The sequence below is a fragment of the Clytia hemisphaerica genome, unplaced genomic scaffold (assembly GCF_902728285.1).
Source record: "Clytia hemisphaerica strain Z4C2 unplaced genomic scaffold, Clytia hemisphaerica genome assembly, whole genome shotgun sequence".
Taxonomy (NCBI): Eukaryota; Metazoa; Cnidaria; class Hydrozoa; order Leptothecata; family Clytiidae; genus Clytia; species Clytia hemisphaerica.
In genome coordinates, this window is record NW_027103595.1 from 230,195 (window position 1) to 374,373 (window position 144,179).

Sequence of the window (144,179 nt, forward strand, 5' to 3'; positions counted from 1 at the left end):
GACAGAAAGGATCTTCATCGTCCCTTGACTTTTAACAGCAAGTATCAAATAAGGTCAATCAATGAGAGGTTTTTGCAAGTCGCGTGGGCGGGAGGAAGTGCTCTTTTAGTGAACGAAACTTACCTTGCAAAACCAAGTGGATATTCTATGATAAAGAAGTACGGAGGTAATCAAATTTTTGTCGAATTTGTCAAGAAATAAATCAAAACTGCCGAAGAACCAACAAGCCATCTTTGTACATTTTTGTTTTTGTTTTATTTTTATCGAATAAAAATATTCGATTGTTCGACGAATATCATTCGATTTTATTAAGGCACCAATTACACTAGAATAACTAGAAGGAAAACAAAAGAGCGATGCGCGGGGCAGCGGCGGGTGTTGTGCCGCCGTGGATTATGTAATGTGTTTGGGTCATTAAGGCTCTTACGACCCTGTCTCTATAGCGGCTTTATTAGAAGAGGGATTTTTAGTGAGTCCCTTATTTTGCTAGCAACTTGCGAATTGAGGTGGAGTCTGGATCGCTTCGCAACCCTTATACAATACGGCTAGTTGAGTTTTTCCACCATATACCGCCATACGTATACACCCAAAAATTTGGTCAATTAAGTTTCAAAATTCAAGGGGATTTGTGACGAGTCAGATTGATTTTAATGTTGATTAAACTTTTAGAAGTATTTTGGTCAACATTCAAATCATCATCCTCCGCCTGCCTCCGCCCGTGTTTCCAGCGCAGTTGAACAGGAGAGAAACTTAATGTCAGTAGAAAAATATAAATGCGCATGCTCCAGAAAGAAATCCAAAATGGTACCCGAGATAGGAAGGCCAGTGAAGAGGCGTTTGTGTTGGTTTTGCTAGTGTTGATGTGTGTTGGATGTATGGTATTATTTATTTGTTTATGCTTGTTTTTCCATTTTGACGCTTAAGATGAAATTAAAGTCATTGTATACATTTATGAAGCCATTTGTTAATATTGGTGTAAATTGTTAGTTTGAACAATCAAAAATGAAGACCATCATAAATTTCATTACATATATATATTTGTTTGATTTTTTTTCAGTCCGGCTCTGGGCAATCCTCTTTAATAAACCTTTCCCATAATTCAAACTTCTCAGAAATTGCCCAGGAAAATGTGCGCTCCACAGTTGTGTATTAGATAGACCTTTTCGCCTTTCCATCCGCCATATTGAATTGTATGCAAAAATTATGGTGGCCGAATTGCCGTGGTGAAATTCCCTTAGAAAGTATGCAAAACATATGCAAAAAGAAAGTATTAATTAAAAACTTACATGTATAATTGGCATTATATTTAAGTGTAATCTTGTAGAAGAAAGATTAAATTTGCTTCTCTTTTGAAAACTAAAAATAATTATATTCGCTCCTCATCTCTTAGAACCAGACGATCTCAATCGAACGGAATCAACGATCGAACCAATCAAACCAAATCGAACGCAATCGACCGATTGAAATTCGATTGTCGAACGCAATCGAATCTCAATCGAACGTCAAAATTCTGGGTAATATTCGATTGGTTCGATTGTTGTTCGACTGGTTCGATCGTCGATTCCGTTCAATTGAGATCGTCTGGCTTTATTCTTGCAGCTTCCCTACATCCAAGCTCTCAAACATCGCACAAGCCGAATGGAATACTTTTGATTTTCTGTAGAAATTATGCGATGAACAATCCGGGGTTCAATGAATCGACGATCGAACGCAATCGAACGCAATCGAACATCAATCGAACGCAATCGAATATCAATCGAATCTGAAAATCGCGGTAATATTCGATTGAGATTCGATTGCGTTCGACAATCGAATTTCAATCGGTCGATTGCGTTCGATTTGGTTCGACTGGTTCGATCGTCGATTCCGTTCGATTGAGATCGTCTGGTTAGAACAAGCACTTCAAAAATCAATAACATTAGACATAAACTCAAACTGAAAAATCACCTGCGAAGGTAAAAAACAATCTTTATTCGGCTTACGGCAAATTATTCTCCTGGGAATAGAGCCGCCAAATGATCAAATCAAAACATTGATAAAGTGTGACGTCATAATTACTGCTTTCAGTTTGCGTGTTTTGAAAGTTTGATGTTTGTACTCCGTCTTCGTGGAATTTTTTAATGACATGAAAACAGAATATGCAATGTCTTTAAGAACAAATTTCTAAAAGGCTTTTGTTGTTCTGTAAATATTTCCTTTTGGATTAAGAAATTCCATCTTATATTGTTCTAATGATCATAATATTTATTTATAAGATACTTTGTTGTCTTTTTAATCTTTGTGTAAACTTGCATATGTTTTGCATACATTCCAACTAAATCCAACCACTGCATTTTCGTTCCTGTATTTTTGCATACAATTCAAGATGGCGGACGGAAAGGCGAAAAGGTCTATTGTTTGAGAGGTAAACAAACACGTTATTGCCTGCGCAAGCCCAACGCCAAGAGGGCGGGCGACTATCTAAAATATATGTTCTGTTCGCGTCTCATAAAACATCTTCAAATCCAGTCGGTCGGTAGTAAATTTTGTCGGGTTTTTAAAATCTAATAAATCCCGAAGAATCAAGTCGGCAATCAACAAAATCTCTTGCCGCCATCTTTGATTTGCCAAATTAAATGTGCGCGCACATGTGTGAACCTTAAAAGCGGACCTTATTTTCGGCTCTCGGGGGTATTGGCCCTACCGCATTGCTGAATTTCGACTTGAAAGGTGAGTCGGTCGGGCGACGCAAATGGAACATCTTTTAGATTGCCGCTAAGGGGTTAGGAAAAGTGGGTTTTTTCAGCTTTCTACCAGACGGTGTCAATCGAACGAATCGAACGCTGAATCAATTGAACGCTGAATCAATTGAACGCAATTGACAAAAATAAGTCGAACGCAATCAAATCGCAATCAAATATTACCCAGGATTTGCCTGATTTGAATCTTACATAATATGGTCTTCTTTTTATTCTTTATCCCGTTCCCTTTTCTCCACAAGTGTTTCAACCGGTATTCCAACGAAGCCATATTTTGGTTTGTACAGAAATTTCGCCCGCTCAAATCTAAACAACAAAATGGTCAATCTCACTAAAGCAAAACATTGCGGCCACGGCATTTCCCTGGATAAAAATTCTGGTCACGTGACCATCCGTGATTTTAGACCAATGAAAACGCTTCATTTCCCCGGATTAAAGTTGTGTCTACACTAACACGCGGGAAATGGCTAGAAAACGAGAGAAAAAACTGGGGGTCAAATCAAATTTTTCTTCCTTCTTGCAGCAAACATAAAAGACTTTAAGAGGCCATTTATTTAAGAAAGGGGTGTTATATCGTAAATGAATTATGTAAGTAAGTGATATGTTAAGTAACAAGCTCATTAACAATTTTATTTTGAAGTTTGTTTTTAAAAACAGAACCCCCGTGCTATAAGATAATCTCATTTTCTTAACTTATGGACCCAATTGGAAGTCTTTGTAATACATATCATTTGGCAGTGTAGTTGCAGCCTATACAAGAATTGGAATCTAAAGTCTGAAGTCGTAACTCCTTGTCAGTGACCCCGCAGAGAAGTTTTTAGTTGGCAGAGACTGACTTTAGGTTGGTTTGGAAATCGTTTTATTTTGAAATGTAATCTTCACTTTAGATGAATACTTTTATTTATTTGGATTCATGAAAGGTTCAAGGTTTGTTTACTTTTTATTTCAAATTATTTCATTGATTTATTGAGCTGCAATAGCTGAATGAAAAACAAAGATTTTTGATAGTTATCATCTTGGGCTTGGCCGCCATTTTGAATTTCGATTTTTTTTCTCCTGTACTCGGCAATTTAGAGGTTGTTTGTAATACGCAATTTGGCTTACGCGTAACACTTGTGTTTCTCGTGGTCTTCTCCTATTCGAAGCAGAATTTTTCTGGATCGTTTTTTGTACTGTTATACAACTTTGTGAATCAAACTGGTATTTGGAACTTTGAATTTGTCTAATGAAAATATTTAACAATGGATGATGATAAACCAGGAAAGGTAAATAAAATTAACATGGCCCGAGCAAATCCGTATCAATTGTAAATACATGGCCCGAACATGGTCCGAACAAAATGTTCGGGCCGATTCAATAATACTTTTTTGTGGCCCGAGCATGGTCCGAACAGGCCCGAACATGTTCGGGCCATGCCGTGGGTCATGGTTAAAAGCAGTCAAAACGCAATTTACCTTACCTCCTGAGTTTGTCTTTGTTATGCTAAAATATAACAAACCTTTGTCATGCTGTCTAAATTACAAAAACCTCCAATCACTACTTCTCCGCCATCTTGTTTCACTTTAAATGCCGTGTTTTAAAATTCTTTATCTACATTATATGTACGGAAAAGGTTCCTCCAGGTTTTTTTAATCCCGGGATTAAACTACGAGGGCGGTTCCGCACGCTTATTTTCCTTTCGGCGTTGAGCCCCATGAATACTTAACAATAAAAGAGATTTTAGGATTAATGTTGAAATGTGTATTTTTGCGATAAATTTAGGCAATACTCAACAAAAAATAAGGTGGTTTTAAACAAATCTTTGACAAATTGGCGTTTCTTTCTGTTCTAATATATGCAAATCACGTCGAAAAATTAATATATTTCTGCCTTTACTTTCACTTTCGCTTTTGTGTTACGCAAATCTGATTGGATGAATACCGCTCGCTAACAAATTCTGATTGGCCGTAAGTCTTTAGCTTCGGGATTCTGATTGGATCATTTCCCGCGTCACGGTTAAATTTTGATTGGTTGAAAGCTTCTGAGCGTGAATTCTGATTGGATGAATACCTGAAAAGTAAACAATTTTAGTATGTAAGTATTTTGCTTATCAAAACCTAAAGATTTCCAGGGGGTTTTATTTACTTTGTATGACGATAATTAAACCTACTACAAAACACTGAGAAAAAAACCCAACATAGAACAGGTGTATTTTCTAATGCAGAATATGATAGTGTGAATCTTTTTGAAATTTTATGTTAGGATTTTTTCTCAATAATGCCCCGTAACTATGCCAGGGGTACCCGTTGCTAAGACCTTATGTTAAAAACGAAAGCAATTACGGCAAAAATTCATCAAAAATAGCAATTTTCGTAATACCTCGGCTGCCCACGTTAAAAAGCTCTAACGGAGTAATCCAACTTAATTTAATCGCAATCAAACTCATCGAACATAATCGTAATCGAAGATTAATCAAATGAAATTTACAATCAATCGAACCAATTGAACATAGTCAACTATCAATCGAATATTACCCAGGAATCGGCTGTTCGATTAAGATTCGATTACTTTCAACAATCGAATCGCAATTATTTGATCACGTCCCACGTGCGTTTGCGTAGGGTAAAATGACGAAATGCAAAAATCGATTTTGGCAAAATTTTTTTGAAAAATGACCAGCCTTAATCCCTGCTTCAGTAAAGCTTCCTATAAAGCGTCTTTAAAAAATTCTACAATTTTGATAGCCATGTAATTGCACGTTTAAATCTCGGAAGTTAAGTGCACAATTAAGAGGATTTCCCAGACTGTCTAAGGCAGGACAAGGCTGATGGAATTGGATTTCAAGTTTACCGTAAGATCAATTTTCCGAATTCAATGCGGGCAAATTTTCATTATTCAGTGCTGCAAATAGGGAAATTTCAGTTGGCCGGTAATTTTTCAAGTGTAACGAGCTGGGGGTCTGGTGGAACCATCTAAGAAAATTTTGTAGTATGTGATGACCTAGATTGGCTAAAGACCTATTTTAATTTAAAAAACTGTTCCTCTTTTAATTAGAAGCGCTATTAAGTATTTATCTAAGCCTCTAATCTTCAAATTTTAACTGGACAAAATGAAAAACTGAGCCTCAGAATGACCTGTAATTACCGGTCACCGGCCGTTGTTTGCAGCACTGTTATTCATTCATTCTAGAACATAAACCAAATTTTATGGAGATCAGGCCTTTAAATGAATCCTAGACTCCAGGCAGAAAGCTATCGTCTTATTTTATTTTGATTTCATATATATACCGCAAAGTCGGGTAACATGCATCAGTGGAGGGAAACTTACATAGCCATCAAATGCCCAACCAACCAAAGCAGAAAAATTTCAAAACAAATGTAACAGTGCAAGAATTGCACAGCTCTGCTCATAGCTCCATTCTACCATTTTAGGATCTCACATTTACAGTGCAAGTACTTTGGTGAGTTACTCCCCAACAGAATTGCGGGTAAATAAAACAGTGTGGTTGGATTAAAAAAATCATGCGAGATCATAAGTTTCAAGATGGCAGGAATTCAGATTCAGAGTTTCTTGATGAGAGCTGGACAGGTAATCTCATGTAATGTAATAATCATGTAATGATAAGGAGATATACATTTTACAATCCCTAAATCTTGTAAATCAGGTTTGTTTTGATTTAACTTTGTATTTTAATGACCAGCCAGGTCATTCATTTGAGGGCTATGCAAGTTTCCCTCCACTGATGCAAGTTACCCAAATTCAAGGTATCTTTAACACTAAAACAAAAATAGCAAGACAAATATCAATATTGTGAAAAAGATGAAAGAAAATAAAGCATGTTATATATACGCAGCCATTTCATGAGCATGACCTCTCATCTTTTTAATCCATTCTTCAGATTCCCGTTTTTATTATGTTAAAAGAGATAAAGCTTTTTCTTCCTGCCTTTAACAATACAATCTTAATCTCCTTATTATAAAATTGATTGCTCAAGGTATGGCCAGGCCCAATTAATTGTTTGGTTGGCGTCCTAGAAGCTTTAAAAAATGGGTCAGCCGTACAATGGGTTACTAAAATTGGAACCTTTTTTTATTTTTCTCACCAAAAACCTCAATTTTTGAAATCCTTTATTCTTAGAGCAATCGTTTAATCCTGGAATCCAACCGCGAATGTAAAGAAAAAGCCTGAAGCCTGGATCCACAAAGAAACGCGCCACAATCACAAAATCACTTCTACATTTGTAGATTAAGGTGTTCGCCGTGTATTATTACAAGGAATACAGCCCGACGTTCTACTTTTAGATGCTTAATATTTGTTTTTAAGTTTGGCTACACCTGAATTTTTTTGCCACTTGCTCACAATGGAGTAAGCTGTGCCTTATTCTTGATTTCGTTTCTGTGTGCAAAGTGGATGTTTGTTTATAACACAAACCAAACTATCAATTGGGCCTGGCCTATTAGCAAATAAATACTAGAGGGTGGTTTGCCCCATCCAGTTTAAAAGGCCTCAGGCCGTTTGTTTTAATTTGAACAGTCAAAAGCTCAAAATTTTTATCTTACAAACAAAATTTTCTCTCTCATGCGGGATGAAGGGAAAATAATGACAACTTTTCAAAAAAATCACAAATAATGACAACTTTGATTGTGGTAGGTTTCTGAACATGCGGCCTGGCATACACCAAACAAAACATCAAATTACATTGGCCTAACTTTTGATAATGATTTCTTTTTGGCAAAGAAAATTCAGGGTGATATAACATCATGAATAGAAAGAACATACTAAAATTTGAGATGATTTTGTTTAACTGAACTTAAGAAAAGCTCAAAAAACCAACTTTCTCTAAAGGAAACACACAGGCAAAAACGGGTTTGTTTACCTATAGTGACCAAACAGTGAAGAGCAACAAAATAATGCGCGTGCATCTGCAGTTGCCGCATTCTCCCCAACGACTTGCATGCTTAACTTGTTATATAATCATTTAAAAAAACTTTATTGCTTTTGATGGCTTTGTTGAAATCTTACTCAAAATTTACTGTAGAATCCAAATGGCTTTAAAAACTTTAGCCCATTTGACCATGTATTTGCCCAGTTTTGCTCAAGCAATCTCAACCAGGGCAAGATTTGTAAGTGTGTAATTGCACCCAGACGTAAATTTTAACTGAACAATTGCATGTCGTAAGCACAAGTTAAGCATGTAATTTAGAGGATTTTCCAGACTGTTTTTACTGATTTTTAATCAACGTTTTTAGTATCAAGCTAGTTCTTAGCTATTCTAGCTTTAAACTGATGTTTTGCATTAAGTAACATGCATTACAAAGAAGAGATTCAGACATTTTGTCAAATGAAACAATCAACTGCTATGTCAGCCCTGTTTTTCAATGATTTATTTTAACAGTCTGCAATGTTTTGCAAAGCAGGGTGGCGCTCCTTGTCAGCGTAGCCAGCAGCTTTTTTTAAATATACCAGACTCTCCCACTAAATACACCTATCAACACTTAGTCAAACTTTTAGGGGACTGGTAAAGAATTTGCAAGGAACATTTTCTTGAGTCTCTGCAGTGGATGAGTTCAAACTATTTTTAGCATTAAAAAAGTTTAACTTGTATTTTTGTTACCAGTCTGCTTTAAAGCGCTAAGGGTTCATAGATGTATACAATCAGTTTAGACTAAGAATCCTTTTTCAAGATTACAGGATTTGAGTGCTGGCCGATTTTACTTTCGTTTTCAGTGGTTTCATTTTCGATTTCAAGCATCAATTTTAAGCCCACATTTCGCCAGATCTTGATGTCCTAGGAAAAAGCAGTTTTTTGGGATTTTCTCAAGATTTCCTCATAGTTTTTACTGATTTTTTGTACATAGATGCCTATTAATACTGCCATCAATGTGTCAAAACAGTTTCCTGAAAATCAATTTTTGACTGGTCTGTAGAACTGGAAATATGCCATAAATTGCCATTTTTTCATTTGACTTGGTTATTTCTTTACAGAAAAAGGTATTTCATGTAAAATTGGTTACTCACCATTTATCATAGTTGGACATCAACCAACAGGATCACTTCTTTATTTAGTTATTCGACTAGAAGAACAATGTTAACAGATTCCGGCCGGACGAATCTTGTATTGATCGACATATTTGTGATCCAGTGTTGTACGTAGTGTTGTAACATAACGTAACGAAACATAAGTGTGTGTATCTTGAATCTGAGACCAAATCAATCTCAAAAGTGTTTCTGCAGCAATAACATAATGTCAACAGAAGTTTAATGTTCAATACCAACAATATTTACACTATATACATTTGGCGGGTCTTCTTATTGACTTGGAAGGCCAGCTTCACCAGCCAACACCTTCATCAATAAGGCAGCAGATGCTGTAGATTTTGTTAAGCAATCTGCCAGTTGTTTTGAGGCAGGAACCCATTCAATCGTAATGAGTTTGCCTTGAATCATTTCTCGTAAACAGCAAAGGTCAATCATAAGACCTTTATCTTCAACAACTGTAGATGTGTGAACAGTGTCTCTCAGTGATTTACTGTCTGTTATACAAACAGTCGGAAATGTTGATTGTTCTGAATCATAAATCTCACAGAGTAGTGCTTTAATTAATGCTGCATGTTCCACTGCTTCCTGTAGTGCAAGAGTCTCAGCAGCAAGTGGACTTTTCACAACACGTTTTACTTTCTTTGAAGTCCAGACGATTGGCGCAGAGTGTCCATTTTCACCTTTAATCAGGATAATGAAACCTCCTTGAGACTTAAATCCCGGAAGATTTAGCGTGTGATGCGTCACTATAAGCATACAACGTTGACTTTGTAACATCACCAATATTAGGTAAGTGGATCTGAGCAGTTGAATTTTGAAGCTTTCGAAGATACTTGTTCGCTAATCGTATGTCATCTGTTGTACCATCTTTAACACGATTACTTAAATCACACGACGCAAAAGCTAAATCAGGGCGTGTTTGTTTTGACACCCATTGTATCTGACCAATTAAAGCTTTCAGTTGTAACTTTTCCTCTTGAGTAAGATTACGTTTTGATGTATCTTTCAATTCAATAGGTTGAAGTGTCTTAATGTAGTCATTCTGATGCATTGCTACGAACTCTCCTGTCTGGTTGATGTCCAATCCTAAGTACTGGAAAGTTTGAAAACGACTCTTTGCTTAAATCAAATGATTTCTGAACATGTGATACAATTTTCTCATGGAACAGGCGTGTTCCAGCGTAGAAGAAATCGTCAACATGACAACATAAAACACCTTGAAGCTTTCCTTTGTTTCTCCAAAAAGAATAACGCTTGGTCATATTTGCTTCTTGTGGCACCAGCTTTAACTAGTTCCTCAGCAGCTTTAAGATACCACGAGCGAGGGGCATCATTTAAACCGTAAACAGTACGTTTTAATTTCCAAAGTTTTGAGGTATTCGCCTCTCTTGGCGGTTGAATGAAAACTTCGCGATTAATTGGACACCCTTGCAGAAAAGCAGCTTTAATGTCCATAGAGTGTATTTTCCACGAATTGCTCACGGCAATTGTTGATACGAGACGAAGGTTTTCCTTACAGATAGTTGGGGAGTCGGTACGAATTTCAGTAGTGATTTCCTCAAAACCACGAGCGACTAACCTTGCTTTTACGGTGTTGGTGTCCTTGTCAGATTTCTCGGTAATAACCCATCTGGTCGATACTGTCTCTTGACCTTCATTGTCAACCTCCTCATAGACATTGTACTCGATCCATTTCTCTAGTTCCTTTTGTTTAGCTGCTAATACTTGAGGGTTGTTACTGGAACTGTAAAGGACTTCTCCTTCAACTGGCTGCCATTCAATATTTTCAAAATCAACGCACTTAATAACACCCGACACTAAATTTTTAACATTAAACCAATGTTTATTCTTGCCATTAGCTTTTCCAGCTCGATTAACAGCGATAAACTTTTTTCTTCCTTATTGGTATCTGGGTCAATGAACAAAATCTGCTGTCCAATACGAGGAAGCCGAATTTGTTGAGATTTACTTTTATTTCTACGATCAGTCTTTTTCTTATCTCCCACCGGTTGTGTTGTTTCAACTGTTTGGATCTCTGATATCTTTTTGTCAGGTTTAGGAAGCTTAGGCTCTGCGATCGGGTTTTCAACTGGAATCATAACTGTTTCATTACTAACAATATCGATGTCGAATAGCTCAGGAATGGGTACATGTGGTTGTTCATCTTCATCTGGTACGATAAGTATTTCCTTTGGTGATGATCCCGACTTTTCCTTATTTGCTTTGGTCAAATGGCATGGACTTACTCGTAAAACATTTCCTCCGTGACGCACAACAACAACTTTTCCGTCAATTCCGATAATGGTACCTGGACCATGCCAATCCTTGTCTGAATTTCGTTTGTAATAGACTGTATCTCCATTATTAAACTCCTTGCTCGTTGTTGTTCGTGTTTGACGTGATAACGCTGTTTTGATTCTTTTACTGGATTCAGCTTGGATAAATGCCCTTCTAGCAGAGTGAAGAGCATTCAAATGTTCAGCAACAAGTTCACTTGACGTTTTCGTTCGAAGGGCTGGTAACTGAGATGTTAACGTGGACGGAAGATTTGGGTTACGGCCGAAGACTAACTGATTAGGACTGTATCCCAAGTTGTTGGACAAAGCATTTTTCGCACTTACAGCCCAAACAAGTGCATTCTGTATGGAGCACTGAGTGTCAGCAACAATTTTGTGGATCATGTTTCCTAGAGTGGCATTATGTCTCTCGACTACCCCATTTGACCATGGTGATTCAGCAGCTGTAGAAGCTAGCTATCGATACATCTAAAAGTTCTGCTACATCACGAAGCAGTTCATTGTTAAACTCTCCTCCATTGTCAGCAAAGATTGATTGTGGTGAACCGAAAATAGCAACCCAGTGTTTCAAGATTTCGTCAACTATCACCTCCTTGTGTTTGGATTTGATGACGGACGCCGCAGAGTAGCGAGTAAATAAATCGATCATATGAAAAACAATGTACTTTTTATCGTTAATGGTGATGAACTTTAAATCCATTGCAAGGCAACCATTAAATTCTTTGGAAAGCGATAACGATACGACAGGTCTGGCTCTGGCTTTTCGGTAACGGGTACAAATGTCACATTCCTCTGTAACTTGATCGATAAGTCTCAATAACTCGTCATCTTTGATTTCTGCATCTTTTACGATAGTTTTCAGTTTTGTGGAATCAACAGGATGTCCAAACTGTTTATGTAGCTTAACAGCAATAGACTTTTCTCCTCTTTCGACTTTGTGTTTAAATCATTTATTGTAAGATATAACTCGATTGGTGCTTCAGGTGCGATATTACGATTGACAAGAATCTGCTTTGGCGAAATAGGAATACAATAATGTCCGCTTGAAGTGTGTTGAAGTTTTATCTCTGTACCGAAAAGAGTTATCGTGTCTTTAACAAAATCAAGTTGTCCACCGGCTTCCTTTATACTATGCTTGGAAAGTAAGAGAGGTACTTCACAGTCGACTACATCTGTAAGGATATGTCCTGGTTTTCCACCGATGTTAATGGGAATGTTTACTTTCTTCAATGATTGATAAACTTGACTAGGACCGAATTGATACGACTTCTTACTTTTTGTTTCTGTTACATCTTCGCGATTTGGTAACGAATCGAGATAGCAATTTAACCAATTCTTTCCGCATACATTCGAAGGGCACCCTGGATCAATAACTGCACAACTTAATGTTTCTGATACCATCTGCTCAAGAAAACATAACTCGACTCCACTTTCTTGCGTAAATAATTGAATTTTCAAATGTTGTAATGATAAGTCCTTTTTATCCGCATCCGGACAGTCACGATAGTAATGATAAATTGAACCACAAATTTTACAACGAGTAGGGTTTCCATTTTCATCTGGACAGTTTCGATAACGAGTTGATGGCTGTGCTTGAGGAGCGCGACTGTCCTCTTGACGGGATCCTCGATAATTAGCTCCTCCACGTCCACGATATCGACTACCTCGGAAATTTCGTCCTCGATTAGCATAATAATTGTTACGAGAATAATATGCTTGTTCATTTTCAACTAAAATATCTGACGTATCTTCAGTTGTTTTATCATCGGTCGTACACGAATCGTAAATAGCTTTAATCTGCCCGTTTCATGTCATCATACTTCAGTTCTGCAATAGTGGCTCTGGCTAAATCACGTTTACTTTTTGGTAAATTAGCGTTTTTCAACAATTGATAAGCTAGTACTGGAGATGGTAACTCAATTTTATAAGTTTTCAGTTTATGATTGAGTTGTTCAAACTGATTGATATATTCTGCGATATTCATACTCTTATCTCTTTGAAACGTTTCGAATTGTTCGTATGCAGTAAACATTGCCTGATCTTTTGACACTGCATAGAGTTCTCTCAATTTGGTTATAAGCACATCTAAACCCTCTTCGACATTTAGCTGTTCTTTCGTTAATGTTGCACATGCTTGGCGAACCTTTGGGGATAAACTGAGATACAACACAGGTCCCTGTTTTGTTTTAGCTAAATCAGTTACTAACTGCCACATTTCAATTTCATGTAACCAATGTTCAAAGTCTCCATCTTCGGAGAACGGGGGCAATCCATACTTTTGCCCTATCGAAACAACACCTGCCATTTTCAACAATTAACCACTTTAGTTTATACTTTTATAACAACCAAAGTTCATAAACTTTATCACACTTTAGTAACCAACCAATAATATCTTTACTGCAAACCACCGAATGCTGCTACCATGTAAAATTGGTTACTCACCATTTATCATAGTTGGACATCAACCAACAGGATCACTTCTTTATTTAGTTATTCGACTAGAAGAACAATGTTAACATTTCATGGTGACGCCTTTGCTTCGTTTGATTGCCAACAAAATCATTTTATCAACCCCTAACTCCTTAAATATCGCCATAAACAGCCAAAGACCGTGAAACAGGTTTCTTTCATTTTTTGGAGTTGCGGGTAAAGTAGTTTTTTTGGGAATTCTTCAAGATTATCTCATTAGTTTTTTCTGACGTTTTGTTTGTTTTGAATTTAATGTTTTCTGTTGATCAGGCAAGTAGGTCCATAAAAGTATCACTTGTTTACATCTGGACTGATCCTAGTTGATCTTGAATCAGTTCCAATTTACTTTCATGGAAACAAGATATCCCAACTTACACTAATATCATACCAAATTATTTCCTTAAATTATTATTTCCTCTTATTAATATGATCCAGATTACACCATTCAATTGATGAGGAATTTTGAGAAAAATCCTTTCCATTACCTTTCCTGAATTTACTTGGACAAACCACTTAGTCTATGTATTTTCATTCTTGGATGAATCTTGACTGTTTGTTATTAGTATTGACCAGTGAACCATACAAACAAATTCGTTTATAGTCCAGCTTTTTACAGATCAGATTTTGTTATCTTATAAATAGTTCTTAAAGCAATACAACAAGTTTTCGTAGGTAGTATGTGCAGATAGACAATTTAGTTAGACAATTTATATTTTGTACCCTATTTTCTAAACATTCTAATAAAAAGTTTTAGTGGGATAAGACATCAGCTGCTCAAAAAAGTGGAAATTTGTTCTTCATTGAATTTTATGAAACGAGATAAAATGGGAGTACCTACGTTCAGACCAAATATTTCGTATCATGCATAAGATTTGTCCAAATATGGTAATATACCCATCGAAGGCTTTGGCCACATTTTGTCCTGTTTTTGTGTGCAAAACTGTGCAAAAAAGTATTGGTTAGTAAAAAGTTCTGAAAATTTATTATTGCTTTGTTGGTATGATTGTTTTCCTTTCCTGTTTCTCAACTTTTTTCTATTGTTTTATTATAACAGGTAGATCCAATCAGTTTTCAATATATATTTGCATTTGTTGTATCTGACTGAATTAGTCCTTCTCATTTCAAAGAGGAAGATGCGGATTTAGACCGAGGAGTAAAATCACAAACCACCTTTTGGATTCTAACAAATTTTTGTTTGGAATACTTTTTTTTCAGGGAAGATTGAAATAAATTGTCCTCGCTGGTAGTGTAATCATGTGTTTATGATCGGTGACTAAAATGGTAACAACCTAAAATGGCAGATGAGAAAAGTTCCAGTTTGGTATGATTAAATTCTTTTGTTAGCTTTCGTTATACATTTATTAGTAATTTTGCAACTGACAAAAAGATTTGGATTTATTCTATATAATGATAAGGGGTCACATAAACTAATTAATTCACTTATTTCTTTTATTAGCTGAAGCGTTTTCACACAAAGAAAACAAGCAGTAAGCCTCCAAAGCCCAATAAAAATAAACCTGGAAATGGACCCTCGCCAAAGCCGTTACCAGAGGCCGAAGGTCCTGAAAATGAAGCCTTGGAGGCTGAAATTCGTGGGCTGAGCTCACTTTCCCCAGAAGATTTCAATAAAAAGTTTGAAAAAATGCTGGTAAGTTTCAATAAGTATGTTTGCTTTTATTAATGTGATATCAAAGGAAGTGTAATTACATGCTAATTGTGGGGAGTGTTAATAAGATCTTCCTGTTCGTGAAAAATGTAGTGGTTTAGATTTCCTTTTTGTGTAGAGTTAGTTCATGTAATGTTTCCAGATCACCCAAATAGAGACTGATACGCATGCGTAATTTGCCGTTCTTTTCAACCATATGCAGTTAATTCCCGTGACAATCAAAGTCTGGAAACGTTAGATGAACAGTCTCTGTAAGAGCTATATAGATTATGTCAAACAAAATTCACAACTTTTAAAATGACATAATCTGACATTTAGCGTATTTCTCAAATCAAAGTCTTATCCGATGTTGTGGAAGATAAGAAACATGTACAAACAATACATTTCCTTGTTTTTTTTTATTCGAGAAACGCTCCGTAAAGCTCAATGAAAATATTTTACTTATTCCCAGTTTTATGATTACATCATCACTTGTTTTGATAACCTACCAACTGCCGAATTTCTTTCCTTCAAAATTCCAGTTCATTCTTGTCATGATCTATTTTTTGATACAAACAAAATATTTTCTTTCTATTTCCTCCAAAAAAACGTTTTATCTAACGATGTTCATACGATAGCAACCATATTTTGCTACCCATTTACCTCTTAACAAAGCAAGCCCTCTCTGTTATAAAATTCTGTCTTGACTATATTTTTAAAGGCTAAGAAAATCTAAATCACTTTTCATTCTCTTACTTTTGACGAGGAAAACATTTTCTTCAGATTTAAAGTTATGAGAGTAACCAAAAAACTTCACGTTAAACATTCAACAAAATTTAAATTAATAAATAAACATAAAAATTGACAACATAAATTTGTAACTTCTTCCTGAGTTTTTGACTCATCCCAATATATCTTAAAATAGTAAGGGGGTGAACCCTTAGGAACCGTAACATCTTTAATGCGACGCAACCAAACCTGGTCCATTTCAAAGAATGAAGTATTTAAAGAGTTTTTCGCGATGGGGGGGGGGGTGCTAAGGCCTAGGAAAAATTATTAGGACTAAAAAACTGACGTCACAGGCAAAACCCCTTGACCCTTAAAATTTGACGAAATTTCAAAGTCAATAAAACTCGAAACCACCTTCACCGATGAAAAGCTCTCAAAAAAGATATAGAGGACTTTTTAAGTGGACATAGCTGATTTCCCAACGTAACTCGAGTAAATCGACCGGAAATGACGTTAAAACGTAATTTTAGCATTCATTTTCTCGAGATTGATTCTATTCTAGGTTTGCCCACGTACTAAAAGTCCTAATACTACTAAACTAAAAGGGATAAAAGATGAATTTTTTGGCTCTTTAATTTTCATCTTCCTTTCAAATATCTTTGAATTTATTTTTCTCAAAAATTGTACGTTGTTACTAAAAGAGGTAACGAGTGTTAACGAGTGTTAACGAGTGGAAACGAGTGGTAACGAGGTGGTTCATATACAAGCCTTGTCCGCGGTAATGACAATATTGTTCACCCTCCTTCCACCATTAAATGATTTTTCGTAGCATTTTAATTGCATTTCTCATCAAAATACACTTTATCCAATTCCCAAATGAGACTTTAAGTACTCCTCCGAGATTCAAACTCATCTTGGTGGGATGGAGCATGTTGCATTGCACTAACGCGAAAAAAACTTCTCGCGTCCCCTTGCCTTAAGCGTTATACTCATAAAAAACATGTAAGAAACGTTTACTCTTCAAAATCTTTTTAGTTCTGAATATTATTATTATTGCATCATTAGGACGAAATGAACTTGGCCGAGCACTTGAAGAAGCCAATCAGACAAAGAGATCAGCAAACGAAAATAGGGATGTTACAACAATTCATGAGGCGTGAACATAGTAACAAGGTATTTGCAAAGTTCTTAAACTAGCTCTTAAACCTTGTACCAGAATCTCGAAAACCTAAATTTTTAAGTACTTTTAGATTTATGACGATGATACAAAAAAGTTTTCGAACATTCCTAACCTCTTTTTCAAACTATGAAAATCTTAATATATGCTTCTTCTATAACAATTTATAATTTTGAAACTTTATTTTATTTAAGGTTGCATCAGGCCCAGAATCCCCAAATGACTTTTTAAGAAAGCTTGGTAGAAATGAGTTCGAACCTGGAGAACTAATACAGATATTGCAAGCTTTAAGAGTGAATTTGACAGGGAAACCCTTAAGGTAAGGACTTTCGTAACATCACAAGTCTGAATTTCTAGATGCCAAATCCTATTGATGTCTGGGTAGAGATTTATTTGTACTATGCCTATTATCTCACGGAAACTTTATTTCCATAGAGGGTGTGTTTGTCATTTGTGTAGGAGAACACGCAGTGCAGGAGCAGTGTTTTCAAACAAAATAAATGAACTCCCCTAGCGCACGCACTACAAAGGCTTTTCTCTATAGATGCTTTTTACAGGGGAATACCAGCAAAACAGACCATGCGTATATAGTGGACTACGCCACGATAACATCAGATATGTGCACTTACAGAGTTGGGAGAAATCTATGCAAATCTTCACCTTTTGTACCAGCTCCATACATATTATTATCTTCTTTTTTTTCTTTCAATTTTTAGTTGGATCAAAGACTTTGGTTCTGAAGGGCTTGAAAGTATTCTGAATCATCTGCGATTCTTCATTTGCAGGTAAGTCCTAGCTTTTCAAATACTTTTAAACTACTTCATCTAGCAGCATTCGCTAATTGATCTTGATCGAGGCGAGACCAATTTAATTTGTTGTTCTACGGGCCTGAACGACCCTATTTTTGCTAAAATCAAAAAAATAATATCGAATTTCCACTACAATATATTTTACACACTAGTTATTTGTAAGAACTAAACTTGAATAAAGCTGTAAAATTAATTCAAGAAATTGAAAAATCATAAAAAGCATTCCATACACTAAAATTTTATTATGATCTTAATCGAAGATAAAAAACAAAGTGAATTTTTGATCCAGATACCTTTTGGAAAATTTTCTCGGTACCTTACCAACCCTGATAAATGAAAAATTTATTCTTATTTTGCCGACCGACCGACCCATATTTTTCTAACGATCTGTCCGTAGAACAAAAAATTAAATTGGTCTCGCCTTAGTTAAAATGATTATTAGAATTATCGTGAAATTGGGAATTTCTCTTCATTGTAGTTCATCGCATCACGATCAACGAGTTCACCACGAATGCGTTAAATGTCTCAAAGCTTTCATGAACAATAAAGTAAGTTCTAATTCTTCTTTTCGTTTTCACTTGACATATTGTCATAAATATCAACGAAACTCATAAAGATAAAGCTTTCAAATCTTTAGAAGTCACTTATTTAAAGTAGATTATGGTAGAAGTCTGGGTCTAAAATTGCGTTGCAGAAAAATTTTTGACATCTTCGGAAATCTTGACTTTTTAAAACAATAAAACTTTTTTTCATTGAAAGTACCGTTTAACAAAAGTCCAATAGTTTCAACGAAACCGATTTCGATATCTCAAATAAAGGTCTTCAAATTTCTCCTCCTCTTTTAGTTTGGATTAAGTTTAATGTTGAAGAATATTCAAGGTTTAACGTTACTTGCACAAAGTATTCGTGCTGACAACCCTGGTATGATGCAGGATGTTGTCAAGATCATGGCTGCCGTTTCTCTTGTCAGGTACGTTTAATGATCTGCCTTACCTCGCAATGTAGGGGAATATGATGGAAAAGAACTAAATAAGCTAGTACGTGGATGTACTAGGGACTGACTTCAAGATTTACCGGGAAGAGAGTGCGCTGGTCTTTTTCCCTAGTGGCTCATAGTAGATTATCACTCAAGTCAAGTATTATTTTCAAGTTGAAAGGCAGTACGAACAAACACATTTACTCGTTTCTAGATAATTGACTCCTTGACTGTTCAATACGGACCATGCATCCTATAGTAAAAGAGTAACCTGTCATCATTTTACACTTCATACGGTATTTATTACGATGGCAATAGATATATTCTTCTACTTATTTTTCCACCATCTTTAGTCACGAGAAAGCATTGGAAGCAATGACGATGAAAGGAGAAGCAGAGAACAAAGCACGCTTCAGTGCTGTTATCACCGCTTTGAAAGGCGACAACTATCCTGCTACTTTAAAGGTAATAACACCTCTGCGTGTTCTTGTGTTTTTTACTTGTTCCTTGTTTCAAATATACCAGGATTTGATCTTCCAAAAATGGGTTCTCATTCCATTCGCAAGTCCTGAGGCACTCTAGAAAGTCTTTGAGTTTGGATTTAATTTACATCTTACACACTCCGATATGAATCTTGAAATGAAAAGTTTAATCCTTTTTTTGTCAAAGGTGGCTTGCTTGCAAATGATAAATGCTTTGGTTGCCACACCGGACGATTTAGATTTCCGCTTACATTTACGGAATGAGATAATACGGGAAGGCTTTTCGGACGCATTACCGGGTCTACGCGAGATGGACCAAGACGATTTGAACGTTCAGTTAGATATTTTTGATGAACACAAAGATGACGATGCTGTTGAATTTCAACATCGATATAATGATATTCAATTACATATGGACGACATGCAAGAGTTATTTTCTGTATTGAACACTGTGGTTGAAGACACGCCCTCTCATGGATATTTCCTATCCATCTTACAACATTTGTTATTAATACGAGACGATGTGTTTGCAAGGCCACAATATTTTCGTTTGATTGAAGAATGCGTTTCGCAGATAGTTTTACAAAAACAAGGAGTTGATCCGGACTTTGCTGCACAGAAACTTTCTATTGATGTCGACACTTTAGTTGGTAAGTTAAGATGTTCAATAATCATATCCGAAGTAAAACCTTAAAAACTGAAGACCTGCCGTTAACATTTGAACTTTCAAGGCTCGGAAACTCCAAACACGGGAGGAGGCGCATGGAAAGCCATGACTTTTTCACCGACTTATATTTTCTTTCATTGCTCCATAATTGAATCTTATTTTACAGAGGGTCAAATAGACAATGCAAAAGTGGAAGAATTTGAAAAGAAAGTCAAAATTCTCGAAGAAAAGGTTTGTATATCCTTTCGTGCATTTTTTAGTATGATGAGAGTTTCTAATACGTCAATTTGGGCAATAGAAAATTCAAAGCTGCTTTCAATAGGAGTGTGAGACTTAATGAGCGTTGTTGTTTTTGTATTGTTTTACAGTGAAAATATCACCAGTAACATCATTCGTGAGTGCTTAAATTCCACCCTTCGTTACTCTTACTCTTTTCATTCTTTCTCAGCTTAAAGAAGAAACAACGAAACGGTCAGAAATCGAGACTAAACTGTCGATGGCAGAAGCAAATCATGCTAAAGAAATCAAAGACATCGAAGAACGCCTTAGCAAAGCAGGTAAAAGTGACATATTGATTAGCGCGATCAAAAAAAAATACTAAAACAACTTTCTCCTGCTCTTCAGGCTCCCATTTTCTTTTTACTTTTTTAAAATTAAACTTGAAAAACTTTGTTAATTTTTATTTTTCAGGACCACCGGTTGGTTCAGCACCTCCACCTCCGCCTCCGCCACCACCTCCTGGCGGTGGGCCACCTCCACCGCCACCCCCACCTGGACCAGGTGGGGGTCCCCCGCCACCACCGCCACCTCCTCCACCAGGGACCGGTGGAGCACCACCACCTCCTCCACCTCCACCAGGTTTTGGCCCACCTCCACCGCCCCCACCTCCAGGACCACCAGGTATGGGAGGACCTCCCCCACCACCTCCTCCTCCTGGAGGTGGTCCACCAGGACCGCCACCCCCACCAGGGGCTCCCCCACCACCAGGAGGATTTAGAGCTGGTCCTCAACTTCCTGCTGGATTAACACAAAAGAAGAAATTCAACCCTAAGAAACAACCGAAAAGAATTAATTGGGATCCCATTCACGTCACCAAAATTAAAGGTGGATCATTCTGGACCAAAGTCAAAGAAGAAAAACTGGAGAAGGAGGATTTCTTAGATCTTTTGTCTGAAACTTTCGCATCCAAACCTGGGAAAAAAATTGGTGACGCTGGACCAGGAGGGGGTAGCGCTGCAACCGAAGAAAAACAAAAGAAGGGACACGAGCTTAAAGTATTGGATGGAAAAACTGCTCAAAATCTTTGTAAGTGATAACTTAACTGAAGTAATCAACATCCTTGAATTATTTTAAAGAATGTCGACAAAATGCTTACGATTTTCCACTACTTCATTTTTCACTCAAGTTTGGCTCAAATCAGTCACGTTTTGACAAGTTTATCATTTACAATTTTTAGCCATTTTCGTTGGATCATTTGGTTCCAAAATGTCGTATGAGGATATCAAGAAGAGAATTCTGGAGTTTGATGAAGAAATTATCGACAGCAGCGCTCTTGAGAACATGCAAAAATTACTGCCAACTAAAGAACAGGTAGGCTGCTGGCATCCACTAACGGATTCGTGCTCCTTATAGAGGATGCTTAATAAGCTATATTTCCTTTGTCCAGAGATTTGCCGCCTTTAGCCGATATACGGCTAAAGACATTTTTAGCTGGCGAGTGTCTACAAATATAACATTACGTAATGTTTAAATTTTATGTGAGGTACCAAATCATAGATTGGAAAATATAGTTGGATTTTGAAAAAAAAGTAGGCGGAAGGAAGTTTGCTTGTTTTTCTTCCTCCTTTCTTGTTTAATGTGGAGATTTTGTAAAATATGAGAAATTAGATTTATTGAATTTAAGTGCCCTGATGTATCTTCTGTGTGCACCAACAAAATTTTGCTTCATAAAACTACATTTTGATGCTTTAATTTGGACTTGCATGAGTGTATAATTTTTTACCACACTGGATTCGTTGATCACTTTGGCTCCAGATAATTGTTTTGTCAGTTCTACAGATATGTTGCAGATTATTTCAAGGTATTCTAGTTATGTATATACAGTACATTTTGGGGGTCATATTGAATATTTCTGACATTACTTCTTTATGATTCTACAAAAGGGAGTGTTGTTGTTCCTTCAACAAGGGCCATTAAATGTTAAAACAAACAAAGAACTTTTCTTCAGCTTTGGCATTTCTCTTTTTAATACTGTGCGGCCTTTGTATCTTTTCAGGTACTTAGCTTCAATTCTTTGAAGAGATTGGAGTGTTTCTGGTTATTTTCTTTCACTTTTGTGTTCATATTTGTATTTTTTGAGCTTCGACCGAAGAGCTGATGGAAAAGTTTTGATAAATTTACAGACCAGATATCTTATAAAAGCAAAAGTCAAAAATAAATCTGCAGACTGTACATAATGCGCGCATCAGATGGTTTTTTTATCTTTTTTCTGTTTTGTTTTTCTGGTCTGGGATTCGAATTTCAAATGTAAACATTCCATTGAAAACGTTCGAAACGATCGTTTTTGCGCGCACATCAATGTCAATCAAATTACTCGCCAAGATTTTCTTTGCGAACCGGAAAGCGGTTGGTAGATCATTAAGCAGACCTATACTAGCTGTGGTTTTGTAGAGGTCTGCGATTCAGACTAAAGAACAGGTGACTCTATCAAATATGAACAAATGAATTTTTTCAAGCAGAAACTAGTAGAAAGTCATCATTTTCAAAATGTTTAATTTTCAGGAAATAAACTCTTGAGGCTAATTCTCTTCAAATTCATCGTCACAACAATGAACTTTTTTTCTCTAGATGGACCAACTGAAAGCATTCCAAAGTGAATATGACCATCTCAATAAATCAGAACAGTTTGCCTTGGTTGTAAGTCTAATCTTTGTTTGTTCATCAGTATCGTAATCGTAATATTGTTTTCGAAAATCCGCAAAGCTTTTGATTGGTCAAGCGCTGAAATTCTGTTGTAATGTCCGTGACCTCGTTAGGATTTCCTACCGAAATACGGCACGACATCTAGCCCTTACGGCTCTATAAATCTGTGCATGCAGTGCTGATGAGTCCCAATAAGGATAAAATGCATATGCTGCTCTGCTACTCAATCTCCTAAAAGAAGATAGTTGGACAGAAAGTCTTTGAATTTCTCTAAATATGCATTTTGGTGGTTATCGTATTTTCTAGATCTCATCGATTCCTCGGTTAGAACAACGTATCAATTGCATGAAAGCCAAACTTGACTTCCTCGAACAAATGGTTGACGTTAAACCGGTGAGTCTGACGCATTTAATAAAAACAATTTGGAAATTTTTGACATTGTTTCGTAAATACGAAAGCAAATTATCTTGACTTTTATTGCATTTGATCTTTTTTTAGGATCTTGCGAATGCCATCGAATCATGCAAAGAAGTTAAAAACAGCCCAAGGTGGTCCAGATTCTTAGAGGTGGGTGTTATCTGTTCCCTGACGATAATGTCAAAATAAAATCCTATGTAATTCAGGCAGCATATTCCCACTTAATTAACAAGTTAAGCCCAGTGCAAGCCTGAATAACTGAAATTGAGTTTCTAATATTTACTCTTGTTTCGAAAACTCTTCATGTTATTCTGTGCTTTTTTTATATTTTTAGCTCTTGTTACTGGTGGGAAACTACATGAACTCTGGAACCAAGAAATCACAAGCTTTTGGTTTTGATTTGAACGTGTTGACCAAGGTTTGATTTCAGTATCATAAACCGTCATTTATCTAATCAAAAAGTCTACGATTGAGGTGCTAAAACCTTTTCTTGTGACTTTAATCTCAAAATGTTTTTATACTATTTTCAACAGATTGGCAACACAAAATCAGCAGACGGTAAATTGACGTTAACACATTTCTTAGCTGAGATGATCCAAGAAAAATATCCTGAAGTCGATGGATGGGAAAACGATCTGTCTCATCTTAAAGAAGGCCATCGAGGTAATATCTCACTTTCAAATCCCATGACAACTGCAACTTTCTGATCGTGAAATTTTGGGATTCGCTCTTTGTTTTGAGCTTTTCGACTTTCAGCTATTAAGTGTCCACATTTCGAAATGTTTAAGTGACTTTAGGACTAACAATCCTGCTTTTGCATAAGTTCAAATATTGGGCTTTGCAAATTGAAAGGTTTGCTTAAACTGGTTGCCTAGGGGTTCTAGTTTAGCCAGAGATGACGGATATGTAGCGGAATTTCAAATATCAACCCTTGGAAAAGAAAGAACTGCCATTTTTTAGTCAATTTATAATGTTCGATATTTTCCGTACTCTTGACCTTTGGGAAGTAAAATTTCCCCTTTAGAACTGATGCCACTCTTCTTTTTTACATTACAGTATCAGACGAGCAAACGACGAAAACAGTGAACGGTTTGAATGCCATGTTGACGAGGATTCGAAACGAGTTGAAACATCATGATACGCCTTTCTCTGCTGATGATAAATTTGGAAACAAAATGACCGTATCTTTTCACGCCTGAAATCGTTTTACTGCTTTCCAAATTTTACTTTTATATCATTTTTAGCGGTGTCCACCACTAAAGCTTCTTTGTTTCGGATTTCAATTTTGCGATATCAGGAGTGGCACAGGTAACGTTAGTCAGCTCCAAACCATCGCGCGGTGTTTTCATTGCCACTCTAGGGTATCATAAAAAACCTAGAATAAAAGACTCAAGAATTAGCTTTAAAATGAAGGAATATAATAAATCAATAAATTAATTCATAATGAATAAGGCATGTTTCTAGTTCACTTTGGGAGAAAGAGGATTTTCTTTGTTTATAGTATGCGCTAGACTGTTATCCTTAACTCCTGTATAGGATTTTGTTGCAGCATATGGCCAAGATTTGGTGGTCGTCCAAGAAATGTTGAAAAACATGAAATCGATGTTCCAAGAATTAGTTGAATATTATTGTCTAGATCCAAAGAAGACAAATATGGATGAATTCTTTGCTATTGTTTACAAGTTCTGTCTGGAATATGCTGTAAGTCGAAAAATGACCACATTATTCTCTGAATCAGTTTCAAGATGGTACCGTCACTCCTTTTCACCCAACTTCTTCTTCATTTATTCTAGAAAGCACAAGAAGACAATATGAAGCGGAAAGAGAAGGAAGAAAAAGAGAAGAAAGCAAGAGAAAAGGCTGTAAGTTCAACACATGTCATTCACCAAACCCTCATTATTGGAGAAGTCAGATATCGGAACTTTGTCTTGTCTTTGTATAGGGTTACTGGGATAGTGAGCATTGTGAGGGAGGGAGTAGACACCTAAAATGATTAGATTGGTCTTTTTAACCAAACTTTATTTGTGTAGGAGAACGATCGACGTAAGAAAGAGGAAGCGAAGAACAAAACGAATCGCAAACCCAATCTTTTGGATGCTGCTGGTGACGATGAAGGTGTCTTGGATGGCCTCATGCAAGCTCTGGAAACTGGCTCTGCTTTCAGAGATCCTTCACGACCTGCTCGAAGAAGACAACCCAGAAAAGGTTTGAGTACATTTCATTGACCTGCACAAGTATGGTTACTGGTTAGCTTTCTCTCTTGTCACGCTGCTCTCAATACTTTTAAAAATTGTCGTTAAATCGATTTATGGGTAAAATCTTTCAGTCATTTCCCTCGTACCCTAACACTAGTAGGGGGAATTTTGTTCGATTTTTTGAAATCGCTCGATTGTTTTGTTAGAAGCACTTGTTATACATTTTTGGAAAGCTAAGGGGTAGGAGAATCGAAATTACGATGTTTCCAATTTTTTGAGATATTGAGCTTCAAAAAGCGCAAAAACTGGACAAAACAGCTGTTTTGGCTGAAAAACACGGTTTTCAAGGGTTAATATCTCGAGTTAGGTACAGAAATCACCTATACTTACAATATATCTCTAATCCTAATTTTTTGAGAGCTTTCCGAAAATATACAACAGGTCTCCGTTTTCTCAAGCTAAAATTTTCATTAATTTTTAACCCTATGATTTTTGCCTGAGACCGTAATATTTGTCCGAAAATCACACCAAAGTGTCCGAAAAAAAATTGGAAACATCGTAATTTCGATTCCCCTACCCCTTAGCTTTCCAAAAATGTAATAACAAGTGCTTCTAACAACAAGCGATTTTACAAAATGCCCTCTACTACACCTCATATAGTGTTTTTTTCAGTTATTTGTAAGTTGATTTAAAAATCTTCATTTTTCCCCATCTTCGTTTATCTCATGTTTTGTATACTATGTTTTTTAGCACGAACGAACAAAGCTGATTTGGAGCGTAAGAGCACACGTGTAAACATCGTACCTATTCAATTGTTAAACCCCGGTGATAAATTGTCTGATAAATTGAAAGCTACTAAAGAAGGAGAATCCGAAATGCTATAAACGGATTAAACGGAATCGTTTATCGGTGTGTTGTAGGGTAATATTTTCAGTCCCCGAGAGTTTAAATATGATATCATGAATTAATCTGAAAATATATGATTCTCAAAATATATGATTCTGCTATGGAGCACGATCTTGGTTAGAGTGTCAATCCAATTTTTATTCCTATCAGCAGGCGGAAAAGATTTTCGTGTACGTGTAAGTCTGGTGACTTATATGTGTAAATCATAATGAAAACGAACAATTTTTTTATTGCAAGAGAAATGATTTAAAAATAGATTTTGCAGTTTTTTGGAACTGTGAAACTTTATAGACATTGTTGTAAAACTAAGAGCGGAATTCCTTTTTTATTGATTCTATCTATACTTTAATTAATTTATGAATATTAATAGGGTGTCTTTCTAGGACCCATATCCTTTTTTCTTCACACTGCAAAGATATAGAAATACGCTTTTCGCACCTTATATTACTTTTACAGCCGATAGAGAAATCTTAAAACTTTTGTGGTCGTTCTTAGGCTTTATCACAATATAAGATTTCATCTGAAAATATTCGAATTATGTGGTTAAGGATATTCTGATCCTTAGCTATCCGATATCTCAAAGTAAAGATGATGCCTTAAATCGTTTTTTCTCGAACACTTTTTCGTTAGGAAAATTTAACACAAAATTTTTTGTTTGTTTTTATGTTTAAAGAAAATTCATGCGATAATTATTGCGCTAGGCACAACGAGCCTGATCCGACATTTTAAATAGCAAAACATGTATCTATTTTTTATGCATATCATTTTCATTAACAAAACAATCGCTATTGTTTATCTTTATAACAAGTTTCTCCCGATTTTCTCCCGCATCCAGGGTCGTTCCCCTGAAAACAAGAAATCATCCCCATTTTATTGGTGACTCAGATTTGATTTTTATCGAATTTGCTACAGTCCTCTTTTATTCACATTTTCACAATCGAGAAAACGTGTTTTCTAATCAGCTCATTGCAACACAGTCAATGCTCTCTTATTGGACAACCTGTTATTCGATAGGCTCACAAACGACGCTAGAAATAGAAATTCGACATTCGATCATTCGACAAGCTCCCCTTGGAATTTAAATCAGAGAACATCCATTGTAAAACAAAATTTGCTTTGAGTATTTTTCACTATCATCCTTTTGTGTTTTTTTTAGAAAAACAAAAACAAAAAATGCTGGCAGATAATACACAACTAATACAAAGTGGCTTACACAAAAGAAATCACGAACTTCAATCACGTGACTTTGCTATCCAATCAGATGACGAGAAATTAAGAACAGAATTTCATGCTCAAAAGTTCAAGAATCGTATAGTGATTAACATCACGCAATGTCAGAGTTTTGGATCAGTAATAAACATCACGAAAGATGAAAATGGACCAATGACGACTCCAAACAGTGAGATTTCAGTCAATGTTCAGTTCTTATTAGGTGAACAACATCAAATGTATAAAATTATCTCCAAAAAGATCGGACAAATCGTCTTTCAAGAAACGGAACTACCTGTTTTATTAACGCTGGCTTTGAAATCGAAGACACCAGAAATATTTAAGTTAGTGACTGAGAATATTGCAAAAGTTGACGTATGGGAAATGTTTTGATGTTGGGACACTTGTCAAAATTCATTATCAGACACATCAAATAACTTTAGTGTGTTACATACATTTGAGTAAACGCGTGGGATCGTCTTGATAGAGCACTAGGATACTACGAGCTAAAAAGAGGAAAATCGACATGCACGACTTTGGGTCGTAGTTTTTATCTAAATTTCCTCAAAACGGACGAAATTATCTATTTCTTATTTTGACCATCTTCAATGTACTCAGTAGGGGTGCATAGTTGTATTTTGCTATAAAACAACTTAGAATTTTACTACGTTGATGATAAGTAAAGAGTTTCTGTCTTTCTACATTACATTTTCGATCTGTATCCATCTTTCTTTCTTGTTCAACGCGTCATCGTTTTTCGATGTTTAGTTTTTTTCACATAAGATGAAGTTTCAATTGTTTTTAAAACCTATTCTTTTACAGATTTATGTGGAATTCTAAAAGAGTTTCGATGTTCCAAAACAACTTCTTTGTCACTTTCAAAATTGACGTCAAATAACTTTTTTTTAACGTTAGTTATTTTTTCTAGCGTTATTTCACTCTATCAAACGAAGACAAACACAAAGATGGATATTTGGTAAAGAAAAGAACAAGACAACAGAAATGGTTAATAGGAAGACCTCTTTAACGCAAGCCAAACGTATTTACGAATGCCCGTTAGTTTTTGTTGCACCGGAAGAAGCTAACATTCGTTGGAAGAAACTCTACAAACCAACCGGGAAGCTGCGAAAACCTGATGCACGACCGAAGCGACAAAATGAACTCTCGTTGAAACAACATGAGAGTTTGCAAAAATTACTAAATATTTACGCTGAACAATCGAGCAAAAATTATCGTGTTAGTGCTACGCATGTAGGCTCATTACCTAAACTAGTTACCTCCGCTAATAATCGCAAGAAGACCGTGATCGAAATTGGACGGACCAGTCAAATGCTACCAAAAATAGTGGCGGAAGCGACCGCCCGTAATAAACGCCAATCTTCTAAAACTAATGATATTCACTTTCCTAGTATCTTAGAATAAACCTTAATAATGCCATACTATAATTTGACGCTGTTTTTTTTTATTTCTGTAACATCACGTAAACTACACGTTTTTTTATAAGAACATCCAAAATTTTGAAGCCTTAGGATGTTCTTAACTTTTTGACCTATAAGCCTTAAAATGTTCTTAACTTGTTCTTAACATTTTGTCCATTGAAGCCTTATGTTCTTATAGTTTGGTTTTATTAAAAAAAACGTGTAGTAGTATCCACGGTTATCTTGCATCACTAAATTTAAACATATTTATATGCGTGATGACGGACAGAGTTGTTTGTCCCTTGTCTATATCCCTTGTTTGGAATTTGTTGATGTAAAACTTCAAATGAGTGCGGTTAACTCGGATCTTTTAACAATGACTTGATGTAAATTTATATGTATAAAGAAACCAAAATGGAAATATGAAATGTGGTCTTTCATTTGTACTTTACTGTGAAGGTCATTCGTATTTTGATGTCAGTTTGTTTTCAAGAAAATCTTAAGAGGTCCTTTGCCATGCAGAAATTGACTTTGTTTTTAGTTTTGGTCTTTGCTGCTACCAGATTTGGTCGCATTGACGCTTGTTCTTGTTTTCCGTCGCACCCTCAAGAATTATTTTGTAACTCTGAATTCGGTAATTATTTTTGCAAATTTATCTTTTTACGAGTCATTTAAATTAATTGTATATACACTCTTAGATACCTTATGAACGGTGCGGGGAGGGTTCGATTTTTTTTTGATAACTGATTATATTTTCAAAAACTACTAAATATGGCTATGGGATCTGATGCCCTATGAAGTAGTGGATTTAATTAGTCTGAAATCTCAGAATTGCATTAATTTTTCTGCCTCAGTTCCAGTCCCTAAACCATAACAAACTATATATTTTTGGAAGCATATTTGGATGTAGAATACTGTATTCGGTGTAACTTAATTTTTTTCTCAGCAGAATTTGAGTTTTTTTTAATAAAACGTGATTATGACGTCATTATTTATGACGTCATAACTTTAAAGAGTTGAATATCTCTAGAACTAATACTCGAAACTTTATGAAATTTCGACCAATGATAGAACTCATCAAGAGGAGGAGAATTGTTTTCAAAATATTTGAAAATTTGCTGATGTCATTATTTTATCGCAAAAATTCGAATTCTTGCAATTTCTGCTGACGTCATTAAAATTGGGAAATACTTTTAAAATTGTACTTTATCACTGGGTCCAAATTTCAAAAAGTTTGGATTTATATTTCTCGATATATTCAACTTTTTATATTTATGACGTCATCAATAATGACGTCATAAACAGGTTTTCTTAAGATATCTCTAATTATACTGAGAAAAAATTTAAGTTACACCGAATACGGTATTCTACATCCAAATACGCTCCCAAAAATATATAGTTTGTTATGGTTTAGGGACTGGAAATGGGGCGGAAAGATTAATGCAATTCTGGGACATACATTAAGTTACACGAGATAACGAAAGTGACTAGTTAAATTAGAGAAATTACGTTATTTATCATTTTGATTTTTTCAATATAAATCCCTGATCTTAAAAATGATTTAATGTTTTGTTTACAGTAATCAAAGCTCTGATAACGTCATCTGGTCGAAATGTAACGAAAGATATTTTCTCATATCGTTCTTACTCCCTAACAATCTTGGAAGTGTTCGGCGGTCACCAAGCACTACGTCATCTTTTCATCAGTAAACAAGACGCGCAAAATGTTGAGAGCAATGACATTGACACTTTTGACGATTTGGAGTTTGTTGAAGCGAACATCACCACACCGTTGTCCGAAAATTTGTGTGGTGTTCATTTGAATGTGTCCGAATCGTATCTCATATTCGGACAAATCCGTAATAATGAACTACAAGTGAATCTGTGTAATTACATTTCGTATTGGGAAGCAGTCAGCAGCCAAGTGAAGTCTGGAATTTTTGGTGATTATGATTGTCGCTGTAAAATCCGGACCCGAATGAGCCCGGAACAACCCGTTGAAAGTAACGAAATCCCCAACGAAGGAACATTGAGGTCGAGTTCCACATGTTTTTGGGAGATGTATCCGGATGAGCCTGTGGATGAATGTGCGTTGAATTTCTTATCATGTCGTAAATTGGTTCACCCAATGGAAATCAATGATGAAGAAGAACAGTGTGTTTGGGTGGAAGGGCGTGATTATGAATTGTGCCAAATTGCTGCAGAATCTAAACGAAGTGAAATAAGGGCGGCGTTGAAGGCTGAAGATTTAATGGAAAATGAAGGGAGTGCAGATAACGCCAAACAGGGTGTGGAAATGATGAAAAAGGAAGAAAAATCAATGAAAGCCTCTTCAAGTCAGGAAAATCCTGAAAAATCAACGCTATCGAACGCGAAGAAATCGGCTTGATAAATCGCTGGTCAATTATCTAAAAAGATGTCACCAAACAAACAGCGTAATAAATGAATATAATAATTGAAATCTTCATGGTATACTTTGTAATTTGAAGATGTTATTTTAAATGATTTGGCTTTATGGTGAGATTTTTACCTGGAAATTATTGTAGAATAATGATCAAATTTGTGGAACTTCACGCTTTTTTATAAGAACGATGAACGTTCTTAATAAGGGTTTTAAATCTATTAAAATCCAGTACTTTCTTAGTAATTCTTGAAATCTGAGGCTCAGATTGTTCTTAATTTGTTTTTAGGTTTCAGGTTTTAGGCAAATTTTCGGCCTCGTGTTCTTTTAAAATTGTTCTTATAAAACACGTATATATTTAGATATTTTTATTGTTAAGCAAGAAATATTCCAGACAGTAGAAAACCAAAACCAATTTAATAATTTTTATACTCGTTGAAAAGATAATCCAGGGCACCATAATTTTTAAAAATTAAAATGGTGTGATCCTGCTATACACCAAGGCTACGGCGTATCTTCCTTCGTTATGAGCGTAAGACTCCAGAGTACTCCAGAGTAAGGCTTTAAGACTGGAGCTGTCTATTGTGTAGATTAGACTTTAGCTATATATAATCATTTCTATATTTATAAGAATTAACTATATAAAACTATTTAGAAACATCAGTCAGCAAAAACTAGGATTTTTCATTTTATTTTTGCTTATTGAATTGGATGGGCCATTCTTGAGGAATTCAATTTTTACGTTTTTCATGGTTTTTTATGACGTTATCAATTATGACGACATAATAAGTTCTTGTGGTTTTTCGCAAAAATGAGCAAAAAAAAACAACAAACAATTAGGTTGCACCCATTGACTTCCAAGCTTGAAGGACTAGACTCGAGACTCCTGGATGGGAAACGAAGCCACTTATTTCCCATCCAAAATACCCGCGCGTGGTTTTTACGCAAACGCCGGATTGAAACTTCATTAGATTTCAAATAATGTCTCGAAAACAAAGGAGCCGCTAGATACTATCCGTCGCCATGATTGCGGCGCAGTATTGGTTGGGAAATAAGTGGATTCACTTTTTCTTGCCTGGTAAAGGTTAGAGATTCTACTCTAGCTCTTCGGACTTTAAACTCAATGGTTAGTATTTACATCATCATAGTGCGCTCATCTTCAGTCATTTGTTTCGTCATTTTCTGTCGACCAATAATACGATCTAAAAATTATGCTAATTGACATGCCTTGACAAGTCTTTTCATGATTTTCATAATAGCTCGAGTATCAAAGAAGAGTGAAAAGTGTCAAGAAATTAATTTTAAAATCGAAGAATTTTTATTTTTTGTTAATAATGTTGTTACTCTAACTAAGGGTCACCTTTTTAGCAATATTTTTAGCAAGGGTTCACCTTACTAAAAGGAGAAAACAAAAGAAAATTTTGTGAATTTTACCATCCTTATTTTGAGGTCCCCCAGTACCGTGAAAGCACAGCTCAAAATCAAATATTTACGCTGTGCCGACGAATCGAGATTCTATTCATCGCGCAATCAGCGAAGACAAAAGTCACCATGACGACCATCCAAGATCTTGGATGAGCGTCATAGTCGATATTTTTATTCCCGTCGTTGAAAACACAACTTACAAAAAGTCATCAATGCTTTGTAAAAAGAGTCAGTGATAGAGAATCATAACATAAAGTCTGTCTGTCTGTCTATTATTTCGATTCAATTAAAGTGACATTTCCATAATTAAAAGTTTAGTAATTACTGTTATACATTTTGTTATACATTTGGGGATCATGTAAAAGATTTCTTTCGAAATAAACTCATTTCAACTACACTTGGAGGTTTCTGGGGAATTCGTAAATAGTAAACTGCATACTGATACAGTCTGCTAGACATTTATATGGTAATATTTGCTCTTCATCTTTGATTTTTTCTACAGTGATTAGATTGACACATGCGCGATAAAATTTCTATTATTTGTCTTCAGAGGTTACTACTTTCTTTGAATACTTAACCTCTGATACTCAGGGTAGCCCCCCAGCGGCACCCCTAATCACGCCATCACGCAAAAAACTTTCTCCATCACGCATCACGAAAATAGCGAAAAATAGCCCAAATCACGCATCACGCCTCAAATTTTTGCCCTATCACGCATCACGCCAAATTTTTGATCACGCCATCACGCCAAAAAAATCTCTGATCACGCCATCACGGAAGAAAAAAGTCCCAATCACACCATCACGCAAACCGCTGGGGGGGGGGGCTCTTATTTTGGGGTAAATTATGGCATGTCAATTAGCATAGCATAATTTTTAGATCGTTTTATTGGTCGACAGAAAATGACCAAGCAAATGACTGAACATGAGGATACTGATGATGTAAATACTAACCATTGAGTTTAAAGTTCACAAAGTTCGAAGGGCTAGAGTAGAAATCTCTTACCTTTAGGCATGAATGTGAATCCACTTATTTCCCATCCAATGCTGCGCCGCAATCATGACGACGACCAATTTTGACCAAATTTTGATCTTTCCGGGGGTAAAAAGTTGATTTTTTCGACCCAAAAAATGTACCCTTAAGGGAAGCACATATACCGCACACCCTCCATTTGCCTAAGTACCCCCCCCCCGGGTAATCAGCCAACGTCCGTAGTTTCTCCGTATTTCTGTATTACACCTTTATTATTACGGACCTTGAGAAATATCGTAGTATACTTCAGTTAGAGCCAACACGTGGATGGTGAATTCAAAATGGCGTCCTTTGCTGTGACCAATTTTAAAATAGCACCATTATTTATTCCACCTTCATCATTTTTCATTTGATTTTAAAGTACTATCATGACCATCAAGGTAAGTATGTTAAGTATTTTCTCTTGGGTTTTATTTATATTTCAAGATGGGTGCGGCAACATACTGCAGTACTGTAGTACTGTAACCAGACGATCGAACGAAAATTCCAATCAAATCAATCGAACGCAATCGAATGCATCGATTGCATTTCGATTGCCGAACGCAATCGAATATCAATCGAACGTAAAATTCTGGGTAAAATTCAATTGATTCGATTGATATTCGATTACGTTCGATTAATATTCGATTACGTTCGATTGATGTTCGAGAACGTTCGACTGCGTTCGACGGGTCGTCGATTAAATTAGACTCCAATTTACCTTAATTCCTTTCAATTTCGAGCGCCTCTTATTAGGGAGGTTAAGTATCGATACGATAGATAAATCAACGCAACCAACGGCTTTGACACACAACCTGCAGTAAACATGTGTGGGCCTGCATGATCTGCATTTTCTAGAATCCAGGCTAAAATCATCTCGTTTTTAACTCTTCAAATGTTGAAGGAGAATCAGCGTTAATCAGTTAGTCACACTAGTGTCCCGCCAAAATACGTATCAAAGATTAATGATGCGAAAGCGCTATATCGTTTACTTGACTCTCAAGCAAAGAAATGCGCCGCCAAACTTCTAAGGGGATTCATGAAAAAATAATTTAACATTTTAAAATTTAAAATTTTAACATTTTCAAAAACTTTGAGAAATTGCCTAAAATTTGAGCCATATATAGATGAAAAAATTGGAGCCAAGCCAACCTTGAAAAGTAATTTGAAGATCAACTTCCCAAGAAAAAGATCTACGGGGGAGGCGAAACCCACCTAGATCCGCGGACCACCGGATAGGCTATCTCCCGGAAATTTCGCCGGACCTCAAACAATGACCCATTTACATGTGCGGAATTGTTTTTACTTTAGCTTATAAACAAGGCCTTAAAAATCGAAGCGCTGTCTCGGGAATTGAATGACAAATTTTGGTTGGTTGATTTTGTCTGCTGCATGTTTTATTTTGTTTCAAACTTTCAAGTTTTAATTAATATTGTCTTTCGAACTTGATTCAGGTAACTCTCATCCTTGTTGTTGAAATGTATCCTGTAGATGACTGATGTTGTTTTTTCTGAAAGCTTAATTTCCTAGTGTGACTAACTGTTAATCCAGTCGAATGCATAAGCCTACCGAACGTAGTAGTCGAATCAATCGAATCAATCGAATACATTAGTCAATCGAACGCAATCGAATCAATCAAATCAGTCGAATCCAGGCACTAATCGAACGCAATCGAATCAATCGAGAAAATCGCGGTAATATTCGATTGGCATTCGATTGCGTTCGGCAATCGAATTTCAATCATTCGATTGCGTTCAATTGATTCGGCGTTCGATTCGTTCGATTGGCATCGTCTGGCTGTAAGGTAAGGAGAATTGGACATTTCAGCATTTGTTTGGTGTAGAAATGTTGTGATCTATCTGGGCTGGATCTGCTGGGCCCCCAGCAGCGGCCCTGGAAATGGTTCACAGTACACCAAATATGTTCAGAATGAAGTACTGTGAGATCAGGTAACTTGCATCAGTGGAGGCTAACATGCATAGGCCTCAAATAACAAATAAATGACCTGGCAGTTACATCAAAATGCCAAAAACATTTTGTTCAACCACCTTCACTTCAAGATAGGCCACCATAGAATGAACTTCCTTTTATAGGATGGACCATGATTCATGTGGCTTTCTCAGCCTTGCACTCCATTGGAATACCCCCGTATTTGGACCATTCTATTGTGGGTGCATTTTTTTAAAAAAAGGCTGTCCTTATGAATAATTATGTAGTCCAGCATAAAAACAATCATACAGCTATGCATGATTATTAAAATATGTATGATACAGTAATTTATACATGGCTGTATCATTGTTTCTATGCTGGACTACTACATAATTATTTAACATGGCAGCCTCTTTAAAAAATGGTCTATAGGGCAGAAACTAATAGCACTCTCAGTACAAGATTGTCGCCTCATCTTTATTCGCCCGCGCGAGAATGCGAGCTAATCATTTTTTCTTGCGTGCTCAAGGGGAAAAGGAAAGTGATCGATATTATTTGATGCAAAAACGTCAGAAACAAACCCAAAGACCAAAATATGTATTTTGTTGTTGAGAATCGATCCTGTGTAGATGAAAAAATTTTTGCTTTGCGTTTTTTTCGGAACACTGAAAAACTCTAATTTTGATCTTCCTTTAAGGTATAGAGGTTGCGAGATTTGGGTTAGCGAGGCAAAAATTGCTAAAAGGCTGGTAAAATCGTAATCCTCAAAAATCAAAGTTCCAGCCTCACTGTTTGTTTTAAAGCCGGAACTTTCTTAAATTATTCGAGCTGTATATACTTTATATTTTTTTATGAAATTTTGCACACTGATGAATGTGACTATGAACATATAAACGACTGGACATCTATCTTTTATTGTCTCTTTGAAGCGAGCTTCGTTGCCGCCTGTATTTCAAAATTGGTATGAAAAATCCGGCAATATTCCATCATAATTTTATTTCTTTGAATTATTTAGGTAAAAAGATTGATAGAGCTTGAACATTACTCATAATGTACAAAAAAATTATTTTCGATTTTTTTAAAAGTTTTTAATCTATTCCATCAACATTTTCAACTCTGAAATGCAGAATTTCAACTGCGTGTATACTTTTGAATCCCTTTTGTTACTCCAATAATTTTTTTATGACTTGAAAAAATAGCTTGCTAGTTGAGAGCCTGTGTAATAAGAATTATCGAAGTTGGAATGTGACACCCTCTAAAATTATTAGACACTTTTAAGTCAAAATTTAGAAATATTAGTCGGAGTTTTGACAAGCTGATGATAATTTTGCTTCTGTTATCTTTGTTATGATATAGATAAAAGACTTGAGAAGAGTAGAACAACAGAGACTTTTGTCGAAGTTTTGACGTTGTTAGTAAGGTATTCCAAAGTAGTAAATCATCAAAAGCTATTGTTTCATTTTATGCTTTTAACGAGGCGGCAACAAAGCTAGCTGTGTTATCTTTAAAAAGACAAAGGAGATGGATGTCCAGTCGTTTATATGTTCATGATGTGACGAAGAAAAGTTTTTCCCGGCAAAAAATGCCGGAAATTACCATTTACGCAAAATATTGATGACAATTTGTATATAATTTTTTTCAGTCCCTTTACATTTCTTGTTTTACTTCCAGTTTGTTAGAAATGCAGGAGACAGGACACAGGAGACAGGACGCATGTCAGTGCTGACAGGTCAGCTTTAATTAATGTAAAAAACAAAAGAAAATGTTAAACAATTGTAATCGTTAGAAATATCATTCATTTGTTTAAAAGTCTTCTAAATAGCGTATTTTCTATATGTTACGTTACAAGTGTGTTTCAATTTTCCGGTCTGTAGTTTGTATGACCTGCGTTCTGTGTCCTGTGTCCTGTGTCTTGTGTCCTGCGTCTTGAACCAACCGTTATTAACTTCTGTTGCTTTTTGAAGGTCAACACTGGTAAGGAGGAATAAGATTAGATCATCTGTGTATCCATTTTGTTCTAAATCTACAGTGCATAGCAAGTGTGCAGCAACTTCAATTTTGTGGGGGCTCAACTTTTTTAAGTTGGCGCTAGTACAAAATGCACCAAATAGCAGGAATTTTACTTGAAAAATGGATTTTTTTCTGTTTCTTTGACCTTCAGCATCAACCCAGTTGTGAGTACCAGGCACAAACCAAATCAGATCCTCTCCTAAAATTTTCCTATGTAATCCTGCGGAGGTTCACTTTATGTGTGCTTGAAAAATTAAGTACAATTATTTAAAATACTGAAAGTTTTCCCCTCCCTACTTTACACTATATGAGTATGACCATATTCCAGTCAATTATTTTTACCCCCTGGCTGAAAAAGTCCTGCCAGGTCTGTGAGAAGGGGATGTTTTATTGGCTTTTTCTTCTTGATCTTCCAAATTTTCACAAAAATCTACAAGTAAAAAAAGAATTTTCAGACAAAACAGACATCACTGACTAACTTGTATACTTGCATATTTTTTTCAAAAAGGAAATATAAAGCTATTTATTATTTAAACAATACTCCACATTGTACTATGGTTTATAGAGCTAAAATAGTATTTAAATGTAAAGTAAATAACAAAATGAGCATTTAAAATATTTAGTCAAAAAACTGAAAAAGACTAAACAAGTTCTTCCTTCTGTAAAAGCAAAAGTTGAAAAGGAGCTCAAGAGAATGGTAGTATATCAAATTCAATGGCTCAATGTGAATCGAGCTACATCGGGCAAACTGTCAGGCACTTAATTACCAGGATCAAAGAGCACCGCAACCTAAACACTCCAGTGCGAAGTCACTTTCAAAACTGTAATTGCAAAATTCTGATGGAAAATGTAATGATGATAGATTGCACAATTAAGTCTGAACAATGCTTAATGTCCCTCAAGGCACTGTGGATCAATAAACTAAAACCAAGACTGAATATACAATAAAGATTTAATTTATTTTATTGCCTTATAGTAGGGGGACAAGCCTTGGGTTTCATGACATCTTTTCTACGACCTAGCCATTTTTAGTCTATTCCAAAGAACAGTATATTACAAGATATTTTTGAGAGGGAGGACGCGGATTAGGCCCTGGAAAATAAGGGGTAGAGAAATATCTGATTTTCAAAAGTCAAAATAAACGGAAATGATTGATACTCTCTGAAAGAGCATGAAATTCTGAGCAAAAAAATGTATTACAACAACTCTCTGACTAAAACACACAAAGGAATACAGCTGCTTTAAGACCAACTAACTGTCAGCTCTACTGCGATTTGACGTCAGATCTTGTCTTTTGATCATACTGACGTTGGTATGTCTTTGAACTTCAGGTGGCTGTATTTCTTTGTGTCTTTTAGTCAGAGAGTTCTTGTAATACATTTTTTTGCTCAGAAATACAATAAAAGTATCAATTCACAAATGGCGTATTTTAAATATATAACATTAATTAATTACTGCACAGTGGCAGTAACAATAACACATTGATGACATAAAGACTCTGAGTATTTGATAATTGTACTTAAAATTTCCAATGAAAGTGTAGATGGTCAAAATAAAATCCAAAAGTTTGTAAATCAAAACCATTTAGCCTATATGTAAATTTTACCAAATACTAATCATAGCCATAAAAATGATAACAATAGTAATGATGACTTTTGAAAGCCCTTGTTTGAGTAGATGATCAGTCTCATGTGTATTCCCTCCTATATCTGTTTCATTGTCTGATAAATTTCTGATATAAAGGGATAAAATAAGCTGTTCATTTTCAAAAAATTTCTACCTCCATCTCCAACAAATTCTTGCAAAAAGTGAAGTGTTATTGAAAAGAGCAACAACTCTTGCAACATCTACTTTCGTGTAAGACACAATATTCTATTAGATGTGTAACAAACAAGCCCCCAATTAAATTCCCAAAACTGTCAAAGTTGATTTTCATCTATCTTTGTGCTTCTTTTCTCACCAAAACCTTCTTCCTTTTGGTTTTTCTCACTGATTTCAAGCTAAGGAAGAAACGTTGCAATGCAATGCCTTCTAATATTTTCTGAAAATTGAACCCCCAAAAAATCAAAGTTGCTGCACGCTTGCTAGGTCTGTAGATTTACAACGCCATGATCCCTATCAATATGAGAGTAAATAGGATAAAAAATAAAAATAGCTTGCTTTTTCACAAGCATTAATTAATTCAAGGTATTAAGGCAACGTAAAAAGGGGAAGGAAAGATGCGAGAATTTTCTGAAGAAATACCGGGTGACCCACGAAAAAGTTCAGACGTTTCCCGACGTCTTGAGGCCGAACAAATGTCCCAAAGTGCTTGGAGTTTTGATATTTAGAAAGTAGATATCCTAACTTAAAATTTGAGCTATCACTTTTTAAATTTGACCGACTTGTTCTCTGCTTATGAGCTTTTAAAGTCAAAATTCACTTTACGGAAAGTGTAAAAAACACGTAAAAAAGGGGTATCAAATTTGGTATTTTTAGACGTTTTTGATATACAGTTTTTGAAAAAAATCTATGAAAGCGCCAATTTTTATAAAAACTAGTCTTGTTTTAAACAAAAACTACTTTCAAAGGTGTTTTTATTAATTATTAATGTCATAAAACTCGTTAAATAAGTCAATTTGTAAGTGATTTTCTAATTGATTGCATGAATTTAATACCTCTTTTTTACGTGTTTTTTACACTTTTCGAAAAGTGAATTTTGACTTTAAAAGCTCATAAGTAGAGAACAAGTTGGTCAAATTTAAAAAGTGATGGCTCAAATTTTAAGTTACGATATCTTCTTTCTAAATATCAAAACTCCAAGCACTTTGGGATATTTGTTCGGCCTCAAGACGTCGGAAAACGTCTGAACTTTTTCGTGGGTCACCCGGTATTATTCTATCAGATACCTACATTCTAGTGGAATTTTAAATCTCCCGCCTCCCTGTCTCACAATGAAAGAAATACCATATTACATCCCTGTCTTGTGCAAGTAGTGTTTTGCCTTCCTGTCTCCTTGTCTCACAACAAAGGAAGTACATAATTCAAATTCAAGATCAAAAACATGAACGAAAATGCAGACAAAAAGCAACAAAAACAACCATTTGAAGAAGCTAAACAAAAACAAACATGTACTCTCACCTCCTGCTCAGATGACGATGACCAAACACGTCTAAAATGCCGAAACTGCCACCACATGGTACACTACGAGTGCACACAATTACCAGCTGTAAATTTTTGCCAACACTTATAACGAACAATATCTATGTCAGAATTGCGTGCAGATAACACGATCTCTAATGAGTAAAATAAGTGAGAACTCGTATCATATGATGCAGAGGGAGATTGAGAAGAAGGATGACGTCATTAAAAAGCTCAAAAACCAGCTAGCCAAGAACTGCAGCCTTAAGAACGATATCAAAAGCATCTTATAACCAATAAAATGGCTGATTTTGAAATAAAAACCAAGCAGATTACAAAAGAAGAAATACAGCAAACAACGAAATACATAGAAAAAAATCAGAAAAAACATACGCTGAAATAACTAAGAAACACAAGGATAATTTCAAATCAGCAGTGAGAGAACACCAACAAGAAAATAAGAATGAAGAAAGGGACATCAAAACAAGAAAACGAATCATTATTATACATGGAATGGTGGAATTAGAGGTAGATACAAAAGAGGAACAACAGGAACAAGACAAAATAGATATTGAAGGTATATCAAGTACCATTGGCGTCCAAAATATTAAACCATCCCACCATCGCATTGAGCTAATAAACAGAAAAGGGCTACAATTGCGTCCCATCAAGTTGATCTTAAAAAGTACGGAGGAAAAAGAACGGATAATGCAAAATCTGCATAAGCTGAAACAGTTCAACGAAATTGGCTCCAGGATTACAGACAACTTCACCATCAACGAAAGAAAAGTTATTAAAAATATTTGTCAAAAGGCAAAGAAAATGAATTTAGAAAATGGTGACTTCGTTTGGTATGTAAGAGGAAGCTTTAGAACAAAACTTCGCCTAGTTCAAAAACCTAGGATAAAGACCAAAACAACGTCTAGTCTGTCCATATCATCTGATGACAGGACGACAGATGAAAATGAAGACAATATTTTATAAATCTACAATTATTTCGTAGAGGTCGATAGAGCTGTGAAATATAATTCTATGAATATTACACCCCTGTCTCACGCCAGTGGTATTCTAGCCCTCCTGCATACCTGTCACACAAAGAAAGAAATACCATATTACATCTGTCTCTTACGAGTGGGACTTTTTGGACCTACCTCGGAGGTGCTATAAATTAACAGATGTCCGTTCATCCGTCCATCCGTTCGTCCGTCTGTTACCAGCTTTTCTCAGGATTGGCTCGTTAGTTTTTTCTGATTTTTGGCACAATGATGCAAAATGGCAATGCCCAAAATATGACGGAGCCCGGTTTTCGAAAAAACAATTTTTCGGTCGATAATGCCCGAAATATGCCGGAAAAACTGTTTTTGGTATTTTGTCGCGATTTTATCATTAGTTTTTTCTGATTTTTTGCTCAAAGATGCGTATTAACAATGCCCAAAACATGGTCAGGTCCGATTTTTGAGAAAAAATTTTTTCCTGCCGAAAATGTCAGAAGTATGCCGGAAATCGCCGTTTTTCTTGATTTTCATTGGGCTTTTCCTTATAATTGGTTGTTTTTTCATTCAAAAACATTATTAATAGCAATGCCCACCATCAAGCATGTTCTAATTTTCAATAAAATTGATTTTTGAAGTTGGAACTATTGACTGACTGATTTTTTTTCATTTTTCTTCTCGCATTGCTATCTAACTTTCATCATCAGGTAGGTCCATTCAGCATGTTGCTTGTTTACTTTCTCTTTACTTTGTCTTTGTCTTTGCCGATGACAGGAAATAGAATTACCGGACTAAGAATCAATTTGCCACTTTTAAACAGAAAGAGATCAAAACTTCTGATAGTCGAAAAATGAAATTTGTTAGACAGTCATTCAGTAAGCGGCTCGCTTTTTTCTGTGCCATTTCTCGCAACATCTTTGGTGTATAGCGTCAAAGTTTGTTACTTATCCAACTTTGAGAAGTAATTTCCTAATAGCCTTCTACAACTCGACATATTTGGGTTTAAAGTTTTTGGCATTGCTCTGAAAACCTTAATAACTTATTAATCCTTTATATCAAACTTCATTTGACAAACAACATAATTGTTGCTTTCAATGGTTGGTTCCTGGCACTCTTTTTCCCAATAAATTCATGTGATGTTTCAAAAATTCAGTACTGGGTGTGTGACATTTTTGAAGGCTCTTACAAAACTGTCTCATAGAAACAGAGCACATTGTGCATAATGTCTATATTTTTTATATGGTTAAGCCAGATATATCCCTAAATAATGTATTATTTTTTACCTAAATTGACTTATACCCAGAAGTAAAGTGTGACAAAAAATTAGTTTTTTTACCCATAAAGTAAGTCATTTATTGGCATAATCAACACCGAAAGTTGTTCATATTTAACTACTGGATGATATAGGAGGTATGAAAACATGGATTTATTTTCAACAGTTGATTGTGACAGAGAGTGACATACTTTGAACATAACAGGGTAATTCATTTAGTAAGCCATTTATTGTCACAAAGAATGACTTCATAAATATATTTTTGAAAAGCTGATAAAATTTCCTTTTTTACTTGTCAAAATTTCAATTAATTTGAGTAGATTATATTCAACTTTAAAGATTTTTGTCCATTTTTTGTGTTCTAAAAAATGTCACACAATTTTTGAAACTGTTCTGTTTTGAAATTCTTTTCTCATCAGCTTCAAATATGTTTGTGAACAGTTTGTTAAAAATCTTATTTGGTATCACATCCACACACTTCATCAGTTTCAATCATTTTGAAATGTTTGGCAAACTGGGTTCACCCCAATGGTCGCATGAGGTTCAGCCCCTTAATGTAAATGTTTTTTAGGTTTTTTCAAAGCATTTCCATATAGAAAATGAGATGGGGCATGGTCAAATGGTCTCACTTGTTGGATTTTTTTTTCGTAAATCGCTTCCTTTCCTTCGCCTTTGGTGAAAATTTCAAGTCAAAAGCTTTCTCCTACTGGAAGTTATTCAAGTTCTTACTGTGACATCATCATAATCAGAAAAATTGACAAAAAAATAGGTTTTTAGAAATTTTTTGATTTTTCAGCAAGCAAAAATAACTAAGAAACATTTATGTTAAGGCGCAAAACCTCATGTGACCATTGGGCCATAATGGTATTGGATGCCATTGATATTGGTTTAGGATCATTTTGATAATTTGAGTAGGGTGCCTCCTTTTCTGTCATTTTATAGCTAAATAAGCTCCAGATTTCGATTCAATGGACCTGGTAACCTGAGGCTCTCAAACCTCAAACAAATTACCAGTACAAAAAGGACAGAAAGACTAGAATAAATTTTTTTTTCTATTTGCATTGTCCGTCCAGAGCCATCAAAGGTGGTTGTGATAGAAACATTAGCTGGCAATCTGTTTTAAAACAGGTTTGAAACATGTAATTTTAAAGCAACAATGCCCCTGTTGTTTTAAAATGAATTTAAATGTTGATATTTGCAAAATAACTCTAAGTATGGTTGCCATGAAACAACAGGAGATATTTTGTAAATACCTGTAAAATTTTGAGCCTTACTGCCCCTAGCCTGGGAATCCATGCTATGATTTCTTCTTTGATAAACTGATGGCGAAATGTATAGCATGGTATGGGTTGAGAGTTTGAATTTCTCAGATCCTAATAACGGTTGAAAACATAGCCAATCAAATTTTGTTATTCTTTTACTGGTCACACTTTCTTAGAGAAAGCGCAACTTTCCAAATTTGGTTTTTATTTTAGTAAGTGAGGACAGCGCTAAATTCGAATTTCCCACTGTAAAAAATGTGAGTCCAATATTGGACTCACAGCTCGAACCCGTCTTGTGTACATCAAATTATAAAAAACACACGACGGGTCTCCTGTCTATGCTGCCCCTTGTCCTATTCTCAGACAGGATTTTCGATTTCTAATATGATACATAGAACGATATTGATATTGATTGTATGATCTCTTCAGATACCAAACTAAAAAAAATTATTTAATAATGGAGACGAACCATGCAGAAAGTACAGACCAGCATAAAAGAAGTGCCAAGGTATAGACAATTACAGTACACTTATTTATTGAAATTTTACTTTTTTAAGTAAGATGCGAATATTTAAGCTTTTAATTGATTTTCCAGAACAAAAAATATGTTGTCCATCAACTTCAAAAATATTAAATCCTTCTCATTTTTGACAGCAAAATAATTCAGACTCTCATATACATTATTTTGTCAAATTTATTGTAGATCAGGAAATCAGTAGTGAAGTTGTTTGTTCAAACATCCACACCGAATTACTGCATGCCATGGCAAATGAAAAGACAGCAATCTTGTACTGGATCAGGCTTTGTTATTTCTGGAAGACGAATTCTCACCAATGCTCATGTTACTGCTTACCAAAAATCTGTATGTAGTATTTCCTGGTATTTCTTAAATTTTGAGTCTTTTTGTTGTACCTGTTAATCATGATGGGACCACAATATTCTTTGTTTTATTAATCATTGTCTTAACCCTTCATGCATCCTTCGATCCAATTGACTTGAAATTTTGAAAACTTTCAAATGAGATATATTTTTAGGGAGCATGGTAAGTTTTTGCCATCTGTTGGTATTATCTTTTACGTAGACAAACCCAAAATAGCCCATATTTTGTCTATATGAAATTGTTTTCCCGTGCAAGAAATTTTGTACACTAACTAGAAAAGCTCCAGAAGTTCTCTAGAGTTATATGACAGGTGGCTGATGTGTGTTTTACTGGCCTGCCTGTAAAGTACTATATACTCATGGAACCAATTTTTTTTCTGTTACTAAAGTCTCGTTTTTTTAAACAAACCAGCCCAGGGGGGGGGGTACGCAGTTACTACAAGACAGTATGACACTTACTACCGGGGTGGTAATGTATTCAGAAGTTATGAAAACAGTTACTACACAGTGTAGTAGGTGCTGTTTGGGGGTGGTGCCAAACACTAAAACTAGCACTTTTGGTGTAGTAAGTGCTTTATTTTAATTCCTTTTAAAGAACTTTCAAAATTTTTCACAAAAAATGAATTTTTTTGTGAAAAAATTCTTTGTTAAAAAAAATATTTTTGTTATAAATGGACGAAAAAAAATTTTTCTCAGACCCAACTTTGAAATTATGCTTTCCCTAATTATCATTAAAATGTTCTCAACAGCTGTTAACCAAATAAAATTAAAAGAAAATCTGGCACAAAAATGGCTCTAGGTTGAAAAATAATCGCAATTTAGGGTAATTTTGAGCATGTTTTTGATGATATCACTCAAAAACAGGGGTGGTACCTGGAAATATTTTCTGAAAACAGTTACTACCAAGGTGTAGTAACTGCAAAGGGTGGTGGTCCTGAAAAAAAGTGTTGAAAAAGCACTTAGTAAACATCATGTCTTGTAGTAACTGCGTGCCCCCCCTGACCAGCCTTAAGAAACTTTCAATCAAATCAAACAAGCCATATAATTCACATTGTGTTCTATGATACCAACTAGACAGGTGGCAGAACCAAATGTTTTGTAATTATCTCCAATTATTTATCTACCACTGATCAAAGCCTTAAGATCAAATATCGTTTTGTGAATCTTAAGATTTTTCTCCCTTAAGATGCTTGCCCTACCAAGAAATAAGATGCTCAACGGATTATAATATGACAATGTGCTGCCTCTGAATTAGTGTTAGTTTTTTGTCACATCACATCCAACATATTCCTAAACTGCTGCTTTGCTTGAGCTATGTTTTAATCAATTTCTGCATTTGCTTTTGAAAGTTTATTTCCCTTCTGCTATCTTATTCTTTAATGGTATTTTTTTTAGATTCGTGTGCGAAAACATGGTGATGCGAAAAAATACAATGCACATATCCTTCATGTTGCTCATGCTTGCGATATTGCCATGGTAACGAAAATCTGGCATTGAATATCATTCCCTTTATTGTCTGATACCTTTACAATGCCTATATTTGAGCAATCAAATTTATTAAGTTATTTGCAATACTTTTGACAAATATTTAGGCCTGAAAAAGACAAGGAGGCAATTTCTTATGATATTTGGCTGTAGTGTGAATCGAGAACACCCAAGTGTGAAGAATTCCTCCAAAGAGGTTTAACGTTTTCGCATGTATTTCAAAAGAATTGTTGACCTTTTCGAATTAAAAAGTACTAATTTCAAAAAATTTTATGTTATATTGATTGATTTTGCTACTGTATTCAGGTTGGAGTGAATGATGACAGTTTCTGGGAAGATTTAGAGCCATTGGAGATGGGTGGTGTTCCACAACTGGAAGAAGATGTGGTTGTCATGGGTTACCCTACCGGTGGTGATAACATCAGTGTGACCAGGGGTGTCGTTTCTAGAGTTGATATCCAACGCTATTCACATTCTGGTACCCAACTTTTAGCCATACAGGTGAGTATAAAGTCTTTTAGTGTCTTACAGATCAAATGTGATGGTCCGCACCTTTTAGATTTCCTCAGATCTGCTCTTTTCAGCCAAGATGGATGAACGCATTTAATCCTAAGAAAACTTGCAGTGGAAACATTAGATCCATGATACAGTATTTACATAAGCATTCTCTATTTGCAACCTAGTTTGACCAGGAAGCTGTTGATTTTCAAAATAAAATGTTCTTACCCAGTGATAATATCATACATACGACTCCGTTTCTCTACGATTTTTTTTATTTTAGATTGATGCAGCAATCAATTCAGGGAACAGCGGTGGTCCGGCATTGAAAGATGGGTGTGTGGTGGGCGTGGCTTTTGAAACACTGAATAAAGCTGAAAATATTGGTTACATAATACCCGTTAGTATTTATTCTAAAAGATATCTTAATTTTCTTTACTTTTAAAGCTCACAGTAGGTGACTAAAACCTTAGTATCTGTGGCATTTTTCTAGCATGCAACCACATAAATTTCTTTTGAAGGCGAACCTATTTGGGAAGTCATTTTTGCGAAGAGTGATATTCGAAAAACCTTCGAATTTTGTTTTATTGTATTGTTGGTTTATTTGCTTTTTTCGTCTATTCTCTAGATTCCAGTGATCAATCATTTTCTGGAAGACATTCAAAAACACGAGCATTTCACTGGGTTTTGCAATCTTGGTATCTCCTGGCAACCAATTGAAAGTGAACACATGAGACGTTATTTTCAAATGGAGACCAAACAAACTGGAGTTCTTGTCTCCAAGATCGTTAGGTTATCTTGTTGCTATGGACAACTGAAAAGAGGTGATGTTTTGATGGCGTTGGATGATGTGGAAATTGCAGATGATGGAACGGTATTTACCATATCTTGCTATAAGTTCTGTTAAACAAAAAAACCCGTCAATATTTTAATAGAAAACGTAAAGTAACTCAATCTTGCAATAGGCTGGCTTCCTCCGAAAACAGAGGAGGGGAGACAAGAAAAAATCTCAGGGGACAGGTATTTGTCAAGGTTGTGGGCCATGGAAGATTTAATGAGAATCCTTGACTATTTATTTGAAATATGGATTTCATCAATAAAACAGGAGGTCAACATCTTTTATCTTTTTCCTCATGAATTTCTTGAAGTTATTTAAAGTTATTTCCGCAAGGGGGTCCCGCTACAAAGACCTAGTAAAAAGTTTTTACGAGCCAAAAACTGATGCAACAGGCAAAACGGAAGGTAGGTGGAGGCAAATAGTGGGAGCAAAATTGACGATTTTAAGCAAAACGTTTAAAAATTGTCTCGAGATAATGCGCTAATGAAAGTAGATAAAATTATTTATGACTTTTTGACCAAAATTTGACGTCAATCTTTGAATGTGAATTGACAGTATACTGCAAAAGTTAGAACATAGTTACGGGGGTTGACTTTGATACACAAGTTGATACTATTTAATTAATATTTACACCATTTCAGGTGCCTTTCCGAGGAAGTGAGCGCATATTATGGCATTATCTCATCCATAAGAAATTTCCAAGTGATCGTGTGAGAGCTTTGGTATACAGAGCAGGGGAGAAGATGGAAGTTGGCATTTCAGTGGGTTTGTTGTCGCACCTTGTACCGCCCCATCTGTATGACACACGTCCAAGGTAAGGAGAACGATTTGAAGCCATTTTGTTTCCCAAATTGTGCGGCATGCATGGTTTTCACACAAATACCAGATTGAAAGTAGTATTTACCAATAGATTTTTGAAATTGTGCCACGCAAAAACAAAGAAAGCGTTTAGTTCAATTTAAAGGCATCAATTTCTCATGTCTGGATAAAGGCTAAAAATAACTCTCCTAGCCCTCGGCTATACCTCATTGGCATTGGCCACATAATTTTTTCTATTTCAATGAAAGAAGTTTATTTTTGGCAAATACATCGAAGCCGAATTTTATTTGTAAATATTAGTTTTTAGTTTTTTCTTCATTCCTTTTGTTTGTCCAATTCGTATTTTCGAAAATGAAGGAAGTATTTTCAAGCACGCTATTTAAAACCATTTAGCATAATGAGTACTTAACTTTTCTAGAATTTCAACTGGAGGTTGTGTCTTTAAAGTGATCGCCAGTTTTTAGTCCTATGCGGATATAGCAAATTCTGAAATTTGTCTCCAAAGCTATAATAGTACGAATGATTATCCGAACAATTTCACTACCAGAATCATTTTCAGAAAAATGAAAAAGTTTGATTTTAAGAATAGCTAAACGTAATAGCATAAACTAACTAAGGTTTATTCGCTTTAAATGTGTACTAATTTTTGTTTCGCTTGCCATTTTCCAACCAATGCTTCAAATTTGATTAGTTGAAAAGATAATTTAGAACACTGTAATCTCTGAAAATCTTAGAAAAAGAAGCTCCTCCAAAATAAATTTTCAACGGTTTGATATGATGATAATATGTTAGATTTGAAGCATTCTAGGGAAAATTGTACGAGCAAAATGTCCTCAGGTATTTTATTAAAAATTAGTGCGCGCTAAAGCGAATGGACTTTAGACCGTCCAACTGAGCGATCTTTTGCGATGATTTCTGATTACATCTATGTTCATCCGGAACGATCCCAACTAGATTGATCTAAGCATGTGACCCGACCTCATCAAAACTATTTCATGGTCGTTACTCGTTAATGAATGTACTCCATACTCTCAGAACACTTACTTAAGGATGTACAAATTAATAACATACCAAACGTCTGAACTCTTAATTGTTTCGTTGCCCTGGGAGATCTTTCCCATTATTTTTATTTTGATTGGTCCTTAGGTATTTCATTAATTCGGATGTATGACTCAGCAGACTTTTCAAAAGTTCCCTCTCCTATGAGAATCTTAAAATCTCATACAATATAATTAAATTTTCATATAAAAACTCTCCCTTTTTCTCTCTAGAATTTTCGTGTGTGTTTTTTTGTTAAAAACTGTAAGGACAGAGTTGATTGGCACCTCAGCTACTTCTTGATTGGCAGCATGGCTAGACAAATTAATTAAAATACCATCAACAGCTCGTCTGTCATAGTTTTTCGTTTGATTGATTGCGAAAGATTATTAATGAGAATATTGTTTGTATATTTTTCCAGTTATGTGGTGTACTGTGGTTTAGTATTTGTGGCGCTCTCACAACCCTATATGTTGCACCAATATGGTAAAGATTGGGGACACAAAGCACCTATTCGTCTATGCGATCGAATTTTGTATGGAGTTCAAGGAACAAAAGAACAGGAAGTCGTCGTTTTAAGTCAGGTATGTTCTCTCTCTCTTCCTTTATTAATGACTTTTCCTTGTATCCCCCACACAAGCTTTTTACATGATGTTGTCTCACATATAATATAACATCGGTTTTGCTTTCTCACAATTGCCACGAAATAATAATTACAGGTCATTGAAAAATCTCATTATTTCGAAATATTCTTACACTTTAGTTATGTGTATATCATCGTATAATGTAATACAATGTTTCCTCTTTTTTTCTATCCCCTTCTCTCCCCTGTTCGTCGGGTTGAGAGAAAATGCCTGAAACAAAGAAGAGATCATTAGAGTAATTAAATGTTATGGAATAATAGTACAGAACTTTAGAATGCTTTTGTTTGGTCTATCAATACACAAATTACTTTTAATGTTTGTGTAATTACACGAAGGAAATTCTTTACTGGCCTCGTCTTAGATTTGAGGCAATCTGCTTCTGCAAGAAAATTACTATCTTTTTTCTGATACACTAAGTGTTAAATGCAATAAGATTCGTCTCTGCATTCTGCTTACGCTTGTAAAGTGATGGCTAGTCGGTACCTTTTCTCAGCTCAACCATTTTAGATTCGACGTTGTATATTTTTATTGTCTCAAAAATACACGCCACGTATCCATTTAAAAAATCGCAGCAGTATTACTTATGAAAAAGTTAGAACCAAAATTGAAAATGATATTTATTAAATATCTCGCGATCTTCATTTTGTCTGTAAACAAACCCGATACATACAAAAATACTAAATTCTTTGCCGTTATACGCTACGATAAACATGAGATTTTCATCACCGTAACTTCAATCATGGTGAGCCCACCTAACTGTAATTTCCTTTGTCATTTTCAGGTACTGGCATCAGAGTTGACGGCCGGTTACGATAGCTTCTCCAACCTTCAATTATACAGAGTCAACGGCGTTCCTATTCTGAACTTAAGACATCTATGTCACCTATTAGACCGGTTTACTGCGCCATATATACCTACAAAACAGGCTAACGGGGAAATCCCCGTCGAGACGAATGGGGAAATCACCAATGGTACATTAGAATCAAAGGGTGAAATCATTACTCCAGATGACGTCACAATGGATCCTGTTACCGACCCATCACCGACGAGTGGGAACGAATATGTTAGTTTTAACGTAATTGAGACCAAAGAAGTTGAGAATGTTCCAAATAAATGCGCTGCAATGGAAAATTGTGATGACTTAGAGCTGACCGAGGAAGAACTACTCTACTCCCAATATACAAATAGCATGGACAATTTATACCATCGAGCTGGGGATGACCCTTTGCTGTTGGATTGTACAAACTTCATACATTTTGAGCTTGATAAGGACAAAATTGCTGTCTTCAATATTGCAACAGCTTATACAAAAAACAACGAAATCTTGAAACAGTATGCTATAACAACACCCAGGTCAGATAATCTGCCCGAACAAAAGTATTAGTTTATTTTTGAAGTAGATTTTGATAAAATTTTAAAAGGCTTTTTTACCTATATTCCTAAACGTAGTTTTATATTTTTCAATAATAATAGAAAATTATCGAATTAGATTAAGAATCTTTACAATCGCGTTTATTTTCGCACATTATCTCTTGTAGCCAAGTGTGTGACTTTCAACTTAGAAGCAATACCTGAAGATAGTTTCCTTTACTATTGTAGGTACAGTGGACTTTCTACGAGACTTCTAACACCCTTGTCTCTTCCTAAGAGAACTTTTTAGCAGAACGATAAATGCCTTAGTACTTTTCAGCCGTCTGATTTCATTTTAACGAACGAACAATTTTTCAGTGTTGCCCACTACTCAAGAGTGGGTGCTTACATGAGTGTTTTTTTCTGCAACCTTCCAGCCAAACTAGCAACTTGATAGGAGTTATTTTTCGGAAATATCTTTGAGAAAGTTCTCTTCTGCTAAAACATTTATGCCTCTACTTTTTAATCCCTTCTTTTTGTTGGTGCGGAAAAGAACACAGTGTTTGTATTTATTTCCAGACTTTTTTTAATGATGAAAGATAAATTGAAATAGCGCAATTTCATCTGACATTCTTTGTAATGAAATCCACTTCGAACACGCAGCATACAGTTTTTCTACAGCTCTTTGAATGCCTAACTTGAGTAGTTTTACTGCCTAACCATGAGAAAAGCCTTTACTTTTGAATCAAGACCTGCTTTTTTTAAAGGCCTACCGCTTCCGCTTTTTTCGCGCGCTTTTTTTAGCGATTTACCTTTTTTACCCGTCGTATCATATCCTAATCGGTCTCTCGCGAGAAATAGTTTTTGAGGTCTTTTACTTTTCCTATTTTGATCAAAAGTTTTGTAAAAGAAAAAGTAGAGTCCTGTTCCTTTGATTTGATACTTATAAACGTTTAGAAAGATAGTTTTCCTTTGCATAATTATTGTAAAAATCACGTCAATCAAAAAAAATATTCCACATTATTTTATTGTAAACAAGCAATAGTAGTACGAAAAACTGAAAATCTTGTTCAAAGAATTTAAATCCTCGTAAAACGTATCAAATTAATCACCTGGAATACAAATTATTGAAAAATTTTCCTGTAGTGTTTATCGTGTGGTACAATTATAGTAATTAATTTCAGCGGTTCAATTTGAAGAATTATTTTCGCGTTATTCGTAAAACAAATATCCTTTTTCTGATCATTTTAAATTCTCCCAACCTTTTTAAAACAAAGTCGACTGTTATCTGAAACTCTGCTCGACTGTCAAAAATCAAACAATCGGTCGGCGAAAGGCATGATTGAACGATTATAAAAAAAGTTCAAGATGGTGGAACTTTGTTATGTATGAACAAAATTAAATGATGCAGAAGATCTAGAATATAAACAAGAGAAGGATTTTTTCAATAGAAGCTTTAACATTTTTCTCTATGTTGCTAGATAATGGATAACAGTGATGGAAACAAGGTGATAGTCAAGCATTTAGAGCAAAGGTTTATGATGCTAAAAGAAAGGCAAGAAGATACTCACAGACGATTTTTGGAGCAAATACCTTACATGCGTGAGCGAGAGAATCAAGAATTGAACCATGCTAGCCAGTTTTTGAAGACCACACAGCCCACTGCTACAAATAAGACTTCTTCAAAAAGTAAACAATACAGTGGTGCATCAAATAAAATGAATAATACAAACACTTCAACAGCAAACGCTGATCAGCAACAGCAACAATTAACAACAAACAACAATAACAACAACAAAAGTAACAATTTCACCAATGGTCCTAATCAGTCAGACTTACTACAATCAGTGAGTATTTTGTTTTTACTATATTGTTAGGTTTGAAATTTCGCAAAAAAGTATTTCTAAAAGTTTAGTTTTGGTTTTCAGATTTGTGTTTTGGTTTTATGGGGATTTCTTTTTTTTTGTCATTAATTTACACAAGAAAATATTTGAGTTTAATAAGATTAAATGATATCAAAAGACAATGTGCCTGGTTTAACACTTTTTATTGGGCTGAAATTCAAGGAATCTTGTTTTTTTCCCATATTGTTCATTAAAAATATAGCAATATGTAATGAGAATTTTTTTGAATAATTAATTTGAACAAAGAAGTATATAATGCATTAATCATAAGCCCAAAGATGCTTGGTAACATGTATACAGTTACTTTTCCATCATCATAGAAATAGCAATATAGATTGATTGATGAAGTTTCATTGACATGATAATATAAAAGATTTGTGTCAATTTTAAGAGGGGTTTCCAAACAATCTAAAAAATTACTGCTGAATTATCTTACATGCCTTTGCTTTTTTAATCCTCTGATTTTTCAATGAGGCATTCAAGATAAAAACAACAATTCTTTCTCGTTTCTGTTTTTTTTTGTTCAGTCTGGGATACACGCTTAACTCAGAGATTTAAATGCGTAATTACACGGGTATCAAAATTGTAGGATTTTTTAAGGGTACAATTACATGCTTACCGTTAGTTAGTCTAATGTCCCTCATCCAATTCTGACATCCTTCTTTAAACCTGGGAATAATAGAAAAGTTGGAATCACTGATTTGCTATTTAGCGGCCAGAGTGGAGTAAAAGATACAAGATACAAGTAAAACCAATGGGAAATTAGATATTATCCATAAATAAGTTTTGTTCAAATTGGCACATTAGTGAAGTTAAGTAAATCGGTAAAATCACGATGACAAACGGAAATTTAACAGGCTAGTGAGTTTTAATCAATCAAATTTCGTATTTTCACCAGCCTATTACATTTTTTGTCCATTGTCGTGATTATCCTGGTATGCTTAACCTCAGTATTAACATTCTCTGAATTAGCATATGATAACGCTGTAAATCTTCCTGTGCTACGTCCTATAAATCATTAGGGTTTTATTTTTGTAATACGGAGCTGATAATTTCCGGCTTTAATAGCTAGAGTAGTTTAATATGCGGAACTGAGTCAAAAGATCATTGCACGTTCTCCCAAATGACTAGGGATGACGGATGTCAACATTAAACCAACTTACAGTATCACGTATCAAAATTGATCTGATTGGGCCGCAATCATGTAATATTGCATCCTGAACTTTTGAAAAACGCTATTTGTTTCTAATCACCTCATTAAATCCTAAAAAATCTTAAAAAACTTTAGCCTGTTTGACAACCTAGACTAAGACTCCTACATCAGGATTAAAAACTAAGCTAGTCTTAGTGCTTTTATCTTTCCCTTCATAACAATACAATGCTGACAAGATGACAACACATATTTAACAAGTAATCCATGTGAGAAATTTAATTTATATTGAAATCTGCAACAAATGCAAAAGTGGTCTCTTCTATGGATTGCTTCCCAGAGCTGCCTCTTTGCTTTGTTTATCAAATTTCCACCAATGAGATTGCTGCATTTCACATGGCCCTTCTTTTTAACAACCCACGGCATGGCCCTAACATGTTCGGGCCTCTTGATTAATACTTTTTAAAAATGGCCCGCGCATGGCCCGCGTAGTTTCGGACCATGTTCGGGCCAGATTTTCGAAAACTTGCTACGATCGCCCGTGTAATTTCAGGACCCAATATATATTTTAAATTCCTTATTTTAGCAAACAAATTTAAAAATCTTCATCTTTATTCAAATATATATTGTTCAAATATAAAAGTTAATCATCTATTTTTCAATTAAGTTAGGAAAATTATTAAAAAGAATGATTTGAATCTTACATAATATGGTCTTCTTTTTATTCTTTATCCCATTCCCTTTTCTCGTGGTCTTCTCCTATTCGAAGCAGAATTTTTCTGGATCGTTTTTTGTACTGTTATACAACTTTGTGAATCAAACTGGTATTTGGAACTTTGAATTTGTCTAATGAAAATATTTAACAATGGATGATGATAAACCAAAAAAGGTAAATTAAATTAAATTGTAAATACATGGCCCGAACATGGTCCGAACAAAATGTTCGGGCCGATTCAATAATACTTTTTTGTGGCCCGAGCATGGACCGAACAGGCCCGAACATGTTCGGGCCATGCCGTGGGGCACAATGATGCAAAATATCAATGCCCAAAACGTGACGGAGCTCGATTTTTGAGAAAAAATTTATTTGGGCAAATTTGGGCCAAAAACTACCTAAAAATAGGGTTTTTTGGACTTTTTGCAAAATCCTGTCATTACTTTTTTCTGATTTTTTGTACAAAGATGGAGGGCAAGATTCTCTAAAGAATGGCTGAAGTGGTTTTTCCCGGAAAATTCTTATTTGCCTTAAAAAACGGATTTTCGTATTTTGGGGAAATTCCCTTTAACCAAATAATATATTTCATATAGCTTTTCTCAATGTTGACTCATTATTTTTTTCTGATTTTTTGCACAATGATGCAAAATGGCAATGCCTAAAATGTGACGGAGCCCGATTTTCAAAGAAAAAAATATTTGGGCAAATTTGGGCCAAAAACTGCCTAAAAATAGGGTTTTTTGGACTGCAATATTGCTTCATTGGTTTTCTCTGATTTTTGGCAGAAAGATAGAGGGCAAGGTTCTATAAAACATGGCTAAAGTGATTTTTCCCGGAAAATGTTTGTTTGGCGTAAAATACGGATTTTTGTATTTGGGGAAATTCCCTTTTACCATTTGCACGGAAATTAAGCTTTCTCAGGATCAGCTGATTAGTTTTTTCTGATTTTTGGCACAAATATTATGCAAAATGGCAATGCCCAAAATGTGACAGAGCCAGATTTTTAAGGAAATTTTTTTAGGCAAATTTGGGCCAAAAACTGCTTAAAAATAGGGTTTTTTGGGCCTGAATGGTTTAAGTGATTTTCGTACATTCCTTTTTACCATTTTACATTATTCAGCACACAAGCTTTATTTTTCCATTCTGAATTTTTGTACAAATATTGTCACTTTTTTCTTATTTTCATCTGATGTTAATCATTAGGTAGGTCCATTCAGCATGTTGCTTGTTTGGATTAAAATAAAAGGTTTTTGAACATTTCCAATGCTCAAAAATATAAAAAAAATTATAAAAAGCTATATCTGAAAAGATATTTCATCAATGTTAAAACACAACCTGATCTAGAAAATCAAACCCCTTGTAAATTTGTTCACATGACTATAAAATTTTGTTATATTTATTTTTGCAAAAAAAGCCAAACAAAACAACATCAGGTACACTGGGCCTACTGAAATGCAGGGTGTCAAACACTCACAAACAGTCCAGGGGGGTACCAAGTTGTGGTACTGGACCAGTCCCGAAAAGTTGTACTATTTGGTTTTTTGAAATTTATCTGAGACCACCACCACTTAGTACCCTGGTACTAAGTTGAATTTACCCCTTAAAATAGGTATACCACCCCTTAGTACCCAGTACAAATCTTGATATCACCATTGAGAAATGACACACCACCGTTAAGTACCCTGTACTCAGTTGATTTTCCCCCTCAAAATAGGTACACCACCCTTTAATTCTTTAGTAAGGGTACTTTCTGGTACACCTCTTTTAAATTTTCAAAAAATTTCCTTTTTTTAAATTCATGTTTTATGGAAATTTTAAACTCATTTTAGGCCAAAACCAATTATAGAATCTGAAAGCTCTTGAAAAACTATATAGAAGACTTTGAAGCGAGTATGGCTGATTTCTGTACTGAATGGGAGTTATTTGATGTAGAAGTGTCATTTTATAAGCGATTTATGACCAAAATGAGGGAAACCACCATTTCTTCAAGAGCTTTCAGATTCTATAATTGGTTTTGGCCTAAAATGAGTTTGAAATTTCAGTAAAAAATGAGCTCTTGAGCTTTACCCTAGGTTTACAATAAATGGATCCAGAAATAAAGGCTACCCCTAAAATTTTTCTGGGCCACCCTTCTAATATCAATCCACAGGGTATTAGGCATTTCTGGTCCAAATTGGGTGCTTTGTTCCAAATTTGCACGATAATTACACCAATCAGGCCTACTTACTTACTTATGATAACACCCAGGGGAAAACAAAAAACAAAAGTTTAATAAACAATAAACTTAATAAACATCCTAATAAAAATGGTAAGAAATAAATATAGACTACCTATAATAAGAATTTTTTTGTGATTTTTCAAGATTTTGAGTACCTCTAACTTGATGCCTCATATTTGGTATTGAGAGCAGCATTTAGTCCCTTGATACAAAGTTGTGAAAATGTTTCTTTCAATTAGGACCACCACTTAGTACCATGTACTAAGTTGTTTTTTGCTTACCTTATTAGACCACCACCAAGCACTGGCCCCCACAACTTAGTGCCGACCCCCCCTGAACAGTCTCGTATACTGTAGTATATCTTGATAATTATAGTTAAACACAACATTGGTATAACATTAGATATAACATTTATGTAACATCTTTTTAACCTCCAATCCACACATTAATAAACAGAGGCTATTAACATTATTTTGATGGAGGAGAACTATCGATGAGAGATGACTCAAAATTCCAAAAATAATGGCATCGCTGAAGAAATAGTTACATTTCTAAGCATACTACAATGTCAATCACCTAATCCTGTAATGTCAACCCTGCACAGTTTTTGAACCCCTAAATTTCAACAAATTTTGAAATTCATAATCACCTTCACCACTGAAAGCTCTTTATTGAGCTCTTCGATTGAGGAACCTATTTTACCCTACTCACCAGCTTCGCCATATTTAGAATCTCAATGTCAATTTTATTGTATTTCAGTATTTTGTTTTGATATCTGTGGGTGCGTGCAGTGTTTAGCTGCAACATCTCCCATCTACAATCAGTGCCATGATATATTGGCATTTTTGGCTAATTTACCATTTTTCGAAAATTGAAGTTCGAGCGAGAATGTCAATTTTTAGGCCTTCAACTTGATTTCATCGATTATTTCGATATGGGAGGGATTTATTGGTTTCTAGGCTATATTTCAAGCCCTACTGGACCATTTTTGAACTTTTGGATCCTCAGATCCTAAGGTCGTAAGTCTTAAGTCTAGCGTTAAAACTCAGAGTTAAAACTCTACCCTTCGAACCTACTTTAGAGCACTTACAAATCGATTGTGGTTTCAAAACACCCCGGTGAATTTCCCTTTTGTGCCAAGTATTTTGTGACTGATTGTAGTTCCATCACCTTTGAAAGATAGGAATAATAGAAAGGTCCTAAGCCAATTCTTTTGTATTCATTAAATAATCCAGGGAAAAGAGGGCAAAAACAGTGTTTTTAAAAGTCAATCAAATTGGCTATTTGTAAAGGTAGTGAGTTGATACAGTGGATTTCTCAGGGAGGGTACATTTCAGGGGTACTAGACCAATGCTGAAAATCTACCGGGTGTCCCAGAAAAAAGTCCCCCTCTTTGAAGTGAATTTTCTCGAGTTCTATGAACTTGGAAAGTATCAATCCTTTTGCATTGGAAAAAGGAAGGATAAACTTAAATTTTAAGGGGTCATTTGTTAAATTTAGTCAACTAAATAAAAAGTTATGGTCTAAATGCTAAAAAATTACTTTTCAAAAAAGTCGAAAAAACGCGAAAAATGAGGGTATTAATTTGATTGTAAGACAAAGACACAAAAATGTTTTTTTATTCATCAGGAAATGTATTTCCATTTTTTGAAAAGCACGTATTTACAAGATTAACAATTCCTGCAAAAGCCACCTTAAAGGTAGGTTACTGTCTATTGTGTAGTCTACCTTAAAGGACAACATAGAAAAACTTGATCGTTAATAAATTGATAAAAGAAGTGCTTTCCTTGATGATTTGATACCCTCATTTTTCGCCTTTTTCGACTTTTTTGAAAAGTAATGTTTTAGAATTTAGACGATAACTTTTTATCTAGTTGACTAAATTTAACAAATGACCCCTCAAAATTTAAGTTTATCCTTCCTTTTTCCAATGCAAAAGAATTAATTCTTTAAAATAAAGGTTCATAGAACTCGAGAAAATTCACTTCAAAGAGAGGAACTTTTTTCTGGGACACCCGGTATATAACCTTGTTTTTTGGGAATTGAGTTTTGACCACCCTGGACCACCACCCCTTTGTACCTCGGTACAAAGTTGAAAATATACATTCAATCTAGGTAGACCACCACTCACAGGCTCAGGGCAATACTTTTTACACTGGTCAATATTTTATGGTATTGCCCTCATAAACAGTTAGTATAGGGTTACTCTTTAAATTTTAATAGAATTAAACACTTTGACCTAAAAAAAAAGAAAGTAATACCTAATTGTTGATTTCCTGTTCATTTTTGGACATCTGACACAACTGTTCAATATCACAAAAAATAATTTTTGCTAGTCTTACTTTCTCCATGGGCAGTTTTTTATTAAAAACTAGGGGGCTTTTTTCTGATTTTAGGCGCAAAGATGCAAAATGGCAATGCCCAAAATGTGACGGAGCCTGATTTTCGAAAAAAAAATTTTCCGGCCGAAAATGCCGGAAATACGCCGGAAAAACCGGTTTTTTGACATTTTCTCGAGATTTCATCATTAGTTTTTTCTGATTTTTTGCTTAAAGATGCGTATTAACAATGCCCAAAACATGGCCGAGTCCGATTTTTGAGAAAAAATTTTTTCCGGCCGAAAATGCCGGAAATATGCCGGAAATCACCGTTTTTCTGGATTTTCAGTAGAGTTTTTCCTTATAATTGGTTGTTTTTTTATTCAAAAACATTATTAATAGCAATGCCCACCATCAAGCATGTTTCAATTTTCCATGAAATTGATTTTTGAAGCCGGAACTATTAAAAAATCGCCGGAACAACCTACTTTCGCCGGAAAGACAGTATTTCTTCAATTTCTCAAGCTGTACTTTATATTTTTTTATGAAATTTTGCACACTGATGCAAAATGACAAAACCTAAAATGTGACGGAGCCCGATTTTCGAAAAACATTTTTTTCCGGCCGAAAATGCCGGAAATATGCCGGAAAAACCGGTTTTTTGACATTTTCTCGAACTTTAAGCTTTAGTTTTTTCTGATTTTTTGCAGAAAGATGCGTATTCGCAATGCTCAAAACATGACAGAGTTCGATTTTTTGAGAAAATTTTTTTTCCGGCCGAAAATGCCGGAAATCGCCGGCATCATTGGGCTTTTTCCTAACATTTCTTTGTTTTTTCTCAAAAAAAAGCATCATTGATAGCAATTCCCACCATAAATCATGATTCGATTGTCAATAAAACTGATTTTTTTATAAGAAACAAACGACTAATTTTAATAGGTCGTCACTATTTGTGTTCTGAATGATTGTTTAATGGTCACGCTCACGTAGATATTAATTATGTGTTAAATGCATAACCAGGTAGGTCCATAAAAGTATCACTTGTTTTTTCAAAAAATGATAAAGAAATTCTGAAAAAGTATGAAAAAGATTCAAAAATGATGAAAATCACTAATTTTAGTACAAAATGTACGTGAAAATTTCATAAATCGTAGTGCGGATACCACCTTTTTGGTATTTTTAGTACCTTGCGGATTTTAAAGCTTTTTGGCTACACATCACTTAACAACATGATGTCCAGAATTTTAGTACCGACCCCTCTGCAAAAACTCGTATCTAGGATTGTTTAATTATCATAACAGAAATCATCTTTATCATTCAAACAAATTATGCTGCAGAAAGAACAAATTTAGATCCAAAATTAAAGTGAATGGTGTATAGTTTCATATAGAGCAAATGAACAAAAATTTGACGAATCAAATGTAACATCTCAGAACACATTAAATCCAATGTGAACACAAAATCTTCTTACTTACTTCCAAAAAATCCAAAAATCTGCCATTTTTAACTTTGGGTGAGATTTTTCAGTCCAAATGCTGAAGTCTATTTGTCAAAATTCTTTTTTATAAATGTTTTGCAGAAAGGACAAAGTACACATTTGGGTAGAATCTGCTAGTAGAACAACAATTCTTAAAACCAATGGTTTCAGCATGGAGGTATAAAGAAACAGGAGAAGTATGCTATTGTAACCAAGCTCGCCCTACGATTAAAATAGTTACGATGCATGCATGCATCTCATATATCGTGCATTTTTAATGAGCTTTTTATCTATTGGTGAAATCTTATTGGCTCATTTAAGCTTTAGAAATTAGACGAGACGAGATTCATTGTTTCTGACATCAGTGTAAGAAAATATTTGGACTAAAAAAAGGCCTGTAAACTTCAAATAATAAGATTTTTCGATCAATGTTTTCTTTAAGGCGAACTCTATTGCTTGAAACTTTCCTCCAAAATTCTTCAGCGACTTTATTTCTACAAATTGAGTCTGAAATCGTGTGTGCTTATAAAGAACTTTTCATTTTCTGGCTTGAGAAAATATCTTTTCAAAACAAAATTGAACGGATAACGAAATGGAACAAACAAACTTGTTTCGTGGACGAAGTTTTATTTAATTTTCGTATATTAAAAGGCTAGAATCTTCAATACTGATAATTAGAATGTTCAGAGCAAACTTGAGTTCTACTAAAAAGTCTTATTTAATCGGGCGAGCTTAGAATTTCTTTTGATACATTTTAGAAATCAAAAGACTTTAACGACCAATTACCGACACATTAAACTCCTGTTTTTCTTTATACCTCCGTGGTTTCAGGGCGGTCGGTACTAAAACCTCGGATATTTATTAGTATTCAAAGGATTTTGAGATGTTTTCTTGCGTACCGCCACCCAAATTTAGAGAATCAGGGTGTGTGAGAGAACACACCCCTTGAGAGAATGGTATTTCAGTACACATTAAATACTAAATTCTTTGGGGCATTTTAACATAGAGACCACCCTAATTTGGTCTTCCAAGGAAAATTATGTCTTCGCAGGACCATTTTCAAAAATGCTGATAAAATTCATTTTTTGCACAACTTGTTGATACTTTTTTAAACAGTTCTACTTTACGAATTGAGCAATTGTTTTAGAGACATTTTTAACTGAATGGGAAAAAATTGGACTAAGGAAAAGGCAAAGGCAAAGTAAGTAGGTTCCTTTTCACTTTATTTAAGTGACCTAGGTTAAAAACTATTATTTAAAAATAAAAACAACAAACGACAACAAATAGGGTTGATAAACGGCCGGGGTGTTTATTTAAAGTACTACAATAACCTTGTTTTTGGTTAGCGTTGGGCCGCTGGACTAGAGTGAATAGTACAGAATAGTATAGTATCGTTTAAATATTATAAGTTTTGTACCTTAGCTTATCTTATTACTCTCGGGTACCTAATAGCCGGGGGGTTGGAATAAGCGGGGGGGTTGGAAAAAATCTCAAAACTTAATAAGCGGGGGGTTGGAATAAAAATGTCCTGGGTGGAAAATTTTTGAAAAGGAGGCTAATACAGCTGAATTAGGACAAAAAAAGGAACTTTCAAAAACATTTTCCAAAAAATTAATAAGCGGGGGGGTTGGAATAAGAATGTCCTGGGTGGAAAATTTTCGAAAAATTAATTAGCGGGGGGGACGGCTATTAAGTACCCGAGAGTATCTTGAAGCAAAAAAGAATTACTTTCCCCTTTGGAGGGCACTACCTTTCTCGACTTACGGGGTGTACCGTTGAGGATCGAAAAAAATGGACCCTACATGGGACTGTACTGAATATTCCTAAAAACGGATCCCTACCAGGGCCTTTTAGTCTGTGAGGAAAAGTTAAATTTTGCCACCTACTCCTTGTCTTGCGCCTATTTCACGCATAACGCCTGCCCCCTGGACCTTATTAGGACCCCCCGTTTATTAATCTTTAAGATAATTTTCAGCTGTAAAAGAGAAGGCCCCTTATTTTGCTCTAAATAGCCTGATTTTAGCCTATATTTACCTTATTTTGGGTTTTCAGAAGTACAATTTCCCCCTGGCAATTAGGTCCCCCCCCCCCGTTTATTAAAATCTCGAAAATTTTCCAACCCCCCCCTCCCCCCGTTTATTTGGCACCTAAGAGTACTCTCTTAAGGGACCCTGAATGGGACTTGAGTCTCGAATTTGACCCTGTATGGGACCATGATATCTGAAAAAGGGGGCCCTGTAAGCCTTTTTACCCAAATACCGGTTTAGACATTTACTATAGTATAATACTCTATACAACTTTTTTCTTCAGAATAATCAGAAGAGGACATACGATCAATTCAATGGCAACCAAACAAATGATGAATCAATGGCCAAAGTATCTCGTGTTGGCGATCAGAACAAGCAAGCATTTTTGAATAATCGAAGCAATAGTACCAATTCGTATGATGTTAACTCAAATCTTCAACCGAACATCAATCCTTTCCAAACGAACGTACCTAAAGAGAAACCGAAGCTTAGTCTACCTGTCTCCAGTATGAACTTAGGGTTGGCTTCCAAATCTTCGACTATCAACACACCTCAAGTTCTAAAGGACGTTGTCAAAATGATTGAAGAACAAAACGATAAAGCTCAAAACCATGTAAAAGTTGAACCGTTGCAGAACTCGAATAATTCACAAACTACGAACGGTGACTTATTTGATGGCAAAACTAAATACTTCGGAGAAATCATCACTAAGGCTGAAATTAAAACTGAAAGAGACACTACGAACAATGATTTGGTTAAACAACCGCAATTAAATACCCAACAATTGCCAAACAATGCAATGCAACAACAACAACAACAAAAAGGTCTTCCAAAACAGCTACAACAACAGACTCAACCCAATCAACCAATGCAAAATAAATTACCACCTCAAATTTCAAACCAGCAAAACCCTCAAATGATGCAGAACCAAATCCAGCAACAACTACAAATGCAACAACCACAACAAAACAACCCAAATCCTCTTCTTCAAAACCAAATGTCAAACCAATCGCACATGGCTAATCAGCAACCAATCCCAAAACAGCCACAACAGCTTCAAACCCAACAGCAACCTCTGGCCGCGCAACAACCATTACAAAATCCACAACAGAATTGGCAAAACCAAATGAATAACCCCAATCAGAACATGAATCGCAACCTTATCAATCGAACAAATTCTCAACAAATGAACATGAATTCTCCAATGCAAAGGATAACACCAGGTAATAATAACTTAATAAACAATAGCCAAGTGATTAATCAGAATCAACAACAAACACCAATGCAGCAAAACAACATGAATAATTTGAATTCTTCAACCATGAATTTATCCTCCATCAATCAAAACATGATGAACAACGGTGGGAATACTATGATGAATAATGCTAACCAAACAATGAGTGCTGGACTTCCTGTCAACAATAATTCCCATTTGAACGCTCAACCACCAAGTTTACCACGAATCGGTAATAATGTACCAGATGTTCGTAAATTGCTAGACCGTGCTATCGCGAGTAAAACCACAAACCAAGGTAACTCCCCTCAGCAGCAAATGAACAACCAACAGCAACCGCCCTATGGAATGAGTTCATCCAATCATGTTCAGTCACATACACACAATAAACTTCAGGATTTAATTAGACGTCGTATGAAAGTAAATCCCATGTCGAACGAAATGCCCCCTGGATTACCGACAGGTGCTCAGAGCCAGTATAATATGTACAATAACAATATGACGGGTATGAATACACCGCAAATGAATAGCATGCCTGGTCAACAAAACGGATATGGTAGCTACCCACCACCTTACCAAATGGAAAGCTCCAATAATCCAATGTTCGCAGGTAATTCCAACAGTTTCTACCCTAATAACAATGCAAAGAGTAAGATTCTACAGGATATGATGGCTAGTCAACGTATAAACGGCATGTATAACATGCCCCCAAATATGAACCAAGGTCAACAACCAATGTTTAATATGAACAATAAAGCACCACCACGTTATAATAATCAAATGAACAGTAGTATGATGAACCAAGCGGCCATGTTGAACATGAATCCAGGTGGTATGAATTCATCTGCGGCTCGGTTGCGTCATTTCCAGCAGGATTCAAGTATGGGAATGTCAGGTATGAACAATCAAATGGGCATGAACAATATGAATCGATTCCCCCCTTCTCTATCGAGGAATATGATGCAGCCCAATAGTAATTTGAATACACCAAATAACCAGTACAATAATTTTAGTAGTTCAAACCAAGACTTTTCAAGCATGAGTAATAATTTCTCCAACGTACCGAATGCTAATCAAATGACACCAGAACAACAACAAATTCTTCGAAATCGTTTCATACAACAGCAACAACAGCGTTTGCAACAACAGCAAATGTTGAGCCAGCAACAAGCGCAGCAACAGAAAAATATGAACTTTCAACCAATGATGGTGAACTCGGCGGATAACAACACAAATATTAACAATATGCAACAAATGTTGCAGCAACAATCAACGAACAATACCAATACCAATAATAAACTGACAAATAATATGCAACAATCCAACCAGCAACAGTTTTCAGGTAATCAAAACTTCCTACAACAATCTGCGCAACAGCCACCCACAGGACCGCTACAACAAGCGCAAATGACACCCAACACACTACAACAGCCTTTACAACAAACTGTACAGGGAAATATACCGCAATCACAACCACAACAAACTTCCATACAACAAACTCAACCACCACTCACATCTCAACCGTCGCAACAACAAAACAATATTTTCTCTCAATCTTCTTCTATAGACACTCCTTCGATACCTCCGACCACTTCTCTCGTTGGAAATACTTCTCAGACTATCAATAATACTATCACGGACTCTGCATCCATATTGGAGCCTTCCGATGATAATAGTCAAGCAGATGACATTATTCAAAATGATGAAGACATTGATGAAATTCTAGAAAACCCTAATGAACAATTTGATTTAATTAAAATGCTCTGTTAGCGCAAAATAGTAGTTATATAGTATAACGTTTACTAATTTTTTATAAGCTTATTCTATAATGTCAAACAAGGGATGGATCAAATTTTAGGTGTTTCGTATATAAGATAAAAAGTGGATAATATCCACGTTTCTGGATCGTGGCTGGCCATTTTAAAGTAAGAAACCAAGTACCAAATTTGCAAGATTCTTTCATTTCGCAAAAAATAACCATCACGAAACGAGCTTACCTTATCAAAAACTTAATTTGGAAGAGAACTTTTCCTCATTCGTCAAAATATTTTTCTGTGAAACACCCAATTCTTTCTTAGTTTGGTATTATACAATTATTTTTTAACTCAATCTTTATTCTGTCATCAACGTTCAGCCTTCTTAAGCAGAAATCGTACTCTTATGTGATCCTATGCATAAGAAGCTTCGATCGAACCTATAGACAAATATACAGTTTATTCCCTATACGTAGGGAATAAACTGTTTCCCTTCTTGCTATGATTTGAGTTTTGAATCCCACCAAGTTATTCTAAATAATGGAGCAGTTAGATTAATTTGACGAGGAATCATAAGCTTTCTCTTTCATCTTAGAAGGAATAAACTAAGACAGAATTTTTATGGCTTCATATTTTGTTCAACTGAAAAGAGCATAAATATTAAGATGACATTAGCTTTATTACTTTATTCCCCTTTATGATATTAAATTGGTTACAGGTTTTTAAAGATTTCTTATTTGAAATATTTGCACAGATAGATTTTAATAAATTTATTATATTTGGATTCATTTTAATATTTTTTTGGCTTGTTGAACTTTATTTTTTTTCTTGCATATATATCTTGCGATGTCGTTTTTATGGTTTTTTGAATTAAAAAATTGAATAAAAGTGAAAAGAATTCGGTTAAATTGACACACGCTTTTATTAATCTTAACTGCTAAGTTAAAGGGGAATCTATAAACTTCGAATAATTCTAAGTTATAGTATAACGAGCATTGTTTATTCTAGAACAACTTTGTGCACATGTTGATTAAAAATTAAAAGGGGCTCTTCCAGAAAATGTTTGTACCGGGTGTGCCACAAATAAATTAACCTCTTTGAATTTATATTGCAGGCAGGAATAGAAAGATCTTTCAAAGATTGTTCCGGAATCATTCAGAGGAAAGCCTAACTTAAAATTCCGTGTATTACTTTTAATTTTACTTCATTAGGAGGGGAAGAAAGGACCTTATTCGCAGCAATCTAAAATTACTCAAACGAAGTTTTTCAATTTTGTCAGTGGGTCCAATTGACCCTAAAGTGACTCTAAATGTGTCCAGGGCACTCAGTTGTGACTCTCGAGTCCAACCCTGACCCTAACTGGTAGTGACCCAATAAGCGACGAACACGTCATTAAAGAACGTCACAATACGTCACTAAAGAACGTCGCATTTTCGTTTAATCAAAATAATGGTTTAGGCCCTCCACAACCCCGACCGAAATCACCCCTCCCGGATTATTTGACTTGGTTCTAGCCATTAAATATCCACTACCGGTTGAAAATTACGCATGCGCAGTATTATGAAATCAAATTGCGAGAAGGTCCTTACTCCCTGTGTTAGTTCAAAAGTTATGTTAAAAAAACCTAAAATGTCAATTTTAAAAATGTCAAAAAAGACTAAAAACAAGGGTATGAGAGAAAGGACTTCTTTTACCAAGTCTTGCTCCCTGTAAATACTCTTTGTATTCTTCTTTATCTCAATTGTTTTTTACTTCTGTTTTCCCTTGGGCATAAACAAGATGCAGAAGGGGGAATAGTGAAAAATCTACAAAATGCCTTGTCCGGGGGGGGGGGGGTTGCTCTGTTTTGGGGTAATTTTTATTTATATTATTTTTGAAAAGACGACATGTCGTTGTCTACTTTGCTCTTTACGGGAAATACACCGTATAAGCAAAGTCGACATAATGCCGTACGTCAAATATCGAACTTGCTTTCACCCGCCATTACTTGCCTTACTCGCCATTTCCCTCGCCACTTTAGCCGTAGCCGCAGAGAATTCCAGATACATAATCTCGCCACCCTCGACTCCACGGCTTATCTAACCCCCTTACGCTATTGATGATTCTGATGGACGCGTTGACGGGGGATATAAGCCCTGGTGCACTTTAAAAACGAAAGTACTTTTAGGCATGTACGCGAAACGTATGTCGATTAGCATATTCTCGACTATTTTTCCTTTTCGAAATGAACAAAAAAATAGAAAACAATAAAGTTACTTTTTCATTGGTATTTGCTTGCATTAACACTCGTGGTAAAAAAAAATGTTTAACAAAATTAGTAGTAAATTACAAGTTGGATAAGCTCAGATAAAATACAACTGAATTTTTGTGACGAAGCGTGTAGCGTAAAACCCCCAGTGGCTGTTTATTCTGGAGGAAACATTATCTCCGAACCAATGGCATCCGTCACCCCGACCTTCGGAGGTTAAAGGTCTTCTCCCCTTTATGTACAAATATTTTACTAACGAAATTATTCCATCTGCAAAGCGTTTGACCGTCAAATGTAAGAGATCATAAATTTAAATTATAATTATTATAATGGGTTTTTACGAGGTATGAGCTTCATAGCTTCAAAATGTTATCAATCTATTTGTAATTTTCGTTTAAGGAATACAAAATTCATCAACTTGATAAAACACATCCACGATTCCATGTTTGATAATAAGTTGTCGGTGGTGAATGTTGATAAGAGCGTCAATCTCCGATGACCGGCGTTTGTTTTGGTAATCGATCGTCTTTTAGTATATTCTATTGTATTCCTTGGTGGTTGATCGTCTGAGCCATTGATTGATCTTCTGTTTGAAGTCCAGGAAGAAGCGCTCGTCCGATTGTTCCAATGTTATTGATCCTTGGTTGTCCTTTCCGTGGCTAGGGTTTCCATTCCGATCTTTAGTTCTCTTTGTATGTTGAATTGGTGTCTTTTCGATTGGTACGTTCGTCCGGATAAGTGTATGGATTGGTACGTTCGTCCGGATAAGTGCATCGGTTGGTACGTTGGTCCAGATAAGTGCATGAAATAGAAAACGAAATTGTTTGAATTTGCATGAGTTAACTTCTTTGAGTGAATGCAAGAGCGAGGATTTTCTCAATTTTTTGAACAGAATATAAAGGCTGAATAGCGCATGCATCTCATTATTACATAATGACGTGCATGCATAATTAAATGCATTTCCGTGCAAAACTGTCGAGAACCTGTTTTTCCAGCTTTTTTCAATCGCTGGAAACTTCGTTTCTCGACTATTTTTCCTTTTCGAAATGAACAGAAAAATAGAAAACAATAAAGTTACTTTTTCATTGGTATTTGCTTGCATTAAACACGAGAGAGAAAAAGAAAGAGGAAAAAACGACCATATTCTTTAAATATAATAAATGGGCATTTAAATTCCCAATGAACGTGAAACTCTAAATCTAGTTTCGGCTTTGTCTTTTATGTAAGTGTTCCTGCTGGTGTTTGAAGACCATCGACCATGTTTTGAGATAAGACGATCAGAAATACCGTTGTTCGCAGCCTCTGATGCTCCTCCTGACCTCAAGGAATGTAAACCGTATATGGTAGGGTCGGTCATTTTTGAGATATGGTCTTTGAATGTGCTTAGGGCTGTCGTGTAGGATATTGGGCGGTGGCTATGCACGTTGTGGCCTGTTTTCGTCTTGTATAGATGGCAAATCAAGTATGCTTCAGGCTTGTGTCTTAGCCCGGACAATGCTAGATACTTACGAAGCCAGTAGATTGGACAACACTCTGTATCTGTTTTACTAATAAAAACGATGTTACCTTCGCGTACTTGATCTGTTTTTGAAAAAGGTAAATAAACTGTTGCGCCAGACTGATCGAATGTTATTTCTTTCAACTGGATTTTCAGTATCTCGCTGATTCTAAAAAACCCTGCGAATCCTAAAAGGACCATGATAAGGAAGCGAATATCGACCAAGTTAGTAGAGGTTGAATATTTCCGTACGAGATTTTTGATAAGATCTGAGGACAAGGGCTCCTTTCTGTGGCAATTTTTTAAGGGGGATCTCCTTTCTGCTATTATACGTTTACCGCCTTCGATTGCTAGTCTGACGAGCGGATGATTGGTCGGAGAATCAAATCCGGAATTCAAGTGGCCCCAACGGATACCCAAAATTGCTGCGGTTAGTGCACCTTCGGTCGCGAAAGAATTGGTAAGATCGTTTATGTAAATTGCGACGTAGATCGGATCGGTGGGGCAGCTAATCACTTCGTCAAAGGGGTCGGACCAGATTAACCATTTCTCCCAGGCTGGCTTGTACTTCCTTAGGGTAGATTTTGCATAGGCTGCTTCTAATAGTATGGGAAGGCTTTCAGCTTTTCGTTTCAAGTTTCTGTCCTTAATGTTCAGTAGTTTCTCTCTCAACCCTGGCGCGTTGCCGTGATCTGTTGGGAAAAAAGAAAATGAATAGTTTTTTGTTACCTTTGTAGTGATCATATCATGAAATGATAATGCAAATTGATAATCGTTGGAGAAAGCAGAGCTCCTTTAAACACGTTTGTACGGAGACATTGACGCCGAAACAGTGATGCACGGAGGCATTGTCACGGAAGCATATCTTTCACTTGGTTGCAATCATGGTAAACAGGCTTCCAATGAAGCGAGAAATGTCGTCAACATAAAACAGGAAAAAATACAATTGTTAAGGGAATTAGATGACAAAGAAGTTGTATTTATTTCAATAGGTTATTTCTTATTCTAACATATCGATGAACAAGGCTAAGGAATAAAATTTGGCAAAGCCATCAAAAACGCATTTAGTTCTGGAATAATTTACAAAGAAAGGATCTAGTACTAAAAACATTCTTACAAAAGGTTCAAATTGAAGACCGTTTGACGTCAGTAATGGCCAATAGTATGACGAAGGCCACAAGGGAACAAGCAATATTCCTTTACCTTTACAGTTTCTCAAGTGCTGAATAGTTTTACCTACTAGTGATATGGGAGGGCAAAGCCAATTAACCTCATTTTTTCCCCAATGACATGAAAATGCGTTGATTGCTGATGTCCCTGGGCAGTATTCACGAGAGTTGAATCTAGGGGATTTTTTGTTTAGGTTATCTGCAAATCTGTCGATTGTAATTTGTCCATAGTTTTTAATAATGTAATCGAAAGTCTCGTTGTCAATGGACCAATTATCTGTGTCGATCGATTTTGAAATTATATCGGCTGTTTCGTTTAACGCTCGAGGGATCCAAGTAGGATAAATTTCGATATTGTGTAGTAAACAAATGTTGAAAATATCAATTGCAATGTTTTGTAAGTGTTGTTTTGTACTACCTCGATTAATAATTTTACAGATATTGTCGCTGTCGGTAAACCACTCCACTGTCTCGTTTTCGAGTAATTGAGGAAAAGATAGCAGAATGTATTTAACTGCTGTTAGCTCACGAAATGTCGAACTTGTTTCCCTTTCGGTCTGGTCGAAATCTCCTTTTGCTATAATATTTCCAAACTTTTGTACGACGTAACCTCCGTAACCGGTACCGCTTGCGTCCGAAAAAATAATTCTGGTGATCTCAGGTTTCGTTTTTATTCTGAAAGTTTTTACTTTTTCTAGATTGTTGTACCAAAATTCGAGTTCTTGTAAAACGTTAAGACTCAAAAGACGCTTTTTATCCCAGGAAAAACTTGATTCGACAAATTTGTAAATTTGTTTTGTGAATAAATACACGATCGGACCGATAGCTGGTGCCATAGCAATGAGATTGCCTGCTATTCTGGAAATTTTTCTTGCCGATAAGAATTCACTATTTAACGCCTCTGAAATTAGCTTGAGCACTTTTTGGATTTTTGGTGTTGGAACTTCAAAATTCATGTTTGCTGTGTCTATAATGAATCCTAACCATGTTTTGTTTTTCTCTGGTTCAAGGCTAGATTTTTCGAAATTAACTGTTAGACCAGCGGATCGCATATCGTTGAGCATCAGGTCCCTTGTTTGTATTAACGAGAAGTATGAATTGTCCCCTACGATACCGTCGTCTAAATACATAGCACATTTTATTCCTTTTGAACGCCATCTCTTGACTAATTGACGCATAAGCTTTGTAAAGACTAAGCATGCGATATTCAAGCCAAAAGGTAAAACTTTAAATACAAAAAATTGCATTTCACTGTCAAATTCCCAAGCGAATCCTAGAAAAGTCTGAAATTTTAAGTTAATTGGTACGTGATGATACCCACTTTTGAGGTCAAAGGTAATTAGAAAATCGTCTTTATTAATCATCTCAGAAACCTGTTTTATATTTTCGTATGTGAATTTGTTTGGCTGAATGTGTTTGTTTACATGCCTGAGATCTAGTACTAGCCTAAGTTTGGAATTCCTTTCTGCAACGGTCAGCGGATTGATGCAATAAGGTGGCTCTGTCACTTTTTCAATACAACCGTTTTCTAAAAGCTTTTCAATACTATCTTTGACAAACTCTTGATTCTTTAAGCTAGATGCGTTGTTTTTGGCAAAAAATGGAGGAGGTTCCGATTCGAATGGTATTTTGTAGCCTTCCCGCACGATACCGAGGGCAAAATTCGACGCTTTCAATTCATTTTCCCAGAAGTTTGAAAATTCCTGAATTCTTCCGGCGACAGATAGACTTTCGGTAGATTGATCAAATTCCCAAAATCTCTCTGGAGTGGCAAAGTAAGAAAAAACTTTTCAAAAATGCGAAAAGTCGAAAAAAGAAAGAAAGTAAAATAAAAACAAATTTGATCAAGGTAAAATATCTCATTCGACGAATCGTCATGCGTTCATTAGCCAATACAAAGGCATAAATTATAAATCAGTGACATTCTTAAAAATCATAAACACGAATAATGGGCTTATGATGGCAATTTAAGAACACAACGTTAGTCATATGATAAAAATATATTATTATAGTCTATAAATTCAGCAGATTGCGAGTGTTTGTTTTTAAAAATTAATAACACGAATAAATTGTCTTTTTTGTAATGTCGATAAAGCATAACTCAATTATATAGTTTTTTAACCGGATTTACTCCTAGTATTTGTTGAAGAAGGATTTTTATTAGTAGACGAAGACCTTGTTGTCGAGTAGGCAATCGAGGGTATTTGCGATGTGGTTGTAGAAGCTGAGGTAAAGGGGCAATGTGATAAATAATGGCCGACTCTCCTACATCCGTGACAAACTATATCGTCCATTCTATATTTTGAGTCTTGTTTTGATTTGGGCTTTTCTTTGTCGTCATCGAACCTGGCCTTTTTGAAAAGTTTAGTTTTCACTGATTCCGCGTTTTTTATAGCTCTCTTCAGTCTTTTTTCTTCTGCCTCCCCTGAAGTCAGTTCGTTAGCCTTAAATTCTTTCACAGTGAACCAGCCGTATGTATCAGCGATTCTCAAATGTTTCACTCTGGTTAGAATCAAATTCCTACCTTTTTCTAGATGATCTTTCATTGCTTGTACGTCGGCGGATTCCATGGCTTCTAAGGTGTCGTCAATAACCTCCAACACTTGTTGATTGTGTTTGAATTGATCGGTGTGGCCAGCTTTCGTAAATGTGATGTTGTCATTTAATCTCTGCTTATCCAATTTAGCTTTTAATTTTGAAAAATTTGTCGAAGTACTAGCTGTTGTTTGATCGAGTGCCTGTTTGGCACGATTCTCAGCTTGTTGCATAGCTGGTTGCATTTCGTTGCGAACTAATTGTTGTATTATAACTTGCAGTTGATTGTAGTCTACGACATTCTGTTGTTGCTCAGCCATGTTGGTTTTCCTTTTCTCACAAGATACACGATGCTTTACAAGACACACACACACACACACATGAGTTAACTTCTTTGAGTGAATGCATATACGTAGGGAATAAACTGTTTCCCTTCTTGCTATGATTTGAGTTTTGAATCCCACCAAGTTATTCTAAATAATGGAGCAGTTAGATTAATTTGACGAGGAATCATAAGCTTTCTCTTTCATCTTAGAAGGAATAAACTAAGACAGAATTTTTATGGCTTCATATTTTGTTCAACTGAAAAGAGCATAAATATTAAGATGACATTAGCTTTATTACTTTATTCCCCTTTATGATATTAAATTGGTTACAGGTTTTTAAAGATTTCTTATTTGAAATATTTGCACAGATAGATTTTAATAAATTTATTATATTTGGATTCATTTTAATATTTTTTTGGCTTGTTGAACTTTATTTTTTTTCTTGCATATATATCTTGCGATGTCGTTTTTATGGTTTTTTGAATTAAAAAATTGAATAAAAGTGAAAAGAATTCGGTTAAATTGACACACGCTTTTATTAATCTTAACTGCTAAGTTAAAGGGGAATCTATAAACTTCGAATAATTCTAAGTTATAGTATAACGAGCATTGTTTATTCTAGAACAACTTTGTGCACATGTTGATTAAAAATTAAAAGGGGCTCTTCCAGAAAATGTTTGTACCGGGTGTGCCACAAATAAAATTAACCTCTTTGAATTTATATTGCAGGCAGGAATAGAAAGATCTTTCAAAAGATTGTTCCGGAATCATTCAGAGGAAAGCCTAACTTAAAATTCCGTGTATTACTTTTAATTTTACTTCATTAGGAGGGGAAGAAAGGACCTTATTCGCAGCAATCTAAAATTACTCAAACGAAGTTTTTCAATTTTGTCAGTGGGTCCAATTGACCCTAAAGTGACTCTAAATGGGTCCAGGGCACTCAGTTGTGACTCTCGAGTCCAACCCTGACCCTAACTGGTAGTGACCCAATAAGCGACGAACACGTCATTAAAGAACGTCACAATACGTCACTAAAGAACGTCGCATTTTCGTTTAATCAAAATAATGGTTTAGGCCCTCCACAACCCCGACCGAAATCACCCCTCCCGGATTATTTGACTTGGTTCTAGCCATTAAATATCCACTACCGGTTGAAAATTACGCATGCGCAGTATTATGAAATAAAATTGCGAGAAAGGTCCTTACTCCCTGTGTTAGTTCAAAAGTTATGTTAAAAAACCTAAAATGTCAATTTTAAAAAATGTCAAAAAAGACTAAAAACAAGGGTATGAGAGAAAGGACTTCTTTTACCAAGTCTTGCTCCCTGTAAATACTCTTTATGTATTCTTTATCTCAATTGTTTTTTTACTTCTGTTTTCCCTTGGGCATAAACAAGATGCAGAATGGGGGAATAGTGAAAAATCTACAAAATTGCCTTGTCCGGGGGGGGGGGTTGCTCTGTTTGGGGGTAATTTTTATTTATATTATTTTTGAAAAGACGACATGTCGTTGTCTACTTTGCTCTTTACGGGAAATACACCGTATAAGCAAAGTCGACATAATGCCGTACGTCAAATATCGAACTTGCTTTCACCCGCCATTACTTGCCTTACTCGCCATTTCCCTCGCCACTTTAGCCGTAGCCGCAGAGAATTCCAGATACATAATCTCGCCACCCTCGACTCCACGGCTTATCTAACCCCCTTACGCTATTGATGATTCTGATGGACGCGTTGACGGGGGATATAAGCCCTGGTACACATAGAAAACGAAAGTGATTTCAGGGGTGTACGCGAATCGGATGTTGATTAGCAAAGTCCCATAATGACGGATAGGAAAAAAAATCTTGTCCGAACTACGGATGGTTTATATCATTTTTCAACAAAAACAAATACAAACTAGCCACAACCAGACTGTCAAAATGTTTGAGCCAAGCTGTTTCTCCAAAGCAAAACAGAATATGCAAGAGGATCACTTGTCACTTTCTTGATTTCTTTCTCATTGAATATGAAGAATGTTCTTCTGATCAAGCAAAATGCCATTGGAATTTCATACTGCTAACGAACACTATAGAGGGAACTAAACAAATTTGATGCTGATTTTCTACTGTCTGCTGCTGAATGAATAAAAAGACATAAGGACAGAAGAACTATGTAAAAGGTCCTATGTCTACGTATGAATATATCTCTGGTACTGATGTCAGCTAGCACTTAATGGCTGAATGCCAATTGTGTTCATCGATCTGGTTGGATGAATTGGAAGTTGCCTTCTTTAGAAGTGGGAGTTTTAATGACATATCCATAAAATGAAATGGACTTATATGGATTGAATAATAAAGTATTATAAGATTATAATCTGTGTATACCTACAACTGAACTTGGCTTTACTTTTTATGTCCTTGTATAACTTTGTGTGCGTAACCTGATGCCTTACCCAAGTGACAGTACAAATATGGATTGACGTGAAATGTATATAATGAGATATGGATTTGAATAGCGGTAAATGATAATGACTGAATGATATTTGGGGAACGTCTTTTGACGCCTGAGTGAAACTACCTGATACCAATGACTGACAGTGTTGAACGTTTAAATGGGAATGGTGACTACTAATTTTTATCATTTTGGCACTTGAGAATATTTTTCAACATTTTTTCAAAATACACCTGAATGATAATTATATAAACAGATATAAACACAATGCCATTATGTACATTTTGGACTGATAATAAACTTGCCAAAATTGGAAATAATATATAATTTTATTTTGTACAAACTTTGAATATTTCAACCTTTTGGCAATAAACAAAAAGGCAATAATCATGTTACTCAGTACAATTTTAAACTTTTATGTTTGTCAAATGTTTTGAATATTTCTAAAGATCGAACAAATTTTTCAAACAAATTCAGAAGATTGAATCAAAAATGAATTTTCAGATTAGTTCAAGCTCTTTTATTTTGATCCAAATGATTTGGAAATTTATGACAAATAACGTTTTTGTTTTGGAAAGTACAAACTTCTTGACTTTCTTCCAAGATTTCTACATTATTCTGTTTTTTTTAAGGAAAATAAGTTTCTTCCATAGAAAATAGAAATTTGTTGACTTTTTCTTGTATTTTTAAAGGAAAATATCTCTGTGTTTTTCATCTTTGTATTAAGGATAACTGTTTATATTTTGAAAGAAAATGATTTTTCTGCATTTTTCAAGAAAAATGTCTCTGTATTCTTATAGGAAACTCAATTTTTGTATTTTGCAAGGAAACTTACGTCTGACTAGCAGTTTGCTTTGAATTGTGGTAAAATTTGAAAAATTGAAAGACATTTTTTTTTACTTTTAATAACAATCCTCTCTTAGCAAATTTTCTTACCAAACTTTTTTTCTTTCAAAGAAATAGAAATCATTTTCTACACTTCCCCCCTTTTCTATTTTCAGACTGCTCAAGAAACTAATTTCTTATTTCTAAATTTCTAAAGTAAAAACTTGCTAATTTCCTACAAGGTTGGTCACCCAGAAAGTTTTACAAGAATGTGATGAGATTTGTTAAAAATCAATCAAAGTTTGCTGCCCCTTTTCCATGGTTTTCCTTAATTTCCAGTCTCCTAGGAAATTTTTTTATCCTTTTTTCAGGATCTTGCTTGTTTCGTCCAAAAGTCCTGCAACAAAAAAAAAGAATATAATATTGCCAAACAACAGCATAAAAATTTTACCTGAGGAGGACAGGCTATTTTTTTGGAATGAACAGGTTGATATCGCAGATTTGGGTTCCACTTGAAAAATCAAACCTATTAAATTATTATTATTAGTTTGTTGAAAGATAAAGATTGACATGGAAAGCTTCAAATAATAAAAGGGACACTTTATATAAAATAAATAAAACTTTCATTCTCTAGTAAGATAATTCTTGTTAGCTGTTAGCCTTAATGAACTACAATTTTGAAAAATTACCTTGTGCAAGGATTATTAAAATGGATTAAAATACAATTACAAACAACAATCAATATTACAATTACAAACAACAATCAATATTATTATGTTGTATAAAAATTCCTTTAACACCTCTTTTACACTCAATTTTCATATTTTGGATAATTTCATAATTTTGTAAAGAGATCCTGTGAAAAGTCAATTTAAAATTTCTGTGCACTGTTACGCATACATTAAAGGATTTTTTTTGTTCAGTATTCTTGAATAGAAAAAATCTAATCTTGACAAAATCAATTCCAGCAGAAAATCTTACTATTTCACGAAATTATAATTTCCATCATGCAAAATTTTTGACTTTGATACAAGATTCTTGCAGAATCCCTCCAGTAGCGTAGACAAGAGGGGCGCAAAATTTGTGAAGAAGAGCAGACTTTCATGGCATAGTAATCTATTCATAATATAAAAATATAATTACTGTGTCATAAAAATCTGCTCTCCTACACAAATTTTGTGCCCCTCCTGTCTGCGGTACTGCCCTCTAGAAAATCTGGAAATAACCCAAAAACTTGAATGTGTTATTTTTGGAGAATAATTATACTTTTGGGCAAAAATTAGTATTTTTAATATAATTGATGTAAATTAGCATGCAAGATCTGAAGATAAACTTACTGTCAATGGCTCTAACTTGGGACAGTCTGATAAAACATGGGACAGCAATTCGGCCATCATTTTACAGAACCTCCAAAGTCATTTAATTAACATAGTCGCAAATCTCATAGAAAACAAACTTTGTTGTCAAGAGAGATTTAGCAGTAAGTGAAAATACAGACCAGAAAGTCAACCATCCCATAATATGACCACTTGTCCCAAGTTAGAGCCGTTGACGGTACACAGGAAAAAAATCAGAAAAATTCCTTGTGACTTTTTGGTCAATTCACATTGAATCTAGGTGAAAAGTTGCAACCTTTCTACAATTCACAGCTTTTTTGAGTGAATTATTGAATGATTGCAGCTTTTAACCATGAATTCACTAAAATGTCACAGTGATTTTCTCGTATATCTTATCATTTGATGTCCACAATATAATATATAAACAATGGCCATATTATTGCAAAAATCCTTTCAGTGTCTTTGGCTGCCAAATGTATAAATACTACGATCCATGTACAACTGTTTGCAGGACAAAAATGTCATTCTAAAATTTTAAACATGTACGTTAACACCAAATTATTGAGCAATGTTAATTTTAGCAACCAGAAATACCAGGGCTAAAAAAACACAGTAATCTCTCAGAGTTTTTTATAACTCAATTCAACGAAAATGAAGTTTATTCCATAAATTGGTTGATGCTACGTTAAATCTCATCTGATAAATTCATTCTTCAGTTCGCCAGTGTTGCACATCTTTCACAGCGGCAAAAAAGCAGCTGCCATGATGTATGTGATTTGATAAATACCCTTTTAGGTTTACTCGGTTGACATTACTGCATGGGCTGTCTGGTGGGGCTGGTTATATAAGACATAGTAGTCAATAGACCTTTTTTCAAAGAGGACGTCCTGTTGAATAATTATGTAGTCCAGCCATAAAAACAATGATAGAGCCATGCATAATTACTGTATCATGCATATTGTAATAATTATGCATTGTTTTTCTTCTGGACTACATAATTATTCAACAGGGTGGCCTCTTTGAAAAAAGGTCTATCAGCTACTCTTCAAATTGCCATTGGAAAATAATAAGCATGAGATTTGTTTTATTCTAACAACTTCTCTAAAAATAAAGAACAAAAAGCTCATAATTAACAGCAACTAAATTCAGGGCTGAAATTAGGACCTGCTGTCTGAGTCTAAACATGACTAAAGTCAGTCAAAGGGAAATATAGGCAAAAGTCAAATCAGATAACCAAAACAACACACCATCCACATCCAGAAAAACATTAACATTTATGATGATTTTGACTGAATTAGATAATTTTGAGCCAGTAAAACTAAAACTCACACAGACCAGTTTAATTGATATATAGTGTAAATTTTTATTGAGAGAAAAACAGTCAAAGTCCAGGCCAGTTATTAGTCCAACACTCCAACACTTGCTTCCCATCCATCAAAAACGAGAAACCAACTTTTCAAGATATTGGTTTTCATTGCCGTGGTCGTACAGCGTAAAGCTATTCACAGTATTTTGATGAAAATTATCCTAGTAAGTGCGTTCGCAGCTCGATTTTCTGTCTTCCCGAAATCTTTCTCTCACTCACTCAGCCAGAGTCCAAAGGTCGAAAAATATCAAGAATCTTGATATTTTTCATTTAACTGTACCAGGGCCCTAAACGATTCCTCCAATTATACGGTACTGGCCTCTTTAAGTCGCAGAATCGTTTATCGGCCCTGGCTCGCGAGGGTGTAATCTCGCTATTTCCGCCGGCCGGACGACTATTCCTCCGACCTACTTGCCTCGTTTTCGAAATAATGCTATGACAACTTATTCCCAACGGATTTTCTCAGAGGTGCACTCTTTTTATAAAAGTATGATTTAAGGTCTCAAGGGAGATAATCACCTTGGTAATCGTTTCAAAACGAGGCAAGTGTTGTTCGTGACGTAATTTATGAAAAGGTCTATTCTGACCCTTATCCCCCTGATAGAGTTAGGAGGGGAGAGTAGTGAAGAAGGCACGAAAGACTTCGGAATATGTAATAAACTAATTGCTCCCGAAGGGAGCCTATGTTGCTTCACGAGGCTGGGGATCGAGCTGGCAAAAAATTGTTCAAGAAAAAACGGGACGATGTAACCTAGTGACCGCATCTATAAAAGATTGCCGTGTGGTGAGCTTTTAAGCTAGCTCGACCGCGCGAACAGATATTTTGCGTTTTTGGCGCTCCAAAGTCATAGCTTGGAATACAACAACACCGCGTGAACAGAAATTTAGCGTTAAGTTCAGCGCTCCGGTAATATTGAAGAAAACCGAGCAAAAAAGAAGATAAACAGATACAAAAAGCAGACCAAATTTGCAACAAAAGGTGATTGTCTTCTGTAAAGATTCTTTCGCAGCCGGTTTTAATGTATCAAAATGCCAAACGTAGCTGATCCGACCGAAAATGCTGAAAACCGAATCAATCGAACAAACGTGAACAATTTAGTGGCGTGCGAAAGGTGTGGACAGCAAAGATTTCGTTCACAACGCGGCGTCTTACAACATCTTCCATTTTGCAATGGACCCGTTCAACCACTTCCAGTTCCACCACCACCCAGACCACCGGATCCTCCACCTCAAGAACCCATGGTACAACATCATTTCATGTGGGGCCAACTCAACGGCGATCAAGCAACTCACGAACTGAAACAATGCTATGAAAAGATAGTGTACTGGAGGAAGAACATCTTTATGCTGCCGAAAGGTTCGACCGGGAAAGACTACATCAAAGAAACTACCCGATTGATCAACGAATGGTTAGCCGACAGCCCGATTAAAGAATGTGCGATGTACGCAGTACATATCATGCCAGCGCTTCTATTGCAAAAACCGGCCAAGAACTCCAAGAGTAAGCATCATGTCGATGCACTAAATCGAAGGCTCAAACTCTGGCAGCAAGGAGAATTTGACCAGTTGTTTCGAGAAGCAGACACCCTTCAAAAGAGACTACCAAAAGTTGATAGAAAGAAAAACATCAACGTCATTTCTCGAAAATTTCGCGAGCACGTATCAAAAGGAAACTTGAACTCAGCTATCAAGCTTCTGTCGAACAATATGGAAGGGGGAATCCTACCACTGAATGATCAAACGAAAGATCTACTAAAAGTCAAACATCCAGAAGGACGTAAAGCTGAAGAAGACGTCAAATTGCAAGGTCCACTTCAAACCGTCGAAAATGTAATATTGACGTCATTGACGACAAGATGGTGTACGAAGCTGCAAAGATCACTCGTGGTGGTTCCGGACCCTCGGGCTTGGATGCGGACGGATGGAGACGAATCCTCGTATCAAGAGACTACGGAGACACGGGTACAGACCTCCGAAAATCAGTTGCAGTGCTCATCAGAAAGATATGCTCCATCGATGTGAAGGATTCAACGTTAGCGCCACTTTTTGCTTCACGTCTTGTACCTCTCAACAAGAACCCTGGACTTAGACCGATAGGTGTTGGAGAAGTCCTCCGACGAATCATGGGGAAAGTTGTGATGGCCGCATTCTCTGAAGACGTTGTACGTGGTTCATCTGACGCGCAAATGTGCGGACGAAGTTCTGGGAGCGAGGGTGCAATCCACGCCATGAGACGGATGTATACCAACGAAAGAACGGACGCTGTTATCCTTGTCGACGCAGCCAACGCCTTCAACAACATCAATCGAGAAGCCCTGATCCACAATATCAAGTATATCTGTCCCGAAATCGCAACATATGTTACGAACTGCTACTCCAGCCCAGCTAGACTTTTCGTCGTTGGAGGTCTAGAAATCAAATCCCAAGAAGGAACCACTCAAGGAGATCCACTCGGTATGGCTATCTACGCTCTGGGTGTTACACCGATGCTTAACATCCTCCTCATTGGTATAGGCAACAACCACAACCGAATGGTCGCCTTCGCCGACGATATCACAGCAGCTGGGTCCTTGGACGCATTGAAGAAATGGTGGGATCATCTCCTCGAGATCGGTCCATCCTACGGTTATTATCCACAACCAACAAAATCTTGGCTGATTGTTAAACCCGACCAACTCGAACAAGCACAGGAAAAGTTTGCTGGTACCGATATCAAAATAACATCCGATGGCGAACGGCACCTCGGGGCGGTGATTGGTACGGATGAAAACAAAAGTCAGTACATCAACCAAAAGATCGACGATTGGACCCAGGAGATTAATCTTCTTGCTGAAATCGCAGCAACTTATCCACAAGCAGCCTACTCAGCCTACGTCAGCAGCTACCAACATAAGCTGACATACTTCCTACGCACCATCCCAACAATCAATGACGAGCTGAAAAGAGTCGACGAAGCTGTGCGGCACCGACTGATTCCATCACTAACTGGTGGACGCATCATCAACGACCAGGAAAAGAAAATGCTTTCCTTACCTCCACGTCTCGGCGGAATGGGACTGAAAATCTACGCCGAAGAATCGAGCCACGATCACAGAGACTCGATGAGTGCAACCGTGGCACTGCAGAATCAAATCCTTCAAACAAATGACGGTGCACCCGAAGCGAAATCCAAGTCTCGTCTTCACAACGAACGGCAGCAACGTCACCAGGAAAAGCTACGAGCTTTCTTGGAGACAGCCGACATCAACACCAAACGAACGATGGAGACGCTCAATCAAAAAGGTGTTTCAAATTGGCTGACATCCATCCCTTTGAATGAACAAGGTTTCGAGCTGACCAAGCAAGAGTTTTGGGATGCCATCAGAATTCGATACAACTGGCCTCTCGACCGACTACCATCAACTTGCGCGTGCGGATCATCGTTCGATCTAGCACACGCGCTCTCGTGCAAGAAGGGAGGATTCGTGTCTTTGAGACACAATGAAATTAGAGACATTACGTCCAAATTGCTAAGAGAAGTGTGCGTAGATGTAAGAACTGAACCCCTATTAAACGAACTTAATAACGAAGATCTACCAAGACATGCAAATGTCTCACGCGAGGCGAGACTGGATATAAGCGCTCTCAGTTTTTGGACTGCTGGCCAAAGAGCATTTTTTGATGTGAGGGTTTTCAACCCGTTTGCTCGAAGGTACACCAATTCAAAAATTGAGAACTGCTTATCATCCAATGAACGCGAAAAGAAGAGACAATATGGTGAACGTATTTTGCAAGCCGAAAATGGGACTTTTTCTCCGCTTGTTTTTGCGGCAAATGGTGCGATGGGACGTGAATGTACGTTATTTTACAAGCGTCTAGCTGAAATGATAGCAGACAAAAGACATGAAACTTTCTCAAAAGTTACTAACAGCATTAGAACTATCATATGCTTCTCGCTCGTTAGATCTACAGTGAGATGCATCCGTGGATCGAGAGGTAGAGTACGACTCCCTCAAGATGAAGTTTAAGTTTTTATTTTTCCTTTCTTATACATAATCCATAATTCTAGTAGAATTTTATTTAAATCCAAAAGATCCATGCCGGGACAGGCTCCGGTATATAGTATATTTTATATTTTTCAATACCGACTTGTATTTAATTTCTCTAGTATATTACGTTCCGAAAATGCTTGAACGAAAAAAAAAAAAAAAAATTTAGCGTCTTTAGCGCTCCAAAGTCATAGCTTGGAATACAACAAAAAGCAATGAAGCAACTTGGGACCAGTTGGTTTCAGAAAGTAGAAGGTATAATCCCATAGACTGTTCTGCAACTTTGATAGTAAGTATAATACTATTTTATCAAAAGTAATGTTTCAGATAGGATGTTTGATTGCAAATTATTTTACAGAATTTCTTTTTGCTTTGTATCTTTGTTGTTGGTGTATATTATATTCAGGCATCATCAGTTAGACATTAGATACTTGTTACTTTTGGGCAATTATTATCAGAAATTGGAAAAAACTTTGCATACCACCATTAACGAACCTTCTGTTTATCTCCAGGCGATGTCAATTGAGGGATGGTGAAATTGACGCCCATGTGTGATCGCCCAATTGTTTAAGTGCGTCTCGCAGACCACGCGTTCAGTCCGGGGTAAGTCTCAAAAAGTAATGTTAAAATCCTCGGACACGCAACAAGAAAATCCCTGGAGTCCGGGGAATCGGCAGGGTCGTTCGAACATAATTCAACTTTACCAGAATCTTTTAGTTTCGTGACTGTTCGATTTGGTTGCGGTAATCTAACACCTATTATCGTTTGATAATGTTAGATTGGTGTTTGAGAGAAACTTTACATTGCCTCCAAACTGCTGACTGCAGACCTTTCTTGGTCTGCACTTTGTCCAAGCTAAAATATAAATTAAATGTTTTTGACTTTTGAATTTTTACAATTTTATTACCAGAAAGCTCTACTATTTGGAGGCGATACCAGTTTCCCTCAGTGATTATTAGAGCTAAATTTTAGCTCATGTTAATTCCACAATCAGCCAATCTAACGCCCGACATCATATGGCGGGTTAATATGCACGCCCGTTTATACTCGTCCCAGTCCCACGGACCCCGACTTGAAGTGTTTGAGTTCAGTCATTCAGTTAAGCTCATTCACTCACCCAGTCAACACATAATACTTTTACGATTTAATCACTGAAAGAAAAAATGGCTTCATCATCAATCAACTCGACGATTACATCTGGAATTCTACCCATTTATACACCTGCTTCTTCTGGTGCTAATCCAATTCTACCACCGGCACCGCGTCTACCTGCCCAGACACAAGCGTCTTCTGCTACCGCCACGTCAACCAGAACTGCCCCTTTAACCACACTTATCAACAGCATGGTCGACAAGAGAATCTCCGAGATGATTTCGGCCAACCCAACTCTCCAACGATTGGAACAACACTTACCTTTCCAAGTAACAACCCCAGTAACTTCTTCTTTAACTGCACCTCCAGTTCAAACTTTTGGCCTCCAGCCCGTAGCGAGCACGTCGACCGCCACTACTCAAGCTACGGCTCCACTCGATTCCCTGTTGAGTCAGCATTTCAACACAATCCAAAATGGTATCCCGAACTACGCGAATCCTTTTAACCATCACCCACAGACTTCGCCAGCTGCAGGAATCCTACCACCAGTTCCAGCCAAAATTATCCAGCAAATCCGCCAGGGTGAGTTTGTCATTCTCGATCACTTGTTACCTTCGAACCTGGGGAGGCCCCAATCATCCATAGTTTCACTTAATTTCGACGGGGACACCAACAGAATTTCCCTAGCCACCGATGAGGCCAGCAATCTCTCATCCTCCTCAAATGTGGGTAAAAAGGCGAAGATAAACGACCTCCCCTCCTGGATGATGGCTTGGTCCCTCTTTTTTCAAACAACACTTAAGTTTCGTGCACATCTGGCTGATGAAATGTTGGAATATCAAATATATTTTGTACACTTGACAAGACAATACAACTTTAAGGCATGTTATTCCTACGATCAAGCATTCAGACTGTCATTAGTGAATAATCCTCACGTCAATTGGTCCTCAAGCAACACGCTCATTTATAATCTTCACGTTCGTGGTCAGGAGAAACCCAGTAGGTGCTACCTTTGCAATAGCCAGGATCATCTAGCCCCCAGGTGTCCCTCCCCTGCCCCTCCTCCTGCTGCCGGGTCGAAACGTTCTTGGTTGGATTCTTCTTCTGGGTCACCCCGTCTTGCTGTCAGTCACGCTTCCCTCCCCCCCTCGTACCCTGCTGCTCCTTATTCGTCGCCCTCATTTTCTAACCCAAGGTCCTCCTTCCCTCAGGCGCAGCAGCCCTTTCTTGCCCCCCGCACCCCTCTCCCAAACCCGAGGCAAGCCTTTGCTGCAGGCAGATCTGGCCAAGTTTGTATCAAGTACAACAATGGGGGTTGTACTCAACCATGTTTCTCTCAGCGTCAGCACAAGTGTTTCATCTGTTCCCAGGGCCACCCTGTCTTCAACTGCCCCTGGCAATAAGGCTAGTGATAGTCAGTGTCTCAGGAATCTCCCAAATTGTTTTTACCCTTTACCTTCTCAACCTGCCACGCCTGTTAAGCCTCAAGTACTTTCATTGCTTTTGGAGGGTTATGACAAGGAATTAGTGGATTTTTTGGTGGACGGGTTTTCAAATGGCTTTCGTCTTGGCTTCCAAGGTGAGTATCCCTGCAGGTCGTCTCGCAACAATCTTTCTGCTATTCGCAATGAGGACGCTGTCTCTACCTCCATCTTGAAGGAACTTAAGCGTGGTCACACTTCTGGTCCATTTCTAGCACCTCCTTTTCCAAACTTGCATTGTTCTCCTCTGGGGTCGGCCCCCAAGAAGGATGGGTCACTTAGAATTATTCTCGATCTTTCATCCCCTTCTGGTCAGTCAGTCAACGACGGAATCGATCCCGATCTCTGCCATGTCAAGTATTCCCCCTTTGATGATGCGGTAAGTATGGTTCGTACTGTTGGGAAAGGTTGTTTCATGTCCAAAGTGGATATTCGTCATGCTTTTCGACTTTGCCCCGTTCACCCAGAGGATTGGTCTTTACTCGGTTATCTATGGCAGGAGCGGTATTTTGTGGATGTTTGTTTGCCGTTTGGGAATCGGTCATCTCCTTGTATTTTCAATTCTTTTGCAGATGCATTACAGTGGATTCTTGTCCATAGGTTTAGTCTCTCTGCTCTCACCCATTACTTAGATGATTTCTTTTTGTGTTGCCCTCTTCGTGATCAAGCAGAATATGAGATGCAGCTCATACAATCAGTCTTTGGTTCGATTGGTGTTCCTGTTGCAGAAGATAAACTGGAAGGCCCCAGTCAGGTGTTATCCTATTTAGGCATCGAGATTGATTCTGTTACCTTTACCATTCGTCTCCCAGCGAACAAGTTGGCTAGCCTTCGTGACCTCGTTGGTTCATGGATTGATAAGCGGAAGTGCGTGAAGCGGGATCTCTTATCACTGATTGGTTCGCTCTCCTTTGCATGCAAGGTAATCAAACCTGGTAGAATCTTCCTTCGGAGGCTTATTGATCTGTCCACTACGGTTTCCAAACTACATCATCATATTGACATTCCTTCTAGTGTTCGTCTAGATCTTTGCATGTGGTCTGAGTTTCTTTCTTCTTGGAACGGTTGCTCAATTCTGCCAGATCCGCCAGTGTCTTCGGTCTCATTGTCTCTCTCCTCGGATGCCTCCTTTAAGGGTTTAGGTGTTTTTTTTTTCAAGGCCAATGGATTTCTCACCCTTGGCCTTACGATCTGTCAGGTCTTACTCACATTGCTGTGCTTGAACTCTTTGCTGTTTATGCTGCACTTTCAACCTTTGGCGAGTCCCTGGTCAACAAGCAGATTATTCTCTACACCGACAACGAGTCAATTGTCTCCATCTGGTCTTCTGGTTCTTCCAAGGATAAGCAAATTATGGCTCTCATGCGCGAACTTTTCTTCCTTACTACCCGGCTGAATCTATTTGTTCGTTTTCAACATGTTCCTGGTGTCGATAATGTGTTTGCGGATCTTTTGTCTCGCCTCCAGGTAGATGCATTCAAGTCGATTTGCCCCGGATGTTCTCCAACTCCAACCTCAATCCCACCCTCTACAATGGCCACCTTGGAGTTGATCTTGGCCGCCTCTTAAGCGAATCTCTGGCACCATCCTCTCACAGAACGTATATGACTGGAGTTCGATCTTATATTAACTTCTGCCAGTCATCCAACCTGTCATGCTTCCCTGTAATCGAGTCTTCTTTGTGTTTCTTTGCTACCTACTCTTGCAATCGTGGTATCTCGTGCAAAAGTATCAAAGTCTACATTCACGGTGTCATCAATCAGAATATTATGTTGGGGTTCAGCCTTTCGCTTTGTGAAATGCCTATCCTCCATCGCGTCATCAGGGGCATACGCCGCCGTCAAGGAAACTCTCTTACTCGCCCACCTCGAATACCAATCACTGCGTTTCACTTACGTCAAATCTCTGCGTTTTTGAACTGTCACTCTTCACTTTCTGCCGCAGATAAATACATGTTTCTTTCCGCCTGCCTCATTGCTTTCTTTGGCTTGCTTAGGGTATCCGAGTACACATGTCCCAACATTAATACCTTCGACGATTCATTGCATCTTTTGCGAACAGATATCCATTTTAATAAAGATTTTACAATCATGACCCTGAGAGTTAAAGCTAGCAAGACTGACCCGTTCCGTAAGGGAATCTCCATTCGAATATCCGCATCCTTCGACTCCTTATGTCCCGTGGGAGCTTTGCGAAATTACTTAGCTCTCACCCCCAAATATGCTGGCCCCCTTTTTCAGTGCTCAGATGGGAGATTCTTGACAAGGAAGTTGATACTCGGCATTTTATCGACAGTGTTCCCACACGTCTCAGATATCAGCACCCATAGCTTCAGGATTGGTGGTGCCTCTGCAGCCTTAGCGGCTGGGCCATCTGACTCCATGATAAGGATCCTGGGCAGATGGTCAAGCGATTGCTACCTACGCTATTTGCGGATTTCAGACTCTGACATAACTAAGTTTCAAAATCAAATGTTAAAAGTGGCACCTACTGCTTCTCTCTGGGACCCTGACAAATGGTAAAATTTATACCTTGTGATGGCTTAGTGTTTATTGTGTTAGTTTGCGTTTATTGTGTTAGTTTGCGTTTAGGTTTTGGCAATGGACTTGGGGGTGCGGGTTACTACGTAAACCCCATCTAGTTCTATCACATCACATCTCATAGGCTCAGACCCACGTCGCGGTCTTCACAACCGTCCGCGGTTATAGGCTTTAAGAAGTTTTATCTTGATGCATCCCCAATGTCACGCCAAAACCAACACACTTTCTTACGTTTCTTTTTCTAGTCAAGATATTTCATTTCACAATTATACGTTTGTCTCCTTTTCATTGTTTCCCCTTGTTTATGCTTAAGGTATTTTATGTTACTTTTTCAGACATTTCGACCATCTTCAAAATACATTTTTTGGGATTCTTCAATAGACTAGGTTTAGGTTATTCCACTTTACAGTCACTCTGATTAAGGAATTAATTAGAGCTAAATTTTAGCTCATGTTAATTCCACAATCAGCCAATCTAACGCCCGACATCATATGGCGGGTTAATATGCACGCCCGTTTATACTCGTCCCAGTCCCACGGACCCCGACTTGAAGTGTTTGAGTTCAGTCATTCAGTTAAGCTCATTCACTCACCCAGTCAACACATAATACTTTTACCTCCCACCCTCCCTGACATCCTTATCTTATGGCATCCTATGCCCCTTTTGCCTGTACTCGTTTCCTTTCGCTGCTTTTTTTCTCTTCTATTTTCAGATCAACCATCACCGACGATGGGAACAAGGCGCGCCCGCCAAGTCATTTCGATCAATCCTAGTCCCAGCGGTTTTTCCTGGTCTTTCTACGCTACAGGTTTTTTAGCCCAGGGATTAGGTCGTTTGGGATGCATCTTGAGCTCGATCAATAAGTGTTTGTTAGGTTGCTCGTTTTGTTTTTCTTTTATTATTTTTCTTTTTTGGGTCGTTTTTTTTTTTTTTCCTTCCCTTTTTTCGTCTTTTCTCATCGCTCCGTTACTCTCATAACACGTCACATGGGAGGCTCCGGCTCTCGTTAGAGGCTTAGGTTTTATTTTTATTTTTTTTTAACTTTTTTCTTGATTTCTAACGTCACGGCTCCGGCTCTCGTTGTAGGCTTTTGTTCTTTTTTTCTTTTACTCCTTTCAACTACGTCACACGGGAGGCTCCGGCTCTCGTTATAGGCTAAGGTTTCTATTTTCACACGTCACACGGGAGGCTCCGGCTCTCGTTATAGGATAAGGTTTCAATTTTCAACCACGTTACACGGGAGGCTCCGGCTCTCGTTATAGGCTAAGGTTTCTATTTTTAACAACGTCACACGGGAGGCTCCGGCTCTCGTTATAGGTTAAGGTTTCTATTTTTTTTTATCTTTTTTCTTTGATTACTCCTCTTAGAACAGCGTGGAGACTCCGGCTCTCGTTGCACTCTTTGGGGTTAAACAACATCACGGCTCCTGCTTTTGTTGTAAGGCTTAGTACTTAAAGCTTAAGGGGGGGGTGCGGGTTACTACGTAAACCCCATCTAGTTCTATCACATCACATCTCATAGGCTCAGACCCACGTCGCGGTCTTCACAACCGTCCGCGGTTATAGGCTTTAAGAAGTTTTATCTTGATGCATCCCCAATGTCACGCCAAAACCAACACACTTTCTTACGTTTCTTTTTCTAGTCAAGATATTTCATTTCACAATTATACGTTTGTCTCCTTTTCATTGTTTCCCCTTGTTTATGCTTAAGGTATTTTATGTTACTTTTTCAGACATTTCGACCATCTTCAAAATACATTTTTTGGGATTCTTCAATAGACTAGGTTTAGGTTATTCCACTTTACAGTCACTCTGATTAAGGAATTAACTCTTTTTCACGGTAATCAAACAGTCTGATTGACATCACCTGGATATTTATTACAAATTCAGTACAGTCAAGTATCAATATTTGAGGTATTACGAAAATCGCTACTTTTTGCCGTAATCGCTTTCGTTTTTAACATAAGGTCTTAGCAACGAGTACCCCGGGCATAGTTACGAGGCATTGAGAAAAAATCCTGACATAGAATTTCAAAAAGATTCACGCTATCATATTCTACATTACAAAATACACCTGTTCTATGTTGGGTTTATTTCTCGGTGTTTTGTAGGCTTAATTATCGTCATGCAAAGTAAATAGAACCCCCTGGAATTCTTTAGGTTTTGATAAGCAAAATACTTACATACTATTGTTTACTTTTCAGGTATTCATCCAATCAGAATTCACGCTCAGAAACTTTCAACCAATCAAAATTCAACCGTGACGCGGGAAATGATCCAATCAGAATCCCGAAGCTAAAGACTTACAGCCAATCAGAATTTGTTAGCGAATACCGCTTCATCCAATTGGAATCGCGTAACACGAAAGCGAAAGTGAAAGTAAAGGCGGAAATATATTCTTTTTTCAACGTGATTTGCATATATTAGAACAGAAAGAAACGCCAATTTGTCAAAGATTTGTTTAAAACCACCTTATTTTTTGTTGAGTATCGCCTAAATTTATCGAAAAAATATGCTTTTCAACATTAATCTTAAAATCTCTTTTATTGTTAAGTATCCCCAGGGCTCAACGCCGAAAGAAAAATAAGCGGGCGGAACCGCCCTCGTAGTTTGATCCCGGGATTGAAAAAACCTGGAGAAAACCTTTTCCGTACATCTAATGTAGCTAAGGAATTTTAAAACACGGCATTTAAAGTGAAACAAGATGGCGGAGAAGTAGTGATTGGAGGTTTTTGTAATTAGACAGTATGACAAAGGTTTGTTATATTTTAGCATAACAAAGACAAACTCAGGAGGTAAGGTAAATTGCGTTTTGACTGCTTTTAACTGTTTTTCTAATAAAGAATATCTTCAAACTTGACTTCACTGAAATTATCTATTGACAGTTTCTTCTTCTCTATCTGTCTATTCCTATTTCAGCTTTATGGTTTTGCCTTCCAGCCTTCGTTCATTCACGACAAATACCATATTAACCATTAAAGTAGTTTTACACGTTGGATGTACCGTCAACTGCTTTAAAGCCAGATTGACATTATATGTTTTTACGAGCTCTGAATCGCTGCTTCAAATACGCTGAGTTTGCACAAAGATAGCAGTTGTTCAACCAATCATCAAACTTCATTTTAACATACTTTAATCGTAGAAATTTTAGCGAGACTAAATTTAGCGTTTTAGCGAGTTTTCCCTATTTTCGCTAAAATTAATCTCGCTAAAACACGCCGAATCGACAGATAGCTAAAATTTATCCGCGCTAAATTTTTCAAAAACGCAATTCGCTAAAATAAATCCAGTCTTTTTCTTCTATTTTTTTACGATTTTTGCGAAAACTAATAAAGATATTTATTTTTGTCGGTCCCTAGAGTTCTGTAAGAAAATGTAGGCTTAAAAACACAAGCTTATCTCGAACCTCCGTTATATCTCGAACTTTCACCAAAATACATCTCAAAAAGTTATTTGGAAATGGTGATTCGCTAAAATTAATCCACGCGAAATTTTCTCAGACAAGTATTCGCTAAAATTTATCCACGCGAAATTTTTTGAAATCGAGATTCGCTAAAATAAATCCAAAAAAAATGAAGATTTTCCTGACTCGCTAATATACGCTAAAATTACTCTCGCTAAAATTTCTACGATTAAAGTAACATTTTAATGACAAGAGAGTTTTGACTTCAAAATGTTGAACAAGAATTGGAATGAATTGTCTGCGTTTTTAATGGAGCTGTGCAATGTTTGTGCATTGGGACACCAAAACAACAACCATTTTAACCGAACCTCCACAGAATCATCTTTTTTGTACTGTCCAAGAAACATGAAACATATATCTGTTTGATGTTGAAGAGGATGTGAAGTGAGAAAACTGACCAGAAAGCAGTATGTTATCTCTATGTTATCTCAAGTAATCCCATTTTACAGCAGTTGACAGTATATACACAAACTTGACATTAACACTCCTTTTGTTGGAGAAATTCCTGAAGGATATTTCATGTTATATTCCTGTTGTTTGGTTGTATTTTGAATCATTTTGGTTTTCGAATGCTTCTGTATCCACTGTATTCTTTACAAAACAATATTACATTACAATATACATATAGACAACGTAACTTAGCTGAAAATTATATTATTGTCAAAATATACTCTTGGAAATTATAAATTATAAATGTTTTAATATGTTTGTTATTTCTATTTTTGTTATTGTTGTTTCAAAGAAAATGCTTTTGAGAATAAAGTCATTCTAAATATTTCCTGAAGATTATTCCAAGACCCTGCCTATAAAACATGAAAAGCTTTTTAATTCAAGCTTTATAAGGTATCTATTAAAGGGGGCATGTTTAGTGCAAGCTATGGCTGAGAAAAATTGAATACTTTGCAATATCACTGTATTTCTGACAAAAATAAACACGGCATTTCGCCTTTTCTGAATTTTGATCAATCACTGTCAAATGCCTGTCATCGGGAGCATCATAGCGAAAGCTACTTGCTAGTATAGAAATGTAATACCAACGATATCGATTATATTATTGGTCAGCCCCGGTGACCCTTCAAATCCCTTTCACGATTTTTTTCCCGGAGGTCGTCGTCAAGACTTTCAAGTTTGAATCCGATTTCGGATTATTTTCGGAAAACAAGTTATCGGGAAAACTTTGGCGCGAAAAATATTTTTTCTTGGAAGAGAAAAGAAACACATAACTTCATTAAAAGATTTGCGCATAATAATAAAAGACACTATAATTAAAAAGAAGAAAGTGAAAAACGATTTTTTTTGTTTATTCAATAAATTGAAAGAAGCTATTGTATTGTAAATAAATAGAGGGTGTAAAAGATAATTTTATGATTGGTTTTGAGGCTTTCTTGTCTGGAGAGTTTTTGTATGTAAGAAAGGAACGTCAAAGTGTGGCGTAACACAAACTTAGAATCGTCATAACTTTTGATTGCGTTATCGAAACTGGACGGAATTTCCTAAGCAGCTTCCTCAATATAAAATGCCCCTATTCATTCACATTATACTTAGCCTGGAGATCCATGCTATATGATTTCTTATTCTATATACTGATGGCGAAATATATAGCATGGTATGGGCTGACAGTTTGAATTTTCCATATCCTAATAACGGTTGAAAACACAGCCAATCAAATTCTGTTATTGTTTCACTGGTCACACTTTCTTAGAGAAAGCGCAACTTCCGAAATTTGCAACACGCCATTTAAATCAATCTGAATCAATTGACTATGTGATTACTAGACAGCTAACCGTGCCCCAGGGGAAGCACTTAGGCAAAATTGGGAACGGGGACGTGCCACTTATCAGGGTTTCTTTTTTAGGCTCTGAAGATATCTGACAGGTTCCCAAATTTACTAATTTTCAAGATGTGTATCTGATAGGGTCGAGTTTTTATTATTTTGGACAATTTTTAGGATGGAAAACACAAAATCTTTCAAATTTTCGTCTACTTTTATTTTCAGGGCGAAAATGGGAAAAATTTTGAATTTTTTGTTTTGACAAGTGCCCCCCCCCCCACGCCCCATACAACATATTATAAAGCGGCCACCTCGGATACTTTCTCAGAGAATAAAGAGCAGGTTTAAGACATTCCAACGAAAAGATTTATGTGAAATTCCAAGGATGAAATAATCCGATCACATCTCTGTCTGCTTTGGACAAATTCAACTTTGTGTTAAACTTTTTTTTTGTCTGAAGTTCAACCATAATGAGCTTTTTAACCTCTTTGGCTTTAACATCGAATTAGGTTTCTTGATTGTACTTCCTTCTGATCGTTTTAAGCTTATTGGGCTGACCTTCCAGCGCAGCTGGTTTATTTTTTATTACATGTGGACCCGAACGAACTCAGTCGGGTTTAGCTGTAATATATTAAGAGATCACCGTATTAATATTACAGTAATAAAGTAAGAAGATAATATCATTGTTATAACTTATTTTTAACGTATAAATGCCACCGCAACAGAACGATCGTAATATCGTTGTAATACACGGGTTTTGGATTAAACTACAAGTACAAACGTGAAAAAAAAATCAAGTAAACACAGCGAGTGACAGGCATAAATGCCTTTAAAATGTTGAAAGGTGTTCTTATTTCTCTTTTTTATTCATTCAAAAAATGTTTTACTATTTTTAAATTGAAAGAAATAAGATTAAACAATTGCCTTATCATTTTTATGTTGTTGGCTGTTGTGACACGTACAGTATGCCCCAGTATGCCAAAATTTTACTTCATTTATTTATTTATTCTTTATTTAAAGTTGGGTATACTCATAGAATTACATAAGTACATAAGTAAGTCTAGTCAAATCCAACTGTGATAATTTCTAAGATAAAAAGAGTAAAAATTATTATAATAATCTGACTATGTACAGGTTTTACAAGTACATATGGGTGAAATCGTTTTTAGACCATTTTTAAATAGAATTAAGGAATTAATATTTTTAATGAACGAGGGTAGTTTGTTCCAAGTCGATACTGCTCTAAAATCAAACGTGTTCACACCAAATGCACTGTTGTATCGTTTATAATGGCAAAGCTAGGGTATGACCGTTACAGAGTTTGTAGATTGATTGTTTCGTTTGGAATATATCATGCATAATTGGAGGTCCGAGGTGATAAATGATATGGAAAGATGAGCTAAAAACTGCTTGTCGCACGGCAACTTTATATTATATTTTTTTCTTGATTTCTTTTACGTGCATATTACATGAGATCAAAGCAAAAGCTACAGCAAAAGCTACATAAAAATCTAATTCGAAATCCGTGTATTGCTTTAATAATTGCTTTCTATTTTGTGCATCTGTAAAATGTCACTTCCGAAGTTTGATTTACTATGCAGCTTTTACCCTCGTGAGCCAGGGCCGTTAAACAAATCTGCGACGCAAAGAGACCAGCGCTGTAAAATTGGAGGAATCGTTTACACCCCCTCCGTCAACGTGTCCATATCAGAACTATCAATAGTGTAAGGGGTTTAGGTAAGACCTGGAGCCAAGGGTTTGCAGCTGTTTGAGGTAAATATTTAGAGTAGTACTGCTGTATTTTTATTTTGTTCTATTGGGGGACACGGAAAGGAACTTCAATTACCGTGAACACCACAAATTTTATCGACCATATGTCTCACTCTCAGCGATCACATTAATATTCAAGAAATAATCCAGGTTATTAACTAGCAAGTAGCTATGAATGCCCACCAAAGCATTAGTAAAGATTTGAAAATAAGCTTCGCAGAGAGTCTCAAATAAAAGAATTGAAAATAAGGCTACGAAAAAGTTTTTGCAACTTATGCTCGAGATACGGCAGATTTCCATAGGCTTGTTTATAGTTAGGGAGTGGTCAGAAAGTATCTACTAGGGGGGAGTGGAGGATTCTAGGGGGGGCTCCAAAATTTTTTCGAGGGTTTAGGGGGGGGTTTCAAATTTTTTTTGAGGGCTTAGGGGGGGGTTCCAAATCTTTTGGGCAACTCAAGAGAAAATGTAATAATAATAATAATAATAATTTGACGCGCCCTATGATTTCGACGCGCCTTCAAAATTTGACGCGCCCTATGATTTCGACGCGCCTTCAAAATTTGACGCGCCCTATGATTTCGACGCGCCCTAGAATTTCGACGCGCCTTGAAAATTTGACGCGCCCTAAGATTTCGACACGCACTAGGGTTTTGATGTGCCTTAAGCTTTCGGCGGTTTTGACGGACGAAATAATGGGACCGGTCTAATCATACACGATTGGTCTATAAAAGAATGTCGGCGCTAGAAAAGATTAAAAAAGTAACAAAAGAAAAGTGTTTTGTTGCTAAAGGGTCGGCGGAAGGCATCTTTTTCGTTTTTTTTTGAAACTGCATGTGCTCCTACCCCTTAAAGCATGTACTCCTACCCCTTAAACATACCTATTTTTGGGCTTTAACGAGGTGTATCAATTTAGCAGTGATGAATCTAACCAGGCAGATTGTCCGTAATTCATCAAACTCGAAAAATCTTTGAAAGACCGTTAAAAATTGTTTCGTTAATTTTGTTTCAAAGATGGGGTGGGCCACTTGAAACAAAGTTTATCAATTAAACTGCAACTTGTTTATGATTCTATTTGATGAAAAATGATTCACGTGGCCCCGAAGCTTTACCATTCTAAGCGTTTTTTATGTACCCTGAATATCAGAGGTCAAGTTTTCAAAGAGAAAATATCGAATTTATTCGCGCTGTGATACTCACGGTATTTTTTATGCGTAACAAGACTCTCACCCGACGTTTGAATATGGAGGATAAATCAATAAAGTCGAAGTAATTGTTCTCATTACTGTCAGTTACTTAGGTAGTGTCAAATTATCAGGGCGGGTCGATTTTTTAGGGCGCGTCGATATTTTAGGGCGCGTCAAATTTTTAAGGCGCGTCAAATTTTTAGGGCGCGTCAAATTTTTAGGGCGCGTCAAATTATCAGGGCGCGTCGATATTTTAAGGCGCGTCAAATTTTTAGGGCGCGTCAAATTATCAGGGCGCGTCAAATTTTTAAGGCGCGTCAAATTACCAGGGCGCGTGGGCGCGTAAGGCGCGTAAGGCGCGTTAAAAATATGAGGGCGCGTGGGCGCGTAAGGCGCGTCATTTAGCAGACTCATATATGTACATGTCATACTAACATTATTTGGGCATCATCGCCTTGCCCTTTTGGTTTGTAGCATTGAGCTAGATGAGGGAAGTAGATTAGTAGCTTTCACAGCTCATCAGAGTGGTTTGAAAAAGTACTTTTTAGAAAGAAATTTGTCAAAACAAAGTGTCTCTTAGCTAAAATGGTGGTGAAAAACATCGAAATTTTCTCCCGTCGGCGCAAACCATGGTGTGCCTCCTTAGTCTACTAATATCTTATAAATTACATACATAGAGCTTTGACAGACCCTCGAAAACCTGAAAAATATAGGTTTATAGGGAAATTTCAAACTCAGAGAATTTTATTTTTCAGACTCCTTTTAACAACAGAATAGCTTGTATTTTAGGGTCTCGAGTACCTGATCTTCAAAATTTTCTCCCTTCGGGGCCAACCATGGTGGCCCCTCAGGATATTTTGAGTAATTGAGGTGCCTCTGTAATGTAGGGAGATTGTGTATCAGGGAAAATAAGCCGTAATTTTCTCCCAAAACTTAGGGAAACTCGGAGAAAATAACTCGTTGATTCTTATTTTAACCCTGGACTATTCCTTTAGGAGATCACACTACCATTTTGATTGACGTTTACACCACGGGTTTTTTCTTTTGTTTACTTCAGAGAAATCCCGTCGTAACCATGGAAATCGACGGAAAAAATCCCGTGGTGTAAACGTCAATCAAAATGGTAGATCTCCTAAAGGAATATACTCAACTTTACAGGGCTAAACTATTTCCCTTACCTAATTTTGACATAAAAAACTGTCATACAGACAAATAATACTCTTTGTACCGCATCTGTAGGAATTCTTTTTTTGCGTAAAAATTTTTCTAGTAGGGGGGGGGTGCGAAAAAATATTGGGCCTTATGAGGGGGGTTCGAAATTTTTTTCCAGCCTAGGGGAGGGGGTGCGAAAGTTTTTGGGGATTTTTCAAAATATCCTCCACTCCCCCCTAGTAGATACTTTCTGACCACTCCCTTAGCGAGGTAGATTTGTGAGGCGTGGAAATTTTTCTTGGTAACGCAGCTTTTGTGGAAAAATCACGCCCCCTAAAACTTCAGAATGATTACAGGCTTTTTTACAAGCATAAGGTAAATTTTTGTGAACCTCATTATGCTTAGCAAAATGAATATTAACACAGCTATCTCAATCAGATTTTTCAAAGAATGAGCAATTTGCAATAAAGAAGTCCTAAACAGGCTGACGAATATAACAGATAAGTTTTCCTCATTTTCTCTATTGTCTACGATGTCTGAATTTAAATATACAGTGAGACTTCAAATAATTTGTTAACAAATCAAAGAATAAGCTCTGTGTCTCAATTTCAGCAATGTATGGGCCAAACGTAGAATATGCTATTTCCAAAAATGAGTTTTCTGCGCATACCATACCTTCCTCTAAAAGGGAGTATGTGGAATGTGATCATCTGACCTGGTTGATCAATAAAAGCATTCAAAACCGCCTTTGCTTTTAACTTGAAAACAAACTGAAAAAAGATAAAATAGGTGCACGCCAACCTCGGAAAATTCACTTATGGACTGAATTGAATATTGATCCTCGCCTTTGTCTTAATCTACGTCAAAAACAGCATTGATTGTGTATACCTTATCGGCTCTTTTTTGGGCTTTTTTTCGCCGGCCCTTTTAACACCGATCCTTATTACGCCACGAACCTAAAAATAACATCAATAAGAGGGCCGGCGTAAAAAGGGCTGATAAGGTAATGTATTCATATTTTCTTTCTTCATACTTTTCGTTTTGCTTGTGACGTCATCATTATTCCTCATCCTCTGGGCTTCCGCCGTGAAGCTGTGGCGATCTAATACTCGTCGGATATTATAGTATTATATAAGAGGTCGTAGTATGCCATCATAGTTGAACCCGACTGAACTGAAGTGCGGGTTGTGCTTTTGGAGGAAGGAAGTCTTTCTGCATTTTTTTGCAATTATTATACCCATAAGAAACTCAAAAAGCCATGTCCAACGACTATAACGTATCATCCCAAGATGAAAGGTATGTCCATTCTGCCATTATTTTTCATATCAGCTCATATAGTTTCACATTATATTTTATTTCTTGATACTTGACTTGAATGGATTTTTCTACAACCCACTCGTCGCAGTCTGACAGTCAGGAACAATCGCCTTATTATTTGGAGACGCCTCCTGATTAGGAGATGTCTCCTGATTAGGAGACATGTAGGTCGCTTGGGGTCACTTGGTTAGGAGACCCGTCTCCTAATAAGGAGACATAAAACTTTGATCTCAATTTTAAGGGCTTTAGGTTTTTCCGCGCATTTTGAAACTAGTTTTAATGGAAAGAGCAGGCTCGAATTGGTAAAGTTTTAAAAAAATTATCAAAATTTCTCGGTGCAATCGATCACAATCCTAATATGAAGCACTACAAGGAAGCCCCTCTTGATTTTTTTTCATGTCCGCCATTTTTCTTTTTGAGACGCTTTTGTTCAGAAGACAGATTCTTACTTCTGATTGGTTCTTATGGATTACTTCAATTGTGATTGATTCCACCGGTGGATTTTTCTGAAAATCACCATATGGAATCAATTTTTTGTGCTCTTTCCAATGGGAGCAACCAAATTATGCGCAGTTTCTTCGTTCACAAGATAATTACACCCGTCTCCTAATTAGGAGACGTGAACCTCCTGATTAAGAGACGGGTCTCCTAATCAGGAGGCGTCTCCTAATAAGGCGATTGTTCCTGACTGTCTGAGCCGGGCGGTGTCAACCGAACCCTATCGAACCGATTTTCGTTATTGAACCAGGTAGATTGGGAATGTTTTCTGATTGTAGTCCTAGTTTAAGTTAGGTCAAGCAAGTGGTCTTCCCAAGTAGAGAATTTAGGCAGTAAAACACAAGTAAGATTTCATGCTTATGACATTGATTTTGGATGTGACAGATGTGACAGAACTTGTAAAAATAAGTCACTGCTGAAAATGTCAAAGATCATTAATTTCAAAGATCATTGATGTCGACCAACTATTTCAAGAAAATCTTTGTAGTACCCTTCAGCAAACAATTTTTACAATAGAGGGAGAGAGAAGAGAGGATGCAAATTCATGGGCCCCAGTGAGCCATTTAAGTGGGGGGTAAGATTTAGGAAAAAAATGTCGGCCACCATGGTTGGGTGACAAAGAAAATTTTTCACTTTTTATACCTTCAAAACACCTTAAGAGCAATTGCACCTAAGAAAATCCCTGAATCATCTAAAGTGGGATCATTGATGTCTTGGATTTTTTTCTTTTTTAGATATGTTGTGGGGGTTCATGGGTGGAACAAAATTCCAAAATTTGAGCCTCAGAGCTCAAGCCGTTCCCGAGATATCACATTTTGAAGTTTCAAAAATTTTGTCTAAAATACAGACCGGTAATTTACAGACCAGAATTCCAAATTGCTATAACTCCTTATTGGAAAGTCCAAATGACAAGAAATTTTGCACAGATACACAAGACCATAAATATTTTCTAAAAACAAAAACAAAAATTAAAATTTTTTTTCCAAAATGGCGGATATTTGAAGCCGAAGTTTTGAACTGCTTGAAAATACCGGTTGGATTTGATTCTCAGTTATTCCCGGCCCGAGATTCCAAATTGAATTTCTTTTTCAGATCCTGAAAGATCAATCCTTTAACTACCAAATATCAAAAATCTGTCGTGGAGAATTCATTTTTGGCTCAATAAATCAATTTTAAAGATGACCTATATTTTCCGAAAATTCCCTAGCAACGCCCTAGCAACAAGGCTTTAACAGGCTACACCATGTACTGGAAGGCTCAAAAACTGGTTTTAATGATTGACAGTTCATTTCTGGACAGTTGTGATCATAGACTGATCAAATCATTAGAGGATATTCCTCTATATGCAAAAGAAATTCATAATTTTCACTGCCTGCGATGATATTAAGAGGCATTTTTTTAAGAGTCTTCAGGGTGTGATACCTCATCCTCTTGGATTTTGATGAAATTTTGACCAAATGATCTATCACACAAGAAAATAAGACCCTGAAAATTTCACCTTGATATCTCACTTAGTTTTGAAGATACAGTGTCTCAAAGATAGGCTACTAAGTGAAATTTGACCCCTAAATTTCATGAACTCTGGTGAGGAGCAGATTTTGAAAGCCAATGAATTTTTATGCAAGTACATTAGAAAGCTGATTTATATACAGTGGATTTCAAGAACTTTATGTAGGGTATCAGAAAAAATCAAATTGAGTCTCCAGAATTTTCCCCGAAAATATTTAGCACCTCCTGTTGAGGGCTTCAGACTGCGTAATCTGGGTTTGGAAGTACTTTTAGATGGCTGCTGATAGTCCTTGAGACTTTTTTAAAGCAAACTTTTGACCTGGAGTGGTTTACTAGTGGGTTTTGGCCACAAAAACAACATTTTCAGGATTTCCATTTTGCGTAACTGTCAAAAATGGCCGAAAAAATTGCTATTTTGGCAGATCTGGAGCAAAATTCAAGATGGCGTATCTTTTTGCGGCAACAACAAATTTTTTTGAAACTTTCAGCAAGGCTTCCTTAGTAGGTCTAGTTTATAGCCTCAAAAAATCTCAGTGGGTTTTTGAAGTCTCTTAAAGATATGATCGATTGAAAATTTGCTTAACTTCGTTGTTTTTTCCCTCTTAAAATGCTAAATCAGGCCCACTTAAGGGCTCTAAAGGTTAATTTTTGTCAAAATATTGGTTGATCTTCTCTAGCCAACTAATCATTGGCATTAAGGGAACAACTGTAAAAGATTTCAGGTCATTTCCATCAACAGATGACATTTTATGACTGTTTCTTTATTTTTAAGTACAGAATATGTAAAAAAATATGAGACTGATATCTGGCCTTTCCTACCATTCCAGGGCCTATATTTTCAGGAAAAGCCTCAATCTTTCACAGTTTGGGGAATATTACTCTTAAATATAAGCAGGTTACTTCAACTAAATGGGTTTAACAGTACTTAATTCCTATTGAAAAACTTTTTAGAATCATTCAGAAATCCTACTTTGACAATAATTTGCGCTTTACCGCAAAATTTCTAAGTCCAAGTGTCTTGATTAACTTTTAGACTGTCCAATATCTCTATATTTGTGTACACTAACAGCCTTACTTGTTGATTCTTAAATAACTAAGCAACATTACTAGGGTGATGTTTAATGAGATACTGCAAACAATGATGTTTAAATCTTCTGGACAAGAAATATTGGACAGTCTAAAGCTAATAACGACACTTGGACTTAGAAATTTGAGGAGTCACCAGAGTTCATGAAATTTAGGGGTCAATTTCCGCTTAGTAGCCTATCTTTGAGACACTGTATCTTCAAAACTAAGTGAGATATCAAGGTGAAATTTTCAGGGTCTTATTTTCTTGTGTGATAGATCATTTGGTCAAAATTTCATCAAAATCCAAGAGGATGAGGTATCACATCCTGAAGACTCTTAAAAAATGGCTCTTAATATCATCGCAGGCAGTGAAAATTATGAATAATCTTTTGCATATAGAGGAATATCCTCTAATGATTTGATCAGTCTAGGATCACAAATGTCCAGAATGGACTGACAATCATTAAAACCAATTTTTGAGCCTTCTGGTACATGGTGTAGCCTGTTAAAGCCTTGTTGCTAGGGCGTTGCTAGGGAATTTTCGGAAAATATAGGTCATATTCAAAATTGATTTATTGAGCCAAAAATGAATTCTCCACGACAGATTTTTGATATTTGGTAGTTAAAGGATTGATCTTTCAGGATATGAAAAAAAATTTTAATTTGGAATCTCGGGCTGGGAATAACTGAAAATCAAATCCAACCGGTATTTTCAAGCAGTTCAAAACTTTGGCTTCAAATATCCGCCATTTTGAAATAAAATTTCAATTTTTGTTTTTGTTTTCAGAAAAAGTTTATGGTCTTGTGTATCTGTGCAAAATTTCATGTCATTTGGACTTACCAATAAGGAGTTATAGCAATTTGGAATTCTGGTCTGTAAATTACTGGTCTGTATTTTAGACAAAATTTTTGAAACTTCAAAATGTGATATCTCGGGAACGGCTTGAGCTCTGAGGCTCAAATTTTGGAATTTTGTTCCACCCATGAACCCCCACAACATATCTAAAAAAGAAAAAAATCCAAGACATCAATGATCCCACTTACAGATTTTCTTAGGTGCAATTGCTCTTAAAACGTTATCTAATTAGGGAAAATAATAGCTTTTATGGTTTGATTTGGTCTATTAAAGGTTGCATTCTAATACACATAACTTTCAATATAGCATGGTCTGCAAAATAGTGGGCATGAGATTGTGAGCAGGAAAACGGGAAAGAAGATATTATTAGACAAAGAAAATTATTATAAATAAAACCAAAGATATATTTTAGTCCCCCCTTTTTTCTTGTTTTGATAGATTCTTGCAGCCCTTGATAAAGAATCCCCCTTCAGGCTGCATCGTTTGAGGATTATGATAGCACGCGCACACCTCCACACACACCTAAAATCTTTGAGGAGAGTGATTAATCACACGCCATAAATTTGGATTTTACTACTTAAAGTTATGCATAGCACTCCTTATCACACGCCTAAAGTACTTTTTAGGAGTGGGATTGACCACACACCTGGAATTTTCAAATGACAAAGCCTGCCCCTTATTTGAAAAAATGACAAAGATCCCCCCTTTTTTAAAAGGCAATTTTTTTGCTCCCCCCTTATTTTAAGGGGGGGGCAGAAACCATGAAAAAGTGACGTTTATACCGCAATTGCAGTATACCGCAATTGAGGGATATCCCTTGACTGTAGTCTACTATCACTAGACAGATTGTTGACTTCCTCATCCATTGTTGGTGATTTTGGTGGCGGAAGATGATGGTACCGTTTGTGGGAGAAAATACCAGATTTTTTGTAGATTTTTGTTGACGAGTTTTGCTACGAGTTTCATCTGAAAAAAAATATTTTTACTCATTGAACAAATTTGTGGCTGCTGTTTTATCAACATAGTGTTTTTCTTGATTGTGCCGCAATTTTGGCACATTTTACAAAAAAAATTTTTCAACCTACTTATATCACCTTTATTACAACCAATATTGTGAAGTTTCGTTTGAAAAGAGTCATTTTTAAAAAAGATATTCAAATTTCTTTTTTTTTTGCTGTTTTTGAAAACCTCACACAGTTTTTGAATGCCATCCCCTCATTTTTTGAAATGCAGTATTTCTGTTTTTATGACTAGGGAGATAGGTAATAAGAGGTTTCCCCAAACCTACACTGTAAGTCGGGTAACTTGCATCAGTGAAGGGAAACTTGCATACAGTAGCCATCAACCAAAGCTGCAAAATTTCAAAACAAATGTAAAAGTGCAAGAACTGCTCTACTCTACCAATTTAGAATCTCATATTTACCGCACAAGTATTTTTGGCTAATTACTCACCAAAAGAATGGGGTGTAAATAAAAGAGAGTGGTCGGTTAATAAAAAATCATGGAAGATCATAAATTTCAAGATGGCGGGAATTCAGATGTTCAAATCAAATTTGATAATGATATAAACATAATTCAGTGCAGCTGAAACTTCAATATTTGAGGATTACAATTTTACCAGCTTTTTAGCAATTTTTGTCTCGCTATGTAATGTTTGTGCTTATAAAATGGACAAAATCATTTTAACTTCGTGTTAATGAACTTTGATCTTATAAAAAGATCGCATATTTCTTAGAGAAAACATATTTTCTTATAATTAGCATAAAGCAATTATCTTTTTACGCATTTTTAATTGTTTCAATTTTGATCAGAGAGTTTTCACGTTTTCTGATTTTCACATTTCTGACAGAACACCTTTGTAGAAGGATGTATGCGAGGGAAGTCAGAGAAAGTCACTATTTTTAATTTACAAATTTGGAATTTAAGTCAATGAATTTCAAGTTTCAATTCATCAATTTTCACTGAATTATTGGCATGGCATTTCACAGCACACACTCATAGGCCAGCCGGTGAGTTTTGGTTCTTTTGTTTTTCTGTGGTTTTGTCTAGGATTTTGGTTCTCAGTGCCTCTCTTTAAGTTAGGATAACCATAGGATTTTCAGTACAATTTTCAATTATAGAATTTACCTAAAATTTCCTTTGGAATTAGCTCATTTCAGTCATGTTTTCTTGTCATTTTGTCTCTATGATTTGTTCACATTTTGAGAGATTTTAGAGGTTTATCACGAGCATTTTGAGGATATCTAGGATATTTTGTCATTTAGTCAAGGATTTTTCATCTTAGTTCAAATTATTTATTATTTTCATTTTGTACTTTTTAGTTTGAACTCTGTCAACACAATACATCAATCAACTTCAATACATATTATTGTGTGCGTGTTCCAAACCGACCGTTAATCTGTGTCCAGCCTGCCTGCCTCTACATTCAAACGGACACCTTTACCATCCCAATCGCATGTCAGAACGACCCCGACGGAACATTTCTCGCTTCGACTATCGGACGTATGATTTGACTGGAAGGAAAGTTCCACATCAACAGGATCAATCACCCTCAACTCGGATCAACTCAGACCAGCCTTCAAAGCCGTCTGAACCGAATCAATCAATCAAGCAACATCACTCAACGATGGAAGCTCAATCTCAAATCGAATTGACAATTGAACATGTCAATGACATCATAGACGAAACACCCGTCCATTCCTGTGCGACCAAAGATGTTGACATCGCCGTCAACGAATTGGTTGAACATCGCAACACTCTTCGACAACACCGTAAACATCTGATGGATAGTGAAATTCAGGATGAGAAGTTTGTCGCACTATTAGTTAATAGATCGTTAACGATCACCCTAAACTCAATTAAAGCCTATTTCAAGGAAGCGAAAGAGTGGAATTTCAAACTCGAACAACTTCGTATCAAACGTGCTAACCAAGATGATGACGCCAAAATAACCGCCATGAAATTCACCGTGGCCGATCTCAAACGCAAAATCGAGGAGATCAATTGCAAGCTTACTGTTGAACTCGATACGAAAACCGACGTTCAGCTCGTTCAAATGGAAAAGGATTCCTCTAATATGAACACTGAGATAAAAGAGGTTTCTAACAAATACGAACAATTATTACAAACTCATGTTACTGACAAGACTTTAGTCACTGATATTACTAAAGTTGGAAAAAGCTACACAGAACTGACCAAGAGTTTCTCTGATTACCTGAAACTTTTGAAAACTGAAGTCGATGAGAGAGACATCTACAAACAACGCTCGTTTGATGAATCAAAATTGAACATCAAATTGGAAAAATTTGCTGGTTATGCTTCAGAGACCGACATTTACACCTTTCAATCGACATTCAACAAAATCCATCTACAGGACAACACCAACAAAGCTGCTACCAGACCTTCTCAAAAACAATTTCCTTCGAGGACCAGCTCTGTCATTAGTCAAAAACATCCCAGGCATAGACGAGATATGGACAGCCCTCAAAGCAGCCTATGGAGATACCAGATGTCTTCTCACAAAGAAACTCCAAATGCTGAGTGATAAAGACCCACTGTATCGTATCAAGGACCCCGAAAAACTCATCCAAGCTACAACATCAATTATCAACATCATCAAAGAACTGATGCGACTAGCAGAGGAACACCATCTTGAAGAGTCTTTATTTTATGGAGATGGCCTGAATCGTATCTACAACCTGATTGGAGATAGTCGTTTAACCCGTTGGTTATCATCGATCTCTGACGAAGTCCTTTCACCCAAAACCACCTGGCTTCGCTTCATCAAATTCTTGGAGAAAGAACAACGACTTCAACAACAGAAACTAGTGATTCACACCAACAACCCTCAGAAGAAGAGGACTGATCCACCACAGAAGGACAAGAACGGTCCCAGACATGGGGGATATTCAGCCGACTCAAAAGAATTGTTGTGTTCAATCTGCAACACCCCTGATGGATCAGATGATCACGTCTCCACAAATGGACCAGGACATTCTCGATTACTTCAGTACTTCACATGCAAAGCATTCGCCGAGCTGACACCAGCAAACAGACTTGCACTACTCAAGAAGAAAGGATATTGCTATCAATGTTTATATCCCGGAGCAGATGCCTCATCAGGACGTCACAAGAATGGTCAGTGTCAACGCCACTTCACTTGCTCACACCCATCACATCAGGGGAACCAAGTTCGAAAGCATGTGCTAGTATGCGAGGAACACAAATCCACTCAAGACAACCAAGATCTGCTGGAGATATTCAAGCAGCGTTGTATGAAGAATAACCAACTTCCAACCCATGCCAAGGAGATTTGCATCGCCTTCCATGCATCATTCCTATCGAACCACGAGACATCACCCAAGGAAGATTCTGTCAATGAGAGAGGAATCTACCTACTTCAAACAATCGTCGTCAATGACCAACGAATCAACGTGTTCTACGACAATGGTTGCAGTGATCTAATCATCAAGGAGTCAGCAATCGCCAAACTTGGTAACCATGCAACCCAGATATCATCCACACCGATCAAAATTGGTGGTGTTGGTGAATCAACAACCTTATCAACACTTGGTACCTACAGTTTACAACTACCATTGTGTGACGGAGATCAAGCCTTGGTTTCCGGCATCTGTATCAAGTCGATCACAGCAACATTTCCTCATTACCCATTGGATCAAGTCATGGAGGATATTCAGCAATCATTCAGCTCAAGTGGCATATCAGATGTCACACTTCCTAAACCAGCTCACGTCGTTGGAGGAGACACTCACCTGATGTTGGGTGTCAAGTATTTACGTTATCATCCCAAGCTCATTTACCAGCTACCATCAGGACTTGGTATCTATCAATCCGCATTCAAAAACGCCAATGGAGGACGTGGAGTGATCGGAGGCCCACATCACATCTTCACAAAGATACACCAATCATTCTTCAGTCATAACCAGATGTTGAGTTTCTTCAATCATCAATACCTCATCGCAAGAGGAGGAGTCCAAGTCGACCCAGATGTTAAGATACTATCCTTACTCAGCAAAGACAGGCGTTTCGAGCTCTCAGAATCAACAGGATCAGAGATTACATATAGATGCATCAAGTGCAGATCCTGCTCGACCTGCAAAAGTTCTGACCATCAACAAGATATCAGCATCAGGGAGGAAGCAGAGCAGGAGCTGATTAATGAATCAGTCAAACTCGACCTCAATACCAACACTGTGACAGCAACCTTACCCTTGCTTCAGGATCCAAGCATCAGACTCAGCCCAAACAAGGACATTGCTATAAAAGTGTACCAGCAGCAAATTAAGAAGTTAAACAAAATCGAGAATCAACAAGACAAGCATGACATCATTGCGTCAGAGAAGAAACTTCAAGATCTTGGTTTTGTTGATTATGTTCATAATCTACCAGCTGACCAACAACAGATGCTCAAATCCAGTACCGTCCAAAACTTCATACCCTGGCGAGCAGTGTGGAAGTTATCATCACTCAGCACTCCATGTCGCATTGTTTTTGATGCGTCACAACCAACCCAATCAGGATTCAGTCTCAACGATTTGCTAGCCAAGGGAACAAACAATTTGAACAAACTTCAGGAGATGATGATCAGATGGTCCATCCATGAAATTGGTTTACACAGTGACGTCAGTAAAATGTACAACACTGTTAAGCTCGACCCAACGCATTGGAAGTTGCAACGCTACATATGGCAAGATGAACTCGACCCGTCAATGATTCCCAGAGAGAAAATAATCAAGACACTGATCTACGGAATACGTTCCAGCGGTAACCAGGCTGAACGTGGATTGCGTCAAGTTTCCGAAACCTTCAAAGATCAATATCCAGCTGCCAATCGAATTCTTCAGGAGGATGTGTACGTCGACGACTGTATTTCTGGCGACATCAACACAGAGGAAGCATGCAAACGAGCAGACGAGTTAGAAGTTATCACATCCAAAGGAGGCTTCAAGCTCAAAGGAATCACCTTATCCGGCGCAGATCCACCATCACACCTCACTGACGATGGAGTATCAGTGGCAGTCGGTGGTATGAAATGGTACTCAAAGTCTGATGAAGTTTCGATCTCAATCTCAGAACTGAACTTCTCACCAAAGAGAAGAGGAAAGAAATGTCCAGCTGCAACCAATATCATCCCAGAAGTACTCACACGTCGCCACTGTGCATCAAAGTTGGCTGAAGCTTTCGACATTACTGGCAAGCTATCACCACTTATCGCTGCTATGAAATTCGATCTACGAGAGTTATCCAATCTTCAATTGACTTGGGAAGATGCCATACCAGATAGCCTACGACCAATTTGGATATCACACTTCGAGATGATGCAAGAACTTGGAAACATCAAATTCAAACGTGCCATCGTTCCTATCGATGCTGTATCGCTTGACATCGAAACGTTGGATTTCGGAGATGCAAGTAAAACATTGATCTGTGTATGCATATACGTTCGATTTCTCCGCAAGAATGGTCATTATTCTTGCCAGTTATCATTTTCAAGAACCAAACTCGTACCAAAAGACATGACATTACCACGTGCTGAACTTTATGCATCTCTAATGGCTACCCACACTGGAGAAGTTGTTCAACGATCGCACAAAGTTTACAGACAGCCAAATATCCCTGTATTGGATAACCAACGATCAAAAAGTGCTCAAACAATGGGTCAGAAGTCGTGTCATTGAGATCAATCGATTCACAAGCAAAGATGACTGGTTGCACGTAAAATCCAGTGACATGATTGCAGATATAGGAACCAGGAAAAGAGCAACTTTGAATGATGTCAGTCAAGAATCATTCTGGATCAATGGCTTCGATTGGATGAAACAAGAAAAGAGTCAATTCCCAGCAAAGCGTGTTGAAGAAATCACATTGTCCAACAAAGAGTTATCCGAAGTCAATAAGGAAACCCAAATCTGCAAGAACATTGAAGTGCACGTCAGTCTCAACAGTGACAAAATAAAGAAGAGATACGAGTTCTCTTCCTACATCTTGATCCAAATCACCATTCATTCCATCAATTCATCCGAATCATGGCATACATCTTAGGCTACTGCAACAATCTTCGCAAAGCAAAACCAAAGCTTAATGGGGAATTATCTGAAGAGGAGTTATCATCAGCAGAGCAGTACTATTTTCAGAAAGGAACATCTGAAATCAAGAAGTTCACCAACAGATCAAAGTACGAAAATATCGCAAGAGAACAAAATGGAACACTCCAGTATTCTGGTCGTATACTTCCTGATCAAAGCATCTCAATCGTGGGAAGATTCACCAAAGTCATGAAAGACTTGAGCTCATCAACCTTCTGTGTGCCTGTTTTAGATAGGTACTCTCCTGTATCATACAGTATTGTCATGGACATTCACTGGAACCACTCTACTGCACGTCATTCTGGTGTTGAAACTACTCATCGATTTGTTCTACAGAAAGTGTACATCATTGATGGCAGAAGTCTCGTCAAGCAAGTTCGTGATTCATGTCAACGGTGCAGATACCTGATGAAACGTACAGTCGAAATCGCAATGGGACCAGTTCCACCATATAATCTCACCATAGCACCAGCTTTCTTTTACTCACAAATCGACCTATCAGGACCTTACCTGGCTTATCAACCACAAAACAAAAGGAAGACTATCAAAATCTGGCTCGTAGTTTTGTGTTGTTGCTCAACTTCGGCAGTCAGCATCAAAACAATGGATGACTATTCAGCAACATCATTCATCATGGCATTCACAAGATTTGCATGTGACAGAGGATTTCCAAAAAAGCTCCTTTGTGATGAAGGGAGTCAGTTGGTTAAAGCATGCAAAGAGATGAACCTCAACCTTCGAGATGTCCAATCAAACCTGATGAAGCTTCACAAAGTCGAATTTCAAGTCTGTCCTGTACAGGGACACTATATGCATGGGAAAGTGGAAAGGAAGATACGTGAAATCAATGCATCTATCGAGAAGATCGCTCACAAGGAAAAATTGTCTCTCCTACAGTGGGAAACGTTATCTGCGACAATGGCAAATACGATCAATAACCTACCACTCGCCCTTGGTAACATCGTTGGTGATTTCGAATGCATGGACTTGATAACTCCAAATAGATTGTTACTAGGAAGAAACAATGATAGAAGTCCTGAAGGAAACGTGATATACACCGACAATCCATCAAAAATCTTACAAGCAAATGAGCAGATCTATCAGTCTTGGTTCGAGATTTGGCTTATTACCCACGTTCCAAAATTGATGAAGCAACAAAAATGGTACCAAACAGATAGCATCAACGTTGGAGATGTTGTCATCTTTACGAAAACTGATTCAGCAATATCAAAGGATTATACGTATGGTCAAGTTACTAATCTTGAATACAGTACCGACGGTGTTGCACGTAAAGCCACCATACGATACAAAAACGTGACAGAGAACGTATTTCGTGAAACCAAACGAGCAGTTCGAGGTTTGGTTATTATTCATCATGTTGACGAGTCTGACGTAATGACTCAACTTGGTCAAATGGCATTGTATGTTGACTTGGCTTGTTCAAAATGATTTTCCCATTGGGGGGAGTGTAATGTTTGTGCTTATAAAATGGACAAAATCATTTTAACTTCGTGTTAATGAACTTTGATCTTATAAAAAGATCGCATATTTCTTAGAGAAAACATATTTTCTTATAATTAGCATAAAGCAATTATCTTTTTACGCATTTTTAATTGTTTCAATTTTGATCAGAGAGTTTTCACGTTTTCTGATTTTCACATTTCTGACAGAACACCTTTGTAGAAGGATGTATGCGAGGGAAGTCAGAGAAAGTCACTATTTTTAATTTACAAATTTGGAATTTAAGTCAATGAATTTCAAGTTTCAATTCATCAATTTTCACTGAATTATTGGCATGGCATTTCACAGCACACACTCATAGGCCAGCCGGTGAGTTTTGGTTCTTTTGTTTTTCTGTGGTTTTGTCTAGGATTTTGGTTCTCAGTGCCTCTCTTTAAGTTAGGATAACCATAGGATTTTCAGTACAATTTTCAATTATAGAATTTACCTAAAATTTCCTTTGGAATTAGCTCATTTCAGTCATGTTTTCTTGTCATTTTGTCTCTATGATTTGTTCACATTTTGAGAGATTTTAGAGGTTTATCACGAGCATTTTGAGGATATCTAGGATATTTTGTCATTTAGTCAAGGATTTTTCATTTTAGTTCAAATTATTTATTATTTTCATTTTGTACTTTTTAGTTTGAGCTCTGTCAACACAATACATCAATCAACTTCAATACATATTATTGTGTGCGTGTTCCAAACCGACCGTTAATCTGTGTCCAGCCTGCCTGCCTCTACACGCTAACCCAAATCCCGCACCCTCTTTAGCTTAAAGATCGAAATTAAAGTTTTTCATCTTCATCTTTCTTTCTTCTTCATCTCAACCACAAAATACATCTTTTTGTCAATGTGTTTTTCTCTGAAGTCTTTTTTCAAAGAATATTGATCACTTTTGTTTTCCCCTTTATTGCTTGAGAAAAAAATAATTAGCTCATGCTCTCGCGCAGGCGAAAAGAGATGAGGTGGCAATCATGGCCGAGGGCGGTGCTACTTAGTTCCACCTTATTTTGCGCCCACAATAGAATGATCCAACTACGGGGTTGTTATAATGATAAACTATCTCAATTTGTAAGCGGATTATTTTCTGAATATGTACAAATAGTATAATTAATATTATTTACTTATTTATTTTCAGCATGTCATAGCATAAATTTAAATATTATGTGTAAATAAAAAAAAATGATAGCAGTTCTGTTTTTTCCTCAAACCCCCGGAAAAGTTTTTTTGCCAACATAGCTATTTTACAAATTTTGGAAAAGAACTGGGAGCAGGAATTTCGATAACCGATTGGTTAATTTTGAAACAACTTCAGGAAATTCATAAGATAATTTTAAAAGTTTCTGATGAGGAAATGTGTAGAATTTATCAACGTTGATGGCTTGTTGATTCTTTAAAGAAAAAAAGTGACAGGTATAGCTTTTTCTAATCCTTGAATATCAAGTTCCAGCCGCACTGTAATTATGCATGACATCACTTTATGATAAGAAGATATACATTTTACAATTAAATCAGGTTTGTTTTGATTTAACTTTGTATTTTAATGACCAGTCAGGTCATACATGTGAGTGCTGTGCCTCCACTGATGCAAGTTACTCGACTTCACAGTAGGAAAGGGTTGGAATGGATATTATCTCCGTTATACTTATATTTTTAAATTGAATTCTTCCGTAAGGCAATTACTTTTTTATTTTCTGGTTTACGGAATCGCCAACGTTTTTTTTTGCAAAAATAAAATAAAAATAAAATTGGATTTTACAAATAGTTTATTTATTTATGCTCTTCCGACCTTGTACTGAACAGCCATAAAGAGGAAACTTTACAGAAAATTACATTTTATAAAAGCAAGAAGGGTAAGTAAAAGGGTCAGTGTCCAGGTCTTTAATAACTTGAACACAATTTCCCTACTAAAAACGTTCTTTATAATGTATGTAAGTTTTCTCAAAACATATTTTTTTAATTTTTTCCAACATTAAAGTTTGAAAAGAGCAATTTTATTTTTATTTTTTTCCATCCTCCGGTCCAAAAGATCATCTTCGAATGTCCGTAAACCAGAAAATAAAAAAGTAATTGCCTAAAAACAATGAAATGTGCGATTGAGGTAAAGATGTCAGATGAAGCAAAGGATGGAATTGCATAAAATTGGATAAAATTTCGACAATTTTGTGACTTCCTAACTCAAAATAATTGGAAAATTAAGAAAAATTATTAGTTGGTTGGTCAATATGAAAACAAGTTATGTTGTGATTGTGGCCTTAGAAAGAAATGAAAGCAATTTTCGTTTGTGTGAGCTCAAAACAGACAATTTTCCTCAAGTTTTCCCGGAAAAAAATCTTGGAAGCTTGGTCAATTTTATGCAAAATTCTATGTGGATTCTGATTCAAAATTCAGATTTTGTCCATTTATATACATAGATTATATACATTCCAAAACGCCCGTGTCTTTAGTCTCCTCTAAATTCTGATCTTGGAACTTGCAAAACGCCCATCCGACCAATATCCACCCAATCATTTTAAATTTACTTTAATTGTCCTTTGACTTACAAAAAGTAGTATTTAAAAAGTATGAATTTATAATAATAACATAAAACACAAAAAACAAAAAGTTTGATGCTTCATTAGTGAAATATTCAATAAATTCCTAGTTCGAATTTTTAGTGGGCATTTTCTAGCCCCTTGTTTATCGTGCAATTTTTGCGTCACTCAAACTTCCGCGGCCGTTCGTAATAATTATGCATTGCCAAATTTGGTTCTCCATTGTTCTTTCTTACTTTCAAGTTAGTTTCAATACTTCTTTTAAATGTCAAAAATATCATACCAAAGGTATTTTATTCATCTAAAACCTTTTTAAAGGTCAAAATCTATCCACGTGCTTACCACATGCTTCTGTATTATGTGTCATGTATAACACAGACCTGTAATACTTGCATCATATATTACACTTATATCCGCATGTAATAAAATAAGAGTTATCTTTTCAATGTTATATATATTTTACATATGTCATATACAAAGTACATGTGTTAGATAAAAATATTAATCTCACCTTTTAAACAGAGTCACGGAAATAGCTACTACACAATTACTTTATCATATCCCATTATATCTCCTGCATCACCTTGGGTATGATAACAGAATTGATGAAAACAGCACCAAAAGGATTAAATTTTATAAATATTCAAATATTTTTATCCCCTTTGTATTTTTGTTAAAAAGATGTTAAGGCCAAGGCAAACCAGTCCAACATTTCATCCAAACAGTAGTGGTGAAGAAGTAAAGCTCGAATCTCATTGGCTATCCATTTTTTCAAAAATCCAGGCTATTTATTATCGAAGATTCAGGCTATTTAATTCCGTATTCTAATTCAAAGTTGATAAATTTCAGAATTCAAATCCAAATCTTGTGTTCTCCGTGTTCTTGTGTCCGCGATGGCAAAAATAAATTTTAAATAAAATGGTACTGAATCTTGTGTTCTCCGTGTTCTTGTGTCCGATTTTATCAATTGCAGAATTTCAAATCCAAATCTTGTGTTCTCTGTGTTCTTGTGTCCGATTTTATCAATTACAGAATTTCAAATCCAAATCTTGTGTTCTCTGTGTTTTTGTGTCCGATTTTATCAATTACAAATCCAAATCTTGTGTGGAAAAATAAATTTCAAAATAGTAAGACTGAATCTTGTGTTCTCTGTGTTCTTGTGTCCGATTTTATCAATTACAGAATTCCCAAATCCAATGTTGTGTTCTCTGTGTTCTTGTGTCCGATTTTATCAATTACAGAATTTCAAATCCAAATCTTGTGTTCTCTGTGTTCTTGTGTCCGATTTTATCAATTGCAGAATTTCCAAATCCAAATCTTGTGTTCTCTGTGTTCTTGTGTCCGATTTTATCAATTACAGAGTTCCCAAATCCAAATCTTGTGTTCTCTGTGTTCTTGTGTCCGATTTTATCAATTACAGAATTCCCAAATCCAAATCTTGTGTTCTCTGTGTTCTTGTGTCCGATTTTATCAATTGCAGAATTTCCAAATTCAAAAAAAGAAGAAAAAATAGTGTTGGACGGTGTTGGATGAAGTTTGATTGCCATCAAACATTTCATCCAACATTTGCGGGGAGATCAAAGAAGCTCTCTCTTTGAATTGTGTAATTTTTCGTGTTGGATTGGTTTGGTGGTACTTTCAATCCAACATGTCAAAGAGCTGCAAATCTCGAACAGTGAAACGTTCGAATTTGATAATGGTATGTTTTAAAAATGTTCGAAATTGACAATGGAATGTTTTAAAAACTTTCGAATTTGACAATGGAATGTTTCGATGTGATTGTTTTGATGTGTTCGTAATCGATCAAAACATTACAGCAGACCAGAGCAGTACTCTGGGAAAAATTTTTAAAAATGTCTTCTCTCAGCAGTGATGAAGATGACCAATCCCTTAAAAGGGAAAGCATTTGAACAATAATATCAGAGAGAAGCAAAAGAGGCTTTGCCTTTGGAAGAGAAAACAATATCCCTTTTGCTCTCTTCCCTTAATCCACTCTCTAGTTTCTCCTCTAATTGGTTTTTCAGCGTCTGAATCGACCAACTCATTGAAGAACACCACCATTATTTCTTACTTTTTGATAAAGAACGAGATTGCTCACGGGAATTTTTTGACCCGCATTATTCTGCGCGATCGTATTTAATCGCCGCGCGTATTATACTCTCTGTCTGCTGTATGGGTACTGTATGCTGTATGGGTACTTTCATAGTGTCCTCCAGGGTTTGTTCCCCCCACCAAATTCTTGATTTTTTTAAATCTCCCCCCTCTTTTTTTTCCCCCTATGACTTTTCAGTTTTTTAGTTTCCCCCCTCTTTTTTGCTTTCCCCCCAGAAAATTCTGAAAATATCATTTCCCCCCATATACCCGTATAAATTTCAACCTGACACAGACGTAAAATTTTGCTGCAAAAGGAATACTAGACAAAATAGAACGAAAATTGGTTAATTTTCAATCATGATAATCACATGATATCATGTGGACTGACCTTGGTTGCTGAGATAAAATTGAAGTGATTTCACACTTCCCCCCACCAAATTTGCCAACTATCGATGTTTTCCCCCCTCTTTTTTTCCCCCCTTTACTATTCAAATTTTCATTTTCCCCCCTCACCCATTCAAAACTGGAAAAATTGATTCCCCCCCCCTTTATAAAGGGGGGGGGGAGGGACACTATGACTTTATGCAAGAACAAGCTCCTTTTTTCAGTCTTTTGAGACTTTAAAGGAGATTGGAGAGTGTCCTAAATAACCCCTCAGATGAAAATTTCTAATTTCATAGACTGGAATGGGATTGGAATAAGAGTCACTCTTCAACTAAAGAGTCCTGAAAATTGCGTTTATTGATCGGCTCTTATATGTTGGAAATAATCATAAAATCATTTCTTTAAGAAGTTAATACCTTGAGAGGGTAAAATTATACAGGTTATGGCAAATAAAGATATAGGATGATTAATCAGTGTTACAGATATTTTAATATCTGCGTGGCCGAGTGGATAACGCGTGGAACAGCCGTCTGTCGAGGCAATTTTTTGAGGGTTAGAATCCTAAACGGAGCGTTATAGTATGTGTTATTTTGTCAGCATTGACCAATCTTTTTCTGGTTTTATGAGCTCTTATTGATATTTTTGAAAATTCTCGTCAGAATTCTAAGAAACAAAAATTTTCTAAGTAATGTCACTTCAGTTTGACTTTGTCATCAAGTACTGTACTTCAAAATGGATCAGGTTGGTTAGCGGCTGGAGAGGCAAGCGTCGTGACTTTCCCTTCTCTTGAAAATCCAGTATTCCAAAACTTTCAATTAAAAAAAATACATAAAAATCGACTTTTGTCCTTTTTTGCTCTCTTACAAACACCTTTTTCAGAACCACAAGTGACTGGAATATGCTGCTAAAAATGATTGACAGGTCTAAAAAATGATTGACAGGTGCAAAAAATGATTGACAGGTACAAAAAATGATTGACAGGTGCGGGTTTGCTCGCGCGGGTTAGAAATTCCCGTGAGCAATCTCGTTATTTATCAGAATGTTATTTCGTTTCTCTGCCGCCATTTTGTTTTGATAGAATGAAAATGAACTAATTATCGTTCCAATGGTTTTTTAAAGAAGTCCCTTTCACTTCATCTAACATGAGTTTTTCCATACAACATTTCATCCAACATTAAAAAATCATGTTGCATGCAATGTTGGACTGGTTTGCCCTGGCCTTTACCATCTCTTGGAGCATTTACTGTTTTCAAAACATGACATGTCAATCTATATCCACTTGTAGCGTCAGCTTCCTATTGAGCATGAAAAAACATTGTGTTGTAAATTGGTGTACACACCTCGTATTTTGTGATGATGTCATTATTTTCATAATTTAAGTGTCACTTTGTCAATAATATTTGGGGTTCTTGGTTTGTCCTTGAAATCCTCTAAATAGGAACATGTTTTGAATCATATGTTACTAGTGTGTTACAGTTTTCTAGTCTGAAGTTTGTAGGACCTGTGTCTATGACATGTGACCTGTTGACCTGTGAGCTGTATTTCAAACATTTTAATGAAGATACAAGATCCTGTCACTGAATTCTATTGGCTGTGGAACAATTGTTGAAGTCACGTGATATTTTTGTTTTGATTGAAAGTGTGCAAATCTGATTGTCTAACCTTATCAATGGCTTTTTTGGCACCAAATTCAAACCAAATGTAAACAAGATTCGCAATAATGCGACTAAATATTTCCCGTAACATTTGTTACAAAAAGCACACAAATTTTTGCTCTTTAAGGGATGATCTGAAAATATTTTGTGAAACAACGCATTAGAGATCCACAAATATATCACATAATTTAGATTTTAATATTTAGATTTTATGATGATACGCACACAATTTTTTTTAACTTATAGAAGTAAACTTTTTTCGAGAAACTCTGTTACTAATAAAGTGGCATATACTCTTAGGCTGAATTATAACTTAAAGGGAACTGTTGAGGAGTAGAAACAATCTGAAAATGTAACTAAAAACGCTTCTTTTAAAAATACAACATCCTGTATTACCACTTCCAAAACTTTTTGAATCAAGGAAGTGTAATCGCATTGTACTGTGCGTTAGAACAGAGAAGAATTCTGGTGTATGCTTATATTTTGCTTAGGATATCTGCAAATCTGAGCCTTCATACGCTTATAAGTGTTGTGAATATAAAAACATTCATACAAAGGATATTGTGCACAAAAAAAGGTCATAGTATACCCTTTACTTTCTATCTCATAAAGAATTTCAATCAAGATATTCATAAAAAGATCAAAATCCCGAAAAATTCTCTTTTTAAAAGGATAGAAAATGCTTTACTAGATGGAAATATGTTATTTTACAATTGGCTTCATACAAAAAACACTGGCATCCCCTAGGACAAGTTTATCTCTGCACCACTTGTAACTTCTTACTCTTGTTTATGTCAACTTCTCTCTATGAAAGGGTTTACTTCTTATACACGTTTTTTCATGAGAACGAACTAAAAAAACATTAGGCTAGTGCCCAAAATATTAAGAACAAGCCAAGAACATTTTAAGTCTTCAAGAACTCTAAAACACCATATTTCTTGGGCACAAAGAGGAAAATTAAGAACTACTCAAGACTTTTTTCTAGCCAGGAAAGCTTGAGTAAATCACTTGAGTGGGGAAAGTTTCACACCTTGGAATGAAATTTACCTTGGTGGGAGGATCATGCACTTAATAAGGTGTGAAATGTACTTTTCCCACCCAGGTGATTTACTCAATTTTTCCTGCGAAGTTGATTTTACTATGCATTTTTTTCTAAAGAAAGTGTCATCTTTTTACTTCAAATGACCAATGAGTGAAGCAAATCATAAAAACTCCAGCTCACTGACACTGTGCTGTTTTGAGCTCGAAAAGTTCTAATGTCTCCAAAATTTAGATACTTGGTACCACTTTTAACTTTTTTCATGTTTTTACAACACTATAGTTCGGACCCCCTCCCCTTTCTTAAGGGTGGCACCTTCCAAAAAATGAAGAAGAGGGGATTAGAAAAAGGGGATTTTTATGAAAAAGGGGGGATAGCATGGAAGAGGAGTCTAAAATCCTTGGGGGATAGGCATTTTTATAGGTTTGGGGGATGCCAAGAAGGGGGGATCAGACTCCTTTCCACACTATGGCCGGGTGTCCCAGAAAGAAGTCCCCCTCTTGGAAGCAAAATTCGATTCTCGATTTCTATGAACTGTTAAAGAATCAACCATTTTGCATTGGAAAGATGAAGGATAAACTTAAATTTTGAGGGGTTGTTTGTCAAATTCGGTTATCTACATCAAAAGTTATGGCCTAAATGCTTAAAAATATTACTTTTCAAAAAAGTCAAAACAGGGCGAAAAATTATGGCGCGCCGAATTACTTTTTCTTACCAACTTTTTTTTTTGACACCAACTTTTTTTTTTTGACACCAACTTTTTTTTTTTGACACCAACTTTTTTTTTTGACACCAACTTTTTTTTTTTGACACCAACTTTTTTTTTTTGACACCAACTTTTTTTTTTTGACACCAACTTTTTTTTTGCCCACTTTTTTTTTTGACAACCCACTTTTTTTTTGACACCAACTTTTTTTTTGACGAACCAACTTTTTTTTTCGACACCAACTTTTTTTTTTTCGACACCAACTTTTTTTTTCGACACCAACTTTTTTTTCTCGAAACCAATTTTTTTTTTTCGATATCACACCTTTTTTAGATACCATTTTTTTCCTTCCTTTCCTACCAACTTTTATTTTCCGATACTAACTCTTGTCTCGATTACTTGCTAACGTTGATTTGATTACTTAACAAAGTGTAAAAAGGCCTTTAAGTTTATATACATATCGGTAGTAAATACATGCACATGATGCGCATCCGATAACAGATTTCTGTTATTTCGGAGTGCTTTAAGCTCTTCCAAGCAAAAAAAAGTGAACATCGGAAAAGATATTTCTGCTATTGTTTCCGAAAATCCGCAAAGCTTCTGATTGGTCAAGCACTGAAATTCTATTATAATGTCACGTGACTTAGATAGGATTTCCTATCTAACTTCGACACACTTTTCAGCAAAATCACGCCATCTAGCACTTCGGGCTTTACTACATCATTGTCGATCATCTATTCTGTTAAAGCCCCAAACACACATTATATTAATCAGGTTGGGTGGGCGAGACAATAACCAAAAAGGTTGACTTCGTAAAAAAGAAGTTTCGTATCCGGGTCTCGAAAAAAAGTTGGTATCGGAAAAAAAGTTGGTGTTGGAAAAAAAGTTGGTGTCAGAAAAAAAAAGATGGTATGAAAAACATGAAGCTGGTCGCAAGAAATGAAAAGTTGGTATTAGAAAAAAAAATTGATGTCAAAAAACAAAAGTTATTGTCGAAAAAAAAAAGTTGGTGTCAACAAACAAAAGTTGGTGTCGAAAGAAAAAAGTTGGTGTCAAAAAACAAAAGTTGGTGGCGAAAAAAAAAGTTGGTAATAAAAAGTAATTCGACGCGCCATAAAAAATGGACAGTTCATAGAACCTCAAAAATTTTCACTTCAAGGAGGAAGACTTTTTACTGGGTCTACCGGTACCTCAGACACTTTTAAAAATGTAAAGCTCTCAAAGAGCATCTACTGGGTGTACTAGAAAAAAGTTACCCTCTTTAATTTGATATTGTAGGGATTTCTATTCCACAATAGCAGTTATAGACGCATTCCCATACCCGATTGATTTTGATTTCCCTGAAGTATTTCCACACAGTCCAATACCAGCTTTTCTCGGGATTGACTCGTTAGCCAAAATGTGACGGAGCCTGATTTTTGGGAGAGAAATTTTCTTTTTTGCAAATTGGGGTAAAACTGCCTAAATATATGGTTTTTTTGACAATTGCGGAATTGTTTCATTAATTTTTTCTGAAATAGCTGCACAAAGACAGAGACATGGTCTTTTCTTTCAGACGTGTAATCTTATTAGTTTAAAAGTTATGGATTTGTATATTAATAAAGTCCTCAGAAGATTTGTGCATTCCTTTTGAATAAGAACATTATGGGATAAATATTTCATTTCGCCTCAATTCTGCACTATGTTTCGTTAACTTTGCCTTTTTTAAGAATGCTTCAAATAATATATGAAAAATAATGCCAGATGTTTTTTGAAACTGAAGATAAAAAATAACTCGAGAGTATCCTTACAACATACCTCTTTCTTTTAAGCTATGGGCAAATAGACTTTAATAAGATGTAACCCGTGTTATTGGGAATAAGAAAACCTTTCTTGCTCTTCTTAATATACGCTTTTTTTATAAGAATAGTGTACTTTCGCTGAGGGTGAGCATTCTCTGAAATCTCATCCTGATATTCTTATAGAAGTTATTCTTATAAAAAACGGAGGTTTTTTGTCTTAACTCATTTAAAAAAAACGGAAAATGCTAAAGTAAATATAAAAGTGAATTACTATTTGGCTTTGATAAACAAATATCTTTGAAGATTCAGCAATAACATTTCTTCTTTTTTTCACTCTTCATAAGAGTTCTTCAAGGAAGAAACTGCATTTTATTCGAAATCTTTATTGGTAAGCAGATTTTAAAATACACGTTTTTTTACAAGAACAAACTATATAAGAACATAAGGCTTCGATGGCCAAAAATACTCACAATATGATCCAAATAAGAATATGCTAAGAACTTTTTTAGGCTTAAAACTCAAAAAGTTAAGAAATCCGAAGGCTTAAAAAAATTTGGATGTTCTGAAAAGAAAAACGTGTACTTTGAATTATGACACTCCTTATTACAGGTCAGAGATTAGTAGAGTTGGTCTGCTCTCTATAATTATGATTTAATTGATTTTTAATGATGTTCAGTATGTGTTCAAAAGTTGTTTGATGGTCTGATAGTGAGGGTGGTGTGTGATGCACAGGATCAAAATAAGAGAAAAGTTAATGTAATGCAAGAAGTATGAAAATCTTCCTTGTGACCTGTTTGTTTAGGCGCCGTTTCTTATTTATAGAGGAATTTTTTCGTCAGCAGATGTATTTTTTGTTCAAAGGATTTTAATATATTCCTTAACACTTTTTCATTTTCTTCAATTTTTCCTGCACAGGAAAGAGAACGTTTTATCATCAATTATTTAGAAAACCTTCTGACATTTTGAAAGAAATAGGGAGTTTTTTAATACAATAAAACTCATTTGGGACTCATCTCCAACGAGCTTGAGTTGAAAAAGCTCTTTGTAGGAGATGTGAAAATAATTTTTGCTCAAATTCCTAAACGTCAATATTTCGTGTTGATATATTTTTACTTCGTCAATGTTGTTTTTGAAAGTTGAAATAATTTATTATAGTTTTTTAACAATATCGCGACATTGACCATTCCTTCAGAAGACTTTATGATTTATTTGCAAAATTCACGTCATGTGTTTTTCTCTGAAACTTTTCACTTTTGAATTTGTTTGAAAATATTTTATTTCAAACAGTCTTATTTTGTAATCAGAGATTTTGGTTTTCTTATTCTTAGACATTGAAAGAATTTTCCTTCACTCGATACAACACAACTTTCAAAGATGTCGTTGGGTAATGGCACAACCACATTCTTCACTCCAACCACCATCTTGTCACCGATGACAACCTTGAACACCATTACTCCCAATGTGGTCACCGAAACTTCCAATCAGGTATTTTTCTTCTTAACAATAATAATAAAATCTTTCGTTAATTTCAAGATTTACAAACCTCTATTTCCTCTGCAATTTCATCATATATCGTTCTTATTTTATTAATCTTTTTTTTTTAGCGTTTGCTCATTGGTGTGGTATTGGCCATTATTGGAAACCTCCTTATCAGTGTATCTATGAACGTGCAGGTAATGACCATTAAGTCTATTTGTAGTTGTAAAAATTTAAAAGCCAAGTTCACTGTTATATTTTCTTTTCTGTGTTATAAACACAGATTTAACCTTTTATATATTTCAGAAATATTCGCACACAATGTTGAAAGAAAGCAACAAATCTTACGTCAAAAGTCCTACTTGGTGGTAAGTTCATTTTTTGAGTAGGAGATTGGAGAACCTTCAGTACTTTCCATAATTCGGACCCCTCCCCCCTTTCTTAGGATAGTTTAAGAAGGAGGGATTACATATATGTTGTAGATTATTTTCAAGCACTGTTATGAAATTTGGTCTTCATGAAAGGAAAGTCAAAAAGAAGAAAGAAGTTTATTATTTCGCTTTCTCTCTCTAAAGATAATTCACATATATTTGTTAGCTATTTTTGTCCAAAATCCTTGGGAGAGGTTTTGAAAATGCCAAGAAGGGGGATCAGGCCCCTTTCCGCACTATACTTTCAGAGAGATATTTTGCCCCATTCTTCATTCTTCAGCAGATGTCTTAATTTTCTGTACTTTTCAGGTGTGGCATCATTCTGATGGTTATTGGAGAGGTGGGCAACTTCACAGCTTATGCTTTCGCGCCTGCTTCTCTGGTGGCTCCACTTGGCACCACCACTGTTATTGGTATGTCACATGCTTTCTATATCATAACATTTTTGTTAAGGCTTGAGGCTTCATTTTGGCCAAAACTGCACAAAGAAAGAAATAACTTTGACTAATGACTAATTACCTAATAGACATTAAGGAGATCGTTTACTTTCCTCACTGTCTAGTTGATAAATTTGTTTATTCGCTTGGTGTAGACATCAATTATTATGTTCTATTTTAGCGAATGCTGTCATTGCAGTGGTGTTTCTTAAAGAGACCGTCCGCTATCAAGATTTCTTAGGTAAAATGCTCTCTTTTGATTAAAAGATCATCACCTTTCCCTCACACTAGGAACGATAGAGTTTGTTGGCGGAGTTCTTATACCTTGCACATTTGACCAGTGTCTGACGGATGAAACTAATAGCAATGTACTATTTTTTAAGAAGATAATTTGAAAATTGATTTTGTTTTAAAAAATCTTCCCTTTTCGATCTGCTGATAAATCAAATCTTTGCATGTCATCTTTTCAGGCATTACGTTGGCCATAGTTGGAGCATTTCTGTTGATCAATTTTTCCAAAAAGAATGAAACTATTTTGAACGCAGAAGAAATCATGGAATACGCCAAACATCTACCCTTCATACTTTATTTGGTAATCATCGTCACCAACTATTGACATATTGAAACATTCGTGCTCTGTTTTCCTTTAATCACTTTTTTCGTGAAATTTAGTCCTAGTGAAAAAAATCCAAATCATGATTTTGATCATTTTGATCATTGATTTTGAGAAAAAAAAGCTAGAAAAATGAATTAATTTGGGTTAAAAAGAGGCTTATTCTGTTAATTAATTTTACCCACATTTTTAATCTAAATCTTAAAAGCGAAAAAAAGGTCCCCGTGAAATCAAAGGATGCATGCCCACAAACTCAATTCAAACAATTTTTGTATGTTCATTATGCCTAAAAGTTTCATAGTATCGTGGGTATTTTTCATCTTTGATTTTTTCAAATTTAGGTTCTCGAAATCTCGGTGTTCATTTTGCTGGTGTATTTTCATCACAAGTTCAATGCTGGTCGAGTTGTTACCGTTCTTCTACAAGTCGCTATATTAGGTACATTTTTCATCCATCATAATAAGTATTCCCCACATCTCAAAGATTTCAAGTTCTTTAATTTCATTTTCATTTGAGACAAAATAATATTTCCATCGTCATTGATTTGCGAAATCTGAATCGGTGTAAGGAGAAAAATTCTTCGTCCTATTATTGAATATTGAACTTTTGTTTAGGTTCGTTCACTGTGATCTCAGCGAAAGCAGTCTCTTCAATGTTGTCGTCATCATTTCAAGGAGACAACCAATTCAAATACCCCATCTTTTACTTGATGCTTCTCATCATGGTAGTCACAGCTGTCGGTCAAGTCGGTGAGACTTTTGATAAGGATTTCATTATCATCATTTTTTTACGAAAAAAAAAAGTTTTTTGTCCCTGGAAAAGTTAAAATTAAAAATCTCCTTCTGTTTTCTCAATTAAAAGGAAGGTTTCACTTCAGGGGGACGCTCTACCTTAATGTATAAAGAAAGCCTGGACTTTTGGCAAGATCAGTCTCTTTAATCTTTTTGAAAAGACAAAGCTCCTTTTTTCCAGATTTCTGAATCAAGCGATGGCTTCTCACGACACGACGGTTGTGGTGCCGACCAACTTCGTCTTCTTTACCATGTCTGCTATCCTTAGTGGTGAGATTTTATCATTTGCTGCAGGGATATTGTTAATTTCGTTTCATTCTTGAATTTTTTTAATATCAACGGTATTTTCAGTTCATCCAAAATATAGCTGCTTTAAAGGTATTTTTGGACCTACCTCAGAGGTCCTTTAAATTAACCTGTGTCCATCCGTCCGTCTGATGCAAGCTTATCTCAGGATTTTTTGCACAATGATGTAAAATGGTAATGCTCAAAATGTGACGGAGCCCGATTTTCGAAAAAAATATTTTCCTGCCGGAAATTTGCCAGAAAACCGTTTTTTTGGCATTTTCTCGAGATCTAATATAAGTTTTGTTTGATTTTTTTTGTATAAAGCTGCGTATTAGCAATGCCTAAAACTTCGGAAATATAACGTCGGAAATATGCCGGAAATAACCGTTTTTGCAGATTTTCATTAGATTTTTTCCCTACATTTCGTTGTTTTTTTTCACACAAAAATATTATTAATAACAATACCCACCATCAAGCATGTTTCAATTGTCAAAACACTGAAGCCGGAACTTTCTTAATATCGCCGGAACAGCCCATTATCGCCGCAAAAACAGGTTTTCTTGAATTTTTCGAGCTGTACTTTATATTTTTACATGAAATTTTTGACACCGATGCAAAATGGGAATACCTAAAATGTGACGGAGCCCGATTTTCGAAAGAAAAATTTTCGGCCGAATATGCCGGAAAAAAACGTTTTTTAGGCATTTTTTCGAGATTTCATAATTAGTTTTTTCTGAAATTTTTGCACAAAGTTGCGTATCAGCAATGTTCGAAACATGGCCGTTTCTTATTTTACTTCCTTTTCTATTTCAATTCAGGGGGGGGGTCAAGCCTCAGGGTACTAAAGCATAGCCGGTGGGGTGGGTGTTTTTCCAAAAAAAATTTGATAAGTACCTGGGTACTTTTTGGGGTGGGTGGGGAGCCAAGTTTGTTTAATCAAATAAGTACCCGGGTACTAATTGGGAGATTATGTCACCTAAATTCTGCCAAAATAGTCACATGGGCCAGATTTTTACACTTTGATACCACCAGGTAAAGTAGAAAACTCAAAAATTCTGATTTATATCCTATCTTGGCTTCTTTTATTTCAAAAGCTTTCTTACGTTATTACAGTATAGTTGTGGGTTTACTTCTTTATTCAGCTTTATTAAAAAAACCTGTTTAGAAACTTTCTTGTTTTTTTAGCCATTTTCGTATTATATTATTTTGTTTCTATTTACCACAATAGGTTGCTTGATTGCATGCTTTGACCTGATAATAACTTCTCTAAGACATTCTGGGTGGGCACTCACAACAAAGCTCAATGAAGTATAACAATGGAGTTTTAGATTAAAAGTGTTACAGATTCTCGTTTTTAAAGTGAATTTTACTTGGGTCTATTGCAACTGGTTTATATTTAGTTTATATTAGTTTCTTATTTTATGTTTAGTTTTGCTAATTTACTCTGGTTTATACTTTTTATATTTCCAGATATTTCAGAAACTAGATCTTTTGTTAAAACTGTTCTAAGATTTTGTAAGATTATGAAAAAGTGCTTTTACATTGTTTTCATCTGTTTTCATGTTTAAAAAATAAGGCAATCAATATACCCGAATGTATTACTGTAAATTACGCCTGGCTTATTAGTTGGGCTAATAGTAAAGGAAAATTAAAATTAACAGTTATAAGGGTGGGTTTAATTTTGATGAGTGTAGAATTGAGAAAGATTAATAAGTAATAAATTTATTTTTTGTAGGTATAGGGTCTAAGAAGGAAAAGTCCTTAAGTAGTACCCGGGTACTTTTTGGGTTGGTATGGGGTCTAGAAGAGAAAAGTCCTTAAGTACCCGGGTACTTTTTGGGTGGGTATAGGGTCTAGAAGGGAAAAGTCATTAAGTACACGGGTACTTATTTGGGTGGGTGGTATGAGTCAAAATTTTTTTTAGATAAGTACCCTCTCTAGGCTATGCTTTAGTACCCTGAGGCTTGACCCCCCCTGTTCAATTCTATATTTATCATTAGGTAGGTCCAATATGCCCTGTGCTTGTTGTGTTTTATTCCGGTCCTATTTTTTGGAGTCTTCAATGTTAGGTTGAACGGTGAAATGAAATGCAGCTATTATTATTTAATTTTTGAGGCTTCAAAGTTGAAATCGCAAGTTTTTACTCATAATTTTATGCCTCCTCTTTTTATAGGTATTGTGTTTTATCGTGAATTTTATGGACTTGAATTTCTGGAAATTTTCATGTTCTTATTCGGGTGAGTACAGTGAAATTTTTTTTAAATGTCTTATACCGATCTCATCTATTCATTTACGATTTTCTATCTTTACTCTATCCTTAGAGCGTCACCATTTTTCTATCGTTTCTTGATCCACTTTTTACTGTGTTTTCAGTGCGGTGTTGTCGTTCATTGGTGTTTACTTCATCACGGGTGACCGAGAAAAAGATGAAGAAGGACCTGCTCCCGAAGAAAGACAAGAACTTCTTAACGATTCTGCAGGTAACAATTACTCCTGATTGATGCCAAATTGTGAATTTCTTAGTATGCACTACATTTACATACTGTTTGACGAATACCGCTGACTTGCAGATATGATTTCTATCGCATTAAAAATTAACGACACTTTTAACGCAACTTTACTATGCCTCATAATTATAAACTAATTAATGATTAATTTCAGAAAAAGAGTGATTTTCTTATGGAAAATTAGCCTCATTTTCTCCTAAAACTCAAACAAAAAGATTTAAATATTAATTCATGTGTGAGCTCTGCACGAACATTGATCATTTCATGAAATGCACCAAAACATTTTCAAATGTATGAAAGGGATGAGACGGACAAGAATCTTGCAAACGAAACTAAAAAAACTCGTAGACATGATATGATGACTGCACTTCTTGACTTTACAGGACCATCGCAACGAAAGCCTGCCATTTACACGACTTTGAACGACGCGAAACGAGTACAACCGGAAAACACGTCCGACAATAATTTTCGCGCCGAAGAGAAAAAGGAGTAAAGTTGTTTAGGATGTTAATGACGTAGAATATTTCAAAGCTAGAAGTCTGTAATGTAGGTCAAATTATTTTAGACCCTTAACTTTGAAATTAGAAATTTTTGTTTTGAATTCTTCTATTTAACTTTTAGATTTCTATTTAATTTTTCCTATTTTTTAGTTGGATTTTTTTTATATTGGGTGTGTAATAGAATTTTATTTAAATTGGATGCAATTATCTAACATTTCGAGTTTGGATGTGTATTTTTTTACAGTGACCTAGCAGTAATTTACTAGTAATGGATTTTAGAGTTTTTTTATTGATTAAATAATTTTTCATGACTTAAGAACGTGTAACTTACGTAACTTACCAAGTAGTCAGCATACTCTTGTCTAATAAAAGTTATGTAACAAATTCCATTTTCAAAAGAGTGTCGCTTTTCCAGGTCACTCGAATTTTGATTTCTTTTGATGTTAATCTAATTTCAAGCACAGCAATAATATTTAATTTAGACACGCCGCTTTTAAACATTATGATAACAAGCTTTGTGACGACACTGACTGCTGCTGACTTTGCACTTACGCCTTTGATATAAGAGACTGAGATTTGGCCAAATACCCAGAACAAATTAGAAATAATCTTCAACAATTTTCGAGCTCCTTTTATGCCCAAAAGTATAAAAAAAGGAAACGTTTCAAAACCATGTTAACTATTAAAATCTGACAATTAAAATTCACTCTGGTTTTTAACACCCGTTTGTCACAGACCCTCTTGGACCCCAGCCCCACTGGAAAATTAAGCAAAAATTTCGTCCCCGGTGGAAAAATACCCTTGAATTCAGCCCCACTGGGAGATTGACTTTGATTTCATCCCCACTCGAAATTCCATGTTTAAAAATTGCACTCCAAAACCATCCCACTGGGTTTTTTAACCTCGGAACAATATTATTTCTATCCCCTTTAGGATTTCAATAGGAATTTTTGTGGGGTGTTTCTTAGGTTAATTTTCAGGGCCGAAATTTTCTTTCCTAAATATAATCACGTACCCAGTTCCAACTTAAAATGAAGGTTTGTTTTTTAACAGTTACTAACATCAAAAATCTTGCATTTCGTTTTAGATCTGGAATGATCTACTGGAAATATTATTTTGCTTTTTGTATTTAGTTAATAATTTAGATGTAGATAATGTGAATAGAGTGGAATGACAATTGAAAATTATTGCCAATTTTTTCTAGCTACTCCGTGAAAAATGTTGGTTTAGAACACTTTTAAGATTGGATTTAACGAAGACATCAATTTCGTCAAGTTCTCGGTCTGCAAAAAACACATGGACACCTGTGTTAAATATTAATAATCTAGTTTATAAAGTTTTGGCCATATGCGTGATTGTTAATTTGCAGGCCAGTCCCTATTTCATTCAAAAACTGCTCACTTTCAGCCTAACTTTTGATCCAATTATCAAACCAATAGAATTAAGATAAAGTCCTTCTAAAAAAAATTTTCTGCGAGGCTGCAAGATTTGATGATCATGTTTCCCAAAGTATACACTTTGATGGTCTCCTGCGTGGAAGATTATCCGCCAATTTTTGTCCCCCCTGAAAATAATTAAATACAACAATCTTCACTTCAAAATATCTACTATTTTCCCCATCCCCACTGAATTTTCTGGCTTAAAAACAAAAGAATTTAAATCCCCATCTGATTCAGCGCGTCTTCGAATTGTCAAAACTTATTCGCCGACATTTTCAAATTTTATCTTTGAAGTTTCAGCAATATAATGAAATCCCTTAAAAGCAAATGATCGTGTACTCACCCTATTTGGCAACCAGCTCATTCATCTTATCTCTATTGAAGTTCTAGTTACAGGGGTGTTGATTTTTTTTCAACAAAAAAAAACGGAAAAATTTTGTTTGGCGAAATCAACATAATTTTTTTTGCCTGATCAATGTGGAACGTATTATTGATATCACAATATCAAATTGCTTATTTTGTCTATTAATGACCTCAATGAACTATTGATTTATTTTCACCAGCGCTGGTTGGTGCAAAAACAATTTTCACCTGAGGTCACCGAGGCAATGTATTTTGAAGGAAAGATTGCACAATTTCAACTAGACTTAATCCAATCAAAACAACGTTTGCGTCACTGAGAAGAAAAGTTTATCCCATTAGTATTATTGAAGGATTTGATACAATAATAGTCATTTCATAGTTTCCAAAGAGTGATTGCTTTGACATGACATTGCTTTGACAGGTTTTGTGTTTTAGACATTGAAATTGGAACGAAACTTCTAGATAGGGCAACTTTTTACTCATGCGTAATCTTTAAACATACATTCACTTACGAGAAAGCCAAAGAATAGGCGGTTGGAAAAAGACTTTTACCCGTCACCAGAATTAAAAAATTATTCGCGATGATTTTCCTAATCAAAATTTCAAACTTGATCATCTTATTTTGGAAATTTTCATCGGAGAAAATCTCAGTGTCTAGCTAAGAGAACGAGTCACTTGCTTAAATTAAACATCTCCAATTCAGTTCTCCCTAAAATATTAGAAAGGAAAGCAAAAAGGCGAAGGTGAATAATAATACAATAATAACTGGTTTGGAGGTCAATACGGTAAAATATTGACCGCAGGATAAGGTCAATATTTTACGTATTGACCGAGAAAACAGTTATATTATTGTGTTTATTAACTGGTGAACATTCTTTGTGTGTTTCTGGCCAAAAAAATGCATGTTCCACTCATTTTCCATGATTTTTTCGTTTCTTTTTTACCCAATATTTTCTTTAATTTATTCTGACGTCACTTTCTTATGAGAAGTCATTGCAACGTCAGTTTTTTAAATCATGTTCAAACTGACGAAACTTTTCTATGAAACAATTTTCCTTTTTCAAAACCATCGTCAGTGTGACCAAAGCACTGAAGTGGTCTTTACCTTATTATATTGACCGCTAGAGAGCCAATCAAAATAGCGCATTTTTTTGTATTGACCGGCTTTTACTTCAACCAGTTAATAAAGGCTGATCTTTATTGATAGACAAAAAGTAATGAAGTTAAACTTTGACTTTTCTGTGGATTTGGATTGTCGCTACAAACATCATTTTGTCTCTACAATTGAACTCGAGTTATTCGAATTCTCAGCAAGATGTCAACGATTTCGTTTGATTTACGCAGTTTTATGATAATCACTAGGTTAAAATTGTAAGTTAGACATTGGTTTTGGTACCATTAGAAAAGTATTTTTATATACTCATTTTAAAAAGCATTCGCTTTGTGCCCTTTTAAATAAAGCAAAGTGGCCAGGAGTTAAAGCATTAGTTCTGGTACTCGGTATATTGGAAACGAACGAAACGTGTAGATACGTCACTGGGGCGCGCAATATTTTTTGAAAAATATGCAAAGTTCCAACTTTTTTTTCAAAAACCTTGCAAAACCAAAAGCAAGGGTCGTGCCTTTTTAAATCAAGTGGTTAGGAGTTATAGCCTTAAGTCCAGGTTTGAAGGATTGAATCACTTAGAAATATATTAAAAGGCTGAAAATTAAGGCTTGAATTATGTATTTTTGTAAAAAGATTCCACTAAAATCCCGGGGGGAGGGGGGTACTTAGGCAAATGGAGGGTACGGTATGTGCCGCCCTTAAGGGTACCTTTTTTGGACTAAGGGTCGGAAAAATCAGAAAATCAAATTTCAATCCCACTAAGGGTCGGAAAAATAGGACAATTTCAACTTTTTACCCCCTGAGAGATCGAAATTTTGTCAAAATTGGTCAAATTTTTCCCGCTAGAGTCGTAAGATTCCCAAAATTTTCCTTTGTTTTCTCCTTTTTAGTCCCGGTAAGGGTCCAAAGTTCGAAAGTCGGGCGGCACCCCCGTCAGCTCGCAACCCTAGTACCCCCGGGACTTATCTGATATTCCGATGGCGTATTGGCGGCCGCCCACGCTAAAGCTCTAAAGGAGCGGGCCAATATACCATCGGAGAGAAATAGTAGTCATCCATTGATGTGCCGACATAAGTTTAGCCCTCATTTTCGGGGCCGTGCTGAACGCTCAAAAATTGATTTTTTGAGATCTGGCGCCTCAAAAAGACCGTCAAATCACTGTCGTTAGTTACCACGTCATGAGTATGTCGGCAAAAATTACAAACAACATGGCTGATGTAATTTTCAAAAAATGTGTGCTGTTATGGTTGTTTTTGGTTTCTTTTGATGGATTTTTTGTAGTTTAACTGTACTTATCACTCCCTGAATATTAGTTTTAGTATCCAGTGTAATTTCTGTATGTGCACCAACCCAAAAAATGTGTTTCTAACACAGAAAAGTTGATAATCATAACTTTTGTTTCTGTTTGTTTTCATGGCTGATTTTTTCTGCACTTTCTAAAATTTTAACCCATTCAAAGACCAAAGAAACTAAAGCAGGTATGTTTCTATGGGCTTAGGCTTTTATCAGTAACTTTCATGTTGTTATCTATCTTAGACCGTCCTCCAAATATAACTGTTGTCCACCGGCCGACAACCGACAGACCGACAAACCGACTTCAGTGTTCCAGAACTGAAGTTTTTTGGATAAAATCTTTATTAAACTTCACAAAAGTGTTCATTGAGGGTTAGTATTCATTTTCTATAGCTTCAGTTTTTCTTTTAGTGTTATTTATAGATGCTGATTATGACTTTTCTCTTCTTTCAGGCTTTTTTGTGTACAATGTTTTTTTCTATTTTGTTTTTGCTTTTGTGATCAGTTTAAAGAAGGAAAAATACTTATTTGAGTATTTCTACATGCCCTCCTTGTGAAAAGAATGATAATATTTTGCATGATTCCTTCTCCAAAAAGTTTTGTATTTGAATTTATTTCGTGAAACCTTTTGAAGTTTTTTCTGACCGAAATTTTGTCGGCCATGACACCTTCCCTGTCCAAATTGCACTCGGGCCCATTTTTCTAAAAAATTACGCGGTCAGGCGAAATTCCGTAATGTATTTCTTCCAGATGTTGAAAATTTTCCCGACCTTCAGAGCTTTAGCGTGTCGGAAGAAAATTTCTACATCGGGTGCCAGATAACCCCGGGACTAAAATAAGTTTTTTGCAGATCTCATTATGAGACATAATGATAAGAAGCGGACGACCATGACATTGAGGGTAAAACACCACCAAATAAAATATAAATAAACGTCGTTGATGTTCGCCCTGGGATCGATGAAAGTTCAGATCTCTTTTTTGTAAATCTCTTGCCAAGTCCTTCTTGTTTGAATGATCAAAATAAAAATTGACATAAGAATTGCTTTTTTAATATCTCAAAATGTGCAGACTGCCAAATTGTTCTTTTTGGAACAGACTTTAGAACATTAGTACGCGACAAAAACAAAATAGTTGATCGAGAAAATCTCATGTTTTTAAATAAAATCTCTTTCTAGAGAAAAAATATACAACTCATCTATTTTCATATCTACAAAATGATAATTTACAAAATATAAAATAAATTAAGACAGAAACAAACACTAAAAATGCACTGTTCTGCAAAATGGAGGTCATCTCGAAGGTTATTTTTGAAGAAAAACGATCATCAGCGGTTAACATTTCAAAACAAACATCCATTTCAGTTATAGTGTTTCAAGAATAGCTCGCGTTCTTGCTTCATTGTAGAGTGATGTTGTTTTCTTGTTGATCGAGTTTAGAGAAGAGCGAGGTTTACTGACACTCTAGAAAATAAAAAGGAAGAAACGAAATTTAAAAAACGAGGAATCTAATCTAATAACAGATCATCCATTCTGCGCACACTCAACTCCGCTTTCGAGTGATGTTACAAATTGCAGAGCCGTGCATTGACTTTCAAGGCCGAACGACTAGACACGAGACTCCTGGATGGGAAATAGAAATGAAGTCACTTATTTCTCATTCTACACGTGTGATCCGCGTGGTTTTCACACAAACGCTAGATTGAAAGTAAAACATATCGCCAGGATTTCGAAAATATGCCGCGTGAAAACAAAGAAATTGCTCGATTTAATCCGACATCCTAATTACGGTGAAAATCGTAAGGCTTCACTTTTTCTTGCTTGAGAAAGGTTGAAGATTCATCTCTAGCCCCTTCTGGGCTTGAAATTCAATGGAGCCGTGACCTCATTTCCAGCGCAAAGTAATCAAAATCGGCTCGGAGATTTCGAGAAAACATAATGGGGTTAGTATCTCAAAGTCACGTGTAAAATAAATCTTGAAAACTAATCCTCGCCTGGTGTGAATAAGATCCTCGTATCATTGCTTCAAAACACTGCGTGTAAAAACAAACATGGCAGACCGTTTCACGTGAACGAATTAATCAAAACCCTGAGGGTCGTGACCTCTTACTAGAAAAACAATCTTTTTACTTACGCTTAACGTGGTCGATTTCTTCGAATCGTTGTGATCGATAACCTCGATTCGTATACCATTCCCATTGATCGACTAAAAAGGAAGACAAATAGATTCTTTATTTTTCTTTGTTTTTAATTCTTCGCATTCTAAACACAAAGGTTGATTAAAATTTGGGTAAAAATTCCATTTAATTGACCATGACAAACGTATTTAAACACCCCCTTACTGATATTGGAATATCAGCCACATTTTGGGGGCACCCCTGTATCGACAATGCTGTATCGGAGCACTTATTGTAAAATCTTTTTACTCGACTCATTTCAAATCTCAATGATGCACCCAATTGATTCGCAAGACCAGACAAAATTAGCAATTGTTAAGAAGCAGTGGCGGCCTGGCAGGGGGTGCAGGGTGTGCAGTGCACCACCCAGAAAGACCTGAGAGGGGCGCCAAAAAAGCTTTTCAAGGGGGCGCTAAAATTTTTTTTGATGTTTGGTTGGGCGATTTGGCGCTCTTTGACACGTTTTTAGCGCCTTCTATAAGTGCAATGTAATTTTTTTTCGCCTGCGGCGCTTCGTTTTATCTTACGATTTTTTTCACAACTACTATCAACATTGAATTGCGAATCCACCAGGGGTTAAAGAGGATGCTCCTCCCCAAAATGAGAGATTGATCGAAACTGCTCGCTGTGGTTTTTGTGGTCTTATGCGGACTAACTTTCTCCTTTTTAGAATATCTTTTAAGCTGTTTGACCTTTCTTGCACCAAATTTTTTTGCCTGCGGCGCCAGAATTAAAAAGAACCCTTATTCCTGCCAACTTTCAAATTTTTGGGGGCTCTTTCAGCCATTGATTTTTAATAGAGAGTACAGTAAGACTATAGGAAATAACAAGGAAAGAGATATCAAGTTATCATTACCACTACCTTCGTATAAATAAAAGTTTGTTAACTCAGAGATTCCGCGCGTTACTTTCAACTAGTCACTGCTCTTACAGTTTAATATTTTCACTTAATGGTAGAGGGCGCAAATAAGAACAAAAATACCAGGGGCGCAAATTTGATAGTTTGCACCACCAAAAAAATTAAGCCAGGCCGCTACTGTTAAGAAGAGGCAATACTTACAGTCAATGAACCTTTCTTTTGTCCAAATCTGAAAAATTAAAAGATAAATATGGTTTTAAGTTCAAGTCAAACTGAAATTAGAGTATCAAAAATTATATGGCTATCATAAATTTGAAAATATTCCAACATGATTAATAAAAAATAAAAGGTCACCTTTTCAACATTTTGCAAGTTTTTTTGTATGACGATTTTTTTGTTCTTTTGATGCAAACTAAAGATATGTAGAAATGAATGTTGATCAGATTTGTTGGCACTATTTATACCGATAACAACATAAACTTATGTAACAGAAAGTAAAGAGCTTATGAAAGTACGTGTCAAGTATAAAATGAAACTCAGGAAGAATGGGGTAAGGTTCAGGGCTATCGTTTAACCCGATACTGTAAAGGGGAAAGTTTCAAAATCAGAGAGAGAGGTTCAGAGAGTTTTTAGAGTGATGACAAGCCCCAAATAAATAGCCTTTCATATGATTTCGTAATTTCGGTACATGATATTTTTCTCCGACACTGCAGTAATCAAGTTATTATGGTTGAGCACTCTTTTGCAAATTGAAACATAAGTTTTACAAAACAACAATAATGGAAAAGAGCATTGGTTGGGAAATGGCCAGCAAAGCAAAGATTAGTGCCCACTGAAAGTGAATGGACTTTATCAAAGATTTGATATTTGAAATGATGACAAAAGTTTTCTTCTCGACGTCTTTCTTGAAGGGGAGTTTGTGTATTTTCCCTTGTAAATACACCTTTTTGGACGGTAGTCGCGCGGTCAGGCACGTGCCACTTTTTACCATCTAATTATCCCCCTAAACTCGATCCAGTCCTTTTTTTACACTTTTTTCTATTGTCTTTAGGCGGGACAACAAGACTGGGACAATTTTAGAGTGGTAAAACGGACAAAAAATTGACGGCTACGGTCGAAAAGGTGTATTGAATAGAAAATAGCATGTAGCAGATGCATGAATCCCCTAAAGTTGATCTTTGTTAGCTTTCTGTACTCTGCCAACACAGCTCAAACCAGACATAGATTCAAAAGTCGTCTAGACTTAATCGGGACTTTTATGAAAGCTCACATATTGGCCCATGAAACGTTATTTACCATAATGATATGATCATGGAGTCTGAAATCAAAATCAAAGTGCTTTTTACTAGCGATCTTTAAACGCTCTACTGTCTATTTCTTCGCGTTTATTCTGAGTTCACATTCTCCTATGCTAGTTTTTCTAGTCTTTCTATCTTCTTCATATTAATATACTCTATTGTAGAACTTTCCTGATGGCAAAAAACCCTAGTGAAATGGCACTTTTAATATAGAGGGTTCGTTAATCGCTATAGGGTATAGGTCCATATCAAATCGAGAAAAACGAATAACTCACAGGTTGCAAAATTAAAGTCTGGAAGACAAATCACGCTTTTACTCGAAATCTTTATGAGCTTGTTACATGACATTTATTTCTGATTGGTTCGAATATATTGACACTAATAAGTTATCAGCTGTAAGTTGTAAAGCAAGTAACATGGGATAAAATCACGTGAACTTTTTCGAGTAATCTCATGTTTTAACTGCATTGATATAATTTTGCAACCCGTGTATGTGTATGTGCCAAAAGAATTTCACATCGTTCCTTCGACTCTTCTGTTCACGTCATAACTGACCTTGGTCTTCCAGAAAACAGTCGTAAACATTCATAAAAACGCTAGATCTAAATGCAAAGGCAAGATCATTCTAGAAAATAATTTAGCAGTAGGTCATGCTATAGAAGCATAGCGTGACAAATGATACTCTGTCGAAAAATCAAACCATCTCAATTTATCAATATAATGTTTTCCCGTGACCTTGTCTTGTCTGTAATTCTGTCTGAACCCATAAAACGATATATTGATATAGCGAAAGATATATCCCACAAAACACACAATTACATCATACGAAATTATACACGATCATACTGTTCGAACTCCAAAGCTGTCCAATTTCAAAACAAACATATATATGTTACTGTTTAAGAATCAAACTGATTTTTCTTTCACTCATCCAAGTTCAAATAGAACTGTGAGCAAGGTCAACGAAGGTCATCACAATACATGTGCATAGATACCCAATCTGTTTTTAGATTATCAAAGCAAATCTTATCCAACATTTCGATACTATTTCCGAGTAACTGTTTGCCGAGTCTGAAAGGTGTGAAAAATTCTCTACGTACACAATTTTGATATGACCTGTCATGATCAACAAAGCGCAACTATGTTACTACAAGGACAATACAAGCAAATAATTCCATCACTCCACCTTTGAATCTCCAAATCATTTTTTTAACATCAGATGCGCATACATCTATATTCTAAGTAAGAAAAAATAGTCGCTTTAATAGCAGCTTTGTTCGCTAAATATTTGGATCTTAAAGAGGACATCAATATTGAATTCCATGAAAATTAAAACGCATCTATGGTGGCCTGTAAACGAATCGGCTTGGGCTTTCCCTACCAGTATATTTTGTCACTCGAAAGATACTTTTGTTATTCAGGTAAAATCTTAACAGTTTAATGTTGTTATACTTGGGATAAAGTGGAATTCATTTACTCTTGTTACCAGGCACACCTATAGCCTAGTTAACTAAGCCCGTATTCACAAGGCTAGGACACACGGCTTATGGCAATATAGCGTTTTCGGCGCTTTAATGATTTTTTATATTTACGGATTTTAAGTTTGCCTTGGAATACTGGCTTAGGGAAAGGGCGCGTTCATAATATAATATGAACGCAGGATTCGGTGAGCTTCTGATTGGTCAGAGTGGGTCACGTGGTAAAAAATCGGGAGATTTCGTGAGCGATAGAAGTTTTTAATTATTTTATCAGAAAACGAGTAGAAGAGGATGGGACTCATTGAATGCAAGATCTTTCTTCGATTATATTATGATGTGAGACTATTACCATGAGAGAGCCGAGAGATATATTTGGAATACTGTATCAGAAAAAGTTTTCAAGACCTGATCCCGACCTGATAGTGCTTCTCTTGTTTTTGGGAAGAATTGAACTGATGAAGAAAAAAGAATGCTATTCGTCGTAAAGACAGCAAAAGTTGCTTGTTTCCAGAATGGCAAATAATAAAGTAAAGATTTGTGATTGAACATTGACTATCGTATGTGGCAATATATAAGAGAGACTTTCGAATAATACTAAAGTGGAGTAATCAAACACGCACTGGAAACATAAATTTGTTCGAATTATGGAAATTTCGAGTTATGAAGATGGTTTATAAGGCATTGTTAACTGGATGGACCAGAAAAAGTGTTCGAGTTAAGGAGACATTCGAGTTAGAGAGGTTCGAGCTATGGAGACTTCAATGTATCTTACTTCGGATTGTTCAAGAAATGTGTGATAATTACACCCCTGTATTAGTGAACATTTTCTTCAAGAATTTATTTTATTTACATTTTAGCTCCCAGTGACACAAAATCCAGTCAGGTACCAAACAACAACACAGTCTATTTGAAGATTTATTTCTCTGAATCAAAATCTGTTTGTAATGAAATTTTGGCCATAAGAAAACCGAATAAAAAGGCCTTCATTTTGTTTAAAAATCAAGTTGAACGTTTTCCATCGAACAAATCTTCTTTTTGTATACCTTTTTGAAACACCCTATAAGTTATGCCACTGTGGTGAGCAAGTATAATCCAAAAGGGATAAAGGGCTAAAGACAAGCTTTCAACTCGAATAGTACAAGGGGAAACTATTTCGCGAAAATAAACTTTCTTTGGTTGAAACATGAATGGGACAAAAAGTGTCACTACTTTTAGTGATATCGCAAAAAACTGATGGTAAACTTTTGCAAGTTACCTTTCCAAAATTGTTCACGGATGGTTATGATGATTATTTTGTACAAACTTCGCGAAATTTTCATACCTTGGTGCAAAGTACAGTTGCCTCTCTCTAATTCGATCTTCAAGGGAACAAGAATTTTCTTCGAATTAGAGAAAGATTCGAATTACAGAAAGTATTTTATACTAATTTCTAGCTGAGGGGACCAGTATTTTAGTTCGAATTATAGAAAGATTCGGATAGTAGAGGTTCGAATTAGAGAGAATTGACTGTAACTAGTAAACAACGCACATTCACGTAACTCTGATGGAAGAAAAAAACTACAGAACCTCGTTTGAATTTAAAGATTTCGATATATCCTGGGAAAAGAAAAGGCTGCCAACTCAAAAATCATTGCAGTTTCGAAACGCATCCTTCTAAAGAGTTTTGTAACTTTATCTGACGCAGCCAAAGTTTAGAGATGCCTTGGAGTTTTTACAAGATACTTAACTAATTGGTCATTTAAAGTGATAGAGATGACGCGTTCTTTAGAACAAGTAATAAGATTCTTTTATTACATCTTAACGACCAACCAAATCAAATAAGAGCTTGTAAAAACTCCAGCTTGTCCCAAAATTTAGAATCTCTTGATTTTCGAAATATCAATTTCACTTTTAGGTTTTGAGGATTAACACCCCTGTTATGTAAATGGTAGAAATTTTCTGTTCTCTATCAGAGTAAACATTTCCCATGTGTAATCTATCCAGTTTTGATGACGTCATCCATACTACAGAGAGCACTGGATATCAAGCCGTATATCATATAATCTTTGAAAAATGGACGCAACCTTTCGATGAAATTCGAATTAAGAGGCTGGTTTTGTGCTCATTAAAAAGATTTTCAGGAGTGGAATATTTTTTAAATGAAAAAACTTTAAATATCGAACTGAAAGATTTGATGCATGAATAATTTAAAATGAAAAAAGAATTCCTGTAGAACTAGTGGTCTTAGCACATGATCATTGTGGAAAAAAATCCACGCGCAATATTCAAAAAGTTCATCGGTAGGAGAAAGTTACAGCCAGAAACTTTTAATTTAAACACATTTTTGACCGTAGTCGCGCGGTAGGCGCGTTCCACTTTATTATTTAATATACCACCCTAAACTCGATCCAATCCTTTTTAACACTTTTTTCTATATTCTTTAGGTGCGAAAAAAAGACTGGGATGGTTTTAGGGTGGTAAAACGGACAAAAAAATACCCGCGCGGCAATTGGCGGCTACGGTCGAAAAGCTGTATAAATCCAAACACTGTCAAAAGCAAGCCACAGCTTACTGTCAATATTTTGATTATATTTTCTCCTGTATATTTGTCATGTAGCAGATTAATTTGAAGGTCTTTGAATATGCTGTATGTCTAAAGATTATCTCTGAACAAATATTTTTCTGTAAATTGCTGCAACCAGAATGCGGAAGGGAAAATCAGTTCATTTGAAATAAACCTTATCGGCATTATTTACTTGGCCTGTGGGGAGAAAAGGTCGATGTAAAAAGAGCCAAAATTTCGGTCAAGTTTCAATTTTGACCGATTTGTTGAATTTAAACATTTTGGAAAAAGAATATGATTTTTTTCTAACTGAATTTTGCTTTCTGAGTCCAGTGAAGAAGACCGGAGACTGCTAATAATGTTTGAACTTTCGTTTTCAAAATATTCTAGAAACACTAAAAATAACAAAGAATATTCTGAAACCTCCTTTAAAATTCAACAAAATACATTGAAATTCAAAAATATATCCCAATATGTTTGTCACTTGGTCATGCATTCTTTGTTTGTTTTGCTCCAAAAAAGGACTGGATCTAGTTTTTTATGGTTAAATTAAGAATATGTTAAGAACATTTTTAAGCTTAAAACTCAAAAGTTTAGAACAACCATCCGAAATTCTTTTAAAAAAACGTGTATTCTTAATTTTTTTTTCACTAAATGGTGGACAAACCTTCGCGTCAAGAAGCAAAAGAAGAGGACCTGTATACCCAGACAACGGTAGGAGGTTTCTTTCATTGAATGTTGGAAGTTTACTACCATAAAACTCTTTCAAAAAACTATCGGAAGCTGAAAAGATTCAAGAGGTTTCGAAATGCATTAATATCCCTTCGAAAGTGTTTTTTGTAACTTTATCACTTTTTCTTTATTTTCGAAACTTTTGTACTGTGGAGAGACTGTTGCAGATGGCCGTCCTATTACGTAAGAGTAGAAAGTAACAGAACCCTCTCTCTACCTCCAAGTTAAAAACCATGTGCGTACTCTATCCGGTTCCTATGACATCACCGATCTCAAAACAAAGGACACTGCTAAAAAGTATCAGCTATTGAACAGCTATTTTTAGCCAGGATACCGGTCACCTCATAAATCAATGATGGCTTAAATCCGGTTTGAATTATATTTTTGAAATTTTTTTCACAGTGATAATGATCTAAGATTGAAGAATCACTCCTGTGAAAATGGTAACTATACCACATTTCTACAAGAAGTTGATTTTTTCTTTTTCATTTTTCATTATCATGATTTCTTTTTTTTTCAATTTTTTTTGCTTGATAATATCCCACTCGCAAATATCTTTTCAACGAGCACAAAATGGCAACTTGATTAAATTCTATCAAAAGTTACAGCCTTTTTTGTCTCCGCTGCAAATTATTTTGAGACAGACTTTAGATAGTGGTTTTATGCTCGTTAAAAAGATACCGTGGTAAGATTGATCACTCATGGTGATTTATTACTTCAAAAATGAGTCAAACACAAAAA

General features: G+C 36.0%; 8 protein-coding genes and 1 long non-coding RNA gene across 9 annotated transcripts; 8 read left to right on the top strand and 1 right to left on the bottom strand.

Moving 5' to 3' along the window:
- Positions 1–14,735: 14,735 nt before the first annotated feature.
- LOC136801593 (protein diaphanous homolog 1-like) lies at positions 14,736–27,254 on the top strand. Its single transcript, XM_067058233.1, has 23 exons — positions 14,736–14,843; positions 14,979–15,170; positions 16,962–17,069; positions 17,268–17,392; positions 17,790–17,858; positions 18,361–18,430; positions 18,728–18,852; positions 19,212–19,323; positions 19,528–19,990; positions 20,174–20,238; positions 20,456–20,564; positions 20,698–21,312; positions 21,464–21,597; positions 22,855–22,923; positions 23,236–23,322; positions 23,428–23,496; positions 23,681–23,764; positions 23,880–24,009; positions 24,403–24,527; positions 24,883–25,047; positions 25,140–25,208; positions 25,377–25,551; positions 26,292–27,254. Exons 1-23 carry the CDS (start codon positions 14,817–14,819, stop codon positions 26,423–26,425), a joined length of 3,321 nt encoding a protein of 1,106 aa, XP_066914334.1. The 5' UTR covers positions 14,736–14,816; the 3' UTR covers positions 26,426–27,254.
- Positions 27,255–27,620: 366 nt separating this feature from the next.
- LOC136801781 (proteasome assembly chaperone 3-like) lies at positions 27,621–28,049 on the top strand. Its single transcript, XM_067058447.1, has one exon. The coding sequence runs from the start codon at positions 27,621–27,623 to the stop codon at positions 28,047–28,049; it is 429 nt and encodes a 142-aa protein (XP_066914548.1).
- A 1,447-nt stretch (positions 28,050–29,496) lies between these two features.
- Positions 29,497–31,646, top strand: LOC136801594 (metalloproteinase inhibitor 2-like). Its single transcript, XM_067058234.1, has 2 exons — positions 29,497–29,708; positions 30,654–31,646. The coding sequence occupies exons 1-2, from the start codon at positions 29,549–29,551 to the stop codon at positions 31,460–31,462; spliced, it is 969 nt and encodes a 322-aa protein (XP_066914335.1). The 5' UTR covers positions 29,497–29,548; the 3' UTR covers positions 31,463–31,646.
- A 13,280-nt stretch (positions 31,647–44,926) lies between these two features.
- LOC136801595 (uncharacterized) lies at positions 44,927–52,194 on the top strand. Its single transcript, XM_067058235.1, has 9 exons — positions 44,927–45,004; positions 45,200–45,358; positions 46,771–46,851; positions 47,167–47,361; positions 47,642–47,758; positions 47,987–48,232; positions 48,838–49,010; positions 50,475–50,637; positions 51,479–52,194. Exons 1-9 carry the CDS (start codon positions 44,954–44,956, stop codon positions 52,079–52,081), a joined length of 1,788 nt encoding a protein of 595 aa, XP_066914336.1. The 5' UTR covers positions 44,927–44,953; the 3' UTR covers positions 52,082–52,194.
- Positions 52,195–53,361: 1,167 nt separating this feature from the next.
- Positions 53,362–66,860, top strand: LOC136801783 (putative uncharacterized protein DDB_G0286901). The gene is made up of 2 exons (XM_067058448.1): positions 53,362–53,894; positions 64,140–66,860. Exons 1-2 carry the CDS (start codon positions 53,532–53,534, stop codon positions 66,858–66,860), a joined length of 3,084 nt encoding a protein of 1,027 aa, XP_066914549.1. The 5' UTR covers positions 53,362–53,531.
- Positions 66,861–82,703: 15,843 nt separating this feature from the next.
- LOC136801784 (uncharacterized) lies at positions 82,704–84,587 on the top strand. The gene has a single exon (XM_067058449.1). The coding sequence runs from the start codon at positions 82,704–82,706 to the stop codon at positions 84,585–84,587; it is 1,884 nt and encodes a 627-aa protein (XP_066914550.1).
- A 26,767-nt stretch (positions 84,588–111,354) lies between these two features.
- LOC136801785 (uncharacterized) lies at positions 111,355–112,863 on the top strand. The gene has a single exon (XM_067058450.1). The coding sequence runs from the start codon at positions 111,355–111,357 to the stop codon at positions 112,861–112,863; it is 1,509 nt and encodes a 502-aa protein (XP_066914551.1).
- An 11,554-nt stretch (positions 112,864–124,417) lies between these two features.
- Positions 124,418–130,512, top strand: LOC136801597 (NIPA-like protein 2). Its single transcript, XM_067058236.1, has 12 exons — positions 124,418–124,595; positions 124,715–124,783; positions 124,893–124,954; positions 125,327–125,430; positions 125,636–125,695; positions 125,925–126,046; positions 126,409–126,505; positions 126,682–126,812; positions 127,026–127,128; positions 129,320–129,383; positions 129,520–129,626; positions 130,037–130,512. Exons 1-12 carry the CDS (start codon positions 124,485–124,487, stop codon positions 130,144–130,146), a joined length of 1,140 nt encoding a protein of 379 aa, XP_066914337.1. The 5' UTR covers positions 124,418–124,484; the 3' UTR covers positions 130,147–130,512.
- Positions 130,513–135,658: 5,146 nt separating this feature from the next.
- On the bottom strand, positions 135,659–137,808 carry LOC136801599 (uncharacterized). Its single transcript, XR_010845878.1, has 4 exons — positions 137,743–137,808; positions 137,590–137,617; positions 136,487–136,558; positions 135,659–135,816 (listed from the first exon to the last, which is right to left on the bottom strand). It is a non-coding gene; the product is annotated as an uncharacterized lncRNA (long non-coding RNA).
- Positions 137,809–144,179: the final 6,371 nt, after the last annotated feature.

Excerpts from the sequence above, each read along its gene's own strand:
- LOC136801593 (XM_067058233.1), top strand. The coding sequence starts at position 14,817 with ATGGCAGATGAGAAAAGTTCCAGTTTG. Across the intron at positions 15,171-16,961 it reads AAAAGTTTGAAAAAATGCTG|GACGAAATGAACTTGGCCGA; the intron begins GTAAGTTTCAAT and ends TTGCATCATTAG. Across the intron at positions 24,528-24,882 it reads AATTTGGAAACAAAATGACC|GATTTTGTTGCAGCATATGG; the intron begins GTATCTTTTCAC and ends ACTCCTGTATAG.
- LOC136801781 (XM_067058447.1), top strand. The coding sequence starts at position 27,621 with ATGCTGGCAGATAATACACAACTAATACAAAGTGGCTTACACAAAAGA.
- LOC136801594 (XM_067058234.1), top strand. The coding sequence starts at position 29,549 with ATGTCAGTTTGTTTTCAAGAAAATCTTAAGAGGTCCTTTGCCATGCAG. Across the intron at positions 29,709-30,653 it reads ATTTTGTAACTCTGAATTCG|TAATCAAAGCTCTGATAACG; the intron begins GTAATTATTTTT and ends TTTTGTTTACAG.
- LOC136801595 (XM_067058235.1), top strand. The coding sequence starts at position 44,954 with ATGGAGACGAACCATGCAGAAAGTACAGACCAGCATAAAAGAAGTGCC. Across the intron at positions 45,359-46,770 it reads TTACTGCTTACCAAAAATCT|ATTCGTGTGCGAAAACATGG; the intron begins GTATGTAGTATT and ends TATTTTTTTTAG. Across the intron at positions 46,852-47,166 it reads ATGCTTGCGATATTGCCATG|GTTGGAGTGAATGATGACAG; the intron begins GTAACGAAAATC and ends TACTGTATTCAG.
- LOC136801783 (XM_067058448.1), top strand. The coding sequence starts at position 53,532 with ATGGATAACAGTGATGGAAACAAGGTGATAGTCAAGCATTTAGAGCAA. Across the intron at positions 53,895-64,139 it reads AGTCAGACTTACTACAATCA|AATAATCAGAAGAGGACATA; the intron begins GTGAGTATTTTG and ends TTTTTTCTTCAG.
- LOC136801784 (XM_067058449.1), top strand. The coding sequence starts at position 82,704 with ATGGGGAAAGTTGTGATGGCCGCATTCTCTGAAGACGTTGTACGTGGT.
- LOC136801785 (XM_067058450.1), top strand. The coding sequence starts at position 111,355 with ATGGCATACATCTTAGGCTACTGCAACAATCTTCGCAAAGCAAAACCA.
- LOC136801597 (XM_067058236.1), top strand. The coding sequence starts at position 124,485 with ATGTCGTTGGGTAATGGCACAACCACATTCTTCACTCCAACCACCATC. Across the intron at positions 124,596-124,714 it reads TCACCGAAACTTCCAATCAG|CGTTTGCTCATTGGTGTGGT; the intron begins GTATTTTTCTTC and ends TTTTTTTTTTAG. Across the intron at positions 124,955-125,326 it reads GTCAAAAGTCCTACTTGGTG|GTGTGGCATCATTCTGATGG; the intron begins GTAAGTTCATTT and ends TGTACTTTTCAG.